At 41.1% G+C, this 144,179-nt stretch overlaps 2 protein-coding genes across 2 annotated transcripts; one reads left to right on the forward strand and one right to left on the reverse strand.

Annotated features, from left to right (window-relative positions):
* Nucleotides 1-53,268: 53,268 nt before the first annotated feature.
* On the reverse strand, nucleotides 53,269-104,482 carry LOC135643398 (probable LRR receptor-like serine/threonine-protein kinase At1g56140). The gene is made up of 24 exons (XM_065160280.1): nucleotides 104,169-104,482; nucleotides 102,614-102,809; nucleotides 64,614-64,685; nucleotides 64,251-64,322; nucleotides 64,107-64,178; nucleotides 62,920-62,991; nucleotides 62,748-62,819; nucleotides 62,593-62,658; nucleotides 61,240-61,311; nucleotides 60,937-61,008; nucleotides 60,775-60,846; nucleotides 60,559-60,630; nucleotides 60,354-60,419; nucleotides 59,992-60,057; nucleotides 59,087-59,131; nucleotides 58,941-59,005; nucleotides 58,483-58,862; nucleotides 57,185-57,386; nucleotides 56,932-57,102; nucleotides 56,715-56,833; nucleotides 55,195-55,405; nucleotides 54,813-55,044; nucleotides 54,508-54,658; nucleotides 53,269-53,956 (listed from the first exon to the last, which is right to left on the reverse strand). Exons 1-24 carry the CDS (start codon nucleotides 104,296-104,298, stop codon nucleotides 53,564-53,566), a joined length of 3,141 nt encoding a protein of 1,046 aa, XP_065016352.1. The 5' UTR covers nucleotides 104,299-104,482; the 3' UTR covers nucleotides 53,269-53,563.
* A 4,618-nt stretch (nucleotides 104,483-109,100) lies between these two features.
* On the forward strand, nucleotides 109,101-109,637 carry LOC135642874 (uncharacterized). The gene has a single exon (XM_065159358.1). The coding sequence runs from the start codon at nucleotides 109,101-109,103 to the stop codon at nucleotides 109,635-109,637; it is 537 nt and encodes a 178-aa protein (XP_065015430.1).
* The last annotated feature ends 34,542 nt before the right edge of the window (nucleotides 109,638-144,179 follow it).

A 144,179-nucleotide genomic window follows, 5' to 3' on the forward strand; every position in this document is an offset into this window, starting at 1 on the left:
GCTAGTTGACGTCGGTGACCTCATCAAAGGAGGAAGCCAAAAGTGGAGTAGGTCAAGACTGACCGAACCACTCTAAATCTCTGGTTTGCTTTTACCTTGAGCACTTTATCATTACTGCAAACCTCCTACATTGCTACTGCCCTCTGCGCCTTTACGAACGAGTTTCTAAGCTCTGATCTTTCAGAATCTGCATTCAAACGTAAATCGTGTTTTCGTACGATCTTCACACTGCAGTTTACGCTTACATTCGGATTCCATTTATAACTGCAAATTGCTTTCTACATAAAACGCTTTTCAAGGTTCAAAACTGCTTTTAGACGCAGAACTACATTTAGACGTAAAATTACGTTTAGACGTAAAACTGCGTTTAGACGCAAAACTGCGTTTAGACGTAAAGCTGCGTTTAGACGTAAAAATGCGTTTAGACGCAAAACTGCGTTTAGACGCAAAACTGCGTTTAGATGTAAAACTGCGTTTAGACGTAAAACTGCGTTTTAACGTAAAACTGCGTTTGAACGTAAAACTGCGTTTAGATGCAAAACTGCGTTTAGACGCAAACTGCGCTTAGACGCAAACTGCGCTTAGACGCAAACTGTGTTTAGACGCAAACTGTGTTTAGACGCAAACTGCGCTTAGACGCAAAACTGCGCTTAGACGCAAACTGCACTCTGATTCTGCTTTTATATCGAAATCACTTTTTATCGGACGAACGCAGCTTTAGCTTTTAAATTGCTGTAAGATTTCCGCTGCACTAATTCACCCCCCCCCTCTTAGTGCTCTCGATCCTAACACTTCGGGACCTAAGTGAGGTTGCAAATTGGTTAACCCTTTGCAAACACATATCGCAAGAATGTGTCAAGACTTAAGTAATCCCAACTAAGTTCGAGAAGTTAGCACAAGGGTGCTTCGTGACTTAGGCAACTCAAGCTAAGTTTGTAACTTTGCCGTAAGGTTGCCTCATAGCTTAAGCAATTCCAGCTAAGTCCGTGACAAACTTGCGGTACCATCGCTTGTCAATCTAACATTAGGCGATACCATCACCCAGTCTAACAATAACATTGGGCAGTACCACCACCTGACAGCCTCAGAAACTGGGCTCTAGCGATATCACCACCAGTATGGGTGGTACCATCGCCCAGACAATGTTTGGGAGTCTGTGCTTCTAGCGTACCACCGCCAAACCCTGCTATATGCCTCCGAATGGGCTAAATAATATGCCCAATTTAGCCCTAAATTAGGCCCAATTGGCTCAAAATTGAGTTAGTAAGATTACTCTCAAAACTAACTCAAATTAAGATCTAACTATGATAATTAAGACTTAAACAATTATAAATCATGAAATCTCAGTTGTTCGACACTTCATTTGTTCATCTGAACTCCCAGCGAACTTCTGACGCATTGTCCCAACCATTGGCGTATTGCCCGATCCATCGGCATGTTGACTCCCCAACATCTGATCTTAACGCAACGTCTAATTCTTCCGACCCGATGCCCCATTTTCTGATTCCAGCCCAATGTCTGATTCTTCTTACTTCAATTGTTTTGCCTTTTCATTATCGTGGTTAGTCCTGCATCACTTTTCTCAAAACATGGATTAGAACGTAAACTTATTAATTGATTTCATCATCAAAATTTGATATTCAATAGACACCAAATTAATAAATTGATTAGAAAAATAAATTTCTCAAGACCAATTATGATTGTAGTCCAAGAAAGCTGATTATAAGCCTTCTCAAGACCAAACTTGATAATGACATAGGCCTTCTTAGATCTAAATAAGGAGTGTGCAACTTGTTAGGATCGAGTCGGCACTAAAAGGAGGGGTGAATTAATGTAGCAGATAAAATCGACGTCGGTTCTAAAAAAATCATCATTTCAAAAAAAACTGATATCGAAAATGCTTAACTTTGAAAGCATACAGAAGCATAGTGGATGTAAGAATTTAATTTGTAATAAATGTTAATAGCAAGAAGTAAATGTAAACTAGATTTTTATAGTGGTTCGATCATCATGACCTACATCCACTCTTAATTCCTCTTCTATCGAGGCCACCGGCTTCCACTACCGATCTTCTTTCAACGGGGGAAGATCAACTACCCTTTTACACCCCTCTTCTCCTGCGTTAACCAGGGATGAGAGGGGTATTTATAGGCCTTAAGTGCATTCAAACTTGGAGCCTAAAAGTGTCTCATCCTCAATTTTTGGGGTAATAGTGGTACCGCCGCTTGTGTTGTGCGATATCACCGCTTGTGCTGGGTAATACCACCGCTTGTGCTGGGCGGTACCACTGCCTATGCTGGGCGGTACCACCGCCTGTGCTAGGCGGTACCACCACCCAATCTTATAGTACCACCGCTTGACACCTTACCATTGGGCGGTACCATCGCTTGACATAGTCTCAGAGATTGTGCCATCGACTGTTCCACTTGTTGGCTCATTATTTGAGCCTTTCACTTGGCCCAATACAGTCCAAACTTAGGCCCAATTGGACCCTAATTGAGTTGGCCCAATTCCAACCCAATTACACCTAAAACCTACTTCGATATAGACAATTATTATAAAGCAAAATCAAATATTGTCCGGCATATCATTGGTTCATCAACACCTCTTCCGATTCTTCGGCACATCGTCCTCACTTGTGGCCTATTGCCCAATCAACCAGTTGACCTTTTCCCCAATCGGCTAGTTGACCTCTGCAACTCCGATTTCCTTGGTGTAATTTCCACTCTTCTTGGCCTAATGCCCAAACCCATGGCCCAAAGTCTTCTGTCGTTACATCGATCGATCCTCCGGCTCGACGTCCAATCTTCTGACATGTTCCACTTTGACCCAACATGATTCTTCTTACTTTAATTGTCTCTCCTGATCGAAGCTTCTTATGTCACTCAAAATGTCGATCAGATCATAAACACATCAATTGATTTCATCATCAAAATCAGAGATTCAACATAACTTCCCGAGTAATAAGAATATCATCCTAAATATTATGACCCTTAAGGAATGCTGATTATTCTTTGGAAATTATGCTAAGCAGTAGAGATTTCAAGCGATTCGTAAAAAGATACGATAATTTAAATTACATAAGGAAATAGGTTGAAAGTCTAAAATGATAGACAAATTCAAGCTGGAATGAAATATATGAATGTTTTGACCCAATCCTCATGCAAATTGATAAGTTATGAAATTAATTAAACGTCACCTAAAGTAAATCAAAGATTATGTTCTTTAGCCATGATCGAATTCAACCGTGAAACCATATGATAATTCACTGAGTTAGTAGAAGTTCTAATAGATATGACTCACAGCCAGCTTGATATTAGGCCTAGAGGGTCACACACATATGGTAGGCATTGTGATGAGTAGAGGTTCGGATATAAGATATCCGTCGGAGCCCCTATCTTATTGGATATCCAATAAGCCATTAAATTATTGGATCATATGGATGAGATCAAATAAGAGCTAATGGGATATTATTTGATAGAGATTCACTAATCTAAGAGATTTGGATAGTTAGATGGAGATCCAATACCCAATATGGTAGGATCCATTAGGGTTAAGTTTACAGGGGACCTCTATAAATTGGAGGGAACCAAAGGTTCACCTTCTCCTAGAGATTTGTAGGGATTAAGGGATATACGATCTCCCTAGGTAACATAATTTATCTCACACATGACTTTTAAGTTTCACAGATTTTGCTCACTAATCTTCGCATGACGACAAACACATCTTTGGGGATTTTGTTTTAATGTTCTTCTACTGCGCATGTGATGTCGCCCCCTAAATTTCCCAATAGGATTATGTGCTTCTAGCGGTGCCACCGTTAGACCCTGCTACATGCCACTGAATTCTCTAAGCTCACTAGCCTATATGAAGGGTATGTCACCTTCGGAGACAACAAGGGTAAAATCATTGGCAAAGGAATCATAGGTAACAAATCCAACTTTTTGATTGAAGATGTATTATTAGTTGATGGCTTAAAGCATAATCTTTGAGCATTAGTCAATTGTGTGATAAAGGATACATCATTAGATTTGAATCCAATGCTTACATGATTGAAAAATCACATAAAAACACATCTATGATTGCCTTAAAATAAAATAATGTATACACTATTAATATTGATGATCTTTGTAATGAAATGTGTTTTTCGGTTTTGAATAACGACGTTTGGCTTTGGCATAGGAGATTAGGTCATGCTAACATAAAACTAATCTCTCAAATCTCATCAAGAGAACTTGTAAGAGGTATTCCAAACATTAAGTTTGTTAAAAATAATATTGTTAGGATCAAGAGCACTAAGAGGGGGGGGGGGGTGAATTAGTCTAGTGGAAATCTTTCGACGATTAAAACTGTGTTCGTACGTTGAAATCCGATTCCGACGTAAAAGTCGTTTCATGCAGATAATAACTTTGAAAGCTTACGGAAACGTATTTGAAGTAAAGTAAGGAAGGCAATTTGCAGTTAAGATAGAAATCAGAATGTAAGCGCAAACTGAAATATGATGTTCGTACGATAAAATCGATTTCCGTCTTAACGTCGATTCGGAAAATACTTAACTATGAAACACGTTCGTAAATGAGCAGAAGGCAGTAAGCTATTGAGGAGGTTTGCAGTAAAGATAAGATGCTCAAAGTAAATGCAAACCGAGATTTAGAGTTGTTCGGTCAATCTTGACCTACATCCGCTTTTGGCTTCCTCCACCAACGAGGTCACCGATGTCCATTAGAGGCCTTCCTTCAATGGGCGAAGGCCAACCACTCTTTTACAGTTTCACTCCTTTTGACGGGCTTAGGAGACAAACCTTACAAACTTTTCTCTCCTCTCTTGAAAGATCAAAACTTGGAAGAAAAGAGGGAGGAGAACTTCTAGAATTTACAACACTTTTGAGCTCTAAAATCATAGAGTAAGATCAAGCTTTCGGTCCCCTTTCATGCAGGAAAGGGTGGGGTATATATAGGCCCCCAAACTAGTTTGAATTTGGAGCTCAAAAATATCTGTTCTCGGATTTCTGGGGTCCTGGCGGTACCACCACCTAACTGGGGCGGTACAACCATTTGGCAACTCGAAGACTGAGCCTATGGGCGGTGCCATCGCCTGACAGGGGTGGTTGCACTGCCCAGTCTCGCTCGAAGACGGAGCCCTGGCGGTGCCACTGCTTGACTAGGGCGGTTGCACTGCCTGGCAGAGCTCGGAGACCGAGCTCAAGCGGTTCCACCGCTTGACAAGGGCAGTTGCACCACCTAGTCTCGCTCGGAGACTGAGCCCAAGTGGTGCCACCGCCTTGACACGGACTTAGCTAGTTTTGCCTAAGTCGTGCGGCACCCTCGCGCGTCCGTCCGCAAAGGTCAACCTCCCCGAAGCCTCCCATTGTCCCTTAGGACCAACAAAAGAGAGAACGGGTTAAAGAGAACGCCTCAATCGGGATCCACAAGCAAACATGTCCGAAAAACACTTCATAGACAATGCAAATTACAAACAGACTTTACAAGCTCTGAATAGTGGCACAACAAAGGGTAAAATGGTCCATTATAGACCGAAAAGCTCTCGCACGTGTCCACATGACACAACCTTTATTTACAAGCCTAAAGAGGCCACCAACCCAACTAAAATGGGACTTATAAGCCTTCGGCTGCCTCTCTACACGCTGTACAAGGCATGAACATGCCAATAGACACGGACAGATATAAGCATTACATCAAACATCCTGTTTCAAAGTTTGTCCATGACATTCTCCCCCACTTATCCCTTCGACGTCCTCGTCGAAGCCTTTGTGAACACTGTAACTCTTCGCCTTTGCTGAGTCTTCAATCTTCTGCTCTAGCTGCAATGCGCCTCCTGGCTCCCAGCTGCTCTCCGCTGCTGTTTCTGAGTAGTCAAACCTTTGATCCGCCATGCTGCTTCAACTCGCCAATGACTCTGACTCTGGTGTGGGGTTGGCTGAGTTGTATTGATCCTCGTTGATTCCTACGGATCCACCAAATGAAGGAAAAGACCATCCTTACTGCGCCAGTCTCTCAAAATTTCCACATGCTGCTTGAACTAGGTGGATGCTTGTTGGAGCTTTAACGAGCATCGCCTCACAAACTTCTGAAGTTTTGGGTCCTTCCTCCACAAAATCTGCTCATTGACTCTTCTTTCGGTTAGTTGTCACATCCAAGTAGGTTCACATCACTTCCGCTTTCGATTGGCATTTCGTTGGGAAATGAAGCGGACAATCTACTCTCGGTAGCACTGATCACCGTCGATGAGGATTTGACAACTATTGTCTTTCATTATCTTCGAAGGGTCTTTGAACTTGTGCAGGGCTCCTCTGCTGGATAGATAAGAGAATTGGGGTACTCGGTTTCGCCCATTCTCTTACGAGTTGAGAAGGCAAAGGTTACTTAACTTCGCCCGCCTCCTCGAGGTTGTACTTCATGCATCGAGCTGGTTACTGGCCTTCGCCTGCTATTTGCTCACACTTCTGAAGCACTTGAAGTGTTTGCACTCCTTGCGTTGAGTTAGCTATTGTGATTCACCTTCTCAATGCCATCGAACTTCTGGAATGCGGGAAGTTTTCACCCCAACTTGGAGTAATTCTCTGATAGATGAGGTCGCCTCTGGGATTGTACCGTCTTCTCCATCAACCCTGCCGCCTACTCTACTGAGTAGCAAAGGTACAACACCGCGTACTGCCTGCTTCGTTCCTTGGTCGTGCACTCTTGCATGACCCGAAGTCTTCACTTATGACTATCTTGATGAGAAACTTATTGACACCGGTCTTACGAAGTTTCTTGGCCTCTACCCGAAGTTCCTTGGTCGGTACTTGGAGATTGCCTCTGCATGCTCCACCTCCTCGGCCCCTTTCACGACCAAGCGCTCTCCCTCCGTGAGAGCAAGGGATCAATGACTTTCACGAAAGTCCCGCCTCTGCGGTACCATGGCGCTGCTATGCCCATGACCCTACTATCCATCTGCTTGCATATGTATCCCTTTTCTTCACGATCAGTAGATATGTCTCCGTGGCACTCCTCTGAGTCCACCTCCATTCTGACCGATGCTTGATTTTGGGTAGCTAAGTCCCTCTGGACTCGTCGTCGCTTCCTCGCCCCTTTCGACCTCCTGCTTCAACACCTCTGTGTTCTCTAAGCAGTCTGTTTGGTCGATGGAAAGACAGACTGCAACTCCCATGCATTGCCTCTGCCATCACATTGTAGGGTTTGCACCGATTCTGTTCTCCTTAGCTTCCTTGGTAGCAACGTTCGCTTACTCGACCTTGTCCCCTGACTTGTCGGGCTCCCTTAAGCGAATATGAGCTCTGGAGCAGTCCAACTCTCCAGCTGCTTCGATCATACCTCTGCATGATCAAGTTCCTCCCATGGAAATCACTAGTACTTGCATTCGAACTTTTCCCTTGGTGGAACCCAACCCCCATATGCTGATGACCAAGGCTTTCATCCGAAGCAAAATTCGATGCACGCACGGAAGACCCGCCTCTGCAGTACCATGGCCTTCACTCCTTGAATCCATAGCCCTTCTTGCCATCATGTTGTTCACCGAAGTGGAGCTCCCAGTAGCTCCTGATCATACCTCCATATGATCTCATCCCTCACGGGACTCAGTCATGTGTATCGCATTGCCACGAACTGTTCCACCACGATCCGCTGCACCATGTTGCCTCCTGGTGACATCTCCATTGCATTCTAATCCTTGTGGAATAAACTCAAATTGTGAACCCTCCATGTGTGGCCTCTGCCAATATATCGCAGGGTCTCCTCCACCTTCGATTTTGTTCGCTCCTTTGGCAATCGACCTTCATCCACCCACTCTTGGGTCACACCTAGATGAAGCACCGCTCTAGGACAGTCCGTCGCCTAGTAGCTTCCGAAGTCCACCAACTTCACTATAATTTGTGCACCATTGTCTGGATCCTGGGCCTCTGCCCCTACCAGCACAATCTTCGCTGCGCACCGCTTCCTTCATAGCAACTTGAATGGCAACACTGTGGCATATTCTTCAAGAGTATCCGCCTCTGCGTCCTCTTGCCCCGTGCTAAGGCCTTCTGAACCTAACTTCGCCTCCGCAAATTGAGTTGCCTTAGTTCCTCCATCAAATGCTTCTCCGAGATAAGGTGCATGTGCCCCGAAGCTCCCTTCGTCTTTGGCACCATGCAAGATGAGTCTGCTCCGTCAGAATGAAGGACCCATGGAACAACATGATCCTACTCTTGCCTCTGCAAGAGTTCATGTCCTTGACCTCTGTCTAAGAAAAGCACTATGCCTCTGCTCCATGTTCCAACTTCTATGTTGGCTCCCTTCATGCAGCTTGGGTACTTCGCCAAGTTACACCCAAGTTGCTCCGCTCCTCGTTTTTGCATTAAGTCGATGGTGGCTCTCGCACCCACCATTTCACGGGTCAACCCTCCCTTGAGTCCGATCTCCACATCGACTCCAAGTGTACCTTCATAAGTTGCTTTAGGTCGCTCCCCCACTTGATCTCGCAATGCATCCACCAATGCATTCTCTCAAGCGAGATCACACGACGACTCCTCGCTGCTTGCTCAGTCCATCGAGCTTCGTGGAGTTGTTGTTTGTTGAGGTACTCCTCCTCAACATGTGAGGTCCATGTCACATGATTCTCCCTCTGGAGAGCCGAGACTTATCCCTCCTGGATAACTGTCCCGTTGAAGCAACATCTCTCTTCGTTTTGGAGACCACCATCCCCTTGGACTACTCCAAACTGCTGAACAAACTATGCACTGTTCTGCCTCCTGCAAATGCACTTGCTAGATTGCGACTTCATGTCAATACAACCCCCGCTGCACCCCTCAAGGCCTAGCAACATGCTAAACTCATTGCACACTTCAGCCTCCGACGGACGTATCCTTCACATGCCGAAGAGAAAGTTTCAATGCTCCATGGCGCCGAGTTTCGATCGCCTTGGGATGGCCACGAACATTCCATCGTCCGCATACAAGCCCATGCATGAGTACCAAATTCTTTGAGTTAGCAATTCCCCTCACCTCTATGAGCTTTGCATAACTCTTTTGGTTGTTGAGCAACTCATTCCACCTTGCATGGTCTCATTCTTGCCAAGCGCCTCGCTTGCCTAGAGCACCATCAAGTATAGTTGTCAACGTTGAGCCGTAGCTCAAACTCAGCCATCCCAACCTTTATGCGCTCCAAATTCTTCCAAGCTTGCCTGTTCTCGTGGTACCTCTTGCGCGAAGGGTTGGCCATTCCTCTGAATGTCAATCTCAGATGCCCGCTCCTCTGAGCGACTCTTTTCCCTACATCTCCATGCCCGTTTTCCCTCAAACGGTTGCGCGTGTGCTGACTGCCCTCAACGCAGCCCCGCTAGGTCCCCCACGTTTGCATGTCAAGTGTTTCTATGAGTGCTTGTCCTGGCTCTGATACCATATGACACAGACTTAGCTGGTTTTGCCTAAGTCGTGCGGCACCCTCGCGCGTCCGTCCGCAAAGGTCAGCCTCCCCGAAGCCTCCCATTGTCCCTTAGGACCAACAAAAGAGATAACGAGTTAAAGAGAACGCCTCAATCGGGATCCAAAAGCAAACAAGTCCGAAAAATACTTCATAGACAATGCAAATTACAAACAGACTTTACAAGCTCTAAACAATGGTACAACAAAGGGTAAAATGGTCCATTATAGATCGAAAAGCTCTCACACGTGTCCACATGATACAACCTTTATTTACAAGCCTAAAGAGGCCACCAACCAAACTAAAATAGGACTTATAAGCCTTCGGCTGCCCCTCTACACGCTGTACAAGGCATGAACATGCCAATAGACACGGACAGATATAAGCATTACATCAAACATCCTGTTTCAAAGTTTGTCCGTGACAGCCTGCCTAGGGCGGTTGTGCTGCCCAATCTCGCTGGGAGACCCTCTCCTAGGTGGTGCCACCGCCGACCTTGGCAGTGCCACTGCCTAGCAGGAATTCTGGTCCGAATGGGTTGATCCATTCAGCCCAATTTGGGTCTGTCAAGGGCCCAATTGCCCGCAGATTAAGTTAATGGGATCACCTCCCATTCCTAACTTAATCTACATGCTAACTATGACATTTTTTAAGACATTTACTACAACTTGCTCCAGTGCGTCAATCGCTTCTTCCGGCAAGCTTCCGGCGAACTTCCGGCGAACATCTGATGAACATTCGGCGATGCTCCGACGGACTTCCGGCAAACTCCTAGACTTGCGACAATCCATTTGGAGAGTTCCGACGAGCTTCTTTTGGCAAGCTCTTGGACTTCTCGGATTTGTTCCTGCAGAACCTCCGACGACCGTCCGGACTTCCGTCAAACTCTCGAACTCTCAACGTGATCAGAGTCTTGACTCCTAGGCATTATAACGTGAAATCCGACAATGAGTAACAACGTAACCCTGCATATGCTCACCAATTAATACATCAAGTAACCATATCAAAGATTAGTAGTCATCAAGGCATTGTGATCAAGGTGAGTAACATAAAGAGTTTACAACAATGTAATTGTTACAACAAGAGGTGATTGTGTCCACATATACAAGCTTATTCAGGAGGTAAAAAATTAAAATGCCTAAATAAAGAGTCAAATTGTCGATAAATTTACTACAGCTCAAATAGGATTTGATCTTGTCGATGTTCAAGCCGATCTTGTCTTTGTTCAAATCGGTCCATCCGAATCCCAATGTCTTCGATAGATGATGCAGGAGCTTGCTCAAATGGATGTGTTTCCTCAAAGGGATAGATCGGAGGAGATTGAGTACCCCTAAATACTGGTGTTTCGGGTTCTGGTTCAAGTATAGGGGGATCGGTTCTTCTAGGCATTCTAACCCAATTACCGTTTCTATAAAAACATCTCAATCGGTGAAGTAGATTTTTATTTATTATGCTAAACCTGTCTACTTTCATTATTTCTTCATTGGGTGGTATTGGAATATCGTAGGCTTTAAGTATTCTAGTGATTATACCACCATATGGAAGTATCATGTCTTTCTTAGATAGTTCTATCATGTTTTGTTGGATAAGGTAACCAAAACAGATGTTATGTCCTTTCATGATCCAATACATGGTTCCTAATTCCATTTGACTTACTTCATCATGATGGTATTGTTTAGGGAGAATGATGCTAGTTAGGATATGATGAAGTGCCTTAATGTTTAGTGGTAGTAGATGTTCATAGCTTTTAGGAACTATCACTAAGTTGGGATTACCGAAAATTATTCCTAAGGCTTCAACATATGTTGTGCCAACTATTTCATTATCCCACGATCCTTTAAAATAAAGACCTCTATTTTTTACGGGAATGCCTATCATGTCGCAAATGAATCTATCCGTAATGGAGATGTGTTGTCCTAAGAGATAGGTAGACACTCTTTCTTCTTCATCTACTTATAGATTGTTGTAAAACAATCTAACAAGTCTTGGATAGATGGGTTCACTAATTTATAAAATTGAGAGTAGATCTAAGTTTGCAAACCATTGGATTGTCTCTAAGTCTCTTAGTTCATCTAGATCTACATGTTTTTCCTTATTGACACTTCTAAATTCGAAGGAAGAAAAATTTCAGCATTATATTTTGAATCGAAAAGGGTAAGATCAAAGTCGTCTTCTAATCTCCTCTTCCCTTTGTCCCTAAAGGATCTTCTAGAGCCCATGACTACTGCTATTTAAGAATATAGTAATGAGCAAGAGTAAATGACTCAAAAACAGAATTTAAAGGCTTCTTAGATAATACCTTAAGTGAGATCCTTAAGAGAAGGAGATATTGCTGATCTTTTGCTTCGAAATGAGGAGTATTTGGGATGCTAAGATGGGAGAAATGGTGGTGGAGAAGCTTTGGTGGTATAAAGAGGGGAAGGGAGTGAGTTGGGGTCGGTTCCACCGCCGGCCGTAGCTCGGTTTAAAAAGAGGTAAGATTGCGGGTGGTTGTTGCTAGTCATAAGTGCCCAACAAGCCAATCATGTGAGTGATGGCCTGTGTTACTTGATACAGAATCTTTTTGCTTATTATATTTTGGTGTATATCACTTTATAACTATTGCATATATGCATATATATATTGTGATGTTGTTGGATTTGTTCAATGGGAATCAGATCGTGATGAGATCATGACAATGAGATCAATTCACCTTTAAACACATATCCTAAATAATCCCGATCATAGGTTACTCGAGAGGGACATCGTGATAACCGGACAGACTAGTGTGCTGTATACCCGTCCATATGATGGATGTAACTAGTCTCATAGCTGCTCGTGTAGGGACACTAGGGATACAGTACAGGTGCTCATTGGAGAATGAGTTCACTAATTGATCCATTTACGGAATGCTGGATGGTTCATGATGCCTTATTATCAGACAGCGATTCTGTAGTCCTAGTGGTGTATCTGGTCCTTAGACTTGAGACACCAAGGATGACCTGTATGAGTGCTCCACTCTTTGATACCAGACTTATAGGTTTGGCTATCACAGATCTAGTACAACTGTTCATTGGGAGTGATAGTCGACCTTACGAGGGCTATTGAGTGTCGATAGAGGATCATCCACTCTCGGCGTCATGAGAGGAATATCCCATGTGTTCTTGCTCAGAAAAATCCCTAGCTAGGGTCATTCGGGTTAAGAGAGAAAGAGTTCTCCAAAAGAATCCGATTAGAGCTAGACTCGAGTAGAAACCGTATGAGTCTGACAGCACCATGCTCGATATATGATCTCTAGGATATTAGATGGATTAGGGACTTTAGGTACATGGTAACTGAGGACAGACAGGTCCAATGGATTGGATTCCCCTGTATCGTCTGGGGACTATGGCGTAGTGGCCTAGTACGTCTATAGTCGATGAATCGAGTGAATTATTATAGAGATAATAATTCACTGAGTTAGAAGGAGTTCTGACAGATTTGACTCACGGCCAACTCGATATTGGACCTAGAGGGTTACACACATACGGTAGGCATTGCAATGAGTAGTGGTTCGGATATGAGATATCCGACGGAGCCCTTGTCTTATTGGATATCCAATAAGCCCCTGAATTATTGGATCCCATGGACGAGATCCAATAATAGCCCATGAGAGATTATTGGATAGAGATCCACTAATCTAAAAGGCTTGGGTTATTGGATGCAGATCCAATACCCACTAGGCGAGGATCCATTAGGGTTTGACAGGGGGCCTCTATAAATAGAAGGGATTCAGAGCCTCTGCTTGCCTCTCCTATTCTCCTCTCCCTCTCCACCTCAGAGCAGGCTTGGAGTTTTGAGGAGCGTTGTCTCAGCCTTACTGTGTGGATCACCGCTAGAGAGGAGGACACTTGACCTCCTTCACCCTCTCCTAAAGATCTGCAAGGAAACAGGGATATACGATCTCCCTAGGTAACATAATCTACTCTATACGCAGTTTTAAGTTTCGCGGATTTTGCACATTAATCTTCGCACGACAACGAACATCTCTTTGGGAATCGGGGATTTTGTTTTCTTGTTCTTCCGCTGCGCATGTGATGTCATATACAATACATCATCATATAAAATCATAAGTATCAGAGCTAGGTTGTTAATGCGAATGATTAGTTTTGAAATCATATGGAGTGTGTTGCAGTCTGTCTTGTATATACAATACATCATCATATAAAATCATAAGTATTGCATGCATATTCCAAATCAAAAATATTTCACATCATGATGGTATCAATTATCAAGAAATCAAAATGATGATTCATAAAAAAAAATATCACAAGTTATAATCAAGAGAAAAATCATCATTCATTTTCAACTCATTAAATTTGTCAAATCAACATTTCTTGTGTATGTATGATATCAAAACATGGTTTCAAATATTCAACATATAACATGCATAATTTCAAACCATTACAAACCATTATCAATGTCAAAGTTTGTTTGCATAAGTCTCTTCTTTAGTAAATGATAAGAAGAAATAATCAAAGATAGCAAATTTTATTAGGAAAAGAGTCGGTACAAAGAGGGGGGGGGGGGGGGGGGGGTGAATTAGTGCAGCAGTAAAAATTATGTCGGTTCAAAACTTCGTTACGATTAAATATGCTTCCGATGAAAAATCATTTCATAAAGGCATTAACTTTGAAAGCAAATGAAAGAGTGTAATGGATGTAAAGCAAGTAAAATGGTTTGCAGTAAAGTAAATTGCATAAGAGAAACACAAACCAGATTTTTATAGTGGTTCGGTCGTTGTGACCTACATCCACTTCGTCGATTCCTCTTCCGTCGAGGCCACCGGCATCCATTATTGGTCTTCTTTCAATGGGCAAAGATCAACTACCCTTTTATACCCCTCTTCTCCTTTTTACAGGTTTAGGAGAAACCTTTTACAACCCTCTTTTACAAGGTATCCCTCTCATACCTCCCTTAGAACTCTCTCTAAGCTATGGGAAGAGGGAACTCAACTTTTTAAGGTTTACAACTTTAGAATCATAGAGTTTTGCTCAATATTTCTTGCTAATTCATACAGAAATAGCTGGGGTATTTATAGGCCTCAAATGGCTTCAAATTTAAAGCCCAAAATTTAAACCCCTAAAATTTCAGGGTACGGGCGGTACCACCGCCTGTAGTCTGATACTGGGTGGTACCACCACCTAGAAGATTATGCTGGGTGGTACCACCGCCTAGACTGGTGGTACCACCGCCTGACACAGTCTCGGAGATTGTGCCACGATGGTTTTACTTGTTTGGTCACTATTTGGGCCTTTCTCTTAGCCCAACCAGCCCAAACTTGGGCCCAACTGTCCCCTAATTGGGTTGGCCCAATTCTAATCTCAATTATATGCTAACTATGAATTTTAAAATATTTACTAAGCTAAACAGAGTCTGTAAGTCAAGTTTTCTTCCGGCGAGCTTCCGACGATCTTTCGGCAAACTTCTGATGATCTCTCGGCAATGTTCCAGTAGATTCCCAGCGAGCTCCTAAACTTCATGATGATCTTCTTGGCAAGTTCCAATGAGCTTCTCTGGCAAGTTCTGAGACTTCTTGGCTGGTTCCACCAGAACTTCCGATGAACCTCCGAACTTCCGACGAACTCTCGAACTCCCAACGTGATTTCGATCTTGACTCCGGGACTTCATTTTGCCTCATGCCTTACTTTCATAGTTAATCCTGCATATGTAAAAATACACTTCGATTCGAGACAATTAATACTAAGCATTAACTAAGTTGTCCGGCATATCATTGGTCCCTCAACGCTTTGTCTGATTCTTCGGCACATCGTCCTCTCTTGCTGCCTATTACCCAATCGACCAGTTAACTCCACAACTCTGATATCCTTGGCGCAATATCCACTCTTCTTGGCCCGATGCCCGAATCCATGGCCCGAAGCCTTCTGTCGATATGTTGACCGTTCCTCCGGCCCGATGTCCAATCTTCTAACATGTTTTCCCCCGACACAACATGATTCTTCCTGCTTTAATTGTCTCATCCTGATTGAAGCATCCTTCATAACTCAAAATGCAGATTAAATCATAAACACTTATTAATTAGTTTCATCATCAAAATACGAGATTCAACAAATTTTTTATTCTCATAAAAGATAGCTCAAGTAGAGAAATAAAAAAGAAAGTTCATGATTCGGTTGAAAATTTTTCATTCAAATTCAAATCATCAAAATCACTTTTCGAAAAATTTAATGTAGGCAACGTAAATAGATTCACATAAGAACTCGATTCATGCACAATGTCTCAATTTTTCATGAATGCCACAACACATAATTTATTTCAACAAATCTCTTCTTTTATAAATGGATAAAAGAAACATAGGATATTAAATGATATAATATCTTGATTCATGCATAAGAAATCTCAAGTTATAAATCTAAAAAAATCAAGATAAAACTCATTTAAATTCGAATCGTCAAATCAAGATCATTTTCAAGAGATTACTTAAGATAGATTCATCACTAAGAATCACTTGTTGAAAAATTGAAAAGCTTTAAAGGTATTTTCTAGAAAACACGCATTCTCCATTTTTGTTTTAATCTAAGTGATTTGATTTCATACAAGCATACCTTTGTCTTTTTATGCCAAACAAAAATATGCATCATCGTTTAAAACGAAAGAGAACTTTCATTACGGCATAGATCGATAATCCATCATCATGCATAATTTTGAAAGACAAACTCATTAGGCATAATCTCAAATCATCGTTACATTATTTTATTAAAACATCAAGCATGATTTCATTGAACATAAGGAATCTTCAATCAAAATCGAAAAGTAATACAGAAATCAACATGATTACATATTATTGCTTCTTAAAAACATACATACGATTATTCTTATTAAGTGTACAAGTATTAGATTTATATCTAACATTTTATTGTATTTTCATAAAATATGCAATTATCATTATCATTTTCAAAATTAGCTAGAAAAAGAAAAGCATGATCCCATTTCATTTATTTATTTATATTTTGCATTTTATATACTAATTTAAAAACAACATATGAAATGCATCAAGTAATTTCAAAATAAACTAAGGGGGTTTCGTTTGAGTATTTTACCTCATTATCGAGAGTCACTAAAGCGAAGTTTATCATTTCATATTCATTGGTTTGCTCCTTTTCTTTGGAGGTATTTGTTTCGTCCCAAAGTGTTTTCTTCTTTTTGCATTCATAACAAGTAGTTACGTTCTTTTTAAGTTTACTTTTAATTTTTTATTCTTGTTTTAAAAACTTTTTAATCTTTATTGTGAGAGGATCAAGTTCACCATCACTTGAGCTTTCGCTCGAGTGGTCTTCTTTTGTTCTAAGTGAAAAATCCTTCTTGTTCTTTAGAAGGTTATTCTCAAGTTCATCATGTGCCACATTGGTCATTTCGTAGGTCATTAAAGACCCGATAAGTTCTTTGATTGAAAAAGTATTCAAATCTTTGGCCTCTTGAATGACCATTACTTTATGATCCCAAGTTTTAGAAAGAGATCGTAAAATTTTGTTCACAAGTTCAAGATTCGAAAAACTTTTACCAAGAGCTTTTAGACTATTAACGACATATGTAAAGCGAGTGTATATGTCTCTAATAGTCTCGCTTGGTTTCATTTGAAACAACTCAAAATCATGCATCAAAATATTAATCTTCGAATCTTTAACTCTACTAGTGCATTCGTGTGTGATTTTTCAAGAGTATACCAAATATCGAAAGTCATTTCGCAAGTAAAAACCCAATTGAATTCATTTTTATCTAAGGTGCAAAAGAAGGCATTCATAGCCTTTGCATTTAAAGAGAAAGTCTTCTTCTCCAACTAATTCCAATCGTTCATTGGAAGAGAAGACTTTTGAAAATCAAATTCGACTATATTCCATAAATCGAGATTCAACGAAAGCAAGAAAACTCTCATATGAGTTTTCTAATATGTGTAGTCCATCCCATTGAACATGGGAGGACAAATGAGAGAGTGACTCTCTTGAAAGCCGTAAAGAGCCATTTCTCTTTGAGTGTTAAACCAAATGCGAAAAACGTGACTCTGACACCAATTGTTAGGAACGAGTCGGCACTAAAGGGGGGGTTGAATTAGTGCAGCAGTAAAAATTACATCGGTTCAAAATCTCGTTGCGATTAAACCCGTTTAGGAAGATGTTAACTTGAAAGTGCTAGTCATAGGTGCCCAGCAAGCCAATCACGTGAGCGATGGCACGTGTGACTTGATACAGAATATTTTTGGCTTATTATATTTTGGCATATATCACTTTATAACTATTGCATATATGCATATATATATTGTGATGTCCTTGGATTTGTGCAATGGTAATCGGATCGTGATGAGATCACGATAATGAGATCGATTCACCTTTAAACACAGATCCTAAATAATTCTGGTCATAGGTTACTCGAGAGGGACATCGCGATAACCGGACAGACTCGTGTGCTATATACCCGTCTATATGATGGATGTAGCTGGTCTCAAAGCTGCTTGTGTAGGGATACTATGGACACAATACAGGTGCTCATTGGAGAATGAGTTCACTGATTGATCCACTTACGGAATGCTGGATGGTTGATGATGCCTTATTGTCAGACAGCGATTCCGTAGTCCTAGTGGCGTATTTGGTCCTTAGACTTGAGACACCAAGGATGTTCTGTATGAGTGCTCCACTCTTTAATACCAGCCATATAGGTTTGGCTGTCCCAGATCTAGTGCAGCTGGTCATTGGGAGTGGTAGTCTACCTTACGAGGGCTATTGAGTGTCAATAGAGGATCATCCACTCTCGGCGTCATGAGAGAAATATCCCATGTGTTCTTGCTCACACAAATCCCTGGCTAGGGTCATTCGGGTTGAGAGAAAGAGTTCTCCGGGAGAATCCGATTAGAGTGATACTCGAGTAGAAATCGTATGGGTCTGACAGCACCATGCTCGATATACGGTCTTTGGGATATTAGATGGATGAGGGACTATAGGTACACGGTAACTGAGGACAGACAAGTCCAATGGATTGGATTCCCCTGTATCGTCTGGGGACTACGGCGTAGTGGCCTAATACGTCCGTAGTCGATGAATCGAGTGAATTATTATAGAGATCACATCCTAGAGGATAACTTGTGTGTGGACATTGTGCTTCAGTCCCTACCAGATTCCTTTTCACATTTCATAATGAATTTTAATATAAACAAGCTTGAGGTGACTCTCCTAGAGCTCCTCAATATGTTAAGGGAGGTAGAGAGTACTATTAAGAAAGAGAAGTCAGTTCTCTATACTGGTGAGACCAAAAAGAAAAGGAAAGCAGAAAGGTCCCTTAAGAAGGGAAAGGGTAAGGGCAGACCAGGTAAAGCAAAGGTTGCTAAGAAAGATCCAGCAAAGGACAAAGGCCAGTGCTTCTACTATGGCAAAGATGGGCACTGGAAGAGGAACTGCAAAGAGTACCTTGCAGAAAGGGCGAAACAAAAGCTTGGTGAAGCTTCAGGTACATTCACGATCAGTCTCCATTTGTCAGACTTTTATGATAACACATGGGTATTGGATACTGGTAGTGCTTATCATATATGCAATTCGTTGCAGGTTCTGGTAAGGCCTAGGAGACTAGAGAGAGGTGCGATGGACCTCAAGATGGGTAATTGAGTAAAAGTTGTTGTAGTAGCTATTGGCGAGGTCACCCTACATCTGCTTGGTGGAGCTTTTATTGCATTAGATGCATGTTATTTTGTTCTTTCTATTATTAAAAACATTATCTTCATTCCATATTTGATAGCTAGTGGATATAAATTAGTTTTTGAGAATAATAGTAGTTCGATATTATTAAATGATAAGATCATTACGAAAGGAACATTGCATAATGGTTCATTTATGCTAGACACTACTCCACATATCATGAATGTAAATGTGTCCAAGAGGAAACGAGATGAGATGAACAGTGCATACTTGTGGCATTGTAGGCTAGGTCACATCTATGAAGGAATGATTCAAAAGTTGCTAAATGATGGATATCTAGATCCATTCGACTATGTGTCATATGTAACTTTCGAGCCTTGCCTTCGTGGAAAACTGACCAACTCTCCATTTAGTGGAACTGGAGAGAGAGCCACTAAGCTATTGGAACTCATACATAGTAATGTATGTGGACCCATGTCAACTCATGCCATTGGTGGTTACTCCTACTTCATTACCTTTACTGATGATTTCTCAAGGTATGGATATGTGTACTTAATGAAGTACAAGTCCGAGGCATTTGAATAATTCAGAGAGTATAAGAATGAGGTGGAGAACCAGACTAGAAAGAGTATCAAAACTCTTCGATCAGATTTAGGAGGTGAGTACTTAAGTACAGAGTTTACTCAGTTCCTCAAGGACCATGAGATATTATCCCAATGGATACCTCCTTATACACCTCAGCTCAATGGTGTCTCTAAAAGGAGAAATCGTATGCTATTAGATATGGTACGGTCCATGATGAGTTTCGCTGACCTACCCATCTCATTCTGGGGATATGCCCTAGAAATTGCAGCTTACCTTCTGAACAGAGTTCTAACTAAGTCGGTAGTGTCTACACCATATGAGATATGGAAAGGGAAGAAGCCTAATCTTAAGGTTGTTAAGATTTAGGGTTGCCCTGTCCACATTAGAAGACACAACCCCGATAAGTTAGAATCGAGGACAAAGTGATGCAAATTTGTGGGATACCCCAAGGAAACTTGTGGGTATTATTTCTAGCATCTCGAAGACCAAAAGGTCTTTGTAGCTAAGAGAGCAGTGTTCCTTGAGAAGGAACACATTCTTGGCGGAGATAGTGGGAGCATGATAGAGTTGAGTGAGGTTGGAGAACTAAGCTCAAACACCACTCTACAGCCCGAGTCTGTTCAGGTACCTAATACACAAGTTTCAACTTTACGTAGGTCTGACAGGGTATCCCATTCTCCTGAGAGATATGTGGGACATATTATAGGAGAGGATGTTGAGGATATTGATCCTCAAACCTACGAGGAGGCTATTATAAGTATAGACTCCGGGAAGTGGCAAGAAGCCATGAATTCTGAGATGGATTCTATGTACTCGAACAAGGTTTGGAACCTAGTTGATGTGCCCGAAGGTATTGTACCCATCAGTTGCAAGTGGATCTTTAAGAAAAAGATCGGAGTAGATGGAAAGGTAGAGACCTATAGAGCAAGGCTAGTGGCTAAGGGGTATCGTCAAAGGCAAGGTGTTGACTATGACGAAACCTTCTCACCCGTAGCAATCCTAAAATCCATCAGAATTCTATTGGCTATTGAAGCACACTATGATTATGAGATCTGGCAGATGGATATGAAAACCGCATTCCTCAATGGGAACCTCGAGGAGGAGGTGTATATAATACAACATGAGGGATTCGTGTCCAAGAACTGCCCATATAAGGTGTGTAGGTTGCTTAGATCCATTTATGGACTAAAGCAAGCTTCCCAAAGTTGGAACATAAGATTTGATGAGGCAATCAGATCTTATGACTTTGTTAAGAACGAAGATGAGCCTTGTGTGTACAGGAAGGTAAGTGGGAGCGCTATCACCTTTTTGGTGTTATATGTGGATGACATCCTGATCATCGGGAATGACGTAAGAATACAATCCACATGAAGGACTTAGGGGAAGCATCCTATATCTTGGGGATTCGGATCTATAGAGATAGATCCAAGAGGACGCTTGGCTTGTCCCAATCCAAGTACATAGAAACCATTGTCAAAAGGTTTAGCATGGAAAATTCCAAGAGAGATCTCATACCGATGAGACATGGGATATCATTTTCTATGAGTATGTCCCCAAAGACTCTAGAAGAAAGGGCAAATAAGGATATGATACCTTATGCCTTAGCAATAGGGTCTATCATGTATGTCATGCTATGTACTAGGCCTGATATAGCGCATGCTTTGAGTGTCACGAGCAGGTATCAGGCAGATCCAGGCTTGGAGCACTAGAAAGCAGTAAAGTGTATCCTTAAGTACTTGAGAAGGACTAAAGATCTTTTACTAGTATATGGAGGTAGTAGCCTTAAGGTTGAAGGCTACACAGACTCAAGTTTTCAGTCTGATGTCGATGATAGCAAGTCGAATTCGGGGTACATGTACACCTTGAATGGAGGAGCAATGTGCTGGAAGAGTTCCAAGCAAGATACTACTACTGACTCGACCAAAGAGGCGGAGTACATTGCTGCATCAGATGCAGCAAAGGAGGGAGTCTGGGTGAAGAAGTTCATCATAGATTTGGGAGTCGTGCTGGGTAGCGATGAGCCGATCTCCTTATATTACGACAACAATGGGGCAATTGCTCAAGCGAGAGAACCCAAGTCTCATCAGAAATCTAAGCATGTTCTGAGGAGGTTCCACCTTATCAAAGAGATCGTAACCCGAGGAGATGTAGCAGTGGAAAGAGTTCCATCCGAAGATAACATTGTAGATCCACTAACAAAGCCATTGTCTCATATTGTCTTTGAGCGTCACAAGGGTCTGATGGGGATCAGACACATAGGTGATTGGCTTTAAGTCAAGTGGGAGATTGCTAGTCATAGATGCCCAACAAGCCAATCACATAAGTGATGGCACGTGTGAAATGATATATAATCTTTTTTGCTTATTATATTTTGGCACATATCAATTTATAACTATTGCATATATGCATATATATATTGTGATGTCCTTTGATTTGTGCAATGGGAATCGGATTGTGATGAGATCACGATAATGAGATCGGTTCACCTTTAAACATAGATCCTAAATAATCCCGGTCATAGGTTACTCAAGAGGGACATCGTGATAACTAGACAGACTGGTGTGCTGTATACCCATCCATATGATGGATGCAGCTGGTCTCATAGCTGCTCGTGTAGGGACACTAGGGATACAGTATAGGTGCTCATTGGAGAATAAGTTCACTGATTGATCCGCTTACGGAATGCTGGATGGTTGATGATGCCTTATTGTCAGACAGTGATTCCGTAGTCCTAGTGGTGTATCTGGTCCTTAGACTTGAGATACCAAGGATGTCCTGTATGAGTGCTCCACTCTTTGATACCAGACTTATAGGTTTGACTGTCCCAGATCTAGTACAGCTGGTCATTGGGAGTGGTAGTCGACCTTACGAGGGCTATTGAGTGTCGATAGAGGATCATCTACTCTCGGCGTCATGAGAGAAATATCTCATGTGTTAGGATCGGAGCGGCACTAAGAGGGGGGGGGTGAATTAGTGCAGCGGATTAAAACTTCTGTTTTGGAAAAATCTTTCGTATGATAAAAAACAAACTCGGAAGTGCTTAACTTGAAAGCGTATTCATAAAGGTGTGCAGCAAAAGTAATGAGGAAGTAAAGCACGTATGAAGGTTTGTAGCAAGGTAAATAGCAATAAGTAAATGCAAACCAGAGAACACACCAATTTAAAGTGGTTCGGTCAAAATGACCTACATCCACTTGCGAAGCCTTCTTCGAAGAGGCTCCCAACTTCCACTAGCAAATCACTTTAAAGGGGAAGGACAAATATCCCTCTTACAACCTTTTACAAGTGGTTCACACTCTTACAAATTTTTAAAGAGAAAGAGGGAGGTGAACACTCAAGCTATTGAAAACAAAAACTTGCTAAAGGCTTTGCTAAGACTTTTATCTCAATCTCTTACTTCTCAAAGGTTATAATCTCAGCTGAGAATTGAGGGGTATTTATAGGCCCCAAGAGGATTCAAATTTGGGCTTCAAATTTTGAATTCTCTTGGGTTCCCGAGGCTGGCGATGCCACTGCCTGTCAGTGGCGGTGCCACCGCCTATCAGTGGCGGTGCCACTGCCCGACCTCTCGGGTTCTGGGCGGTGCCACCGCTCAGTTCTTAGGTTCTAGGCGGTGCCACCGCCTACACTATTTCAGCTCATTGGTTGGGCTCCAAACATGGCCCAAATCAGTCTGAACTCGGGCCCAATTGGCCCCTACTTGGATTATAGGATTACCACCTAATCCTAATCCTAATTAACATGCTAACTATGAATTTAAAGATATTTTCTAAGCTATTACAAAGTTCGCAAGTCAAGACTTTTTTCGGTGAGCTTCCGGCGAACTTCCGACGGTCTTCCGACGAACTCTCGGAAACCATTCTGCGGACTCCCGGCAAGCTCCTAGACTTCACGATTTGATCTTGGCAAGTTCCAACGAGCTTCTTTGGCAAGCTCCAATCTTTCTCGGTGAGCTCCGCGAACTTCCAACGAACCTTCCGGCGAGCTTCCGAAATGTTAGGATCGAGAGCACTAAGAGGGGGGGGGTGAATTAGTGCAGCGGAAATCTTACAGCAAGTTAAAAGCCAAAGCTGCGTTCGTCTGATAAAAAATGATTTCGATATAAAAGCAGAATCACAGTGCAGTTTGCGTCTAAGCGCAGTTTTGCGTCTAAGCGCAGTTTGCGTCTAAACACTGTTTGCGTCTAAGCACAGTTTGCGTCTAAGCGCAGTTTGCGTCTAAACTCAGTTTTACGTCCAAACGCAGTTTTACGTCTAAACGCAGTTTTACGTCTAAACGCAGTTTTACGTCTAAACGCAGTTTTGCGTCTAAACGCAGTTTTACGTCTAAACGCAGTTTTACGTCTAAACGCAGTTTTACGTCTAAACGCAGTTTTGCGTCTAAACGCAGTTTTACGTCTAAATGTAATTTTACGTCTAAATGTAGTTTTGCGTCTTAAAGCAGTTTTGAATCTTGAAAAGCGTTTTACGTAGAAAGCAATTTGCAGTTATAAATGGAATCCGAATGTAAGCGTAAACTGCAGTGTGAAGATCGTACGAAAACACGATTTACGTTTGAATGCAGATTCTGAAAGATCAGAGCTTAGAAACTCGTTCGTAAAGGCGCAGAGGGCAGTAGCAATGTAGGAGGTTTGCAGTAATGATAAAGTGCTCAAGGTAAAAGCAAACCAGAGATTTAGAGTGGTTCGGTCAGTCTTGACCTACTCCACTTTTGGCTTCCTCCTCCGACGAGGTCACCGACGTCAACTAGCTGCCTTCCTTCAATGGGCGAAGGCTAACTGCCCTTTTACAGTTTCTCTCCTTTTAACAGGCTCAGGAGACAACCTTTACAGATCCTTTCTCTCCTCTCTTTACAACTCACGACTTGAAGAACAGAAGGAGGAGAACTTTAGGACTTTACACAAATTTGAGCTCTTAGAATCACTGAAAAGATCAAGAATTCAGTGTGGATCTATTTCTTTTCAGTGCTGAATGGGTGGGGTATTTATAGGCCCCAACCCAATTCAAATTTGGAGCTCAAAACGATCAAATCGATCAAATCCCAGAATTCTGGGATTAGGCGGTTGCACCTCTTGACTGGAGAGGTGGCACCGCCTGGCAGAGCTCGAAGACTGAGCTCAGGCAATTGCACCACTCTGCCAGAGCTCGAAGACTGAGCTCGGTGGTTGCACCACCTGGCAGAGCTCGAAACTTGAGCTCGGTGGTTGCATCACCTGGCAGAGCTCGAAACTGAGCTCAGGCTGATGCACCTCTTTGCCAGAGGTGGTTGCACCTCTCTGCCAGAGCTCGAAGACCGAGCTCAGGCGATGCATCTCATGTCCAAAGAGGTTGCACCTCTCTGCCAGAGCTCGAAGACCGAGCTCAGGCGATGCATCTCTTGGCAGAGCTCGAAACTTGAGCTCTGGCGGTGCTACCTCATGACAGAGGAGGTTGCACCGCCCAGTCTCGCTTGGAGACTGAGCCCTGGGCGGTTGCACCTCTTGGCTGGGGCGGTTGCACCGCCCAGTCCCGCTGAAAGACATGGCCTGGGCGGTTGCACCGCCTGGCTGGGGCGGTTGCACCGCCTAGTCCCGCAGCCTAGGCGGTTGCACCTCCTGTCCTAGGCGGTTGCATCACCTGGCAGAGCTCGAAACTGAGCTCAGGCTGATGCACCTCTCTGCCAGAGCTCGAAGACTGAGCTCGGTGGTTGCATCACCTGGCAGAGCTCGAGACTGAGCTCAAGCTGATGCACCTCTCTGCCAGAGCTCGAAGACTGAGCTCGGTGGTTGCACCGCCTGGCAGAGCTCGAAACTTGAGCTCTGGCGGTGCTACCTCTTGACAGAGGAGGTTGCACCGCCCAGTCTAGCTCGAAGACTGAGCTCTGGGCGGTTGCACCTCTTGGCTGGGGCGGTTGCACCGCCCAGCCTCGCAGCCCTGGCGGTTGCACCTCCTGGCTGGGGCGGTTGCACCGCCCAGCCTCGTAGCCCTGGCGGTTGCACCTCCTGGCCTAGGAGGTTGCACCGCCTGGTGCAATCAGGGTCCGAATGGTTCGCTCCATTCGGCCCAATTTGAATCTTTTCAGGGGCCCAATTGCCCCAAGATTAAGCTAATGGGATCACCTCCCATTTTCAAGCTTAATCATCATGCTAACTACGATTAACTCTAAGACAACTTCTGCAGCTTTGCTCCGATGCGTCAATCGCTTCTTCCGGCGAACTTCCGTCGATCATCCGATAAACCCTCGGTGATCCTTCTGCGGACATCCGGCATACTCCTGGACTTTGTGACGATCCACTTGGCGAGTTCCGACGAGCTTCACTTGGCAAGCTTCTGGACTTCTCGGATCTGTTCTCGCTGAACCTCCGACGACCGTCCGAACTTCCGTCGAACTCTCGAACTCCCAACGTGATCATGATCTTGACTCCGGCACAACACCTGCTGCTTGTCTTACTCTCATCGTAGTTAATCCTGCACACAAATCAAAACTTCGATCGAGACAATTAATCCTAAGCAATTAACCAAGTTGTCCGACATGTCATTGGTCCCTCGACGCTTCGTCCGATTCTTCGGCGCATCGTCCTCTCCTGCAGCCTATTGCCCAATCGGCCAGTTGACTCCGCAACTCCGATATCCTTGGCACAATACCCGCTCTTCTTGGCCCGATGCCCGAGTCCACGGCCCGAAGCCTTCTATCGATACGTCGACCGATCCACCGGCCCGACGTCCAATCTTCTGACATGTTCCTTCGGCACAACATGATTTTCCTGCTTTAATTGTCTCATCCTGATCGAAGCATCCTGCGTCACTCAAAACGCAGATTAAATCATAAACATATATCAAGTAGTTTCATCATCAAAATACGAGATTCAACACGAAAAACCCTTCGGCAAGCTCCCTACTCATTCTCGGCTAGTTCCGGCAGCATTCTCGACGAACCTTCGGACTTCCGTCGAACTCTCGAACTCGCAACAAATCCTTCATGCTTGACTCCGACACTTTGTTTCGCTTTATGTCTTCATCGTTATCGTAGTTAATCCTGCACACAGAAGCCAAAACTCTACTATGATCTAGATAATTATTACAATGCGAATTGACATTCTATTGCCCGGCACGTCATTGGTTAGCGCTTCGTCCGATTCTTTAGCGCATCGTCCTCTCTTGTGGCTTGTTGCCCAATCGGCGGTTGACCTCGGCAACCCCGATATCCTTGGTGCAATTCCGCTCTTGGCCTAATGCCCGACGTCCGAAGCCTTCTACCATCCAATGTCCTAACGTGATCTCCTCCGGTGCAACGTCAATTCCTCCTGCGTTAACTGTCTAATCCTGATCGAGTAGACTTGCATCACTCAAAATGCAGTTAAACATCTAAACACAATCAATTAGTTTCATCATCAAAATCCGAGATTCAACAATCTCCCCCTTTTTGATGATGACAACTAATTGATGACTAACGGAGTTAATCTTAACTCTCCGGAGTTTAACCAAACTCCCCTTATCAATATACCATTGATAGAACACTTGGATTCAAGAATCCAAGTCACATGTCATCATAAACTTATGCATAACATGTCATGTCATCATACTTCTCCCCCTTTGTCATCAACAAAAAGTAGAAGTTCCTACTCTTATGTGTTTAGAGATAAAAAGTTCCATACATTACATGAAAAACATAGTATCAAATTTTATCATCATGCAATCTAGCAATTAAAGATGCGTAAGTTTAGCATGTTTGCTTTTCTTGAGATAACAACTAATTGCTTCTCTTTAGACTACATGCTAGCAATTTTCATGATACGCAAGTTTCAAACTAGCAAATTTTCATGATATGTAAGTTTCAAGCTAGCAAATTTTTGCTTCCTTTGCAATGTTTGAGCTAGCAATTTTGCTTCCGTAACAAGTTAGCATATTTTGTATTTTGAGATAGGCAAGATAGTGATGTTCAAGAAGACAACTTTTGCTTCTTGAAATAAGCAAGTTAGCAATCTTTGTTACTTAAGATAGGCAAGCTAGCAATCAAGTTTTTGTATCTTCTTGACTTGTGCAAGCTAGCTTTCTCCCCCTTTGTCATTGTCAAAAAGAAGGGAAGACCCTTTACATCAATTATGACAAAGGTAAGTATCAATCTTATTTGTGCATCATCATATTTTCAAATTAGAATATGCATATTTTCAAAAACCTTATATTCATTCATGCACGATATTGAATAAATCGATCAACATTATGAGGATATCATACATGATACTAAAATTTTTAACTATTTGTCAACATTTTGAGCATGATACCAAACATTCATCATTTAGAGTATTCATGATACAAAACATCAAATCAATATTTATAATACATCATTTTAGCAACAACTCATAGTATTTTAAATCATGATTTACATCATATGTAATACATCACATCATAATTAGAAAGCACAAGTATTGCATACATCATTGCAAATCATAAATGTTTCATATCATGATGGTATCAATTTGTCAAATTATATCCTACCATGCATGATCAAAACTTCTCCCCATTTGTATTTCATGCATAATTTCACTTCATCACATTAGGAGTATTAAGAGGAATTAATTGGGTGATAAGATAAATATTTCAGGAATACATGGAATTGTATAAAAAATCATATCATAAGTGTTTCATACATTCACATCATATGAAGGAATATAAACAAAAATTAGTGATGAGATATTACTTCATGAATACAATAAAATTCATATAGTATATCATGGTTTATTAGAATTAGTCTTCCTTTTGGTGAATAGCAAAAAGAATAGTAGGAGAGTAAGATCTCAATTCATGCACATCAAATATTCAATCATCAAAATCATGATTCATCTAGAAAATTCTCCTCTTTAAATATTCAAAGAGAGAATCATGATGAACATTCTTGGTTTACATAAAGTTTCAAAACATAATTATCAAGATCATGAATACTAAAAAACTAGGAAACATTTCGACAAATCTCCTTTTAAATAGAAAACAATCTTGATTCATAAAGGATTTCATGTTATAAATTTCAAGAGATCAAGATCGTGATTTCGATAAAAATTTATTCAAATTTAAATCATCAAAATCATTATCAAAATCCAAGAGATTCACAAAGATGATACAAATGGATTCATCAAAATCAATAAGATTGAGCAAAATAATTTTCAAGAATGTTTTCCTCTTTTCGATTGTTTCAAAACATATGATTTTGTTTTATTTATGCCAAATAAAAACATGTATCATGTTTAAAACCGAAAGAGTAAGATTTATTATAACAAAGATCAATAAGGTACTTTCATTATGGTAAAAATCAATAATCCATAAATCGTAAGATTCATCATGCATAATTTCGAGATTTATTAAGCATGATCAATATGCATGATACTAAAACATGGTTTCAAAATGTTTAATATTTTTATTACACAATTTCATCATTATGCATCATTATATATAACTTTACAATTTCATGCATAAAATCATTAAATCATAGTATTAAAATATTAATATTTTCATTACAACTTTATGCATCATTACGTATACAATTGTCAAGCATGACACTTCACTATTTCATATAAGCATGCCTATTTCATTTATGTCAAATCAAAAAATACATCATTTTTTAAAGTCACTTTTATGTCAAATCAAAAAATACATCATTAAGCATGATCATTATGCATTACTTCAAAAAATAAATTTATTAGGCATGATATCATATTTCATAAGGCATTTTTAATCAAAATCATTTTGTTTATCATAAACATACAATTTTCATGATTATTTTCAAAATTACTAGAATGATAAGCATGATTTCTAATTTTTTTTATTTTCATGTAATTAATCCTAAACTAAATTAAAAATAACTCATGAAAAGTATTATGTAATTTCAAAATAATTCAAGAGAGTTGAGTTACTTACCTTGTAGTCGAATCTCGTCAAAGCCCAATTCGCCGTTTCACCTTTGGAAGTTTTTGATTCATCCTTGGTTGTCTTTCTCTTCTTTGGCCTCTTCCTCCGTTCAAGTTCATTATTTATTTTAGAATTTTGTTTAATAAACTTATTGAGATTTAGTGTTCGAAGTTCAAGTTCATCATTGTCCTCATCACTTGAGTCATCGCTCAAGTGGTATTCATTTTTCGGAGTTCCAAATCCTTCCTGTTCTTTGGAAGGTGATTTCGTTCATCATGTTCATCATGTGTATTGTGCACCATTTCATATGTCATCAATGAACCAATTAGTTCTTCAAGTGAAAAAATATTTAAATCTTTTGTTTCTTGTATTGTGGTTATTTTAGGATCCCACCTTTTTGGAAGGGATCTTAAGATCTTGCTTACGAGATCAAAATTCGAAAAAGATTTACCAAGAACTCTTAGATTATTGACGACATCCATGAAACGGGTGTACATGTCGCCTATAGTCTCGCTTGGTTGCATTCGAAAAAGCTCAAAATCATGTAATAAAATGTTAACTTTCGAGTCTTTGACTCTACTAGTTCCCTCGTGCGTGATTTCAAGTGTTCACCAAATATCAAAAGTTGTTTCGCATGTAGAAATCCGATTGAACTCATTTTTGTCCAAAGCACAAAATAAGGCATTCATAGCCTTTGCGTTTAAAGAAAAATACTTCTTCTCCAAATCCGACCATTCGTTCATTGGTTTAGAGGGAAGTTGAAAATCATTTTCAACAATATTCCATAAATCCAAATTCATAGAAATCAAGAAAACTCTCATTCGAGTTTTCCAATAAGTGTAGTCCAATCCGTTAAACAACGGTGGAGGAACAACCGATAAGCCCTCTTGAAAGCCATGAAGAGCCATTTCTCTCGGGTGTAAATCCGAAATAAGAAATACCGGGCTCTGATACCAATTGTTAAGATCGGAGCGACACTAAGAGGGGGGGTGAATTAGTGCAGCGGATTAAAACTTCGATTTTGGAAAAATCTTTCGTACGATAAAAAACAAACTCGGAAGTGCTTAACTTGAAAGCGTGTTCGTAAAGGTGTGCAGCAAAAGTAATGAGGAAGTAAAGCACGTATGAAGGTTTGCAGTAAGGTAAATAGTAATAAGTAAATGCAAACCAGAGAACACACCAATTTAAAGTGGTTCGGTCAAAATGACCTACATCCACTTGCGAAACCTTCTTCGAAGAGGCTCCCAACTTCCATTAGCAAATCACTTTGAAGGGGAAGGATAAATATCCCTCTTACAACCTTTTACAAGTGGTTCACACTCTTACAAATTTTAAAAGAGAAAGAGGGAGGTGAACACTCAAGCTATTGAAAATAAAAACTTGCTAAAGGCTTTGCTAAGACTTTTATCTCAATCTCTTGCTTCTCAAAGGTTATAATCTCAGCTGAGAATTGAGGGGTATTTATAGGCCCCAAGAGGATTCAAATTTGAGCTCCAAATTTTGAATTCTCTTGGGTTCCCGAGGCTGGCGGTGCCACCGCCCGACCTCTTGGGTTCAGGGCGGTGCCATCACTCAATCCAGCGGTGCCACCGCTCAGTTCTCGGGTTCTAGGTGGTGCCACCGCCTACACTATTTCAGCTCACTGGTTGAGCTCCAAACTTGGCCCAAACCAGTCCGAACTCGGGCCCAATTGGCCCCTATTGGGATTATAGGATTAACACCTAATCCTAACCCTAATTAACATGCTAACTATGAATTTAAAGACATTTTCTAAGCTATTACAAAGTCCGCAAGTCAAGACTTTTTCTGGTGAGCTTCCGGCGAACTTCCAACGGTCTTTCGACAAACTCTCGGAAACCATTCTGCAGACTCCCGGCAAGCTCCTAGACTTCACGATTTGATCTTGGCGAGTTCCAACAAGCTTCTTCGGCAAGCTCCGATCTTTCTCAGTGAGCTCTGCGAACTTCCAACGAACCTTCCGGCGAGCTTCCGAAAAACCCTTCGGCAAGCTCCCTACTCATTCTCGGCTAGTTCCGGCAGCATTCCCGACGAACCTTCGGACTTCCGTCGAACTCTCGAACTCGCAACAAATCCTTCACGCTTGACTCCGACATTTTGTTTCGCTTTATATCTTCATCGTTATCGTAGTTAATCCTGCACACACAAGCCAAAACTCTACTCTGATCTAGACAATTATTACAACGTGAATTGACATTCTATTGCCCGGCACATCATTGGTTAGCGCTTCGTCCGATTCTTCAGCGCATCGTCCTCTCTTGCGGCTTGTTGCCCAATCGACGGTTGACCTCCGCAACCCCGATATCCTTGGCGCAATTCCGCTCTTAGCCTGATGCCCGACGTCCGAAGCCTTCTACCATCCAATGTCCTAACGTGATCTCCTTCGGTGCAACGTCAATTCCTCCTGCGTTAACTGTCTAATCCTGATCGAGTAGACCTGCATCACTCAAAATGTAGTTAAACATCTAAACACAATCAATTAGTTTCATCATCAAAATCCGAGATTCAACACCATGTGTTCTTACTCACACAAATCCCTAGCCAGGGTCATTCGGGTTGTTAGGATCAAGAGCACTAAGAGGGGGGGGTTGAATTAGTGCAGCGGAAAACCTTCTACGATTAAAAAAAAACTACGTTCGTTCGATAAAAGTGATTTCAGTAAGAAAGCTAATTCGTAAATCACTTTAACTTTTGATTAAGCAAGATGCAGCAAAGATATAAATGCAGTTTGCAGTTATGGTTCAAATCAGATAGTAGGCACAAACTAAAATATGGTATTCGTACGAAAAAATTGATTTATGTCTAAATGCTTATTCGTAAATCACTTGATTAATCGAGATGCAGTTAAAGCAAGGATATAAAGGCAGTTTGCAGTTATGATAGAAATCAAAACGTAAACGCAAACTGAAATATGATGATCGTATGATAAAACTAATTTACGTCTAAACGCCGATTCTGAAAGTGCAAAGCTTGAAACCTAATCGTATATGCGCAGAAAGCAGTAAGCTTTTGAGGAGAATTGCAGTAAAGATAATATGCTCAAAGTAAATGTAAACCAAGATTTAGAGTGGTTCGGTCAATCTTGACCTACATCCACTTTTGGCTTCCTCCACCGACGAGGTCACCGATGTCCACTAGAGGCCTTCCTTCAATAGGCGAAAGCCAACCACCCTTTTACAGTTTCACTCCTTTTGACGGGCTTAGGAGACAACCCTTACAGAATTTTCACTCCTCTCTTTAAAGATCAGAACTTGAAAGAAAAGAGGGAGAAGAACTTTTGGCTTTTACAACAATTTTGAGCTCTAAAAATCACAGAATAAGATTAGGATTTCGGTGTGTTTGAGTGCCCTTTCAGTGCTGAAAGGGTGGGGTATTTATAGGCCCCAACCCAGTTTGAATTCCAAGCTCAAAACTATCAATTCTTGGAATTCCGGGATCTGGCGGTTGCACCGCCTGGTAGAGCTCGAAGACTGAGCCTCTGGGCGGTGCCACCTCTTGTCAGGGGCGGTTGCACCTCCTGCCAGAACTCGAAGACCGAGCTCAGGCGGTGCCACCGCCTGACTGAGGCGGTTGCACCTCCTGCCAGAGCTCGAAGACCGAGCTCAAGCGGTGCCACCTCCTATCAGGGGTGGTTGCACCGCCTAGTCTCGCTCAGAGACTGAGCCCAGGCGGTGCCACCGCCTGGCTGGGGTGGTTCAATCGCTTGGCAGAAATCAGGGTCCGAATGGGTTGATCCATTCGGCCCAATTTGGGTTTTTCAAGGGCCCAATTGCCCCAAGATTAAGTTAATGGGATCACCTCCCATTTCCAACTTAATCATTGTGCTAACTATGATATTTCCTAAAACATTTATGGCAACTTGCTCCGGTGCGTCAATTGCTTCTTCCGGTGAGCTTCCGGCGAACTTCCGTCGATCATCCGATGAACCCTCGGTGATGCTCCTGCGGACTTCCGGCAAACTCCTGGACTTGTGATGATCCACTTGGCGAGTTCCGACGAGCTTCTTTGGCAAGCTCATGGACTTCTCGGATTTGTTCCCGCAGAACCTCCGACGACTGTCCGAACTTCCGTCGAACTCTCGAACTCTCAACGTGATCATTGTCTTGACTCCGGTGCAACTCCTGTTACATATCTTACTTTCATCGTAGTTAATCCTGCACACTTATCTCAACATATAGATTAGATAACAAATGACAATTGACTTCATCATCAAAATCCGAGATTCAACAATCTCCCCCTTTTTGATGATGACAATCAATTGATAATGGAGTTAACCTTAACTCCCCCTATCTATATGCCATACTTGAGATAAGTCATTCTTGAATTCAAAACCTTTGAATTCAAGAGACATATTGATAAGTTAAAATCATTTAAACTTATCAATACTCCTATCATGATTCCCATCATGATGTATCTCTCTGAAGATGATGTCAAGGCTTGCATTCATTTTCAAATTTTACATTAAAAGTTTGAATGATGGTAATAGTAGCAATTCGTCATATTGTAAGATATCAACATGTAAAACTGCGAAGTAAGATTTTTTGTTTGATATCTTGACATGATACAAACAAGGCATAATGCAAATTATAGCAATCATAGCATAGCAATTCATATATCTCTTGGTGATGCAAGCATGGCATTAATACTCATATATTTCTCCCCCTTTATCATCAACAAAAAGCATGATAATTGTGATACCAGGAGAACAATATAAGCGAATTTTGAGCATAAGTGTGATACTATGTTCATGTCATTTTCAATAGTGAGTCAATTATGCAATCATGACATGGAGATATCAATTCTGTTTTTTCCCCGCACCTCCATCATCTATTTGTGAGTTTACTTTAAATGAAGTTAAAATTGATGAGAGATTAAATCTTGCTTCATTTTCAAAAGGATCATGATATATATTAGAAACGAATCCTTGTTAGTAAAAATACTATCATTCATATAATCAGGAATCATTTTATTAAATCCATTTCTTTAAAGAATATTCTTCACATAAGTGTATGAGAGATGTATTTCATATGTCAACAATGATGAGAATTAAACTCGTTATGACATATGCTTTATTAAGTCCGGAAGAGGATAATGTATCGAGAAACTCTGATTTTTAAGAGAATCTAAAAACGAAATTAAGACTTTCATGTATTCGGACAAGACTGTGTTATTGATTTTCAAATATGATCATGAAGACAAAACATGCTTATCATCATGGAAATTTTTATATTCATACACATAATTTCTAACATGTAATTGTGTAAAATCATCATAGCAATTAAGTGAAATTGATCAATCAATCAATAAAGTCCGAAAAATAATTTCAACAAGTTTATGTATTCAGACACATCAACATTCCTAATTCTCTTCTTATGAAATCAAATTGTTCTTCACTTAGAGGTTTTGTAAAAATATCAGCTAGTTGATGTTTAGTATCAATGAACTCTATGATTACATCATGATTAGTAACATGATCTCGTATAAAGTGATGTCTAATATCAATATGTTTTGTTCTTGAGTGTTGTATAGGATTCTTTGTTAAACATATTGCACTTGTGTTATCACATTTAATGGGAATATTTTTAAGATGAACTTTATAATCTTCTAAGGTGTTTTCATCCATACAACTTGTACACAGCATGCACTTGCTGAAATATATTCAGCTTCGGTTGTTAATAGTGCAATCGAATTTTGTTTCTTAGATGACCAGGAAACAAGGGCATGTCCTAAAAATTGACATGTTCCTGATGTGCTTTTTCTATCTAGTCTACAACCAGCAAAGTCCGCATCAGCATAAGCAATTAACTCAAGATTCTCTGATTTTGGGTACTGTTGTGGGAAACAACTTTGAGCCATGGCCTCGGGGCCGATGCGGCTCGGTTCGGGTCCGGACGACGGGGATCTCCCTAGGGTGCTCCTCGAGCCCGCTAAGGCGGTCGGGTGCGGTGTCCGATCGGGACAGTGTAGCCGTCTCCTCCGGGCAGGAACTCCTTGCCTACGCATCTAGAGGGGACCTTCGGCTTCGCACCTGCATAAAGGTCGAGCCAAGGCTCTTGGCCCGACCCCTCCGACGATCAAGTTAGCTGATGTGGAGGGGGTTTCAAATGAAGAAGGGTTTTTGTGTGTCTGTCCCCCCCTCTTTCTAATGAACGAGAGGGTATTTATAGGCAAGCATACTACTTCCTGAGCTGCCCGCTTGCAGGGGGCAGGCTGGTAGCGTTTGACTTTGTGTTGGCGTGGCGTGAAGAATTGAGCTTTGGCAGGATGTTAATGCGCCTCGGTCGGCGTTCTGGTCTGCATTGACCAGGTGCTGTTGTGTGAGGCGTCATCTGACGTCAGCCGAGTCTTATCATAATTACTATCCTCATCATATTCCCCCCCCCCCCCCCCCCCGAAGGAAGCCATGCCATAAAAGGGGGGGTCCGAGGCATGGCTTCGACTTTGAGAAACTGTCCCAGCCGGGCGCCTTACCGGAGGTGTGGGAATCGTGGAGTTCAGCAATTAAGAAGGGTCGGATGTGCAGCGGTGACCCAGGTAGCGTGCGGTCGACGAGCACACTTAGTAGGGCAGGCCGACGCATGGTATGACCTCGGTGAGCATGGAGCCGAGGAGGACGACGCAGGCGAGCTGGCTGCGCGCATGGGGCCGAGGAGCCGAGGCAGGCGGGCTAGCCGCGCACATGGGGCCGAGGAGCCGAGGAGCTAAGGAGCTGAGGAGCCGAGGCAAGCGGGTTGGCCGCGCGCATGGGGCCGAGGAGCCGAGGTGCTAAGGAGCCGAGGAGTCGAGGAGCTGAGGAGCCGAGGCAGGCGGGCTGGCCACGCGCATGGGGCCGAGGAGCCGAAGAGCCGAGGCAGGCGGGCTGGCCGCACGCATGGGGCCGAGGAGCCGAAGAGCCGAGGTAGGCGGGCTGGCCGCGCGCATGGGGCCGAGGAGCCGAAGAGCTGAGGAGCCGAGGAGGCGTGGAGCTGATGAGCCGAGGAGCTGAGGAGCCGAGGAGCCGAGGAGCCGTGGAGTTGAGGAGCCGAGGAGCTGAGGAGCCGAGGCAGGCGGGCTGGCCGCGCGCATGGGGCCGAGGAGCCGTGGAGCTGAGGCAGGCGGGCTGGTCGTGCGCATGGGGCCAAGAAGCCGAGGAGCGGAGGCAAGCGGGCTGGCCGCATGCATGAGGCCGAGGAGCCGAAGAGCCGAGGAGCCAAGGAGGCGTGGAGCTGAGGAGCCAAGGATCCGAGGAGCCGAGGAGCCGAGGCAGGCGGGCTAGCCGCGTGCATGGGGCCGAGGAGCCGAGCCAGGCGGGCTGGCCGCGCGCATGGGGCCGAGGAGCCGAGGAGCTGAGGAGCCGAGGTAGGCGGGCTGGCCACGCGCATGGGGCCGAGGAGCCGAGGAGCCGAGGCAGGTGGGCTGGCCGCGCGCATGGGGCCGAGGAGCCAAGGAGCCGAGGTAGGCGGGCTGGCCGCGCGCATGGGGCCGAGGAGCCAAGGAGCTGAGGAGCCAAGGCAGGCGGGCTGGTCGCGCCCATGGGGCCGAGGAGCCAAGGAGCCGATGCAGGAAGGCTGGCCGCGCACATGGGGCCGAGGAGCCGAAGAGCCAAGGAGGTGTGGAACTGAGGAGCCGAGGCAGGCGGGCTGGCCGCGCGCATGGGGCCGAGGAGCCGAGGAGCCGAGGCAGGCGAGCTGGCCGCGCGCATGGGGCCGAGGAGCCGAAGAGCCGAGGAGCCAAGGAGGCATGGAGCTGAGGAGCCGAGGCAAGCGGGCTGGTCGCGTGCATGGGGCCAAGAAGCCGAGGAGCTGAGGAGCCGAGGCAAGCGGGTTGGCCACGCGCATGGGGCCGAGGAGCCAAGGAGCCGAGGCAAGTAGGCTGGCCGCGCGCATGGGGCCGAGGAGCCGAGGAGTTGAGGAGCCACGGAGCACGACGCAGGCGGGCTGGCCGCGCAGGTGTGTCTCGGGAAGCATGGGGCTAAGGAGCACGACGCAAGCGGGCTGGCCGCGCAGGTGTGTCTCGGGACGCATGGAGCCGAGGAGCACGATGCAGGCGGGCTGGCCGCGCAGGTGTAGTCTCGGGCAATATGCGGTCGAGGAGCACGACACTGGTGGGCTGGCCGCGCAGGTGTGTCTCGAGACACATGGAGCCGAGGAGCACGACGCAGGCGGGCAGTCACCTGACATTCCGGGCCCTCCTTCTAGCGCCAATCTGTTGTGGGAAACAACTTTGAGTTGTGGCCTCGGGGCCGACGCGGCTCGGTTCGGGTCCGAAAGACAGGGATCACCCTAGGGCGCTCCTCGAGCCCGTTGAGGTGATCGGGTGCAGTGTCCGATCGGGACGGTATAGCCGTCTCCTCCGAGCAGGAACTCCTCCCCTACGCATCCAGAGGGGACCTTCGGCTTCGCACCTACACAAAGGTCGAGCCGAGGCTCTCGGCCCGACCCCTCCGACGATCAAGTTAGCTAATGTGGAGGGGGTTTCAAATGAAGAAGGGTTTTTGTGTGTCCGTCCCCCCTCTTTCTAATGAACGAGAGGGTATTTATAGGGAAGCATACTGCTTCCTGAGCTGCTCGCTTGCAGGGGGCAGGCTGGTAGCGTCTGACTTTGTGTTAGCATGGCATGAAGAATTGAGCTTTGGCAGGATGTTAATGCGCCTCGGTCGGCGTTTCGGTCTGCATTGACCAAGTGCTATTGCGTGAGGCGTCATTTGACGTCAGCCGATTCTTATCATAATTACTATCCTCATCAGGTACCATAATCCTAGATTTGTGGTACCATTAAGATATCTAAGTATTCTTTTAACTGCTTTGAGATGAGATATCTTAGGGTTTAATTGAAATCTAGCATAAAGTCCTACACTGAACATGATATCTGGTCTAGTTACAGTGAGGTAAAGTAAACTTCCTATCATGCCCCTATAAGTTTTTTGATCGAAGCTTTCTCCACTTTCATCAATTTCTAACTTAGTGGAGGTGCTCATAGGAGTGTTAATAGCTTTTGAGCTATTCATATTAAACTTTTTTAGCAAATTCATAGCATATTTAGTTTGACTAATAAAGATGTCATTGCTTAGTTGTTTGATTTGTAAGCCTAAGAAGAATGTTAATTCTCCCATTAAACTCATTTCGAATTCAAGACTCATAGTTTTAGCAAAAGATTCATAAAGAGATTCATTCGTAGAACCAAAGATAATATCATCAACATAAATCTGAACAATGAGAAAATTATTTTCAAAATTCTTGATGAACAATATAGTATCAACCTTGCCTTTTGTGAAATTATTTTCAATAAGAAAAGAACTAAGTCTCTCATACCAAGCCCTTGGGGCTTGTTTTAAACCATAGAGAGCTTTAGTTAATCTAAACACATGATTAGGGAGGCTATTATTTTCAAATCCAGGAGGTTGTTCAACATAGACTTCTTCGGAAATAAAGCCATTAAAAAAAGCGCTTTTAACATCCATTTGAAACAACTTAAAATTATTACTACTAGCGTAGGCAAGGAGCATCCTTATGGCTTCTAATCGAGCCACAGGAGCGAAGGTTTCTTCGTAATCGATACCTTCTTCTTGGTTGAAACCTTTGGCCACTAATCTAGCCTTGTTTCTAACCACGATACCATATTCATCTTGCTTGTTTCTAAAAACCCATTTAGTACCAATAACTAAATGGTCATTTGGCCTAGGAACAAGCTTCCACACCTCATTTCTCTCAAATTGATTTAATTCATCTTGCATTGCGATAATCCATGAATCATCTTTCATGGCTTCGTCAACATATTTGGGTTCAATTTTGGAGAGAAAAGCGGCGTTGGAACAAAAATTTTTAAGCGAAGAATGTGTTTGAACCCCCTTTGATGTGTCTCCTAAGATTAGCTCCTTAGGATGAGCATCTACATATTTCCAATCCTTGGGTAAGGATGTTTCGGAAGTGGATGCATCCAAGTTGCTAGTTGGAGACGGGATTTCATTTAAATTCAAGGAATCAAAATTAACATCATCATCAAAATTGTTTTTCCTGATTTCAAAAATCTCATTGAAAACAACATGAATGGATTCTTCAATAATTAAAGTTCTTTTATTGAAGATACAAAAAGCTTTAGAAACCGAAGAATAACCAAGAAAGATTCCTTCATCGGATTTATCATCAAATTTTCTTAAGTTATCTTTTTCATTCAAGATATAATACTTACACCCAAAGACTTTAAAATATGAATCATTGGGTTTTTTTGTTGCTCCATAACTCATAGGGAGTTTTGGTGAGTAAGGGTCTTACTAGAACTATATTCAAAATATAGCATGCGGTGTTTACGGCTTCGGCCCAAAAATATTTGGGTAGGCTATGTTCATTCAACATGGTTCTTGCCATTTCTTGTAAATTTTGATTTTTTCTTTCTACTACATTTTGTTGAGGATTTCTAGGAGTAGAGAAATTATGGTTGTATCCATTGAGTTCACAAAATTCTTGGAAATCATGGTTTTGAAATTCACCACCGTGATCACTTCTAATTGACGAAATCATATAACCCTTCTCATTTTGAACAAGTTTACAAAACTTGGTAAAATATCTAAAGCATTCATTTTTCTATTTTAAGAAGTAAGTCCATGTGTATCTGCTATAGTCATCCACAATGACGAAGGCGTATTTGCTACCTCCTAGGCTTGATGTAGAGATTGGTCCGAACAAGTACATATGGATCAATTGTAAGGGCCTAGAGGTGCTTATTTGATTCTTAGATTTGAAACTACCCTTAATTTGTTTACCTAATTGGCAAGCATCACATACATTATCTTTGATGAACTTGATATGAGGAATTCCTCTTACAAGTTCTTTAGATGATATTTGAGTGATTAGTTTCATGTCAGCATGACCTAATCTTCTATGCCATATCCAAGCATCCTCATTCAAAACCGAAAAACACATTTCATTACACAAATCATTGATGTCAATAGTGTATACGTTATTTTATTTTAATGCAATCATAGACGTATTTTTGTATGGTTTTTCAATGATGCAAGCATTAGATTCGAATCTGACAATATATCCTTTATCACATAATTGACTAATGCTCAAGAGGTTATGTTTTAAACCATCAACTAACAAAACATCTTCAATAAAGAAGTTGGATTTGTTACCTATGGTTCCTTTGCCAATGATTTTACCCTTATTGTTGTCTCCGAAGGTGACATATCCTTCGTCTATGCTAGTGAGCTTAGAGAATTGAGATGGATCTCCGGTCATATGCCTTGAGCATCCACTATCAAGGTACCATCTCTTGCTCCTAGCTTGCGATGGTATAGGTTTCTACAAGAAAGGATGATCTTTAGGTACCCATTTGCTTTTGGGTGTTTCAAAAATAGATCTACATTTTTTATCATGTTACATAGAATTTATCATGGTTCCTTTAGGAACCCAAATTAATCTGTTCGAACTAATTTTCTTGAATGGACAATAATACATTTTGTGTCCAAGTTTGCAACAAAAGTTGCATTTGCTTTAGTGTCGAACATGTAAGATGGGGCCTTTTATGAAGGTAGTTGGATTTTGGTGAGGACTTCTCACAAATCCGATTCCACTTCTTTTGGGAACGTGACCCTTGTTTGCAAGGATCATGTTCAAAGACTTGCTACTAACCTCGAATTTCTTCAAGGTGTCTTTAAGTAGCAAGTTTTCCTTTTGGAGAGTTTCTAGATCATGGCATTTTATGCATGAACCTAAACTATCATGATATTCAGTTTTTAACTTATCGAAATTATAAGTAAGACTATCATGCTCCTTTTTTAGCAATTTATATTTTTTGCTAATAATCTTGCATTCATCAAATAAGTCATGGAAGGCATTTAATAATTCATCAAATGATAAATTTGCATCTATTAAATTCATTACCTCCTCTCCGATGGCCATTAAGGCGTAATGAGCAACTTGCTCGGTGTTGGACTCCTCTTCTTCGGACGCGCTCGAGTCATCCCACGTTGCTTTGAGCGCCTTCTTCTTTGATGTTCTCTTTTTGACTTGGGGACAATCACTTTTGTAGTGTCCCGGCTTTTTGCACTCGTAGGAAATAACTTGGTCCTTCTTGGGTTCAAGTTTATTTTTTGTGTCATTCTTAAACTTGTTTCTTTTAATGAATTTTTTAAATTTTCTTGTTAGAAGTGCCACGTCATCGTCATAGTCCTCATCACTTGAGTTTTCTCTCAAGTGGTCTTCTAAAGTTCTGAGTGTCATATCCTTCTTGTTCTTTGGAAGGATGTCTTCTTGCTCTTCATGAGCTTTGCAAGTCATCTCGTAAGTCATTAATGACCCGATTAGTTCTTCAAGAGGGAAGTTGTTTAGATCTTTCGCCTCTTGAATAGCAGTGACTTTAGGATCCCAACTTTTAGGAAGGGATCTTAGAATCTTATTTACGAGCTCAAAATCCGAAAAACTTTTTTCGAGTCCTTTTAGACCGTTGACGACATCCGTGAAACGGGTAAATATGTCGCCAATAGTCTCACTCGGTTTCATCCGGAAAAGTTCGAAAGAATGTATCAAAAGATTGATTTTTGACTATTTCACTCTACTTGTGCCTTCGTGAGTCACTTCGAGTGTGTGCCAAATATCAAATGTGGTTTCACAAACCGAAACACGGTTGAACTCGTTTTTATCAAGTGCACAAAATAAGGCATTCATAGCCTTTGCATTAAGAGCGAAAGCGTTCTTCTCCAATTCATTCCAATCGATCATTGGAAGAGAAGACTTCGAAAATCCATTTTCGACAAGATTCCAAAGTTCAAAATCCATAGAAATAAGAAAGATCCTCATTTGGGTCTTCTAATAGGTGTAGTCTGTCCTATTGAACATGGGTGGACGTGTAATAGAATGGCCCTCTTAGTTTCCGGCGTATGCCATCTCTCTTGGGTTTTAATCCGTTTGAGAGTTAACCCCGCTCTGATACCAATTGTTATAATCAAGAGCACTAAGAGGGGGGGGTGAATTAGTGTAGCGGAAAACCTTCTACAATAAAAAAAAAACTACGTTCGTTCGATAAAAGTGATTTCAGTAAAAAAACCGATTCATAAATCACTTTAACTTTTGATTAAGCGAGATGCAGCAAAGATATAAATGTTGTTTGCAGTTATGGTTCAAATCAGATAGTAGGCGCAAACTGAAATATGATATTCGTATGAAAAAACTGATTTACGTCTAAATGCTGATTCGTAAATCACTTGATTAAGCGAGATACAGTTAAAGTAAGGATATAAAGGCAGTTTGTAGTTATGATAGAAATCAAAACGTAAACACAAACTGAAATATGATGATCGTACGATAAAATTGATTTACGTCTAAACACCGATTCAGAAATTGCAAAGCTTGAAACCTAATCGTATATGTGCATAAAGCAATAAGCTTTTGAGGAGATTTGCAGTAAAGATAATATGCTCAAAGTAAATGCAAACCAAGATTTAGAGTGGTTCGGTCAATCTTACCTACATCCACTTTTGGCTTCCTCCACTAACGAGGTCACTGACGTCCACTAGAGGCCTTCCTTCAATAGGTGAAGGCCAACCACCCTTTTACAGTTTCACTCCTTTTGACGGACTTAGGAGACAACCCTTACAGAATTTTCTCTCCTCTCTTTAAAGATCAGAACTTGGAAGAAAAGAGGGAGAAGAACTTTTGGCTTTTACAACAATTTTGAGCTCTAAAAATTACAGAATAAGATCAGGATTTCGGTGTGTTTGAGTGCCCTTTCAGTGCTGAAAGGGTGGGGTATTTATAGGCCCCAACCCAGTTTGAATTCCGAGCTCAAAACTGTCAATTCCCGGAATTTCGGGACCTGGCGGTTGCACCGCCTGACTGAGGCGGTTGCACCGCTTGGCAGAGCTCGAAGACTGAGCCTCTGGGCGGTGCCACCTCCTGTCAGGGGTGGTTGCACCTCTTGCCAGAACTCGAAGACTGAGCTCAGGCGGTGCCACCGCCTGATTGAGGTGGTTGCACCTCCTGCCAGAGCTCGAAGACCGAGCTCAAGTAGTGCCACCTCTTGTCAGGGGTGGTTGCACCGCCCAGTCTCGCTTGGAGACTGAGCCCAGGCGGTGCCACCGCCTAGCTGGGGTGGTTCAACCGCCTAGCAGAAATCAGGGTTCGAATGGGTTGATCCATTTGGCCCAATTTGGGTTTTTCAGGGGCCCAATTGCCCCAAGATTAAGTTAATGGGATCACCTCCCATTTCCAACTTAATTATTGTGCTAACTACGATATTTCCTAAGACATTTATTGCAACTTGCTCCGGTGCGTCAATCGCTTCTTCCGGCGAGCTTCCGATGAACTTCCGTCGATCATCCAATGAACCCTCGGTGATGCTCCTGCGGACTTCCGGCAAACTCCTGGACTTGCGACGATCCACTTGGCGAGTTCCGACGAGCTTCTTTGGCAAGCTCATGGACTTCTCGGATTTGTTCCCGCAGAATCTCCGACGACTGTCCGAACTTCCGTCGAACTCTCGAACTCCCAACGTGATCATTGTCTTGACTCCGGCGTAACTCATGCTGCATATCTTACTTTCATCATAGTTAATACTGCACACTTATCTCAACATATAGATTAGATAACAAATGACAATTGACTTCATCATCAAAATCTGAGATTCAATAGGGTTGAGAGAGAAAGAGTTCTTTGGGAGAATCCTGTTAGGATCGAGAGCACTAAGAGGGGGGGGGGGTGAATTAGTGCAGCGGAAATCTTTCAGCGATTAAAAACGAAAGCTGCGTTCGTTCGATAAAAACTATTTTGATGCAAAAGCCGATTCTAAGATTACTTATGATTAAGTGCAGTTTACGTTTAAACACAGTTAGCATCTAAGCGCAGTTTGCGTCTAAGCGCAGATTGCGTCTAAGCGCAGTTTGCGTCGAAGCGCAGATTGCGTCTAAGCGCAGTTTACGTCTAAACACAGTTTGCGTCTAAGCGCAGTTTAAGCAGCAGTATAAAGACAATGTGCTGCTATTGTACAGCTCAAAAAGTAATCTGCAAAGAGCAGATTTACGTCTAAACGCAGATTTACGTCTAAACGCATATTTACGTCTTAAACGCATATTTACTTCTTAAACGCATATTTACGTCTGAACTTTGAAACTCGTTTGTATACTCGCAGAAGGCAGTATGCAGTTGAAATCAAGACGTAAACGTAAACTGAAATCTGATGATTGTGCGAGGATAGCCGATTTACGTCTAAATGCAGTTTTACGTCTAAATGTTGAAACTCGTTCGTAAAATTGCAGAAGACAGTTTGCAGTTATAAATAGAATCAAAATGTAAATGTAAACTGCAAGGAAACTCGTTCGTAAAAGCGCAGAAGACAGTTCGCAGTTATAAACAGATTCAAGACGTAAATGCAAGCTGCAATGTAAAGATCGTACGAAGACACCTATTGACGTCTGAATCCAGATTCGGAAAGATTAGAACTTAGAAACTTGTTCGTAAAAGCGCAGAGAGCAGTAGCTATGTAGGAGGTTTGCAGTAATGATAAAGTGCTCAAAATAAATGCAAACCAGAGATTTAGAGTGGTTCGGTCAGTCTTGACCTACTCCACTTTTGGCTTCCTCCACCGGCGAGGTCACCGACGTCAACTAGGGGCCTTCCTTCAATAGGCGAAGGCCAACTGCCCTTTTACAGTTTCTCTCCTTTTGACGGGCTCAGGAGACAACCCTTACAGATCCTTTCTCTCCTCTCTTTACAACTCAAGACTTGAAGAACAGAAAAGAGGAGAACTTTTGGACTTTACACAAATTTGAGCTCTTAGAATCACTGAAAAGATCAAGAATTCGGTGTGGATCTGTGTCCCTTCAGTGCTGAATGGGTGAGGTATTTATAGGCCCCAACCCAATTCAAATTTGGAGCTCAAAACGATCAAATCCCGAAATTTCGGGATCAGGCGGTTGCACCTCTTGATTGGAGAGGTTGCACCGCCTAGCAGAGCTCGAAGACCGAGCTCAGGCGGTGCCACCTCTCTGTCAGGGAGGTTGCACCGCCCAGTCTTGCTCGAAGACTGAGCCCAGGCGGTGCCACCTCTCTGTCAGGGAGGTTGCACCGCCCAGTCTTGCTCGAAGACTGAGCCCAGGCGGTGCCACCTCTCTGTCAGGGAGGTTGCACCGCCCAGTCTTGCTCGAAGACTGAGCCCAGGCGGTGCCACCTCCTGGCTGGGGAGGTTGCACCGCCCAGTCTCGCTGGGAGGCTTAGCCCAGGCGGTGCCACCTCTTGGCCTAGGCGGTTGCACCTCCTGGTGCAATCAGGGTCCGAATGGTTAGCTCCATTCGGCCCACTTTCTATCTTTTCAGGGGCCCAATTGCCCCAAGATTAAGCTAATGGGATCACCTCCCATTTTCCAACTTAATCAACGTGCTAACTACGATCAAATCTAAGACAATTTCTACAGCTTTGCTCCGATGCGTCAATCGCTTCTTCCGACGAGTTTCCGGCGAACTTTCGTCGATCATCCGATGAACCCTCGGTGATTCTTCTGCGGACTTCCGGCAAACTCCTGGACCTTGCGACGATCCACTTGGCGAGTTCCGACGAGCTTCGCTTGGCAAGCTTCTGGACTTCTCGGATCTGTTATTGCAGAACCTCCGACGACCGTCCGAACTTCCGTCGAACTCTCGAACTCCCAACGTGATCATGAACTTGACTCCGGCGCAACTCCTGCTGCTTGTCTAACTTTCATCGTAGTTAATCCTGCACACTTAAAACAAAACTTCGATCGAGACAATTAATCCTAAGCAATTAACCAAGTTGTCCGACATGTCATTGGTCCCTCGACGCTTCGTCCGATTCTTCGGCGCATCGTCCTCTCCTGCAGCCTATTGCCCAATCGGCCAGTTGACTCCGCAACTCCGATATCCTTGGCACAATACCCGCTCTTCTTGGCCCGATGCCCGATTCCACGACCCGATGCCTTCTGTCGATACGTTGACCGATCCACCGGCCCAACGTCCAATCTTCTGACATGTTCCTTCGGCACAACATGATTTTCCTGCTTTAATTGTCTCATCCTGATCGAAGCATCCTGTGTCACTCAAAACGTAGATTAAATCATAAACATATATCAAGTAGTTTCTTCATCAAAATACGAGATTCAACAAATCCGATTAGAGCGAGACTCAAGTAGAAACTGTATGGGTCTGATAGCACCATGCTCAATATACGGTCTCTGGGATATTAGATGGGTGAGGGACTATAGGTACATGGTAACTGAGGACAAACAGGTCCAATAGATTGGATTCCTCTGTATCGTCTAGGGACTACGGCGTAGTGGCCTAGTACGTCCGTAGTCAATGAGTCGAGTGAATTATTACAGAGATAATAATTCACTAAGTTAGAAGGAATTCTGACAGGTATAACTCATGGCTAGCTCGATATTGGGCCTAGAGGGTCACACACATATAGTAGGCGTTGCGATGAGTAGAGGTTCGGATATGGGATATCCGATGGAGCCCTTGTCTTATTGGATGCAGATCCAATACCCACTAGGGGAGGATCCATTAGGGTTTGACAGGGGACCTCTATAAATAGGAGGGATTTAGAGCCTCATAGGCTAGAGCTTTTGCTTGCCTCTCCTATTCTCCTCCCCCTCTCCACCTCAGAGCAGGCCTAGAGTTTTGAGGAGCGTCGTTGCAGCCCTGCTATGTGGATCACCACTAGAGAGGAGGACACTTGACCTCCTTCACCCTCTGCCAAAGATCTACAAGGAAACAGGGATATATGATCTCCCTAGGTAATGTTAGGATCGGAGCGGCACTAAGAGGGGGGGGGTGAATTAGTGCAGCGGATTAAAACTTCAGTTTTAGAAAAATCTTTCGTACGATAAGAACGAAACATGAAAAGCTTAACTTGAAAGCGTATTCTTAAAGTTGCGCAGCAAAGGTAATAAGGAACTAAAGCATGTAAGAAGGTTTGCAGTAATGTAAATAGCAATAATGAAATGCAAACCAGAGATTACGCTGATTTTAGAGTGGTTCGGTCAAATGACCTACATCCACTTGCGAGGCCCCTCTTTGAAGAGGCTCCCACCTTCCACTAGCAAATCTCTTGAAATGGAAGGGTAAATACCCCTCTTACAACCTTTTACAAGCAGTTCAACCTCTTACAAATTTTCAGTAAGAAATAAGGAGGAGAACTCTCTAGCAAATTGAAAACAAGACTTGCTAAGACTTTCTAAGACTTTTCTCTCAATCAAAATGCTTCTTAAAAGTTGTATTCTCAGCTGAGACTTGAGGGGTATTTATAGGCCTCAAGAGGATTCAAATTTGGGCTCCAAAAATTTGAATTCTCTTATGTTCCCGATGCTAGCGGTGCCACCGCCCAGCCAAGCGGTGCCACTGCCCAACGCCCGGGTGCTGGATGGTGCAACCGCCCAGCCCAGGAGGTGTCACCGCCCAGCTCTCGGGTGCTGGGCGGTGCCACCGCCTAGGCCAAATCAGCTCACTGGTTGGGCTCTAAACTTGGCCCAAACCAGTCCGAACTCGGGCCCAATTGGCCCCTACTTGGGTTATAGGATTAACACCTAATCCTAACCCTAATTAATGTGCTAACTACGAATTTAAAGACATTTTCTAAGCTATTACAAAGTCTGTAAGTCAAGACTTCTTCCGGCGAGCTTCCGGCGAACTTCCGACGGTCTTCCGATAAACTCTCGAAAACCATTATACGGACTCCCGGCAAGCTCCTAGACTTCATGATTTGATCTTGGCGAGTTCCAACGAGCTTCTTTGGCAAGCTCCGATCTTTCTCGGTGAGCTCCGCGAACTTCCAACGAACCTTCCGGCGAGCTTCCGAAAAACCCTTCGGCAAGCTCCCTACTCATTCTCGGCTAGTTCCGGCAACATTCCCGATGAACCTTCGGACTTTCGTCGAACTCTCGAACTCCCAACGAATCCTTCGCGCTTGACTCCGACACTTTGTTTTGCTTTATGTCTTCATCGTTATCATAGTTAATCCTGCACACACAAGCAAAAACTCTACTCCGATCTAGACAATTATTATAAAGCAAATTGACATTCTGTTGCTCGGCACGTCATTGGTTGGCGCTTCATCTGATTCTTAGGCGCATCGTCCTCTCTTGCGGCTTGTTGCCCAATCGGTGGTTGACCTCCACAACGCCGATATCCTTGGCGCAATTCCGCTCTTGGCCCGATGCCCAACGTCCGAAGCCTTCTGCTATCCAATATCCTAACGTGATCTCCTCCGGCACAACGTCAATTCCTCCTGCCTTAATTGTCTAATCCTGATCGAGTAGACCTGCATCACTCAAAATGCAGTTAAACATAAACATAATTATCAATTGGTTTCATCATCAAAATACGAGATTCAATAGGTAACACAATCTACTCTATACGCAGTTTTAAGTTTCGCAGATTTTGCACACTAATCTTCGCACGACGACGAACATCTCTTTGGGAATCGGGGATTTTGTTTTCTTGTTCTTCCGCTGCGCATGTGATGTCGCCCCCAAGATTTCCCAACAGAAAGCATACGGATTAGTGTAGTAGATGTAATGCAAGTAAAGAAGGGCAGTTTGCAGTAAATGTAAATTGCAAGAAGTAAATGCAAACCTATTTATAGTGGTTCGGCGTTATGACCTACATCCATTCCATCGATTCCTCTTCCGTCGAGGCCACCGTCATCCACTAACGATCTTTCTTTAATAGATGAAGATCAACCTCCTTCTTACAACTCTATTCTCTTTTTGATAGGCAAGGAGAGAACCTTTACAAGTTTCACACCTCTCTAAGAATCTCGAGGATTCTTTCCCCCTTTCTACTCAATTCTTATCATTCTAAGCAAGAAAGAGTGGGGTATTTATAGGCCCCAAATGAATTCAAATTTGGAGCCTAAAATTCAAATCCTCGAGATTTCGGGGTATGTGCGGTACCACCTCTTGCACTGGGTGGTACCACCGCTTGCAGCCTAACATTGGGTGGTACCACCACCCAGTCTGGCGGTACTACCGCTTGGGAGACTGTGTATGGATGGTATCACCGTCCAGACTGGTGGTACCACCACCTGACAGCCTCGGAGATCGAGTTTTTCAAGTTTTCTAACTCACAGGCAGTTCCACCGCCTGTTCTGTCGGTGCCACCGCTTGACCCAACTTTTGGGTCACTAAATGGGCCTTCCAATGAGCCCAAATCAGTCCCAATTAAGGCCCAATTGGCCCCTAATTGAGTTAACATGATTACACCAAAAGTTATCTCAATTAGCCCCATAAACTACTTTGATCTTAGACTTATGATTATAAAGCATGAATCTTTTGTTCGGCATGTCATTGGTTCATCCGACACTCGTCCGATCCTTCGGCACATCGTCCTCTTTTGCAGCCTTTTGCCCAATCGACATGTTGACCTCTACAACTCCGATCTCCTTCGTGCATTGTCCACTCCTTCGGCCAGATGCCCGAATTCACAGCACGAGTCTTCTGCCGACACGTCGACCGATCCTTCGGTCCGACATCTAATCTTTTGACATGTTCACTCTAGCCCAATATGATTCTTCCTACTCTAATCAATTTGCCTCTCCTTGATCGAACCTAGTCCTGTATCATTCAAAAACGCAGATTAGATCACAAACTCATCAATTGATTTCATCATCAAAATTTGAGATTCAATAATTTTATATCCAAACCTCTACTCGTCGCAACACTTACCATATATGTGTGAGTCTCTAGGCCCAATATCGAGCTGGCCATGAGTCATACATATCAAAACTCTTTCTGACTCAGTGAATTATCATCTCTTATAATAATTCACTCAACTCATTGATTACGAATGTACTAGGCCACTATGCTGCAATCTCTAGACGATACAGGGGAATCCAATCCATTGGATATATTTGTTCTTAATTATTGTGTATATATAATCCATCATCCATCTAATATCCTAGAGACCGTATATCAAGCATAGTGCTATCAGACCCAAATAGAATCTACTCGAGTCTCGCTCTGATCGAATTCTCCCAAAGAACTCTTTCTCTCTTAATCCGAATGACTTTGGCCAAGGATTTGCTTGAGCAAGAATACATAAGATATTTCTCTCATGACATCAGGAGCAGATGGTTCTCTATCAATACTCAATTGTCCTCATAAAATTGACTACCACTCCCGATAATCGATTGTGCTAGATCTGGAACCTCCAGACCTATAAGTCCGGCATTAAAGAGTGGAGTACTCATACATGACAACCTTAGTGTCTCAAGTCTAAGGACTAGATACACAACTGAGACCATAAAATCATTGTCTTACAATGAGATATCATTAACCATCCAACATTCAGTGAGCAGATTAATCAATAAATTTATTCTCCAATAAGCACCTGCACTGTATCCCTTGTGTCCCCGCATGAGCAGTTATAAGACTAGTCACTTCCATCGTATGGATGGGTATACAACACAGTAGTTTGTCCAATTATCTCGATGTCCCTCTCAAGCAACCTATGACCGGGATTATTTAGGGTCTGTGTTTAAGGGCGAATCTATCTCATTGTCATGATCTCATCACGATTTGATTCTCATTGCATAGATCCATGGATATCACAATATATGCAACATATAATATAAAGTGAAAAAATATCAATAAATAATAATAAGCAAAAAGATTACGTAATATGTCACACGTATCATCACTCACGTGATTGGCTTACAGGGCGCCTCTGACTAGCAAAATCCACTACGGTAGAGGTGCAAGGCAAATGCACCCGAGATGTGTGAATCCAAAAAACTTGACCCATGCCAAGATGAATCCACTATGGCAGAAGCGCAAGGCCAAATGCGCTCATGATGCATAAGTCAGCAAAACCTTGCCCGCATGAAGAAAAATCTGCAACGATGATGGCGCAAAGCCAAATATGCCCGAGACACATGAGTCAGGAAAATCCGATTGACGCTAAGATAAATCCACTACGGTGGAGGCGCAAGGACAAATGCGCTCGAAATGCGTGAGTCTAGAAAACCTAACCCATGTGAAGAGATCCACTACAGTAGAGGTGCAAGGCCAAATGCGCCCAAGATGTATGAGTTGTGAAAACCTAACTTGTGCCAAGAGAACGTGACTCGCAAGACGAGATTTTGAACGTTCCTAAGTCGGACAAACTAAATGATGAGCTTCGAACTCTTCTCACAAGAGACCCAAAGCATGCCTGGGGGGAGGGGGGGGGGGGGGGGGGCAAATGATAGGAAATCTATTATCAGCTGACACGTTGTTGTCATGTGAGATCCAAGTCACCCTTCACTCATTTACCTACATGGATGAAGATTCAAAGCAGGGAAACGCAAGCTTCCTTCTCATCTATTATAATAAAGAAGATAATCACAAACTTATTTCTCATCCATTATGACAAGGAAAGTAATTTCAAACTTCCTTCTTGACAAGAAAGACAACCATATGCTTTCTTCTTATCCATTATGATAAGGCAGATAATAATAAATTTTCTTCTCATCCTCTAAGATATAAAAAGACGTCTTAAACCTAACAAAAGATATTTTTTTTTAACTACTCGAATCCACATTTGTGGATCTCAAATTAGTAACTTGAGCATCAAAGGGATTAGGTTGGGAAACCTCTTTCGATTTTAGTCTTCATACAAGTGGCACCTTAGGAGCACAATGTTCCACCTCAGGAGCACGTCATTCCACCTTGGGAGCACAATGCTTTTACCTTGAGAGCACAATACTTCTACCTCAAGAGCACAATACTTTCACCTCGGAAATACCTCGAACATTCTTCTATACACAAGTCTGGATCACGTTGGACTGACTATTTACATTTGGGACTTTTAGTGGTTTTTTATTCTTAATAATCTTAAAAGATTTAGGATTTTCATTTTTTTTGAAATCCTGATAATCAACGGAGCAGCCTTTTGAAATCTTTATATTTAGACAATTTTTATTTTTTTCCTAATAATCAACCATCTAGTAGAATAATTCAAATTTTCCTTTTTCTGTTCATGCATTGGTTTGGACGGATCAGTCCATGCTTCACTGATATGAATCAAGGGAGCAGCCTCTTGAAATCTTTGCATTTTAAGCGATTCAAGAGTCCTCGCATATTTCCATTTCCATTTGAATTAATATTCATCTAATCACAATCTTATAACGCATTACCACCGGGTGGTAGTTGATTCGTTGCTGCAGATCTGTTTTTTAGTTGGGCTATTAAAACTTAAGTAAAAGACTAAGCTCAGAGTGTTCTTAAGTTGTTTTGATTCAGAAATGAAGTAGACTTAAATAATGATCGGCTTAAACAATCAAACATGTAGCCAGAACATGACAATTTTGTTTCACACACTTCAGCTTCTAAATGTATATTAATTATCTCCCTTGTCGAGAGTAAGGAATTTTGGGCCAAAGATAGTAAGCATTATTCCTTGTTCAATTTATCAATGCATTCCATATCAATGATGTTAGGTATCCGACAAAATGTTTGCTCCTTGCATATCAGTTATACAGCTGAAAATTAGAGGAAAAAAAGGGTGCCTAGACTTAGAGTTTCCATCCAAATTTAGGTTCAGCTAATTCTAATCTTTGACAACCAAAAGTTCAACATTATGGTAGGAGTCAGGTCTTTTCATAATTTTCCAATTTCTCTTTTCTTCTTCCTAGAAGTATAATAAATCTTTACATTTGTTTCCATAACATCAGTATATGCTTACATAATCTTTTGACAGTCAACAAAAATTTTCCACAAGTTCTATCTTGATAAGATAATTCTGTATTATACAAACAACCATAAACACATTTTATTTATTCTTGCAAAGCAGAAGAGTGCTAAGTTTCAAATTTAGAACATTTTCAATCTCACTGATCATCTATAGGACCAAATATTCACACCTTCAAAATTCCCTTAATCACAAAACCATTTTTCATACCAGAGATACAGCATGGTGTTGAATCAATTCAAAATGGCAAACTCTTGTTGCTTGCATAATGCCTCGTGCTTTAACTGTTGAGAAGGTCTAAATTGCCCGTAGCAATTAGGCAGCAAAGTGAAAAGTGATGTGAAGCAATGGCTACCTTCCATCACCAATAACTTCTAGCATCGGTAGTGTGGGTGAAGCTGAGCTTCCTATGTTATGCACCATGCTTGTGCTTGATACTGTGCTGAACCTCTCATTCTGAGATCCTGAGATGACGGGTTCAGAAAGTCCACAACTGGCGAAGTTGCTGCTCAAGTCGTTGTATTGCCAATCCGTCAGGTAACCAGGTCTTGACTTCACTTCACTTACCTCAATATCCCCTGTTAACATGGCCACAATTCTCGACATCGATGGGCGTAACATTGGTGAGGCTTGGGTGCACAACAAAGCTACATTGATAACGCGGATTGCTTGTGCTTCATCAAATGTTAATAATTTTGGGTCCACCAATTCCAGTTCACACTGTTTCTCGCGTAGATTCCAGGCCTACAGAAAATGAACACCAAAACGAATCAGAATATGTAACATTATAGTGCCAATTGATAATGGGAATGTTTTACCTTTTTATTTGACAAAGAAAGATGGATTCAATGATTGTCCTAATCTTTCCATTGAACAGTGGATCCACATCCACTTTGTCAAGTTCCAGTACATTCAACAAAAAATGTGGTCATAGAGTGATATATTTTTTCAGACATAATTGATGGGATTGTGATGGGAATACAATATAATCACATCAAAGGGAATGAATTGAAATAGAGAGTGTATTCAATCACACAAATGATAGGCATTTGACTAGGTGTTTGACAAAGTGAGTGTGAAAGGCAATTTCTCATGGTCTTGTAAATTATTTCATGGATGCATACAGAGTTAATCGACATATCATCAACTTACCATTATCTGATATATTCATCAGCGTGTCATGGTATTTACATTGTGAAAGAGCCAAGCAAGAAATTGCCTTCAAATGGATGTTATTAAACCCTACAAAACTGACATGTTTTCTAAGCCAATATCTGATAAACTGGAGAACCTACCCATTCAAGAAGATAAACTTTCTCATTTTTAAGGGTCTGATCTGCATTGGACCTTCCAGAAAGAACCTCCAGAGCTACAACTCCAAATGCAAAAACATCAGCTTTTTCTGTGAGATGCCCTCTCATGGCATATTCCGGTGCAAGATATCCTCTGGGAAAGTACAGTAAAATTATTGTTATATCCCAATAAAGTACACAAACCAGCAAACCCTAATGGTGCAATTGAAGAAAGAAACAAACTGATATCATGGGTAAAGCCTGATAGAATAAAGAATGCAAGGAAAAATGGTGTTGGCCTTTCTTACATTGTACCAGCAACTCTAGTGCTGATGTGTGTTTTATTATCATCATAAAGCTTCGCCAGCCCGAAATCTGATATTTTAGGGTTTAAATTGGCATCAAGGAGAATGTTGCTAGCTTTGACATCTCTGTGTACGATTCGCACTCTTGATTCCTCATGAAGATACGCTAGAGCTCTTGCAATCCCCAAACATATCTCAAAGCGAATGGGCCAATCAAGGTGCAAATTGTTCTTACCTGCAATGCATTCATTATACATAGTCATATGCACAACTAAGTTTAAAGATGCTGTTCATAAAATTTGCAAAACATGTAGGATACATAATTAAAAAAATGAAAGCTCCTATTGATGTTTTCTTTCTTTTTTGAGATGGTATTAAATGATACCAAAGATTGCCTGATCTAGGCTCTTGTTTTCCAGGTACTCGTAGACCACAAGTCGCTTGCCTCCCTCAACACAACAACCATATAGTTTCACCAGATTTCTATGCTGAACAGCAGATATAATTGCAATTTCTGTCATGAACTGACGCTTTCCCTGATTGGATGCTGCTGAAAGTTGCTTCACGGCCACAGTCCTTCCATCAAAAAGTTTACCCTATGTATAAAAATAACAAAACACAAAATTGATGTTAATATTAATATACACCTTACATAACAAAGTATAATATGTCCACTGGGAACCTAGAAAAAGCTTCATTGCATTATTGCATCCTTTGCAGGTTAATGTGACTAATAAGATCAGTGGATTTTGATTAGTTCTTAGTTTGGCACTGTGGCTAGCTTCAGTATTCATATGCTTTGTTTGAGTTTGACATGTGTTCCAAGCGAGGATGGGTGGTAAGCACTGGTCATTCTGGGATACTTTGGTAGGTTGGTTTGCAATGTCAGTATGTTTCTCTCTGGATATTTATTATTTTCTAGGTCATTATTCAGTTGGTTTTGTTTGCAAACTTATAACCAGTTTCTTAATGATTTCTTCTTGTTTTTAGTTTACATGATGGAATAGGTGAATTTTCTTCTTGTTTTCTTTGTAAACTCTTCCCAATATGCATATTTATTTTGTCATATGATTGCCTATTTTTCTTTTTCCAAAAACTGAAAGACAATAAGTGAAACAAGATGCATCAATTCTTCCAGCAAAGGCAAAACAAACTGATGGCAAGCAAGTTGTAAAATTAAGAAAAGAACAGAAAATTCTTATTAGCTTAGTCCAACGAAGAATTGTATTTAAAAAATAAATAGATTTAATTAATTAAAATAGAAGAGGATGAGGCCTGGTACATCGGTAAAGTTGCTCATTTATGATTTGGATCACTAAGGTTCAAGATATGGAAATAATTTCTCTATTTGTAGGGTAAGAGTACGTAAAATATTCTTTCCAGATTCTGCATTGGCAGGAGAGCGAGTTTGTCAAACCATTTTTATGTACAGCACTTTATTTTATTTGAATAAAATGTTGCTTTCTTTGCACAAAAACGTAAAAAATGCATGAGGAGCATGCATCAATACTCTATATTCAATGAACTGTCTATGCCACATGGATTAATAGATTGGGGATTGAATTTACTATCATTACAAAGAACCCACTAGAAGATAATTAAAGAACAAATAAAAGACACATCTATCGAGGAAAATATTTTTATCATGATAATCCATAGAGTACCAATAATTAATGGCTACAAAACAAACATTTCAAACTGATGGATTTTGATCCTAACAAACCAGATAATGAAAGATGAACAGCAGATTAATTGACACAAACTCTGTCTTTAAGGTAGCTAATATGCAAATTGGCACCAGGTAAAACATATTTAAGTAGTCTGCAAGCATTGTAGACAAACTTATATGGTAAGTCACATGATAATTCTGTTTACATACATCTAGGAACTTGCACAGATTCTCACCATATATACAGGACCAAATCCTCCCTCGCCTAGCTTATTGGCAGAGTTAAAGTCTTCAGTCGCAGTTTTCAGTTCAGAGTACGTGAAAGTGTCTGGCCTAGCAATCATTTCTATCAATTCTGCATTAAATGATTTGAACATGTAAAAAAAGAACAGAAACACTTGTTAACTTCTGATGGACTGTAGATTTTTAAAGATGTTTAGTGGAAAGGTGTACCATCATCCTCCTCCTTGTTGAGTCTTTTCTTGTGCCAATATATCAAAATCCCAAATATTAAGAGTAGACCTAAAGCTACAACACCAGCTGTTGTGCCTGCAATAATACTTGTCTTCTTCTTACTTGTTGACGTAGTAGATGGTGGCTTATTACTAACAGTTGGAGTGAAATCTGAAGAATAGAAAAGAAAATAAGATGCTGGTACAATAACATGCTAAACAAAAAGCAAGATATTCACTTAGTGTTGCTTTACCATAAGGATATACACTAATGGCTGAAACGGATCCTCCATAATAACCTTGAGTAGGCACACAGCAAGTACCCTTTCCAGCCCAAAAGAAATGAATTTCAAGGAAGTTGTCTGTTACTGGAGCTACATACTCCTTGATGACAGCTGCAAGGGATTTCTCTCCGGCTTCCTTTCTTATATCAAAATCCTTCTCTCTAAGATTTCCCTGAAAAAAAATAGATAAGCTTGGCAAATTTCGATAAAGTCAAAATAATTCAGAAAGAATAAGAGGTGAAGATACCAAATATTGATTTGTACCTTTGCTCAGCTTAAACACTTCTAGATTTATTCTTATTTTAGAATAGATATTCATAAATATTAAAATATTGGTGTTTACCATTGATAGTAAGGTTATTTCTGTTACAAATATCTAACTTATTATTCAAAGTAATAATTTTTCTCTTTCCAACAATGTTTCAGCTTGACTAAAAATTCTTTTGTACAATCAGTCACGCTTCAAAGAAAAGAAACAAGAGATAAAAGTTATGGTCATTTTTTCCACAAAAGTTAACCACAATAGTTCATTAATTCAGAAAGAATCAGAGGTGAAGATACCATATATTGATTTGTGCCATTTCTCAGCTGAAACACTTCTAGATTTATTCTTATTTTAGAATAGATATTCATAAATATTAAAATATTGGTGTTTACCGTTGTTAGTTGAGCTATTTCTGTTACAAATATCTAACTTATTATTCAAAGTAATAATTTTGCTCTTTCCAACAATGTTTCAGCTAGACTAAAAATTCTCTTGTACTATCAGTCACACTTCAAAGAAAAGAACCAAGAGATAAAAAGTTATGGTCATTTTTCCACAATAGTTCATTAAAGATGTAAGTTAAAAAAATCGAAAGAGATATATTTATGATTCTCTTTTAGAAAATGATTGTTGTTCCTATGAATTATCGAAGTCAATGATTCATTTTGCATTTTTACCACGTTAACTAAAAGCATATATCATATTTTACGTTTCCTACATATATTAAAGCCTACTTGTCAGGACTCGAGCTTGATGGGCTGCCTTATCAACTTCGTTAGGCCCAGATCACTGGCAAAAATACATAGATTGAAATTAATAATAGTACACTCATCAAACCCTTATAAGTCAATCATAATCTTGTTCACTTTCGATGTGGGACTAATTTGGGTGTTCCACTACTTATTTGATTTTTCTCTACTACAATACTCTTAGCAAACATTCCAAAACACATCCCGCTTTTTTTTTGCTGATAAAACCAAAACACACATCTTCATTAACTTACCTGAATATAAATATCAAAAATTCTTCTTCCATTACTTTTCCAAGTAGGTGGATCAAGTATCTGTGTCTCAGCAAAATGCAACTTAACAGTATAATTTCCATTCTGAAGCCCGAGCCCATAGTATCTCAGTGATGAGGGAGATATCCTTGCAGTCTGATATAACTCTGATTCTAGAGTATTTGTGAATTGGGATAAACTGTATAGAATATAGTCAGCATTTGAGGCATCTGAAAAGCTTCCAACAGTACTAACTGCCCACTTGTTTGTCTCAGTCACATAATAAGAAGCAGTAGTTAGAATCTGGTTGTCAATTTCATACAAAGTTCCATCGGAAGCTGTTATAGTTTTATTACTACCACACTTTATTGCAAATGAAGAATCTGCAAGCATCAAAAACTAAATCATTCATATATTAACATTGGAAAGACTAATAATGAATAACCAAAATTACGACATACAAATTGGTGCCCCACGATTGCACGGTATATCTCGTTGGAGACAATTCAATCCTGAAGGCAAAACACTGTACATAACACTTTAATTATGTCACCCCAGATGAAAAAAATATTAAGGATGTAAAATCATTGTTATAGGTCAGAAGCACCTACTGTTAGAACTTCCAATTATGAAGTTGTTGGCCACCAAGTTCCTGTAATAATTACAGCAATGAGTGTCAAAATTGGTAGTTCTTAATTCTTATGGTCTACCAAATATGAATCACTGGAGAACGGAAGGCAAGGGGTCCCAAGTACTACATAGTGTATAAACAATACAAGGGAACAAAACTTTATGAACTTCCAATTATGAAGTTGTTGGCCACCAAGTTCCTGTAATTATTATAGCAATGAGTGTCACAATTGGTAGTTCTTAATTCTTATGGTCTACCAAATATGAATCACTGGAGAATGGAAGGCAAGGGGTCCCAAGTACTACATAGTGTATAAACAATACAAGGGAACAAAACTTTATGAACTTCCAATTATGAAGTTGTTGGTCACCAAGTTCCTGTAATTATTACTGTAATGAGTGTCACAATTGGTAGTTCTTAATTCTTATGGTCTACCAAATATGAATGAGAATGGAAGGCAAAGGGGCCTAAGTACTACATAGTGTATAAACAATATAAGGGAACAAAACTTTAGTTGTAATTCCATAAAAATTACATGTGTTATCACAAAGTTACGAATCAGCTTGGTGTGTCCTGTTTAATCACCATAGGCCATCTCTTGTTCATGGAGCAAAATAAGGTTCCTGTTTTCTCTAAATGAAGTAAAATTGACTTAATGGGGAAGTCGACCAATATTTATGCAAGATGGTTCCAAAATGCAACCATATGCTTTTGAAGGAATTCATTAGATATAGTAATAAGTTATACTACAGAATGTTCCCATGTCTTCTAAATATCTGCTTTAATGATGTAGTTAAAGAGTGATGAGAAACATTTGAACTACCAAGTATTTGACATGGCTAATATAGTACAATGAAGAATCTCTTTTTAAATAAACATACAGTTTCAGATTTTGTTGGCTAGCCCAAGAAGGAAAACTTCCTGCCAGTTGATTATAAGATAGATCTCTGCAGGAAAGACATAAACCAGAATCAAACACTCAAATATTGTATAAACAAGAAGCAGGTTCATCAGACCAGTATTAGAGAATAGCTATAAAAAAAAATGACACAATAATTATCACTTGCTGGGAAGATTTTAGTAATGTTTGTTGATCAAAACACAAGCAACAGTGTAAGTGTTAAAACCCTGAATGAGATAGACAGATAAAGTTCTCCTAATTCTAAATATAAAGCAGTTACCCAAAGAATTGAAAGACTACATCGCAAATTAGCTTCCAAGAAACTGAATCTGAAGAACATACATGTTAAGAAGTGTCACGCTCTTGTTAGCGGGCAAGCTACCAGATAGATTATTATTTCCAAGGAATCTGCAATAGGAGGAAAATAAAATTCAAAATAAGTACAATAGTAACCAAATTTAACTAGCATCCTATTAGGATGATTATAAAATGAATTCACACCACAAACTTATCTTACAAATAACTCTTTTATAGGGATTTTTCTTACAAGTGACTAAGCAAGTTCAAATTGAAGAGAGACTGAGGAAGTTGTCCTGTAAGATTGTCGAAGCTCAAATCCCTGTGAGACAATAATATCTCTCACTAAATTAGAATACCAATTTCTTACAGATTAAAGGGAGGTAAAAAACAAAATAGTGGAGCCAGAAAATTGTCATTCATGACAAGCAACATCATCAATAACATTCATCTGAATCAGGCTTACAGTTTCTGAAAACTGGTGTATTGTGAAAAGTTTGAGGGAATAATATCTGATATCTTGCAATTCCTTAAGATCCTGTAAGGAATAGATGATACATGACTTATTTAATTGTTACTGCAGGATAAGTGGCATGAGACAAAATAGATTGTTGAGTCTTTTTCTCACAAGGTGCTTAATGATGTCAGATTACTAATAAAAGCTAACGATGAGCTCCCCTTTTGTATGTCACTTATCCTTCTGCATGACAACAAAAAAGCAAAAAGAGAAAACTGTAATGAATAAAGGCATTCATTATGCATATAATGATATTAAGAAAATGGTATATGGTGATGCCTTGGTAAGTATAAATCAAAACAATGACTACAGTAGTGTATTACAAAGACAGTAGACCAACAGATACACCGTGAGACAATTAAATAGTGTGCAACACATATACAATTAAGATAACTAGGAATAGATGAGCCTTACAAGTCTATGATATTGGTCATCCTGGAAAGACCTGATGGGATTGGCCCTTCGAAAGAGTTTCCTTGCATTCTCCTGGTGAAGCAATCTTAAAATTAGTATAACTAAAAGAAGATCACTATTCTTATATGGGCATGTTTAAAAGCAAAAGTTGATACAGCTTCAAGAGGCTGGAGCTTGGAACAATGACAAAGTATGAATAGAAAAAGAATACCTCTGCAGAAAACTTTTCATTGATTTCAAGTCATTTCAACAATCTTGACTCAACAATATAAGTTCAATTGTGCATGACAAGCTAGTAGCAGAAATAATTATTTTGAACATAGGACTGACAATGTGAGATTTAGTTTTTAAGGAAGCAACCTTGCACAAATATGCCCACCTATAGATTCTTTTGTCATGGACAACTATTGAGCCTTTTGGTGACATCCGTACATCTGCACCATGGTGGTCATTAGCCTAGTTGATAGTCATGATAAGACATAAAACTCCTAGTATTCAGCAATCAGCTAGCTGAGCAACCGCTTCAGGAGGCAATTAAGATAATTTTCAAATAGATAACAGAAGCTAGAGGCACCTATGAAGTGCTGATTGCACAAACTATTAAACTGAGAATTAAAGTGAACAGAACTGCCTTATCCGTAAGATGATACCTTGTATTTAAATACTTTAAAGAAGCACATGACATGTCATCAACTGCATTTAACCATAGAGTTCTATAACCATAATGGCATAGTACTAAGATACAAATTCTAGTTCAGAATGTATTGTGTGATGTCCATTACCAAAAGCAGATTAAGGATATTGTTGTTAGTGTTTCTAACAAAGACTATTGCTTTAATGTGAGTCATACCACACTCTATTAAAAATATCCTTCCAAAAAATTACACAACAGAAATCTCTGTGCATCAAAACCATAAGGATGGCCTAGATCTCTTTGTATTTGCTACTGCACTTAATTTTCTAATAGTATTTATAATGTAAAAAAAATGTGTAAGAATTGGCTATTGGAAACTAAAATCATATGGATGGCAAAAAAGAGATTAAAAAAACTCCAGTTGCTCATGAACATATGAAATTGTGGATAATATAACCTTGTAAATTAACAAAATAAAGCATGTGCCTATGTTTCATAAAGGCTACGTTACAAAATAAAGAAACTCTTGGCCCAGATTTGATGGAAAGTTGACCAGAAATCTGCTAGATATCCTTTTGTTTTAACACATAAACAAATTTAACTGCTGCTCGAACATTTTGCTGTGATAGATACACAGATTGCAGGAAAATATGATGCATAACTAAAATAAAATTCTAGATATCAGATATTACATAAAAGTTATTCCTCTCAATACTTACAATACGGTTATATTAGTCCTGCTGAAGTCTGGTATTTTTCCAGTGAAATTATTGTTACTTAGCCACCTGATACAGACAAAAAAAGTGGTGAACAACATCTATGTCTGCGCAATTGATATGCAAAAATAAATAAATAAATGAAAAAGATGACTTACAAGGTCTTCAAATTTTGGAGTCCTGATATGGTTGATGGGAACTCACCACTTGCCCCACAGCTACTCACATACCTACCCAATAATTACTGTATGTAAGCACAAAATACCAACTAAAAAACTTCTAGTGTTTAGAAGCACTAAAACACAAATAAGGCTGTCAAAGCTATCTAACAATTGCTGCAATTTAGTCAGGTTGCCAAGCTCAAGAGGGAGCGGGCCACTGAAGTTATTTGTAGCAATACTCCTGCAAAATAAAACCAATCGAATTATTCATATTTCTTTCACATCATCTGAAGAAAATTATGCCATGGGATTGCAACACATGTCAATAAGGAAGGAATTGCAGTACATGTGAATCAACAAAATGTAAGTGTTCATTATACATAAAACAAAGATCGGTCACAAACTTTTTTCCCCTTGTTCTTTTCTTTACCAAAGACAGCATAATAACAACAAAAAATCCACTTCAAGAAATCAAGTTCATCATTAAGAAGCAAGAATTTTCTACCTCAAATTAAATGTAAGACTGATAAGCCAAAGAATTTTGCATATTATGTAATACTTTTGATTTTGATTGAATCGACGACCTTCAAAGGTTGTGGGGGGGGGGGGGGAGGTCGGGCGCCAATTTGAAGGAGGTCGGGGTGTAATGTATCTTCACAGCAGTCTTTTGACTCGAAAGGATGCACGAAATGCATACCCATCGCTTTGGCATCTTTTGGTTGATGCCATTAGGAAACTATGGACACAGCAGTGCACCAGATTGGTCGACTACCCTGGCCGACCAACCATTGCCCATGCGAAAAAGCAGAGTCTTGTAAAGATCTTATCAGGCGATCATTCGCCTCCACCTCTCGCTCCCTCCTCGGGGGTTGTCTTCCGGCAGATGCGTGGCCGTGAGTAAGGAGAACACATGGCAGAACGCGACAGTCAGACTGCCTGTTGATGGCCGTCGTTGGCGGGGGAAGTGAAAGAAAAGGAGTCGGTTCATCAAGAAATATCCGAATCCGATATGACATAATTACCATTTCAGATCATATTTATATATCATCCCAAATCCTTTTAGCAACATAATTTTTTTTTTAAATATTGATATATATATATATATATATATATATTCTCTAAATTTACAATTAGAAGGACAAATACAAAAGTAATAGTTATATGTGTTTCAATTTGATGGCATTGAGTCAAATCCAAATCCACATTGGCTTGAGGCTGATCTCTATCTTCCACAACCCTGATCTGATAGCTATCAATAAAATTCATGATACTTTTATAATTACTTCTTGCAGTTCATGAAATCATGTGGAGGATTTTTGGCTGAGAAATGGGGCATCAAAAAGAATGATATCTTACAGGGAGAGAAGGTTGGTGAGCTTGCCGAGTTCCTTTGGTATGCCTCCTGAAAGTGCATTAGTACCCACTGACCTGCAAAGTTGCATCCAATCAAGAACAAACTTGTTGACATCATAGGTTTGGTTAGAATGTAAGTGGACTTACAAGTATTGAAGGCCGGTCAAGGTCCCAATGAATGCAGGCAAGGGACCCGTCAAATAGTTTCGAACCAAATGCCTGTTGATGTAAAGCTTGCTTGACATAATAATTTCAATTGCTCACAATGATGTTGATAGGAAATTAAGTCACTAATATATTGTAAAATGATGTAAGTATTGTGCATATTAGGGACCATAGATTGATAATTAGTGCTCTTACTTATTTGGTTGTCTATATGTTCGTTATCTGCATTTGGAGGTGCTTTTTGATATGATGAGTTCTTATCTCATGCTTGTCTTGCATGCATGCTTTAGAAGTAGTAGGATGCAGAAGGAGGTAGATATGAGACGGAGATGGAAGAGGACATACAAGTTGGTAAGGTACGTCAAATTTTGCAGCTCGTCCGGGATTCTGCCCACCACATCTAGTGCGTCCACTTTCCTGCATATATATAGCAAGCCAAAAATTATATATATATATATATATATATATATATATATATATATATAACATGATCCTCAAGAAAAAGATGATGACTAAGGAGAAGAACCCAACTACGTAGCATTGAGAGTGAGTGTGTGCATTTGAGAGAAAGTATGTATTCTAAATGATTTATGAACTCGAAGAAAGTAAGAAAATGATGACGGAGGTGTTGGGCAAATAGCCCGTTGGTTTAGCTTACAGTTCACTTTAACAGCTCATTGTCTATTTTCCTTTCTAACCTAAACCTAGATCGGGTTACGGTGGCTACAAAGAAGAGACAGAAAACTATAGCAACAAGGGCAGAAAACTATATTAGCAACGTGATTCGAAAAAAAAGAAAAAGATAAAAAAATAAGAAGAGACAATGACAACGACCGGTCTCGATCATTCAAGTAATGTTCTCAGGTTATATTAAATTTATAGTAGATTCTTGCTATAATTATTTGGAGAGATTTTGGATATTGTACATAATGACGTAATCCTTGTATCTCAATTATTCTCTTGTGGTTGTTGTTTGGGTTTTGGGTAAAAGATATTTATATGTTCATTATTCTTATAGTGGATTTTCTTTTATTTGTCTCGTGGTTTTTACCCTTCACGTTGGATGGATTTTTCACGTAAATTTTGGTGTTTTGTTTGATTGTGATTTTCATTTAATTTCGCTGCGTATTATGGCCTGCTTGTATTTATTCATATACAAAGTTCGTTCATCTATTTATCCCATCAACTAGTATCATAGTAAGATTTTGGTGATTTAATTTTTGTGTTTGAATATAGAGGCCGGTAGTGTTTCTCATATGATTAGCTTGAATGAAAATAATTGGATGATACAGAAACCAAGAATGAAAAATCTCTTATATTACAAGGATTTGTATAGACCTTTGCAAGGGGATAGTGCAAAGCCCGTAACTATGACAGATGATAAATGGAAGAGGTTACACCGAAAAACGGTCGAGTTTATTCGACAATGGCTCGATGATAGTGTCTTTCACCATGTTTCTACTAAAAGTCCTGCATACTCTCTTTGGAAAAAGTTGGAATGTCTCTATGAAAGAAAAACGGTTAGCAACTAAGATTTCTTGATTAGAAAACTTGTAAACCAGAAATATAAAGAGGGTGTTTCTATTGCTAAGCATTTGAATGAAATGTAGAGTATCACTAACTAGTTATCCTCTATAAAAATATCTCTTGATGATGAGTTGCAGGCATTGTTACTTCTTAGTTCACTACTAGAAAGTTGTGAGACATTAGTGGTTTCCCTCAGTAATTCTACGCTAGATGGTGTTGTCACTATGAGTCAAATAACAAGTTGTTTGTTGAATGAGGAGTTTGAGAAAAAAAAATTCAACAACATCTCAGATTGATTCACAGGCACTTATCTTAAAGAACAAAGGAATGTCAAAATCCAAGAATAGAAGCAGTTTACGCATAGGTAGAAACAAGTCAAGATCAAAAATAAATATTGTTTGCTACAACTATAGTGAGAAATGACATTATAAGAATCCATAAAATCAACCTAAGAAGAGCAAGAAAAAGGAAAAAGAAGTGGAGTTTATAGAATCAAAATATAATACCACAACTAAAGTGCAAGGTAGTGACTATTTGATTTTGTCTCCTTTTGATGATATTTTTTCTTATGTGTGTCATGATCTTGAGTGGGTGATTGACACATGTGCTTCTTATTATGCTACACCATAGAGGGAGTTTTTTGCTACCTATAGGTTTGGAAATTTTGGTGTTATCAAGATGGACAACTATGACACAACATACATCATTGGCACGGGTGATATCAACATAAAGACCAACCTTGGCTATAATTTGGTGTTTAAGGATGTGAGGCATATGATTGACTTGAGGCTGAATTTAATTTTAGTTGGAAAACTAGATAATAAAGACTATGATAGTAGATTTCATAGAGGGTAATGAAAGCTCAGTAAAGGTTCTCTTGTTATAGCTAGTGGAAAGAAATATCACACCTTATATAGGTTGCAGGCTAAAGATTGTGGTTAGCAGTTGAATGCTACAGAGAAAGACTTCAGTATGGAGTTGCGGCATAGGCGACTAGAACACATGAGCGAGAAGGGACTGCAAGTTCTTTCCAAGAGAGATGTATTGCTAGACCTTAGAGGTACACATTTGAACTCTTGTATTGATTATTTGGCTAGTAAACAATGTAGAGTTTCCTTTACTAGTCCTACTTTGTCTAGAAAAATACATACCTTAGATCATGTTTATATAGATATATGGGTCCTTTGAGGACAAAAACTCATGGTGGATCTATTAATGTTCTTGGTATCAGTAGTGCACTTTATTTTATCACTTTTATAGATGACATTTCTAGGAAAGTTTGGGCCTATGTTATGAAGACCAAAGATTAGGTTATTAATGTTTTCAAAAGTTGCATGCTAGAGTTGAAAGGGAGACAGAAAGGTAATTAAAATACATAAGATCAAGTGGTGAGTACACATGCTTGTTTAATAATTATTATAGGCCACATGACATCCAACATGAGATGACAGTTCCTAGTACACCTTCGCGTAATGCAATTGTAGAGATGATGAATTGCACCATCATGGAAAAGATCATATGTATGCTTTCACAGGCCAAGCTACCTAAAAAGTTTTGGGATGAGACTTTGAGGACTGTAATTGATGTGATTAACTTGTCACCCTGTACAGCCCTAGATGGTGATGTTGCAGAGCATGTATGGACAGGGAAATATGTTTCCTACAAGCATTTGAGAGTGTTTAGTTATTATGCATTTGCACATGCTCCAAACAATGAGAGGTCAAAGTTGGATGGTAAGACAAAAGAATATATTTTTCTTGGTTACTCACATGATAAGTTTGGTTACAAGCTTTGGGATCCAGAAAAGCAGAAGGTGTTTAGAAGCAAATATGTGGTCTTCTTTGAGGATCAAATCCTTGAGGATTTGAAGGAGGCACTAGCCAAGACTTCTGTAAAAGGATTAGCAGATTGTGACCAAGTTACTCCTCCAATATATCATGGTGATGGGTGAGATGTGTAGGAAGATAGTGTAGAGCTCGATATTGATCTATCTATAGGACATGTTAAGCAAGAAGAAGTTAGAAAGTAACTTCCCGCAAAACCTTAGTTGAGAAGATCTTCTAGACAACGTCTGCTAGTCATAGGTGCCCAACAAGCCAATCACATGAGTGATGACACGTGTGACTTGATACCGAATCTTTTTGCTTATTATATTTTGGCATATATCCACTTTATAACTATTGCATATATGCATATATATATTGTGATGTCCTTGGATTTATGCAATGGGAATCAGATTGTGATAAGATCACTATAATGAGATCGATTCACCTCTAAACACAGATCCTAAATAATCCCGGTCATAGGTTACTCGAGAGGGACATTGTGATAACCGGATAGATTGGTGTGCTGTATACCCGTCCATATGATGGATGCAGTTGGTCTCATAGTTGCTCATGTAGGGACACTAGGGATATAGTAGAAGTGCTCATTGGAGAATGAGTTCACTGATTGATCCGCTTATGGAATGCTGGATGGTTAATGATGCCTTATTGTCAAACAACGATTCCGTAGTCCTAGTGGTGTATCTGGTCCTTAGACTTGAGACACCAAGGATGTCCTGTATGAGTGCTCCACTCTTTGATACTAGACTAATATGTTTGGTTGTCCCATATCTAGTACAGCTGATCATTGGGAGTGGTAGTCGACCTTACGAAGGCTATTGAGTGTCGATAGAGGATCATCCACTCTCGACGTCATGAGAGGAACATCCCATGTGTTCTTGCTCAAATAAATCCCTAGCTAGGGTCATTCGGGTTGAGAGAGAAAGAGTTCTCCGGGAGAATCCGATTAGAGCGAGACTCGAGTAGAAACCGTATGGGTCTGACAGCACCATGCTCGATATACGGTCTCTGGGATATTAGATGGATGAGGGACTATAGGTACACGATAACTGAGGACAAACAGGTCCAATTGATTGGATTCCCCTGTATCGTCTGGGGACTACGGCGTAGTGGCTTAGTACGTCCGTAGTCGATGAGTCGAGTGAATTATTACAGAGATAATAATTCACTAAGTTAGAAGGAGTTCTGACATGTATGACTCACGACCAGCTCGATATTGGGCCTAGATGGTCACACACATATGGTAGTCATTGTGATAAGTAGAGGTTCAGATATGAGATATCCGACGGAGCCATTGTCTTATTAGATGCAGATCCAATACCCATTAGAGGAGGATTCATTAGGGTTTGACAGGGGACCTCTATAAATAGGAGGGATTTAGAGCCTCATAGGCTCTAACGCTTGACCTCCTTCACCTTCTCCTAAAAATCTGCAAGGAAACAGAGATATACGATCTCCCTAAGTAACATAATAAGAGTCATGTTGTTCGTGCGAATGATTGGGTTTGAACTGTGTGTGTTGTGTTTAGGAAGAATTTTGACGTCAAAATCGTTTACGCAAAAACAAAGAAGGGCAGCAACAGTTGCTGCCCTCGATCTGCGTGCCTGCAGCCACCTGCAACGGCAGCCGCAGCCCGGCAGCACAGCGCTGGCGCATGCGCAAGCGCTGTGCCTGCAGCAGACGGCCGGCGGCCTGCTTGCAGCAGGCTTGCGGCCGGCGCGGCTGGCAGCCCGCGGGCAGAGGCGCCGCGGGGCAGTGGCGCCTGAGGCCGCTTCTCCCGCGGGGTGAGGCGCCGCAGGGCAGCGGCGCCTGCGGCCGCTGCTTCCGCGGGCAAAACCCCCTCACAGGGGTGGCCGCCCGGCGAGGCAGCACCGCCTGCGGGCGTTGCCTCGCGGGCAGAACCGCCCGCGGAGGGGGCGGCGCCCACAGGGACGCCCGCCCGGGGGGGCAGCGCTACCCACGGGGGCGCCCACCTGCAGGGGCGGCGCCACCCGCGGGCGAGTCGCCCGCAAGGGTGGCGGTGACAGCAGGGGCGCCCGCCTGCGGGTGCGACCAACTGCAGTGGCGGTGCCGCCCGCGGGCACGCCGCCTGTAGGCGAGGGCAGCGTCCCGCCCTCCGCCGCACAGCCTGCCGCCGGCAGGGTGGCGGCGGCGGCAACAGCAGCAGGGGTGAGGGGGTTAGGGTTTTGGGCAAAAAGACAGTTTGGCCCCTGTGAATTTCAGAAATTCTATTTTCTATCTTTTATCCAAATTATGAAAATACCCCTAGGAATTTAGAAATTCTCTACATATCCCTGATTTTAGAAAATATTAATTAATAAAAAGGTTTAGTTGATTATTATTTTTATTATTATCTAATAGTCCTACATGATGATGATTATTTATACATATGATGTTTGATGTGTAGACGGATGGTCATGGACCGTGTGATGTGTGTACTTGTGATTATTATTATTTGGGTCTACGAGCCTCCATTATATTTCTCGTTTATTGTCGGGCCTGCATGTCTATGATTAAGTTGTAATCACATGAGGAGGCGCAGCGGAAGCGTGGATGCGATAGCGGGACCCACGAGACGGACGATCGCGATGCATGAAGATGCATCGAGATGTCGACGGAACCGACGATGACAAGATGGACGATCACAGTGCATGGAGATGCACCGTTGCACACATAGATCTTGATGTGAGTGATTAGGCCTACTGGCTCGGGCCTAATCATATTAGGTTGTGGTCCATGATCATCTGGTGTGATTGCTTATACACATATTAGATATGTATATATATTTGCATACGATGTAGATATATATTAAATATATATATGTGTGACATGTCATATTAGGAGATCAAATCATAAAAACATCTTTCTCGATAATATTAAGTTGGTAAACGTGAGACAATTAGATTGACCCACGTGGCCTTCCATCGTTATAAGTAGGAACCGATTCCCGGTGTAAGTTGAGTTGGTCGAGTCCCTCGAGACTCACCTATATCGTGATTCACTATCTTGCTTACGACATAGAGATGTCACGACTTAACCGAGCATCATGGTTGGTCGAGTCCCTCGAGACTATGGTGATTCGGAGGCCGAACAGGACGGGAATCACAAGGAGTTGTGATCGGCAAGAGTTGCCTACCTTTTAAGCTTAGTGTGATTGGTCGAGTCCCTCGAGGTTACACTAAGACGCTGATTAGATCCTGATCCCCATTAGAAGTCTGCCAGAGACTTCCGTATCACGTGCTGAAGGTGTCGCGTGACTCGCTAGTAAAATAGTGAGAGCATATTAAGATAGAAGTCCATATCTTGATAGTTTATTTATTGCAAAATCTGCATGTTATTCATTTCTGCTGCATCTTTATTTTAGAAAATGTCGCTTTCAAATCCCTTACGTGGCATACTTGATGTCAACTACCTCACTGGTCCAAATTATACTGATTGGCTCCGTAACTTGAGAATTGTTCTCACGGCGGAGAAAATTGTGTACGTCCTTGATACAATGATGCATACGCCCGAAGAAGGGGCAAGCGAGAATGAGATCACTAGTTATGTGAAGTACATTGATGACTCCACTCTTGCTCAGTGCTATATGTTGGGCTCTATGACTCCTGAGTTACAAAGACAACATGAAAAGATGGATGTCATATCCATTCTCTTACATGTCCGTAAATTGTTTAAGGAACAGAGAAGGACTCAACGATATGAGATATCCAAGAGCCCCTTCCGCGCTAGGATGACTAAGAGGACACCGGTTTAGAACCATGTCCTAAAGATGATTGAGTGGATAGAGAAACTCACAGGTCTAGGAATGATCGTAGAGGATAACTTGTGTGTGGACATTGTGCTTTAGTCCCTACCAGATTCCTTTTCACAGTTCATAATGAATTTTAATATGAACAAGCTTGAGGTGACTCTTCTAGAGCTCCTCAATATGTTGAGGGAGGCAGAGAGTACTATTAAGAAAGAGAAGCCGGTTCTCTACACTGGTAAGACCAGAAAGAAAAGGAAAGCAGAAAGGTCCCTTAAGAAGGGAAAGGGCAAGGGCAGACCAAGTAAAGCAAATGTTGCTAAGAAAGACCCAACAAAGGACAAAGGCCAGTGCTTCCACTGTGGCAAAGATGGGCAATGGAAGAGGAACTGTAAAGAGTACCTTGCAGAAAGGGCGAAACAAAAGCTTGGTGAAGCTTCATGTACATTCATGATCAGTCTCCATTTGTCAGACTCTTATGATAACACACGGGTATTGGATACCGGTAGTGCTTATCATATATGCAATTCGTTGTAGGTTCTAGCAAAGCCTAGGAGACTAGAAAGAGGCGAGATGGACCTCAAGATGGGTAATGGAGCAAAAGTTGCTGTAGTAGCTGTTGGCGAGGTCGCCCTACATTTGCCTGGTGGAGCTTTTATTGCATTAGATGCATGTTATTTTGTTCCTTCTATTATCAAAAACATTATCTTAATTTCATGTTTGACAGTTAGTGGATATAAATTAGTTTTTTGAGAACAATGGTTGTTCGATATTATTAGATGATAAGATCATCACGAAAGGAATATTGCATAATGATTTATTTATGTTAGACACTACTCTACAAATCATAAATATAAGTGTGTTCAAGAGGAAACGAGATGAGATGAACAGTGCATACTTGTGGCATTGTAGGCTAGGTCACATCCATGAAAGAAGGATTCAAAAGTTGCTAAATGATGGATATCTAGATCCATTCGACTATGTGTCATATGCAACTTGCGAGTCTTGCCTTCGTGGAAAACTAACCAACTCTCCATTTAGTGGAACAAGAGAGAGAGCCACTGAGCTGTTGGAACTCATACATAATGATGTATGTGGACCCATGTCAACTCATGTCATTTGTGGTTACTCCTACTTCATTGCCTTTACTGATGATTTCTTAAGGTATGGATATGTGTACTTAATGAAATATAAGTCCAAGGCCTTTGAAAAATTCAAAGAGTATAAGAATGAGGTGGAGAACCATACTGGAAAGAGTATCAAAACTCTTCGATCAGATCAGATCAGGGAGGTGAGTACTTAAGTACAGAGTTTACTCAATTCCTTAAGGACCATGAGATATTATCCCAATGGACACCTCCTTATACACCTCAGCTCAATGGTGTCTCTGAAAGGAGAAATCGTACGCTATTAGACATGGTACGGTCCATAATGAGTTTCGCTGACCTACCCATCTCATTCTGGTGATATGCCCTAGAAACCGTAGCTTACCTTCTGAATAGAGTTCCAACTAAGTCGGTAGTGACTACACCATATGAGATATGGAAATGGAAGAAGCATGATCTTAAGGTTGTTAAGATTTGAGGCTGCCCTACCTACGTTAAAAGACACAACCCCGGTAAGTTAGAATCGAGGACAAAGCGATGCAAATTTATGGGATACCCCAAGGAAACTTGTGGGTATTATTTCTATCATCTCGAAGACCAAAAGGTCTTTGTAGCTAAGAGAGCAGTGTTCCTTGAGAAGAAACATATTCTTGGCGGAGATAGTGGGAGCATGATAGAGTTGAGCGAGGTTGGAGAACCAAGCTCAAGCACCACTCTACAGCCCGAGTCTGTTCAGGTACCTAATACACAAGTTTCAACTTTACGTAGGTCTGACAGAGTATCTCATCCTCCTGAGAGATATGTAGGACATATTAGAGGAGAGGATATTGAGGATATTGATCCTCAGACCTACGAGGAGGCTATTATGAGTATAAACTTCGGGAAGTGGCAAGAAGCCATGAATTCTGAGATGGATTCTATGTACTCCAACAAGGTTTAGAATCTAGTTGATGCGCCCGAAGGTATTGTACCCATCGGTTGCAAGTGGATCTTTAAGAAAAAGATTGGAGTAGATGGAAAAGTAGAGACCTATAAAGTAAGGCTAGTGGCAAAGAGGTATCGTCAAAGGCAAGGTGTTGACTATGACGAAACCTTCTCACCCGTAGCAATGCTAAAATCCATCAGAATTCTATTGGCTATTGCAGCACACTATGATTATGAGATCTAGCAGATGGATGTGAAAACTACATTCCTCAATGGGAACCTCGAGGAGAAGATGTATATGATACAACCTGAGGGATTCGTGTCCAAGAACTGCCTAGATAAGATATGCAGGTTGCTTAAATCCATTTATGGTCTAAAGCAAACTTCCCGAAGTTGGAACATAAGATTTGATAAGGCAATCAGATCTTATGACTTCGTTAAGAACGAAGATGAGCCTTATGTGTACAGGAAGGTACGTGGGAGCGCTATCACCTTTTTGGTGTTATATGTGGATGACATCTTGATCATCGGGAATGACGTAGGAATGCTATCCACAGTAAAGACTTGGTTATCTAGACACTTCTCCATGAATGACTTAGGGGAAGCATCCTATATCATGGGGATTCGGATCTATAGAGATAGATCCAAGAGGATGCTTGGCTTGTCCTAGTTCATGTACATAGAAACCATTGTTAAAAGGTTTGGCATGGAAAATTCCAAGAGAGGTCTCATACCAATGAGACATGGGATATCGCCTTCTACGAGTAAGTCCCCAAAGACTCTAGAATAAAGGGCAAACATGGATATGATACCTTATGCCTTAGTAATAGGGTCTATCATGTATGCCATGCTATGTACTAGGCCTGATATAGCGCATGCTTTGAGTGTCATGAGTAGGTATCAAGCAGATCCAGGCTTGGAGCACTAGAAAGCAGTAAAGTGTATCCTTAAGTACTTGAGAAGGACTAAGGATCTTTTACTAGTATATGGAGGTAGTAGCCTTAAGGTTGAAGGCTACACAAACTCATGTTTTCAGTCTGATGTCGATGATAGCAAGTCGAATTCAGGGTACATGTACACCTTGAATATAGGAGTAGTGTGTTGGAAGAGTTCCAAGCAAGATACTACTACTGACTTGACCACAGAGGCGGAGTACATTGCTGCATCAGATGGAGCAAAGGAGGGAGTCTGGGTGAAGAAGTTCATCACAGATTTGGGAGTCGTGCTGAGTAGCGAGAAGCCGACTTCCTTATATTACGACAACTATGGGGCGATTACTCAAATAAGGGAATCCGGGTCTCATTAGAAGTGTTCTAAGGAGGTTCTAGCTTATCAGAGAGATCGTAACCCGAGGAGATGTAGTAGTGGAAAGAGTTCAATCCGAAGATAACATTATAGATCCACTAACAAAGCCATTGTTGTTGAATCTCGGATTTTGATGATGAAGTCAATTGTCATTTGTTATCTAATCTATGTGTTGAGATAAGTGTGCAGGATTAACTACGATGAGATTAAGACAAGCAGCAGGAGTTGCGCCGGAGTCAAGATCATGATCACGTTGGGAGTTCGAGAGTTCGACGGAAGTTCGGACGGTCGTCGGAGGTTCAGAGAGAACAGATCCGAGAAGTCCAGAAGCTTGCCAAGCGAAGCTCGTCGGAACTCGCCAAGTGGATCGTCGCAAAGTCCAGGAGTATGCCGGATGTCCACAGGAGGATCACCGAGGGTTATCGGTTGATCGACGGAAGTTGGCCGGAAACTCGCCGGAAGAAGCGATTGACGCATCGGAGCAAGCTGCAGGAGTTGTCTTAGAGATAATCGTAGTTAGCATGATGATTAAGCATGAAAATGGGAGGTGATCCCATTAGCTTAATCTTGGGGCAATTGGGCCCCTGAAAAGATTCAAAGTGGGTCGAATGGAGTGAACCATTCGGACCCTGATTGCACCAGGAGGTGCAACCGCCCCAGCCAGGAGGTGCAACCGCCTGGGCTGTGGGGTTGAGAGGTGCAACCGCCCCAGCCAGGAGGTGCAACCGCCTGGGCTGTGGGGCTGGGAGGTGCAACCGCCCCAGCCAGGAGGTGCAACCGCCTGGGCTGTGGGGCTGGGAGGTGCAACCGCCCCAGCCAGGAGGTGCAACCGCCAGGGCTGCACGGCTGGGAGGTGCAACCGCCCCAGCCAAGAGGTTGCACCGCCAGAGCTCAAGTTCCGAGCTCTGCCAGGCGATGCAACCACCAAGCTCAGTCTTCGAGCTTTGGCAGAGTGGTGCATCAGCCTGAGCTCAGTCTCGAGCTTTGCCAGGTGATGAATTCACCAAGCTCAGTCTTCGAGCTATGGCAGAATGGTGCATCAGCTTGAGCTCAGTTTGGAGCTCTGCCAAGTGATGCAACCACCAAGCTCAGATTTCGAGCTCTGCCAAGTGATGCAACCACCAAGCTCAGTCTTCGAGCTCTGCCAGGTGATGCAACCATCGAGCTCAGTCTTCGAGCTCTGGCTGAGAAGAAGCAATCGGCAGAGCTCAGTCTTCGAGCTCTGCCAGGCGGTGCCACCTCTCCAGTTGAGAGGTGCAACCGCCTGATCCCAGAAATTCTGGGATTAGATCGATTTGATCGTTTTGAGCTCGAATTTTGAATTGGGTTGGGGCCTATAAATACCCCACCCATTCAGCACTGAAAAGATACAGACCTATACCGAAATTGTGATCTTTTCTGTGATTCTAAAGAGCTCAAAAGTGTTGTAAATCCTTGAGTCTCCTCCTTCTGTTCTTCAAGTTTTCAACTGTAAAGTAAGGAGAGAAAGGTCTGTAAAGGTTGTCTCCTAAGCCTGTCAAAAGGAGAGAAACTGTAAGAGGGAAGTTTGGCCTTCGCCCATTGAAGGAAGGCAGCTAGTTGACGTCGGCAACCTCATCGGTGGAGGAAGCCAAAAGTGGAGTAGGTCAAGGCTGACCGAACCACTCTAAATCTCTGGTTTGCGTTTAATTTCGAGCACTCTATCATTACTGCAAACCTCCCTCATCACTACTGCTCTCTGCGCTTTCACGAACAAGTTCTAAGTGCTGTTCTTCCAAATCTGCATTCAGACGTAAACTTGTATTTTCGTACATTACAGTTTACGTTTACGTTTGATTCTGCAGAACTGTTTTCCGCGCTTTTACGAACGAGCTTCCTTGCAGTTTACGCTTACATTTTAATCCTATTAATAACTGCAATCTGTCCTCTACGATTTTACGAACGAGTTTCAACATTTAGACGTAAAACTGCATTCGGACGTAAATCGGCTTTCTTCGCTCAATCATCAGATTTCAGTTTACATTTACGTCTTGATTTCAACTGCATACAGCCTTCTGCGAATATACAAACGAGTTTCAAAGTTTAGACGTAAATCTGCGTCTAGACGTAAAACTGCGTTTAGACGTAAAACTGCGTTTAGACGTAAATCTGCGTTTAGACGTAAAACTGCGTTTAGACATAAATCTGCGTTTAGACGTAAAACTACGTTTAGACGTAAAACTGCGTTTAGACGCAAAACTGCGCTTAGACGCAAAACTGCGCTTAGACGCAAACTGCGCTTAGACGCAATCTGCGCTTAGACGCAAAATTGCGCTTAGACACAATCTGCGCTTAGACGCAAACTGCACTTAGATACAAACTGAGAATTTGCTTTTGCATCATAATCGTTTTTGAACGAACGCAGCTTTTTGTTTTAAAATTATTATAAGGTTTCCGCTGCACTAATTCACCCCCCCCCTCTTAGTGCTCTTGATCCTAACAATTGGTATCAGAGCTCGGTTAACTCTCTAAAGGATTAAAACCCAAGAGAGATGGCATACGCCGGAAACCAAGAGGGGCATTCGATTACACGTCCACCCATGTTCAGTGGAACGGACTACACTTACTGGAAGACCCGAATGAGGATCTTTCTTATTTCTATGGATTTTGAACTATGGAATCTTGTTGAAAATGGATTTTCAAAATCTTCTCTTCCAATGATCGATTGGAACGATTTGGAAAAGAAGGCTTTCGCTCTTAATGCAAAGGCTATGAATGCCTTATTTTGCGCACTAGATAAAAACGAATTTAATCGTGTTTCAACTTGCGAAACTGCTTTTGATATTTGGCACACACTTGAAGTGACCCACGAGGGCACAAGTAGAGTGAAAGAGTCAAAAATCAATCTGTTGCTGCATTCTTTTGAACTTTTTCGAATGAAACCGAGTGAAACCATTGGCGACATGTTTACCCGTTTCACGGATGTCGTCAACGGTTTAAAAGGTCTCGGAAAGAGCTTTTCGGATTTTGAGCTTGTTAATAAGATACTAAGATCCCTTCCTAAGAGTTGGGATCCTAAACTCACCGCCATTCAAGAGGCAAAAGATCTGCAAAATTTCCCTCTTGAAGAACTAATCGGGTCATTAATGACCTACGAAATGACCTGCAAAGCTCATGAAGAGCAAGAAGACATCCTTCCAAAGAACAGGAAGGATATGACACTTAAAACTTCTGAATGCCACTTGAGAGAAAACTCAAGTGATGAGGATTGTGACGATAACTTGGCACTGTTGACAAGAAAGTTTAAAAAATTCTTCAAAAGAAACAAGTTTAAAAACGATATGAAAAATAAACTTGAACCTAAGAAGGACCAAGTGATCTGCTATGAATGTAAAAAGCCGGGACATTACAAAAGTGATTGTCCCCAAGTCAAGAAAAGAACAACAAAGAAGAAGGCGCTCCAAGCAACATGGGATGATTCGAGCGCATCCGAGGAAGAAGAATCCAACACCGAGCAAGTTGCTCATTACGCCTTTATGGCCATCGAAGGGGAGGTAACAGATTTATTAGATGCTGATTTATCTTTCGATGAATTATTAAATGCCTTCCATGATTTATTTGATGAATGCAAAGTTATAAATAGAAAATATAAGTTGCTAAAAAGGGTACATGATAATCTTACTTGTGAGTTTGATAAGTTAAAAGTCAAACATCATGATAGTTTAAACTCATGTATCAAATGTCATGATTTAGAAACTATACAAAAAGAAAACTTGCTGCTTAAGGACACCTTGAAGAAATTCGAGGTTGGTAGCAAGTCATTAAACATGATCCTTACAAACAAGGGTCATGCTCCCAAAAGAAGTGGGATTGGATTTGTGAGGAGTCCTCACCGAAATCCAACTACCTTTGTAAAAGGCCCCATCTTACACGTTCAACACCAAACCAAGTGCAACTTTTGTTGCAAATCTGGACACAAGACACATTGTTGTCCATTCAAGAAAATAAGTCCAAACAAATTAATTTGGGCTCCTAAAGGAACCATGATAAACTCTATGCAACATGATAGAAAATATAGATCTGTTTATGAGGCACCCAAAAGCAAATGGGTTCCTAAAGATCATCCGTTCCTATAAAAACATTAAAAGTCTAGGCCGGAGCAAGAAATAATATTCTGCTCCTTGACTCTCAATGGTCATAAAATCAAAAGGGAACTCGCAACGCTTAAGTAACAAGTGGAAGCTATGAAATCACAAATACGATACAATTAGAAACATATGATATCCAAATTCACATACCCCTGATTTTCAAAACCTGTTCATCTACGAATCAATTCTTGTAGAAACTAAACATGTCATAAAAGGGACACCAAACAAACATTCGTATACACCTTAAAAGATCTATCTTACAAAGAGCTTCTTCCTTAAATGAAAATTCATACGAAATCATGTAACAAACATCAATTGCTCTGAAACTCTCCTCAAGGCAAAGGCTCCCTAAATCAAAACATCCTAAAATGCTCACCTGCTGCAGGCGGTGGCACCTCTCCAGCTGGCGGTTGCACCTCCAGCCTTCACGGGTTGCCAGAGGTTGCACCGCTCCAGCCAGAGGTGCAACCGCCAGCAGCTCTGCCCCCTTAAAATCACGCTAGGGCCGGCTAAGGAACCGACCCCAACTCACCCCCATTCCCTCCTCTACTCTTCCAAGACTCCTCCATTCCCACTTCACTCCTCTAAGCCTTCCAAATACCTCCCATTTCGGAGCAAAACATCAAGAATCCTTCCTTCTCTTGAAGATTTCACAAAGGTATTCTCTAAGAAGCTCTTAAATTCTGTTTTGTTCTTCATTTTCTTTAGCTCATCATCATCCCTTTAAAACAGCAGTAGTAATGGGATCTAGAAGATCCTCAAGGGACAAGGGAAAGAGGAGAGTAGTAGAAGAGTTTGATCTCACTCTTTTTGATTCCAAAAACCATGCTGAAAAATTTCTCTCCTTCGAACTAAGAAGCATCAATAAGGGAAAATATGTAGATCTGAATGAACTAAGAGATGTAGAGACTATACATTGGTTTGCAAACCTAAATCTACTTCCCATTTTGCAGATCAACGAACCCATTTATCCTAGACTAGTTCGATTGTTTTACAACAACATGCAAAAAGATGATGAAGAAAGGATATCAACCTATCTCTTAGGACAACACATTTCAATCACTGATAGATTCATTTGTGATATAATAGGTATCCCCATGAAAAGCATAGGACTTTACTTCAAAGGATCATGGGATGAAAATACTATTGGAACATCTTACGTTGACGCCTTAGGAACAATCCTTGCCAATCCTAACATAGAATCTATTTCTAAAAGTTGTGAACATCTAATGCCTTTTAACACTAAGATACTTCATCATATCATGACTAGTATAATTCTTCCTAAGCAATATCATCATGATGAAGTGAGTCAATTGGAATTAGGAATTATGTACCTAATTATGAAAGAACGTGACATTTGTCTTGGCTATCTGATCCAACAAAACATGTTGGAATTATCTACAAAAGATATGATGCTCCCATATGGTGGAATTATTACTAGAATAATGAAAGCTTACGACATTCAAATACCACTAGAAGAAGAAGTAATGAAATCAGATAGATACAGCATAATAAACAAAAATCTACTTCACCGACTGAGATGTCACTATAGAAACGGTAACTGGGTAAGAATGCCTAGAAGAACTAATCCCCCTGAACCTGAACCTGAACCAGAGCCGGAAACCCCAGTCTTTATGAGTACCCACTCTCCTCCAATCTGTCCCTTTGAGGAAACACATCCGGTTGAGCAAACTCACACATCATCCATCGAAGATATCGGGATTCGGATGGACCGATTTGAGCAACGACAAGAACGGCTTGAACTTCGACAAGATCAAATCCTAACCGAGCTACAACAAATCCATCGACAATTTGACTCTTTATTTAGGCACTTTAATCTTCCACCTCATGAATAAGCTTGTATAAACATCTGATGTTTTTGATATGACATGTTGTAAACTCCTTATGTTATTCATGAAGGACCTTGTCTTTATGGTTACCTGATATGCTGTACATATGTTACCCTGATATGGTTATCTTTGTCTGTGTAAGCATATTTGCAAACATCTCTTGTTGTTTATCTCGGTTTTTGCACTGAAACTAAAAAGGTTTAAAAACCTATGCCTTGAAAATATGAAGCAACATACCAATGTAAGTTGATAAGTCAGCAGTATGACATTGATATGGAGCTATTGCTAATATGATTGCTATCATGCCATGTATCAAACAAAAATTTGCATCATACAAGCTGATATCTTACCATGTGATGCAATGCTACACTTGCTGAAATAAAAATCCTGCTATGCAATATGATATAATGCTGCACTTGAAATAATTGTGTTACTACATCAAAATTATTCGAATGCTATTACTATTACATGCCTTGACAACGCTTGATCAAATAACATGTTGCAAATTATGTGACAAATACTTGAGTTATTACTATTACATGCCTTGACAAACGCTTGATCAAATAACATGTTGCAAATCATGTGACAAATATTCTTAACCAAATGCATGTAAGAAAGTTCATTTTTCGGGTTGTATGCTAAAAATGGGATGTTCCCGTACACTCTTATGAAAACTCGTTGGAAAATGACTTTTCTCGGTCAAGCAAAAACAATAAAGTGATATATGTGTCATGACTTCCTTTATATGCTTGATCATGCTTTTTGTTGATGACAAAGGGGGAGAAAAATATGAATTGATAAACACTATGTCATAGCTGAACTGCCATAATCATATCTATGTCAAAGTTACAAATACTTGAGTGATGCTATAAACAATGTTATGCCATCCTTGCATCACCAAGAGATATGTGAACATGTACTATAGTTTGCATCATATCTTGATTTGATATTGTGAAGAAAATGCAAACTTGCTAGAAAATCTCAAATGTAAGCATCATGTAAGAAGTCCTTCGTTGCTTTATATGATTACATGATGAATGGTTACAAACACATGATGAATGGTTACAAACACTATCATACAAACTTATTGACGTATGTCATGCCTTGACATAATTCTTGAAGAGATACATCATGATAGGCATCATGATGGGAGCATTGATAAAGTTTAACTGATCTAACTTATCAATGCGTCACTTGAATTCTTAGGTCTTGAATTCAAGGTTGACTTATCTCAACTATGGCATATAGATAGGGGGAGTTAAGGATAACTCCTTTATCAATTGATTGTCATCATCAAAAAGGGGGAGATTGTTGAATCTCGGATTTTGATGATGAAGTCAATTGTCATTTGTTATCTAATCTATGTGTTGAGATAAGTGTGCAGGATTAACTACGATGAGATTAAGACAAGCAGCAGGAGTTGCGCCGGAGTCAAGATCATGATCACGTTGGGAGTTCGAGAGTTCGACGGAAGTTCGGACGGTCGTCGGAGGTTCAGAGAGAACAGATCCGAGAAGTCCAGAAGCTTGCCAAGCGAAGCTCGTCGGAACTCGCCAAGTGGATCGTCGCAAAGTCCAGGAGTATGCCGGATGTCCGCAGGAGGATCACCGAGGGTTATCGGTTGATCGACGGAAGTTGGCCGGAAACTCGCCGGAAGAAGCGATTGACGCATCGGAGCAAGCTGCAGGAGTTGTCTTAGAGATAATCGTAGTTAGCACGATGATTAAGCATGAAAATGGGAGGTGATCCCATTAGCTTAATCTTGGGGCAATTGGGCCCCTGAAAAGATTCAAAGTGGGTCGAATGGAGTGAACCATTCGGACCCTGATTGCACCAGGAGGTGCAACCGCCCCAGCCAGGAGGTGCAACCGCCTGGGCTGTGGGGTTGAGAGGTGCAACCGCCCCAGCCAGGAGGTGCAACCGCCTGGGCTATGGGGCTGGGAGGTGCAACCGCCCCAGCCAGGAGGTGCAACCGCCTGGGCTGTGGGGCTGGGAGGTGCAACCGCCCCAGCCAGGAGGTGCAACCGCCAGGGCTGCACGGCTGGGAGGTGCAACCGCCCCAGCCAAGAGGTTGCACCGCCAGAGCTCAAGTTCCGAGCTCTGCCAGGCGATGCAACCACCAAGCTCAGTCTTCGAGCTTTGGCAGAGTGGTGCATCAGCCTGAGCTCAGTCTCGAGCTTTGCCAGGTGATGAATTCACCAAGCTCAGTCTTCGAGCTATGGCAGAATGGTGCATCAGCTTGAGCTCAGTTTGGAGCTCTGCCAAGTGATGCAACCACCAAGCTCAGATTTCGAGCTCTGCCAAGTGATGCAACCACCAAGCTCAGTCTTCGAGCTCTGCCAGGTGATGCAACCATCGAGCTCAGTCTTCGAGCTCTGGCTGAGAAGAAGCAATCGGCAGAGCTCAGTCTTCGAGCTCTGCCAGGCGGTGCCACCTCTCCAGTTGAGAGGTGCAACCGCCTGATCCCAGAAATTCTGGGATTAGATCGATTTGATCGTTTTGAGCTCGAATTTTGAATTGGGTTGGGGCCTATAAATACCCCACCCATTCAGCACTGAAAAGATATAGACCTATACCGAAATTGTGATCTTTTCTGTGATTCTAAAGAGCTCAAAAGTGTTGTAAATCCTTGAGTCTCCTCCTTCTGTTCTTCAAGTTTTCAACTGTAAAGTGAGGAGAGAAAGGTCTGTAAAGGTTGTCTCCTAAGCCTGTCAAAAGGAGAGAAACTGTAAGAGGGAAGTTTGGCCTTCGCCCATTGAAGGAAGGCAGCTAGTTGACGTCGGCAACCTCATCGGTGGAGGAAGCCAAAAGTGGAGTAGGTCAAGGCTGACCGAACCACTCTAAATCTCTGGTTTGCGTTTAATTTCGAGCACTCTATCATTACTGCAAACCTCCCTCATCACTACTGCTCTCTGCGCTTTCACGAACAAGTTCTAAGTGCTGTTCTTCCAAATCTGCATTCAGACGTAAACTTGTATTTTCGTACATTACAGTTTACGTTTACGTTTGATTCTGCAGAACTGTTTTCCGCGCTTTTACGAACGAGCTTCCTTGCAGTTTACGCTTACATTTTAATCCTATTAATAACTGCAATCTGTCCTCTACGATTTTACGAACGAGTTTCAACATTTAGACGTAAAACTGCATTCGGACGTAAATCGGCTTTCTTCGCTCAATCATCAGATTTCAGTTTACGTTTACGTCTTGATTTCAACTGCATACAGCCTTCTGCGAATATACAAACGAGTTTCAAAGTTTAGACGTAAATCTGCGTCTAGACGTAAAACTGCGTTTAGACGTAAAACTACGTTTAGACGTAAATCTGCGTTTAGACGTAAAACTGCGTTTAGACGTAAAACTGCGTTTAGACATAAATCTGCGTTTAGACGTAAAACTACGTTTAGACGTAAAACTGCGTTTAGACGCAAAACTGCGCTTAGACGCAAAACTGCGCTTAGACGCAAACTGCGCTTAGACGCAATCTGCGCTTAGACGCAAAATTGCGCTTAGACACAATCTGCGCTTAGACGCAAACTGCACTTAGATACAAACTGAGAATTTGCTTTTGCATCATAATCGTTTTTGAACGAACGCAGCTTTTTGTTTTAAAATTATTATAAGGTTTCCGCTGCACTAATTCACCCCCCCCCTCTTAGTGCTCTTGATCCTAACAATTGGTATCAGAGCTCGGTTAACTCTCTAAAGGATTAAAACCCAAGAGAGATGGCATACGCCGGAAACCAAGAGGGGCATTCGATTACACGTCCACCCATGTTCAGTGGAACGGACTACACTTACTGGAAGACCCGAATGAGGATCTTTCTTATTTCTATGGATTTTGAACTATGGAATCTTGTTGAAAATGGATTTTCAAAATCTTCTCTTCCAATGATCGATTGGAACGATTTGGAAAAGAAGGCTTTCGCTCTTAATGCAAAGGCTATGAATGCCTTATTTTGCGCACTAGATAAAAACGAATTTAATCGTGTTTCAACTTGCGAAACTGCTTTTGATATTTGGCACACACTTGAAGTGACCCACGAGGGCACAAGTAGAGTGAAAGAGTCAAAAATCAATCTGTTGCTGCATTCTTTTGAACTTTTTCGAATGAAACCGAGTGAAACCATTGGCGACATGTTTACCCGTTTCACGGATGTCGTCAACGGTTTAAAAGGTCTCGGAAAGAGCTTTTCGGATTTTGAGCTTGTTAATAAGATACTAAGATCCCTTCCTAAGAGTTGGGATCCTAAACTCACCGCCATTCAAGAGGCAAAAGATCTGCAAAATTTCCCTCTTGAAGAACTAATCGGGTCATTAATGACCTACGAAATGACCTGCAAAGCTCATGAAGAGCAAGAAGACATCCTTCCAAAGAACAGGAAGGATATGGCACTTAAAACTTCTGAATGCCACTTGAGAGAAAACTCAAGTGATGAGGATTGTGACGATAACTTGGCACTGTTGACAAGAAAGTTTAAAAAATTCTTCAAAAGAAACAAGTTTAAAAACGATATGAAAAATAAACTTGAACCTAAGAAGGACCAAGTGATCTGCTATGAATGTAAAAAGCCGGGACATTACAAAAGTGATTGTCCCCAAGTCAAGAAAAGAACAACAAAGAAGAAGGCGCTCCAAGCAACATGGGATGATTCGAGCGCATCCGAGGAAGAAGAATCCAACACCGAGCAAGTTGCTCATTACGCCTTTATGGCCATCGAAGGGGAGGTAACAGATTTATTAGATGCTGATTTATCTTTCGATGAATTATTAAATGCCTTCCATGATTTATTTGATGAATGCAAAGTTATAAATAGAAAATATAAGTTGCTAAAAAGGGTACATGATAATCTTACTTGTGAGTTTGATAAGTTAAAAGTCAAACATCATGATAGTTTAAACTCATGTATCAAATGTCATGATTTAGAAACTATACAAAAAGAAAACTTGCTGCTTAAGGACACCTTGAAGAAATTCGAGGTTGGTAGCAAGTCATTAAACATGATCCTTACAAACAAGGGTCATGCTCCCAAAAGAAGTGGGATTGGATTTGTGAGGAGTCCTCACCGAAATCCAACTACCTTTGTAAAAGGCCCCATCTTACACGTTCAACACCAAACCAAGTGCAACTTTTGTTGCAAATCTGGACACAAGACACATTGTTGTCCATTCAAGAAAATAAGTCCAAACAAATTAATTTGGGCTCCTAAAGGAACCATGATAAACTCTATGCAACATGATAGAAAATATAGATCTGTTTATGAGGCACCCAAAAGCAAATGGGTTCCTAAAGATCATCCGTTCCTATAAAAACATTAAAAGTCTAGGCCGGAGCAAGAAATAATATTCTGCTCCTTGACTCTCAATGGTCATAAAATCAAAAGGGAACTCGCAACGCTTAAGTAACAAGTGGAAGCTATGAAATCACAAATACGATACAATTAGAAACATATGATATCCAAATTCACATACCCCTGATTTTCAAAACCTGTTCATCTACGAATCAATTCTTGTAGAAACTAAACATGTCATAAAAGGGACACCAAACAAACATTCGTATACACCTTAAAAGATCTATCTTACAAAGAGCTTCTTCCTTAAATGAAAATTCATACGAAATCATGTAACAAACATCAATTGCTCTGAAACTCTCCTCAAGGCAAAGGCTCCCTAAATCAAAACATCCTAAAATGCTCACCTGCTGCAGGCGGTGGCACCTCTCCAGCTGGCGGTTGCACCTCCAGCCTTCACGGGTTGCCAGAGGTTGCACCGCTCCAGCCAGAGGTGCAACCGCCAGCAGCTCTGCCCCCTTAAAATCACGCTAGGGCCGGCTAAGGAACCGACCCCAACTCACCCCCATTCCCTCCTCTACTCTTCCAAGACTCCTCCATTCCCACTTCACTCCTCTAAGCCTTCCAAATACCTCCCATTTCGGAGCAAAACATCAAGAATCCTTCCTTCTCTTGAAGATTTCACAAAGGTATTCTCTAAGAAGCTCTTAAATTCTGTTTTGTTCTTCATTTTCTTTAGCTCATCATCATCCCTTTAAAACAGCAGTAGTAATGGGATCTAGAAGATCCTCAAGGGACAAGGGAAAGAGGAGAGTAGTAGAAGAGTTTGATCTCACTCTTTTTGATTCCAAAAACCATGCTGAAAAATTTCTCTCCTTCGAACTAAGAAGCATCAATAAGGGAAAATATGTAGATCTGAATGAACTAAGAGATGTAGAGACTATACATTGGTTTGCAAACCTAAATCTACTTCCCATTTTGCAGATCAACGAACCCATTTATCCTAGACTAGTTCGATTGTTTTACAACAACATGCAAAAAGATGATGAAGAAAGGATATCAACCTATCTCTTAGGACAACACATTTCAATCACTGATAGATTCATTTGTGATATAATAGGTATCCCCATGAAAAGCATAGGACTTTACTTCAAAGGATCATGGGATGAAAATACTATTGGAACATCTTACGTTGACGCCTTAGGAACAATCCTTGCCAATCCTAACATAGAATCTATTTCTAAAAGTTGTGAACATCTAATGCCTTTTAACACTAAGATACTTCATCATATCATGACTAGTATAATTCTTCCTAAGCAATATCATCATGATGAAGTGAGTCAATTGGAATTAGGAATTATGTACCTAATTATGAAAGAACGTGACATTTGTCTTGGCTATCTGATCCAACAAAACATGTTGGAATTATCTACAAAAGATATGATGCTCCCATATGGTGGAATTATTACTAGAATAATGAAAGCTTACGACATTCAAATACCACTAGAAGAAGAAGTAATGAAATCAGATAGATACAGCATAATAAACAAAAATCTACTTCACCGACTGAGATGTCACTATAGAAACGGTAACTGGGTAAGAATGCCTAGAAGAACTAATCCCCCTGAACCTGAACCTGAACCAGAGCCGGAAACCCCAGTCTTTATGAGTACCCACTCTCCTCCAATCTGTCCCTTTGAGGAAACACATCCGGTTGAGCAAACTCACACATCATCCATCGAAGATATCGGGATTCGGATGGACCGATTTGAGCAACGACAAGAACGGCTTGAACTTCGACAAGATCAAATCCTAACCGAGCTACAACAAATCCATCGACAATTTGACTCTTTATTTAGGCACTTTAATCTTCCACCTCATGAATAAGCTTGTATAAACATCTGATGTTTTTGATATGACATGTTGTAAACTCCTTATGTTATTCATGAAGGACCTTGTCTTTATGGTTACCTGATATGCTGTACATATGTTACCCTGATATGGTTATCTTTGTCTGTGTAAGCATATTTGCAAACATCTCTTGTTGTTTATCTCGGTTTTTGCACTGAAACTAAAAAGGTTTAAAAACCTATGCCTTGAAAATATGAAGCAACATACCAATGTAAGTTGATAAGTCAGCAGTATGACATTGATATGGTAGCTATTGCTAATATGATTGCTATCATGCCATGTATCAAACAAAAATTTGCATCATACAAGCTGATATCTTACCATGTGATGCAATGCTACACTTGCTGAAATAAAAATCCTGCTATGCAATATGATATAATGCTGCACTTGAAATAATTGTGTTACTACATCAAAATTATTCGAATGCTATTACTATTACATGCCTTGACAACGCTTGATCAAATAACATGTTGCAAATTATGTGACAAATACTTGAGTTATTACTATTACATGCCTTGACAAACGCTTGATCAAATAACATGTTGCAAATCATGTGACAAATATTCTTAACCAAATGCATGTAAGAAAGTTCATTTTTCGGGTTGTATGCTAAAAATGGGATGTTCCCGTACACTCTTATGAAAACTCGTTGGAAAATGACTTTTCTCGGTCAAGCAAAAACAATAAAGTGATATATGTGTCATGACTTCCTTTATATGCTTGATCATGCTTTTTGTTGATGACAAAGGGGGAGAAAAATATGAATTGATAAACACTATGTCATAGCTGAACTGCCATAATCATATCTATGTCAAAGTTACAAATACTTGAGTGATGCTATAAACAATGTTATGCCATCCTTGCATCACCAAGAGATATGTGAACATGTACTATAGTTTGCATCATATCTTGATTTGATATTGTGAAGAAAATGCAAACTTGCTAGAAAATCTCAAATGTAAGCATCATGTAAGAAGTCCTTCGTTGCTTTATATGATTACATGATGAATGGTTACAAACACATGATGAATGGTTACAAACACTATCATACAAACTTATTGACGTATGTCATGCCTTGACATAATTCTTGAAGAGATACATCATGATAGGCATCATGATGGGAGCATTGATAAAGTTTAACTGATCTAACTTATCAATGCGTCACTTGAATTCTTAGGTCTTGAATTCAAGGTTGACTTATCTCAACTATGGCATATAGATAGGGGGAGTTAAGGATAACTCCTTTATCAATTGATTGTCATCATCAAAAAGGGGGAGATTGTTGAATCTCGGATTTTGATGATGAAGTCAATTGTCATTTGTTATCTAATCTATGTGTTGAGATAAGTGTGCAGGATTAACTACGATGAGATTAAGACAAGCAGCAGGAGTTGCGCCGGAGTCAAGATCATGATCACGTTGGGAGTTCGAGAGTTCGACGGAAGTTCGGACGGTCGTCGGAGGTTCAGAGAGAACAGATCCGAGAAGTCCAGAAGCTTGCCAAGCGAAGCTCGTCGGAACTCGCCAAGTGGATCGTCGCAAAGTCCAGGAGTATGCCGGATGTCCGCAGGAGGATCACCGAGGGTTATCGGTTGATCGACGGAAGTTGGCCGGAAACTCGCCGGAAGAAGCGATTGACGCATCGGAGCAAGCTGCAGGAGTTGTCTTAGAGATAATCGTAGTTAGCACGATGATTAAGCATGAAAATGGGAGGTGATCCCATTAGCTTAATCTTGGGGCAATTGGGCCCCTGAAAAGATTCAAAGTGGGTCGAATGGAGTGAACCATTCGGACCCTGATTGCACCAGGAGGTGCAACCGCCCCAGCCAGGAGGTGCAACCGCCTGGGCTGTGGGGTTGAGAGGTGCAACCGCCCCAGCCAGGAGGTGCAACCGCCTGGGCTATGGGGCTGGGAGGTGCAACCGCCCCAGCCAGGAGGTGCAACCGCCTGGGCTGTGGGGCTGGGAGGTGCAACCGCCCCAGCCAGGAGGTGCAACCGCCAGGGCTGCACGGCTGGGAGGTGCAACCGCCCCAGCCAAGAGGTTGCACCGCCAGAGCTCAAGTTCCGAGCTTTGCCAGGCGATGCAACCACCAAGCTCAGTCTTCGAGCTTTGGCAGAGTGGTGCATCAGCCTGAGCTCAGTCTCGAGCTTTGCCAGGTGATGAATTCACCAAGCTCAGTCTTCGAGCTATGGCAGAATGGTGCATCAGCTTGAGCTCAGTTTGGAGCTCTGCCAAGTGATGCAACCACCAAGCTCAGATTTCGAGCTCTGCCAGGTGATGCAACCACCAAGCTCAGTCTTCGAGCTCTGCCAGGTGATGCAACCATCGAGCTCAGTCTTCGAGCTCTGGCTGAGAAGAAGCAATCGGCAGAGCTCAGTCTTCGAGCTCTGCCAGGCGGTGCCACCTCTCCAGTTGAGAGGTGCAACCGCCTGATCCCAGAAATTCTGGGATTAGATCGATTTGATCGTTTTGAGCTCGAATTTTGAATTGGGTTGGGGCCTATAAATACCCCACCCATTCAGCACTGAAAAGATACAGACCTATACCGAAATTGTGATCTTTTCTGTGATTCTAAAGAGCTCAAAAGTGTTGTAAATCCTTGAGTCTCCTCCTTCTGTTCTTCAAGTTTTCAACTGTAAAGTGAGGAGAGAAAGGTCTGTAAAGGTTGTCTCCTAAGCCTGTCAAAAGGAGAGAAACTGTAAGAGGGAAGTTTGGCCTTCGCCCATTGAAGGAAGGCAGCTAGTTGACGTCGGCAACCTCATCGGTGGAGGAAGCCAAAAGTGGAGTAGGTCAAGGCTGACCGAACCACTCTAAATCTCTGGTTTGCGTTTAATTTCAAGCACTCTATCATTACTGCAAACCTCCCTCATCACTACTGCTCTCTGCGCTTTCACGAACAAGTTCTAAGTGCTGTTCTTCCAAATCTGCATTCAGACGTAAACTTGTATTTTCGTACATTACAGTTTACGTTTACGTTTGATTCTGCAGAACTGTTTTCCGCGCTTTTACGAACGAGCTTCCTTGCAGTTTACGCTTACATTTTAATCCTATTAATAACTGCAATCTGTCCTCTACGATTTTACGAACGAGTTTCAACATTTAGACGTAAAACTGCATTCGGACGTAAATCGGCTTTCTTCGCTCAATCATCAGATTTCAGTTTACGTTTACGTCTTGATTTCAACTGCATACAGCCTTCTGCGAATATACAAACGAGTTTCAAAGTTTAGACGTAAATCTGCGTCTAGACGTAAAACTGCGTTTAGACGTAAAACTACGTTTAGACGTAAAACTGCGTTTAGACGTAAAACTGCGTTTAGACGTAAAACTGCGTTTAGACATAAATCTGCGTTTAGACGTAAAACTACGTTTAGACGTAAAACTGCGTTTAGACGCAAAACTGCGCTTAGACGCAAAACTGCGCTTAGACGCAAACTGCGCTTAGACGCAATCTGCGCTTAGACGCAAAATTGCGCTTAGACACAATCTGCGCTTAGACGCAAACTGCACTTAGATACAAACTGAGAATTTGCTTTTGCATCATAATCGTTTTTGAACGAACGCAGCTTTTTGTTTTAAAATTATTATAAGGTTTCCGCTGCACTAATTCACCCCCCCCCTCTTAGTGCTCTTGATCCTAACAATTGGTATCAGAGCTCGGTTAACTCTCTAAAGGATTAAAACCCAAGAGAGATGGCATACGCCGGAAACCAAGAGGGGCATTCGATTACACGTCCACCCATGTTCAGTGGAACGGACTACACTTACTGGAAGACCCGAATGAGGATCTTTCTTATTTCTATGGATTTTGAACTATGGAATCTTGTTGAAAATGGATTTTCAAAATCTTCTCTTCCAATGATCGATTGGAACGATTTGGAAAAGAAGGCTTTCGCTCTTAATGCAAAGGCTATGAATGCCTTATTTTGCGCACTAGATAAAAACGAATTTAATCGTGTTTCAACTTGCGAAACTGCTTTTGATATTTGGCACACACTTGAAGTGACCCACGAGGGCACAAGTAGAGTGAAAGAGTCAAAAATCAATCTGTTGCTGCATTCTTTTGAACTTTTTCGAATGAAACCGAGTGAAACCATTGGCGACATGTTTACCCGTTTCACGGATGTCGTCAACGGTTTAAAAGGTCTCGGAAAGAGCTTTTCGGATTTTGAGCTTGTTAATAAGATACTAAGATCCCTTCCTAAGAGTTGGGATCCTAAAGTCACCGCCATTCAAGAGGCAAAAGATCTGCAAAATTTCCCTCTTGAAGAACTAATCGGGTCATTAATGACCTACGAAATGACCTGCAAAGCTCATGAAGAGCAAGAAGACATCCTTCCAAAGAACAGGAAGGATATGGCACTTAAAACTTCTGAATGCCACTTGAGAGAAAACTCAAGTGATGAGGATTGTGACGATAACTTGGCACTGTTGACAAGAAAGTTTAAAAAATTCTTCAAAAGAAACAAGTTTAAAAACGATATGAAAAATAAACTTGAACCTAAGAAGGACCAAGTGATCTGCTATGAATGTAAAAAGCCAGGACATTACAAAAGTGATTGTCCCCAAGTCAAGAAAAGAACAACAAAGAAGAAGGCGCTCCAAGCAACATGGGATGATTCGAGCGCATCCGAGGAAGAAGAATCCAACACCGAGCAAGTTGCTCATTACGCCTTTATGGCCATCGAAGGGGAGGTAACATATTTATTAGATGCTGATTTATCTTTCGATGAATTATTAAATGCCTTCCATGATTTATTTGATGAATGCAAAGTTATAAATAGAAAATATAAGTTGCTAAAAAGGGTACATGATAATCTTACTTGTGAGTTTGATAAGTTAAAAGTCAAACATCATGATAGTTTAAACTCATGTATCAAATGTCATGATTTAGAAACTATACAAAAAGAAAACTTGCTGCTTAAGGACACCTTGAAGAAATTCGAGGTTGGTAGCAAGTCATTAAACATGATCCTTACAAACAAGGGTCATGCTCCCAAAAGAAGTGGGATTGGATTTGTGAGGAGTCCTCACCGAAATCCAACTACCTTTGTAAAAGGCCCCATCTTACACGTTCAACACCAAACCAAGTGCAACTTTTGTTGCAAATCTGGACACAAGACACATTGTTGTCCATTCAAGAAAATAAGTCCAAACAAATTAATTTGGGCTCCTAAAGGAACCATGATAAACTCTATGCAACATGATAGAAAATATAGATCTGTTTATGAGGCACCCAAAAGCAAATGGGTTCCTAAAGATCATCCGTTCCTATAAAAACATTAAAAGTCTAGGCCGGAGCAAGAAATAATATTCTGCTCCTTGACTCTCAATGGTCATAAAATCAAAAGGGAACTCGCAACGCTTAAGTAACAAGTGGAAGCTATGAAATCACAAATACGATACAATTAGAAACATATGATATCCAAATTCACATACCCCTGATTTTCAAAACCTGTTCATCTACGAATCAATTCTTGTAGAAACTAAACATGTCATAAAAGGGACACCAAACAAACATTCGTATACACCTTAAAAGATCTATCTTACAAAGAGCTTCTTCCTTAAATGAAAATTCATACGAAATCATGTAACAAACATCAATTGCTCTGAAACTCTCCTCAAGGCAAAGGCTCCCTAAATCAAAACATCCTAAAATGCTCACCTGCTGCAGGCGGTGGCACCTCTCCAGCTGGCGGTTGCACCTCCAGCCTTCACGGGTTGCCAGAGGTTGCACCGCTCCAGCCAGAGGTGCAACCGCCAGCAGCTCTGCCCCCTTAAAATCACGCTAGGGCCGGCTAAGGAACCGACCCCAACTCACCCCCATTCCCTCCTCTACTCTTCCAAGACTCCTCCATTCCCACTTCACTCCTCTAAGCCTTCCAAATACCTCCCATTTCGGAGCAAAACATCAAGAATCCTTCCTTCTCTTGAAGATTTCACAAAGGTATTCTCTAAGAAGCTCTTAAATTCTGTTTTGTTCTTCATTTTCTTTAGCTCATCATCATCCCTTTAAAACAGCAGTAGTAATGGGATCTAGAAGATCCTCAAGGGACAAGGGAAAGAGGAGAGTAGTAGAAGAGTTTGATCTCACTCTTTTTGATTCCAAAAACCATGCTGAAAAATTTCTCTCCTTCGAACTAAGAAGCATCAATAAGGGAAAATATGTAGATCTGAATGAACTAAGAGATGTAGAGACTATACATTGGTTTGCAAACCTAAATCTACTTCCCATTTTGCAGATCAACGAACCCATTTATCCTAGACTAGTTCGATTGTTTTACAACAACATGCAAAAAGATGATGAAGAAAGGATATCAACCTATCTCTTAGGACAACACATTTCAATCACTGATAGATTCATTTGTGATATAATAGGTATCCCCATGAAAAGCATAGGACTTTACTTCAAAGGATCATGGGATGAAAATACTATTGGAACATCTTACGTTGACGCCTTAGGAACAATCCTTGCCAATCCTAACATAGAATCTATTTCTAAAAGTTGTGAACATCTAATGCCTTTTAACACTAAGATACTTCATCATATCATGACTAGTATAATTCTTCCTAAGCAATATCATCATGATGAAGTGAGTCAATTGGAATTAGGAATTATGTACCTAATTATGAAAGAACGTGACATTTGTCTTGGCTATCTGATCCAACAAAACATGTTGGAATTATCTACAAAAGATATGATGCTCCCATATGGTGGAATTATTACTAGAATAATGAAAGCTTACGACATTCAAATACCACTAGAAGAAGAAGTAATGAAATCAGATAGATACAGCATAATAAACAAAAATCTACTTCACCGACTGAGATGTCACTATAGAAACGGTAACTGGGTAAGAATGCCTAGAAGAACTAATCCCCCTGAACCTGAACCTGAACCAGAGCCGGAAACCCCAGTCTTTATGAGTACCCACTCTCCTCCAATCTGTCCCTTTGAGGAAACACATCCGGTTGAGCAAACTCACACATCATCCATCGAAGATATCGGGATTCGGATGGACCGATTTGAGCAACGACAAGAACGGCTTGAACTTCGACAAGATCAAATCCTAACCGAGCTACAACAAATCCATCGACAATTTGACTCTTTATTTAGGCACTTTAATCTTCCACCTCATGAATAAGCTTGTATAAACATCTGATGTTTTTGATATGACATGTTGTAAACTCCTTATGTTATTCATGAAGGACCTTGTCTTTATGGTTACCTGATATGCTGTACATATGTTACCCTGATATGGTTATCTTTGTCTGTGTAAGCATATTTGCAAACATCTCTTGTTGTTTATCTCGGTTTTTGCACTGAAACTAAAAAGGTTTAAAAACCTATGCCTTGAAAATATGAAGCAACATACCAATGTAAGTTGATAAGTCAGCAGTATGACATTGATATGGTAGCTATTGCTAATATGATTGCTATCATGCCATGTATCAAACAAAAATTTGCATCATACAAGCTGATATCTTACCATGTGATGCAATGCTACACTTGCTGAAATAAAAATCCTGCTATGCAATATGATATAATGCTGCACTTGAAATAATTGTGTTACTACATCAAAATTATTCGAATGCTATTACTATTACATGCCTTGACAACGCTTGATCAAATAACATGTTGCAAATTATGTGACAAATACTTGAGTTATTACTATTACATGCCTTGACAAACGCTTGATCAAATAACATGTTGCAAATCATGTGACAAATATTCTTAACCAAATGCATGTAAGAAAGTTCATTTTTCGGGTTGTATGCTAAAAATGGGATGTTCCCGTACACTCTTATGAAAACTCGTTGGAAAATGACTTTTCTCGGTCAAGCAAAAACAATAAAGTGATATATGTGTCATGACTTCCTTTATATGCTTGATCATGCTTTTTGTTGATGACAAAGGGGGAGAAAAATATGAATTGATAAACACTATGTCATAGCTGAACTGCCATAATCATATCTATGTCAAAGTTACAAATACTTGAGTGATGCTATAAACAATGTTATGCCATCCTTGCATCACCAAGAGATATGTGAACATGTACTATAGTTTGCATCATATCTTGATTTGATATTGTGAAGAAAATGCAAACTTGCTAGAAAATCTCAAATGTAAGCATCATGTAAGAAGTCCTTCGTTGCTTTATATGATTACATGATGAATGGTTACAAACACATGATGAATGGTTAGAAACACTATCATACAAACTTATTGACGTATGTCATGCCTTGACATAATTCTTGAAGAGATACATCATGATAGGCATCATGATGGGAGCATTGATAAAGTTTAACTGATCTAACTTATCAATGCGTCACTTGAATTCTTAGGTCTTGAATTCAAGGTTGACTTATCTCAACTATGGCATATAGATAGGGGGAGTTAAGGATAACTCCTTTATCAATTGATTGTCATCATCAAAAAGGGGGAGATTGTTGAATCTCGGATTTTGATGATGAAGTCAATTGTCATTTGTTATCTAATCTATGTGTTGAGATAAGTGTGCAGGATTAACTACGATGAGATTAAGACAAGCAGCAGGAGTTGCGCCGGAGTCAAGATCATGATCACGTTGGGAGTTCGAGAGTTCGACGGAAGTTCGGACGGTCGTCGGAGGTTCAGAGAGAACAGATCCGAGAAGTCCAGAAGCTTGCCAAGCGAAGCTCGTCGGAACTCGCCAAGTGGATCGTCGCAAAGTCCAGGAGTATGCCGGATGTCCGCAGGAGGATCACCGAGGGTTATCGGTTGATCGACGGAAGTTGGCCGGAAACTCGCCGGAAGAAGCGATTGACGCATCGGAGCAAGCTGCAGGAGTTGTCTTAGAGATAATCGTAGTTAGCACGATGATTAAGCATGAAAATGGGAGGTGATCCCATTAGCTTAATCTTGGGGCAATTGGGCCCCTGAAAAGATTCAAAGTGGGTCGAATGGAGTGAACCATTCGGACCCTGATTGCACCAGGAGGTGCAACCGCCCCAGCCAGGAGGTGCAACCGCCTGGGCTGTGGGGTTGAGAGGTGCAACCGCCCCAGCCAGGAGGTGCAACCGCCTGGGCTATGGGGCTGGGAGGTGCAACCGCCCCAGCCAGGAGGTGCAACCGCCTGGGCTGTGGGGCTGGGAGGTGCAACCGCCCCAGCCAGGAGGTGCAACCGCCAGGGCTGCACGGCTGGGAGGTGCAACCGCCCCAGCCAAGAGGTTGCACCGCCAGAGCTCAAGTTCCGAGCTCTGCCAGGCGATGCAACCACCAAGCTCAGTCTTCGAGCTTTGGCAGAGTGGTGCATCAGCCTGAGCTCAGTCTCGAGCTTTGCCAGGTGATGAATTCACCAAGCTCAGTCTTCGAGCTATGGCAGAATGGTGCATCAGCTTGAGCTCAGTTTGGAGCTCTGCCAAGTGATGCAACCACCAAGCTCAGATTTCGAGCTCTGCCAGGTGATGCAACCACCAAGCTCAGTCTTCGAGCTCTGCCAGGTGATGCAACCATCGAGCTCAGTCTTCGAGCTCTGGCTGAGAAGAAGCAATCGGCAGAGCTCAGTCTTCGAGCTCTGCCAGGCGGTGCCACCTCTCCAGTTGAGAGGTGCAACCGCCTGATCCCAGAAATTCTGGGATTAGATCGATTTGATCGTTTTGAGCTCGAATTTTGAATTGGGTTGGGGCCTATAAATACCCCACCCATTCAGCACTGAAAAGATACAGACCTATACCGAAATTGTGATCTTTTCTGTGATTCTAAAGAGCTCAAAAGTGTTGTAAATCCTTGAGTCTCCTCCTTCTGTTCTTCAAGTTTTCAACTGTAAAGTGAGGAGAGAAAGGTCTGTAAAGGTTGTCTCCTAAGCCTGTCAAAAGGAGAGAAACTGTAAGAGGGAAGTTTGGCCTTCGCCCATTGAAGGAAGGCAGCTAGTTAACGTCGGCAACCTCATCGGTGGAGGAAGCCAAAAGTGGAGTAGGTCAAGGCTGACCGAACCACTCTAAATCTCTGGTTTGCGTTTAATTTCGAGCACTCTATCATTACTGCAAACCTCCCTCATCACTACTGCTCTCTGCGCTTTCACGAACAAGTTCTAAGTGCTGTTCTTCCAAATCTGCATTCAGACGTAAACTTGTATTTTCGTACATTACAGTTTACGTTTACGTTTGATTCTGCAGAACTGTTTTCCGCGCTTTTACGAACGAGCTTCCTTGCAGTTTACGCTTACATTTTAATCCTATTAATAACTGCAATCTGTCCTCTACGATTTTACGAACGAGTTTCAACATTTAGACGTAAAACTGCATTCGGACGTAAATCGGCTTTCTTCGCTCAATCATCAGATTTCAGTTTACGTTTACGTCTTGATTTCAACTGCATACTGCCTTCTGCGAATATACAAACGAGTTTCAAAGTTTAGACGTAAATCTGCGTCTAGACGTAAAACTGCGTTTAGACGTAAAACTGCGTTTAGACGTAAATCTGCGTTTAGACGTAAAACTGCGTTTAGACGTAAAACTGCGTTTAGACGTAAATCTGCGTTTAGACGTAAAACTACGTTTAGACGTAAAACTGCGTTTAGACGCAAAACTGCGCTTAGACGCAAAACTGCGCTTAGACGCAATCTGCGCTTAGACGCAAAATTGCGCTTAGACACAATCTGCGCTTAGACGCAAACTGCACTTAGATACAAACTGAGAATTTGCTTTTGCATCATAATCGTTTTTGAACGAACGCAGCTTTTTGTTTTAAAATTATTATAAGGTTTCCGCTGCACTAATTCACCCCCCCCCTCTTAGTGCTCTTGATCCTAACAATTGTTTCAGATTGTCTTTGAGCGTCACAGGGGTCTGATAGGGATCAGACACATAGGTGATTGACTTTAGGTCAAGTGGGAGATTGCTAGTCATAGGTGCCCAGCAAGCCAATCACGTGAGTGATGACACGTGTGACTTGATACAGAATCTTTTTGCTTATTATATTTTGACATATATCACTTTATAACTATTGCATATATGCATATATATATATTATGATGTCCTTGGATTTGTGCAATGGGAATCGGATCGTGATGAGATCACGATAATGAGATCGATTCACCTTTAAACACAAATCCTTAATAATCCCGGCCATAGATTACTCGAGAGGGACATCGTGATAACTGGACAGACTGATGTGCTGTATACTCGTCCATATGATGGATGCAGCTGGTCTCATAGCTGCTCGTGTAGGGACACTAGGGATACAATACAGGTGCTCATTGGAGAATGAGTTCACTGATTGATCCGCTTACGAAATGCTGGATGGTTGATGATGCCTTATTGTCAAACAGCGATTCCGTAGTCCTAGTGGTGTATATGGCCCTTAGACTTGAGACACCAAGGATGTCCTATATGAGTGCTCCACTCTTTGATACTAGACTAATAGGTTTGGCTGTCCCAAATCTAGTATAGCTGGTCATTGGGAGTGGTAGTCGACCTTACAAGGGCTATTGAGTGTCGATAGAGGATCATCCACTCTTGGCGTCATGAGAGGAATATCCCATGTGTTCTTGCTCAAACAAATCCCTGGCCAGGGTTATTCGGGTTGAGAGAAAAAGAGTTCTGCGGGAGAATCCGATTAGAGCGAGACTCGAGTAGAAACCATATGGGTCTGATAGCACCATGCTCGATATATGGTCTCTGGGATATTAGATGAATGAGGGACTATAGGTACACGGTAACTGAGGACAGATAGGTCCAATGGATTGGATTCCCCTATATCATCTAGGGACTACGACATAGTAGCCTAGTACGTCCGTAGTCGATGAGTTGAGTGAATTATTACAGAGATAATAATTCACTAAGTTGGAAGGAGTTCTGACATGTATGACTCACGGCCAGCTCGATATTGGGCCTAGAGGATCACACACATATGGTAGGCATTGCGATGAGTAGAGGTTCGGATATGAGATATCCGACGGAGCCCTTATCTTATTGGATGCAGATCCAATACCCATTGGGGGAGGATCTATTAGGGTTTGACAGGGGACCTCTATAAATAGGAGGGATTCAGAGCCTCATAGGCTAGAGCCTTTGCTTGCCTCTCCTATTCTCCTCCCCTTCTCCACCTCAGAGTAGGCCTAGAGTTTTTGAGGAGCATCGTCACAGCCCTACTATGTGGATCACCGCTAGAGAGGAGGACGCTTGACCTCCTTCAGCCTCTCCTAAAGATCTGCAAGGAAACAGGGATATAAGATCTCCTTAGGTAACACAATCTACTATATACGCAGTTTTAAGTTTTGCGGATTTTGCGCATCAATCTTCGCACGACGACGAACATCTCTTTAGGAATAGGGGATTTTGTTTTCTTGTTCTTCCGCTGCACATGTGATGTCGCCTCCAAGATTTCCCAACAACGTCAACCTTCCAAAAGATACTCTATAGATGAGTATGTGATGTTTACTGATACAAGTGAACCTGAGAGTTACTAGAATGTAGTTGAAATTGAGCAGAAAAAGAAATGGTTAGTTGTTATACAGGAAGAGATGAATGCTCTACAGAAGAACCACACATATAATTTAGTACAACTACCAAAGGGAATGAAGGTTTTGAAAAACAAGTGGGTTTTCAGGTTGAAGACTCAAGAATATTGTTCTCAACCAAAGTATAAAGCTTGATTGGTTGTGAAAGGCTTTGGTTAAAGGAAAGGTATTGACTTTAAAGAGATTTTTTCTCTTGTTGTTAAAATATCTTCTATTTATGTTGCTCTTGGTATTGTTGCTAGCTTGGACTTGGAGGTTGAGTAGTCAGATGTGAAGACATCTTTCCTTCATAGTGATTTGGAGGAGGAAATTTATATGGAGCAACTAGAAGACTTTAAAGTTAAAGGTAAAGAAAATTTTTCCTACAAGTTGAAAAAGAGCTTATATTGGCTGAAGCAAGCTCCAAGACAATGACACAGAAAGTTTGATTAATTTATGACTGAAAATGAATACAAAAGAATGACTTCAAATCATTGTGTGTACATCAAATAGTTTGGTGAGGATTTTATTATTCTCTTACTTTACGTTGATGACATGTTTATCCTTGGGAAAGATATTTCTACAATTGACAGATTGAAGAAGGAACTGAGTGAATCCTTTGCAATAAAGGACATGGAGCTAGCAAAGCAAATACTAAGCATGTAGATTTCCCGTGATAGAAAAAACAAGAAGATTTGGTTGTTATATGAGAAATACATCGAGAATGTATTAGAAAGGTTCATTATGAGCAATGCAAAGCCAATTGGTTCTCCTTTTCATGTCATTTCAAGTTGTGCTCAGAACAAAGTTCTTCAAATGATGAGGAGAAGGAGAAAATATAAAAGGTTCCTCATGCTTCAGTAATTAAAAATTTAATGTATGCAATGGTATGTACGAGGTTGGACATTGCATATGCAGTGGGTATAACTAACAGATTTCTTGTAAGTCGAGGCAAAGAGCTCTAGGCAGCAGTGAAGTGGATCTTTAGATATCTCATAGTGAAGTTCTAAAGTTTGTTTAAGTTTTGGAGGTGGACCACCTATGTTGACAGGTTACACAGATGCAGATATAGCAAGAGATATAGATACAAGGAAATTCATATCATGTTTTGTACTTACTTTTATAAGGAGAGCTATGTCATGGTAATCCAGATTCCAAAGATGTATTGCTCTCTCTACCACAAAGGCAGAATATATTACTACTATAGAGGTTTGCAAAGAAATGTTATGGATGAAAGAATTTTTACAAAAATTGAGGCTTAAACAAGAAAACTATGGTTTATTATGATAGCTAGTGCGCCATCCATTTGTGTAAGAACTCAATTTTTCATTCCAAGTTAAAGTATATAGATGTCAGATACCACTAGATTCGAAATGTGCTTAAAGAGAAGTAGTTGCAACTTCATAAAATTCATACAGATATAATGAAGTAGACATGTTGACAAAAATCTTACCGAAAGAAATGTAGGAGATGTGTCAATAGTTGGTCGGCATGGCTTCACATTGAGGAGTCATGAGACAACCTCCCTTATGGGCTGAAGGGGGAGGTTATTGGGTAGACAACCCATTGGTTTAGCCCATAGTGAGCTTTAACAACCCATAGCCCACTTCCCTTTTTAACCTAAACTTGGATCTAATAAGGGGGGTGTGGTGGCTATAAAGAAGAGAGAAAACTACAGCAACATGGGCAGAAAGCAACATCAACGTGATTCAAAAAGAGGAGAAATGGGTAGAAAAATAAGAGAAAAAGAAAATGGAAGAAGACAAGAATAACGCAAAAACTGTTCTCAATAATCCAAGTAGTGTTCTCATCTTAAGTTAGATCAAATCTACAGTAGATTCTTGCTGTGATTACTTGAGGAGATTTTGGATATTGTATATAGTAACGTAATCCTTGTATCTCAGTTATTCTCTTGTGATTGTTGCTTGGGTTTTGGACAAAAGACTTTGAGATTTGTATATTTATTATTCTTATAGTGGATTTTCTTTGGTTCGTCCCGTTGTTTTTACCTTTCACGTTGGAAGAGTTTTCTATGTAAATCTTGATGTTATATTTTATTATAATTTTCGTTTAATTTTGTTGCATATTACGATCTACTCGTATTTTTTCGTATACAAAGTTCGTTTCTTTGTTTATCAAGAGAGAGAGAGTCTGTGTGTTCTAAATTATATATGAACTCCAAGAAAAATAAGAAAAAAAAATGATGATGCAGGAGAAGAACCCAACTGGAGAGAGAGAGAGAGAGAGAGCGCGTACAATTGAGTGATGTGGCAGGTTGTGGCGTTGTCGTAGGAGCAATCGCATTTGATGGCAGGATTGAAGGCGGTGCTGTCGAAATTGGTGGAGTCGGTGGCGGCGCCGCTGCAGGGCTCGCCACTGATGTTCCACGCCGGCGACGACGTCGCCGAAGCCGTCCTCCCCCACCGCCCCAGGATCGCGTTCAGTGCCGCCACTGCAACGCCGGAAACAGCACACGGTGTTCACGTCAACAACGAACTCCTCGATCAAATGCTACCATGTTATCACCATCATCATATCACACGCTACCAACCTAATGCATGCATGTATGAATGAGTTCGTGTGGTTTGACCGTGAGAAACCGGCAAGTCAGCATCTTTAAACGACTTGACAAAATTGTATGTCCTATAAGATTAGTCGTATCCCTTACAAAATTCAATAACACACATATATCATCGTCGTTAATCTCTATACCATCGATCGTCGGCAAGTATAGCAATAGTGAAACTTCGACTAGCATTAATATCCTTAAAAAATATTATTTATATATATATATATAAATATATATATATATATATATAATTAGTAATTCAAATAATTGATAAGGTATAATTTAGATATTAAAAAAAAGTCTCTTTTTAGTTTTACCAAAAGATATTTCTATTTGATTTTTAATGTGAAAAAAATTAAAATTTCCCATCGAAAGAGAAAAAAGGATCTCGAAAATTGTTTAAGATTAACATGTTGTTCGAAATTAAAAAGAAAGGCAAACATAGAACGGATGTATTGGGAAAATGACATAAATAAGAAAATAAAAGATTGAAATAATCCATAGCTGATTTGATGAGTAAAAATGATGAAGAATAGATTCACGGATTGCCACAAACAAATTAGGAAAATTGTGGCCTAAGATGCAATCCTATATCATCTAAACTTGTATGAATTCAAAACCTCTTTGATAACTATGAAAAGTCAAGTAATAAGAAATATTTCTACAATAATTAAATAAAAATGAGTCTCAAATAGCAGAAAATCTTCTTCTTTTTTTTTTTTTTGGTACCTACGTCAAAACAGTGTAACCAGTATACGATATGAGGACCTCAAATCACCATCATATCTATATGAGCTCTTTCTAACTATTTTGTAGGTTGTGTTGGTGTTTTTTCTTATGGTTTTAAGTGGATTTTATGGACTTTGATGGCTTCAGTGAACTGTTTGAGTGCTTTATTATCAAATAAATAAAAGAAGTTGCAAAAAGCTCGGGAGAAGAAACAAATATGGAAAGAAACAAAAGACAAAAATGTTTCAGTGAACTTTTTGAGTACTTTATCGAAGAAGAAAAAGGAAAACCCGAAAGAAATAAAGCATGTAAACAATCATAAGATAAAAAAGGTTATACTGAATTGCGTGTGTTTGTCGAAGAAAGATATGAATTATAGGAGGAGAAGAAGAACAAAAACCATGGAAACTTACAGAAGATAAAAAATAAGGTTCGAGTGCTTTATCAGAGAAAAAGAGGAGAAGACATGGAGCAAGCAGAAGATAAAAAGATTATAGTGAGACAACGACATGCCTTCAGATAGAGGAGTAGTAGCTTGAGCTCCGGATCTTCCGAAAGCGAGGAACAGGCATGGTAGGAAGCAGATCACAAGAGCTACCGAATCAAACTTGGATGGATTCTTTGGCTGCAGCATCTCTGACATGGCGGCAGGGATTCAAGATTTCTGAAGCTGAAGAGTGGTCTGTAACAATGGCGGTGGCTTTCCCCACAATTTAAAGGTGTGGCTCTGTTCACAATTGGCTGCTCCACGTAGTGTAGAGATTGTTTATGCTCCTAAACTTCATGCGAGCTCTTCTTCCTCTCATAAAAATCCTTTTATTGCAAATTAAGTGTTTGCTGAGATAATATACCAGTCAGAATCATTCAAATTAAGTCTGATGCTTAAGCTCCAAGGTTGATCCTTTTTCCTTTTCAGTCCACTTTGAATAATTTTGTCATTGCAGGTAACACATCAAATCATATAAACATGGACGTTTCCTACCAGGACTATATATGATGTGAAAATAAAAGTGATCAGCTTAGAAAAATTTCTGTGGTGAAGAAGCTTGTTTGACTTTTCTCTCTGGTCCTACTTCAAGAGGGTTGTATTGTTTTATAGACATTTGTGTCTGCGACTCCTGGTGAAGTAAAAAAAATTAATTTAAATGGTGATTCATTAGTTCTTGGACTGTGGAATTTGGTGTAGATCAATGCTTCAACAACTATCTCTGATGCAGACAATGACAGCAACTGGACTCAAAGAAACAAATTGACATTAGTGCCTATGTATATTCCTAGTACCTACTACCTTTATCTTATACAAGAGTCAAGATTATGAAGTGACATATATGATTCACAGTATTAAGAATATTTATAAATTAACCTAGAAACACATACACACACACACAAAAAGATAATCCAATTCACAATAATCAATATTCACAGCCTTATCTCTACAAATAGGAAGATATTGAGAATTACAAGGGTCTATCAAAAACCAGGTAGCAGGTCTGATGATGTAGGTGGCAGGTACCTGCCCATCTTTAATTCTAAACATACTTTGACATTCGGAGATCTAAAGCATCACCAAGCATGCTTTAACAGCAATGGATCTTGCACCATCATTCATGGAAGCTGCATCAATTCCTTGGAAAGCAATCTGCTTGACTACCCAGCAACATGCTTGGAATTGTTAATTGCTTGTGGATGTGCTAAAATATTATCCGAGATTTGCATGAAAGAAGCAATCTTTTGCCTGTTGAAGATGCAGTTCATCTTCCTGTATTGCTCAGACCAAATGCGTAGCACTTTCCTAAATAAATACTTTTGGATGATTTTTAGCAGAGTATGAAGTGGAAATCTGGTGGGCATGAGTTCTCAAAGGTGATGGTGAGTAACAGTGATGAAACCTTTTTTTTTTTTCAAGATGCCATGATGAAGAACACCAATTGCAGATAAAAAATTGTATACATAAATTGGAAATTTGCACATTCATTTATCTAATAATATATCAATTAATATAATTTCTAAATATTTTGCCTCCATTATCGATTTGAAGCCAATCTGAGTGAATCCTCAAACTTTGACTTTCTTTTATTGTGGCAAAAGTATTTATTTGTTTAAGTAACATGCAACATTTAATTATTTGGCACTCCATTAGGCTAAAAGAATTTTATTTTGGATTAGCATGCTGAAAGAACATATCTTTTAGTTTCCTTTCGAGGGATTACGGAATTATAATGCTGAAGATGATGAAATAAACTCTGTGCTGCATGAGTGAGGAACACTGTCTACATTCCAAATAACTTGTTAACCAAGTTTCTTAAGAGAAAAATAAAAATAAGAACACTGTCTACATTCATCAAGTTTCTAATCTCCAACATGGTTGAGAAAGGAAAGAACAATTCGGATCTGTGTAATCCGTACGTGTAGTTGAATGGTCAAAGTGTCTGACGATTTGATAGCCTTCATTTTCTCATTTATTGTGAAATGAAGTCAAGTCAATCCATTATATATATACATATATATATGTATATATATATATATATAATGGATTGACTTGACTCCATTTCACGATATGTGAGAAAACAAAGGCTATCTGTGTGTGTAATTTTTGTTGTTCAGTTTAATTCATTTTTTCGAATTTTGACGGATGTTTGTGATTAAAATATGATGTGTGTGGATTTGGAAGTCCGATCAGGATGCTTGATTTGGGTTGAAAATTTGGAGGTCACAAAAATTATAGTGGTGAATATTACAATATGATTATGGCCATTTAACAATCTTGGCTAGTGTAGGCTTGAATCTTTTGAACATTTCCTTCCAGAGCAGTGGACCTTTCATTGATAGCTCTATCCACCAACTGATCTTGAAAGCCAGAAGAAGACTGCAATGATTAAAGATCAAGATGAGCCATAGGCCAATCACAGATGTGGTGTTCGATCTCGAAGAAGTATTTTTTAGGAAAGCAGATACCTTGGTTGCTTCTATTAATATTAAGGCCAATGAGATTGAAACAAAGATCAAGGATTTAAATAAAGGAAGCATGAGATTTCGGATTAACCCTCATGATGATCAAAGACATGGCAGGCAGCTGATCCAGAGGCACATCAATTTGATGAAACACTAGTAGTTGATCAAAGATTTGGTGAGGAGGAATATGATAGTGATCTGGCTCTCTTGCGCTCTATATTGATAAGGCATATTTTGGATACCGATCACGTCACAATTCAGGTCACGTTATGCCCCTACTAAGTCAGCATGAGGATTGACTCCCCACATCGAACCGAAGCCCACTCGGGAAGGCGCCCCCTCGGTAAGTCCCGTCCCAGAAAGCCCGAGATGGCACCGTATGGCGTTGTTCCATGCTCGTCGGGCGACACCTCTACAAAGGTACCATCTGGTCACTCGGGGGTCGGCCGTCGCGCCAAATCCACGTACGACCGATCCTCAGGCAACAATATAAAAACCCTTGGCCGGCACTTGGCTAGGGGAAAGGACAAAAAAAAGGAGAAGACCACTAACTTAATCTACGAGGGACCCAACTCAGGAACACCCCGACCAGGGTCTATGTGCAGGAGTTCGGCCACCCCGGAGGAGAGACCGACCTCATCGACAACTCAGCTCATCCCCAGCTCATCCACCATTCGACCAAGAAAAGCATCGGCAACCACCTCGGGAGCTCCGGACATTGGCTCGTGGACCAAGCCGTGCTGACTCCTCGGCCACGGCGCGAAAGTTCCATAATATTTTTGGCGCTAGAAGGAGGGCCGATGTCGTAGGAGCGCCCCGCAGGAGCTCACCCCGAGGGAGAACCACCAAACACTCACATCCCTTTCGGACTTAGAGATTAGCCCCTCCCCAGGGATGGGGGCATCCCGACGCCAGACCGCTATTGATGCCTATTCAATTATCCAAGACTCCCCCCCTAGATATACCACGAGACCCTCGGTCATTTCGCTTGAGGCATTTCTCGGCCTGGCCAAACAAGTACAGGCCTTGGTAGTAATGATGCAAACAATCGTCCCCCTCATCCTACAAATCGTGTAGTTAACGGCACCACCGACCGACTCAGCACCGCAGAGGCCAAACGGGGAGCAGGTCGGGACTGGAGAAGCCCGAGAGCAAACCACAACCCTAGGAAACCTACCCCATCAAAGCACACCAACACCTCGTCGACATGCACTGTCTCCCCTCGAGCCCGACACATTATCGTTAGACTCGGCAGATGATTCTTTCAGGGTCCAGCTATCTGTGGTCAACTGACGCCTAGACGAGTTCCAACATGAATTTCAAAAGTTGCGCGGCGAGATCGAGGAAAGTAGTTCGGGTGGATCCCCTTTTGCTCAGGAAATCCTAGACAAGGTTGTGCCACTCAATTTCAGACTACCGGCATTAGAGACGTACGACAACGACTCTGACCCTACGGAGCATGTCGTCGCATTTCGGGCTCAAATGGCCCTCTACGGCACATTCAATGCACTAATGTGTCAGGCATTCCTGACTACCTTCAGAGGACTGGCGGGGGCATGGTTTAGTCGGCTACAACCAGGCACAATCTCTTCGTTCGATCAGCTCATAAGAGAGTTCGAGCAAAACTTCCTGGCCAGCGTGCAACCCAGGCCTTCCATGGCCATGCTTCTTGTGTTGTCCCAGGGCGAGGGCGAATTACTTTCCCAATTCATCACATGCTTCGCCATCGAAATCCAAGGGTTCCTAGATGCTCATCCCTCCCTAATTATGCAAGCTTTCTTGATGGGTTTACGACCCTCGAGGTTCTTCTGGTCACTGATCGAGAAGCCACCCTCAGCCATCCCCGAGATGCTCCTGCACGTCAATTAGTACGTCGCTGCGAAAACCTCGATGGTGGGATGATGCAAGGATAGCAAGAGGCAGAGGGTGGAATAGGCTCAAGGGGCAATCTCGGGGTCATCAGCAGCGTAACCCCGCAGGAAGTTCGCCCCCGACCGACCCGAGCAACTGCTCTCGAGACCCCCGCCTCTGCCCCTGAACACTTATCACACCGAGATCTTTCTCCATATTAGGGAGAAAGGACTTTTACGACAACCCAACCCCTTGAAAGCTACTCACAAGGACTGATCTAAATATTACAGGTTCCATCGTGACTATGGCCACGACGCAAAGGACTGCCATGACCTCCAGAATCAAATCGAAGAATTGATCCAAAGAGGCCACCTCGGGCGCTACCTTAGAGAACCAAGAGAAGCATCGCCATGACCCAGGGGCCCCGTCGAGAAGCAAATCGACATCATCACAACCGGACCAGCTTTTGACGGTAGTAGCACCACGGCGAGGAAGGCCTATGCGCGTAGCGTAGTGGAGAAGCACCCCATACCCGAGTTTGAACCCCAAATCACTTTCGGGATCGAAGAAGTCAAACGCCTCCACCATAACGACGCTTTGGTGATCTCCATCTAGATTGCCAACGCTCAGGTGAAGAGGGTGATGATCGACACTGGGAGCTCTGCCGACGTGCTGTACCTTGACGCCTTCAAGAAGCTTGGCCTAACTAACGAGGATCTCAACCCCATGACGTCGGCGCTCACCGGATTTACGGGGGATTCCATCTCCCCGCTTGGGACTATTGTCCTCCCTATTACCATTGGGGAAGAACCAAGAACCAAGACGATGATGACCACCTTCATGGTAGTCGACCTGCTCTCCGCCTATAACGCCATCTTCAACCGCTTGACGCTCAACAAGTTGAAAGCGGTGGTCTTCACCTACCACCAAGCCATTAAGTTTCCGACGCCAGCAGGAGTCGGGGTATATCGAAGTGATCCCAAGGAATCAAGGCAGTGCTATCTAACGGTGGTCACCCTCCCGATGAAGCCACGACCTCAGCAAGCCCCGGATCCCTGTGAAGAAATCAAAATATCGACGCTCCAAGAATCACCCGAACAGATTGTTGAAGTGCACTTGAAAAGGGATCGACCCAACATGACCGTGAAGGTTAGAACAACGCTCCCCAAAGAAAACTAGCTCTAGCTTATCGATTTTCTAAAGAAAAACATTGATGTGTTCGCATGGTCCCCACGAGACATGCCTGGAATCAACTTAGACGTAGCCCGGCACCACCTCAACATCCACCCGGAAGCACGACCTGTGAAATAGAGGTTGAGGAAGTTCACCCCCAAATGGCAAAGGGCGATCAGTAATGAAATAGACCGCCTTAGGGAGGCTGAGTTCATAACCGAGATGAAATACCCTCGGTGGCTGTAAAATATAGCCCTTGTTAAGAAATACAATGGAAGCTAGAGGATGTGTGTCGACTACACCGATCTCAACCGAGCATGCCCCAAATATTGCTATCCACCCCCAAGGATAGATTGGCTGGTAGATACTATGGTAGGTTTTGAACTTCTCACATTTATGGATGCATTTTCAGGTTATAACTAGATTCGGATGGCACCGCAAGATCAAGAGCACATTGTTTTCATTACCGACATGGGGGTGTACTACTACAAAGTGATGCTTTTCAGTCTGAAAAATGCCGGGGCAACATACCAAAGGATGGTCAATGAAATGTTCAGACAACAGCTCGGCAAGAACATGGAGGTATACATCGATGACATGATCATAAAAAGCAAGTCGACAAGTACGCATATGACCGACCTAGCTAAGACTTTCCAGACCCTCAAGCGGTTCAACATGCACCTAAATCCTTTAAAGTGCGTCTTTGGGGTCCGCTCCGACAAGTTCCTCGGATTCATCATCCACCAAAGGGGAATAGATGCCAACCCGAAAAAGGTTCGGGCCATAATAGAGATGTAGCCTCCACGCTCGATCAAGGAAGTGCAACGTCTCACCGGGAAACTGGCAGCGCTCAGTAGGTTTGTGTCGTGCCTCGGGGACAAGAGTCTCCCTTTCTTCCACGCTCTCCGACAGGCCGATGGCTTCACATGGACCTCGGAATAAGAGGAAGCCTTCAGAAAGCTGAGGGCGTACCTCGCTCAATTGCCCCGACTCGTGTCGCTTGAGCCGGGCGAGGTCCTTAGTCTTTACATGGCAGCCACTTCACGAGCGGTCAGCTCGATGGTAACCCGAGAGGCATCATCGGCATAGCAACCTATCTACTATGTCAGCCACATTCTCGTTGGTCCCTAGGTACGGTACCTCCCGATCGAGAAATTGATTCGCGCACTGATAAAGATGGCCCGAAAGCTGTGACCATACTTTCAAGCCCATACAATCAAGGTGATAACCGACCATCCCCTATGGCAAATCCTCTCAAAGTTCAACACTTCAGGGCGGATGCTGCGATGGTCGATCGAGCTCGACGAATTTGACATCCAATACGTCCCCAGGACGACCATAAAGGCCCAAGTATTGGCCAACTTCATCTTCGAACTAACCCCCAAGGACCATGCTATTAAACAGGGACATAACAAGTGCGCATGGACCTTGTATGTGGACAGCTCGGCAATCGCTGAGGGAGCAGGGGCCGGACTCATCCTAAAGAGCCCAACTGGGGAAACCTATGAACGGGCACTTCAGCTATGATTCAAGGCCACCAACAACGAGGCCGAATACGAAGTGTTACTCCATGGGTTGTGCCTCACCTTGGAAATCCAGGTGGGAGACCTCGAGGCCTTTAGCGACTCTCAACTGGTGGTGGGACATATCAACGGGAGCTACGAAGCTCGAGACCCGACAATGGCGCTATACTTGCCAAAAGTAAGATGGATCGCTTGCCGCTTCGACCATCTCTTGGTCATGAGGATACCTCATGTGTAGAACGTGCAAGCCGATGCCTTAGCCAGGCTAGCCTCCACTCATAACTCGGGAGGGACACCTGTTGAATCTCGTATTTTGATGATGAAACCAATTGATAAGTGTTTATATTTTAATCTACGTTTTGAGTGACACAGGATGCTTCGATCAGGATGAGACAATTAAAGCAGGAAGAATCATGTTGTGCCGGGGGAAAACATGTCAGAAGATAAGACGTCGGGCCAGAGGAACGGTCGACGTATCGATAGAAGGCTTCGGGCTGTGGATTCGGGCATCGGGCTAAGAAGAGCGGATATTATGCCAAGGATATTAGAGTTGCGGAGTCAACTAGCCGATTGGGAAATAGGCCGCAAGAGAGGACGATGCGTCGAAGAATCGAAGGAAGCGTCGAGGGACTAATAACATGCCGAACAACTTAATTAATTCTTAGTATTAATTATCTAGATCAAAGTATGTTTCTAAATGTGCAGGATTAACTACGATAGCAAGCCCAATGAAGTCCCGGAGTCAAGGATGTGATTACGTTGGGAGTTCGAGAGTTCGTCGGAAGTCCGAATGTTCATCGGAAGTTCTAGCGGAACTAGTCGAGAAGTCTCGAAGCTTGCTAGAGAAGCTCATCGAAACTTTCCAAGAAGATCATCGTGAAGTCCAGGAGCTTGCTTGGAGTATGTCGGAACATTGTCGAGAGATCATCGGAAGTTCGTTGGAAGATCGCCGGAAGCTCACTAGAAGAAACCTAGACTTACGGACTTTGTTTAGCTTAGTAAATGTCTTAAAATTCGTAGTTAGCACATAATAGGGATTAGAATTGGGCCAACCTAATTAGGGGGACAGTTGGGCCAAGTTTGGGCTGTGTTGGGCCAAGAGAAAGGCCCAAATAGTGACCAAACAAGTGAAACCGTCGTGGCACAGTCTCCGAGACTATGTCAGGCGGTGGTACCACCCAGACTCAGTCTCCAAGACTGTCTGGGTGGTGGTACTGTCCAATGTCAGACTGCAGGCGGTGGTACCGCCTAGAATAGGTGATGGTATCGCTCGTACTCTGAAATTTCGGGGGTTTGAATTTTGGGCTCCAAATTTGAATCCATTTGGGGCCTATAAATACCCCAGCTATTCCTGCATGGATTAACAAGAAATATTAAGCAAAACCCTATGATTCTAAAGTTGTAAACCTTAGAAAGTTGAGTTCCCTCCTCCCAAAGCTTAGAGAGATTTCTAAGGGAGGTGTGAGAGGGATACCTTGTAAAAGAGGGTTGTAAAAGGTTGTCTCCTAAACCTGTGAAAAGAAAAAGTGGGGTGTAAAAGGGTAGTTAGTCTTCGCCCATTGAAAGAAGACTGATAGTGGATATCGGTGGCCTCGACGGAAGAGGAATCGACGAAGTGGATGTAGGTCACGATGACCGAACCACTCTAAAATCTGGTTTGCTTTTCCTTTGAAAAATTTACTTTAAACTACAAACCATTTTACTTGCTTACTGCTTTCAATACATTTACAAACTCACTTTCAAGTCAAGCATATTTTCAAGATCGGTTTTCAACAAACGAGAACATTTTAGAACCGACGTGATTTTTACCGCTGCACTAATTCACCCCCCCCCTCTTAGTGCCGACCCCATTCCTAACAATTGGTATCAAAGCCTTGTTTTCTAATTTGGTTTAACACCCAAATAGAAATGGCTCTTTTCGGATTTCAAGAGGATCACTCTCTCATTTGTCCTCCCTTTTTCAATGGGACGGACTACACTTATTGGAAAACTCGAATGAGAGTTTTCTTGCTTTCATTGAATCTCGATTTATGGCACATAGTTGAATTTGGTTTTCAAAGGTCTTTTCTTCCAATGAACCATTGGAATGATTTAGAGAAGAAGACTTTTTCTCTAAATGCAAAGGCTATGAATGCCTTGTTTTGCTCCTTAGACAAAAACGAATTCAATCGGGTTTCTTTGGCAAAGGCTATAAATGCAAAGGCTGCGAAACAACTTTTGATATTTGGCACATTCTTGAAACCATACACGAAGGTACTAGTAGATTAAAAGTTTCAAAGATTAATCTTTTAATGCATGATTTCGAATTATTTCATATGAAACCAAGCAAAACCATTGTTGATATGTACACCTGTTTTACGGATGTCGTCAATGGTTTAAAAGCTCTTTGTAAAAGCTTTTCTAATTTTGAACTCGTTAACAATATTTTACAATTGCTTCATGAGAATTGAGATTTGAAAATAACGGCTATACAAGAATAAAAAAATTTGAATACTTTTTTGATCGAAGAACTTATTGGGTCTCTAATAACCTATGAAATGATGTGCAATGCACGTAAACAACTTGAGAACCACCTTCCAAAGAATAGGAAGGATTTCGGACTTGGAACACATGAAGACCACTCGAGCATAAGCTCAAGTGATGGTGAACTTGAACTCATCACAATGAAATTTAAAAGGTTCATTAAACATAAATTAAAGAACAAAAAGAACGAAACTACTTGCTATAAACGCAAGAAGAAGTTGGCAAAAGATGAATCGAGCTTCTCTAAAGACGAGAAGAAAATCAACAAAGGCGAGGTGGCAAACTACGCCTTAACGACTTTTGATGATGAGGTAAACGAAACTCCCTTAATTTATTTCGAAATTACATGATGCTTTTCATGATGTATTTTTTTTATAGTTTAGAATAATTATTTTCTTGAAAATTACATGTTTAAAAATGTAATAAAAATATAAAAAAATAGGAATCATGCTTATCCTTCTAGTAATTTTTTGAAAATGATTATGAAAATTGCATGATAAAGGAACAAAATGTTAGACTTAAATCTAATGCTTAAGATAAATCCTATGAATGTTTTTAAGAAGCATTAATGTGTATCATGTTGATTTCCATATTATTTCTCGATTTTGATTGAAGATGCTTCATGTTTAATGAAATCATACTTAATGATTTAATGATGCATAATGATGAAAACATTAAAAGTTTCGATACCATGATTGACGATTTTATTCTATGTATGAGATTTTAAAGTTATATATTGATCTGGATGATTTTTGTGATTTATTGATCTGGATGATTTTTATGATAAATCTTGCACTTTCATTTTAAATGATGATGTATATTTTTGTTTGGCATAAAAAGACAAAGAACATGCATGTATGAAATCAATCATATGAATTGAAACACTAAAAAGAGGACAGCTTTCTCCTTAAAAATTTTTCTTTATCTTATCGATTTTTCACTAAGAGATTGATAAAGTTGTTTAAGTCATTTTGAATCTCTCAAAAAGTGATTTTGATTTGAATGAAAATTTTTCAACCAAATCATGAGCTTTCTTTTTTATTTCTCTACTTAAGCTATCTTTTATGAGAATCAAAATATTTACTATCTTCGATGATCTTGAAAATAGTTTGAAATTATGCATGTTATATGTTAAACATTTGAAACCATGTTTTGGTATCATACATATCTAAGAAATGTTGATTTGACAAATTGAAAGAGTTGAAATTGAATGACGATTTTTCTCTTGAATATAAATCGTGATATTTCTTATATGAATCATCATTTTGATTTCTTGACATTTGATACATGAGATTTTTCTATGAATCAAGATTTTTCATACTATGATTCTTCTTGGTATTCACTAAAAAGGATGTATTCAAATTAACCATTATATGCTACTTGACATCTTTTAAGGTTTATGACTTAAATTTTATTATGTAAAATTCCTTGTATTCTTGAAGTATATCTCATCACCTAATTCTTCTTGTCATTCTTCATGTGATGATATGAATACATGAAATACTCATGATATTGTTTTGATGCTCTAAAATGATATAAATTTGCTAGCTTATGAGTATCATGTATGATATGATGATTGATTTATTTTTAGTATCATGCATTGAGTAAGGATGATATGTAAAGTTTTGGAATTGTGCATATTTTAATTTAAAACTAGGATGATGCACAAGTATAATGAAAAAGGATTAATATTTTACCCTTGTCATAATCTGAAAATTGGTATAAAGGGTCTTCCCTTCTTTTTGACATTGACAAAGGGGGAGATAAAAGATGCTAGCTCGTACAATTCAAGAAGAAAGCAAAAATTGCACTTCTCAAAAGAGAAGAAAGAACTTGCTTCTTGAACATCTCAAATTGTTAGCTTCCATGTTGTAAAATAATGTAACATTTTGTTAGCTTGCGTTTTTGCAAAGGAAGCAAAAATAATCTCACTTCTCAAAAGAGAAAAAATTGCTATCTTGAACATCACCAAGAATTGCTAGCTCGAAATCTCAAGAAGATGAAAAAATATGCTATCTTGAACATCGCAAAGAAAAGTAAATTTACAAACTTGCACAACTCTAAATTATTACTAGCTTGTATGTTGCAAAACTTGTTTTCTTTTTCAAACACTTGCTAGCTCGAACATTGCAAAACAAACATGCTGAACTTGCACATCTAGAAAAATTTACAAACTTGCATAACTCAAAATTTTTGCTAGCTTGCATGATGATAAAACTTGATATTATGTTTTTATTTATGAAATGATTTGAACTTGTATATCCCAAACACTTGATAGTTGGAACTTCTCCTTTTTCTTGATGACAAAGGGGGAGAAGTATGATCATGTTATGCATGATGACGTATTGTAAATATTCATGATAAAATTTGTAATGACTTGAATTCAGCTTGAATTCAAGGTTCTATCAATATGCCATATTGATAGGGGGAGTTTGATTAAACTCCGGGAGTTTGCTTTAACTCCGTCATCAATTGGTTATCATCATCAAAAAGGGGGAGATTGTTGAATCTCATATTTTGATGATGAAACCAATTGATAAGTATTTATGTTTTAATCTGTATTTTGAGTGATGCAGGATGCTTCGATCAGGATGAGACAATTAAAGCAGAAAGAATCATGTTATGCCGGGGGAAAACATGTTAGAAGATTGGATTTCGGGCTAGAGGAATAGTCGACGTATCAATAGAAGGCTTCGGGCTATGGATTCGGGCATTGGGCCAAGAAGAGTAGATATTGCTCCAAGGATATCAGAGTTGCAGAGTCAACTGGCCGATTGGGAAATATGCTGCAAGAGAGGATGATGCGCCGAAGAATCGGACGAAGCGTCGAGGGACCAATGACATGCCGGACAACTTGATTAATGCTTAGTATTAATTGTCTAGATCGAAGTATGTTTTCACATGTGCAGGATTAACTACGATAGCAAGCCAAATGAAGTCCCGGAGTCAAGGACGCGATTACGTTAGGAGTTCAAGAGTTCGTTGGAAGTTTGGATGTTCGTCGGAAGTTCTGGCAGAACTAGCTGAGAAGTCTCAGAGCTTGCCCAAGAAGCTCATCAGAACTCGCCAAGAAGATCATCGTGAAGTCCAGGAGCTTATCGGGAGTCCACCGGAACATTGCCGAGAGATCATCGAAAGTTCGCCGGAAGATCGCGGGAAGCTCGCCAGAAGAAACCTAGACTTATGGACTTTGTTTAGCTTAGTAAATGTCTTAAAATTTGTAGTTAGGACATAATAGGGATTAGAATTGGGCCAACCCAATTAGGGGACAGTTGGGCCAAGTTTGGGTTCTGTTTGTTAGGATCGAGAGCACTAAGAGGGGGGGGGGGTGAATTAGTGCAGCGGAAAACTTTCTGCGATTAAAACGAAACTGCGTTCGAATGATAAAAACAATTTCTGTGTAAAATCTGATTCTAAGCAAGATGATATTAAAGTTAATCTATGCAGGCATGTTGCAGCTATGATGAAAACCAGAATATAGGCGCAAACTGAAATCCGACGTTCGTACGAAGATGCTGATTTACGTTTAAATGCTGATTCCTAAATCACTTGATTAGGCAAGATGCAGTTTAAGCAAGAGTATGAAGGCAGTTTGCAGTTATGGTAAAGCTCAAAACGTAAACGTAATCTGAAATATGATGATCGTACGAAAAAGCAGATTTACGTCTAAATGGTGATTCAGAAAGTAAAAGGATTGAAACCCGATCGTAAAAGCGCAGAAGGCAGTAAGCTTCAGAGGAGGTTTGCAGTAAAGATAATATGCTCAAAGTAAATGCAAATTGAGATTTAGAGTGGTTCGGTCAATCTTGACCTACTCCACTTTTGGCTTCCTCCACCGACGAGGTCACCGACATCAACTAGAGGCTTTCCTTCAATAGGCGAAGGCCAACCACCCTTTTACAGTTTCACTCCTTTTGATAGGCTTAGGAGACAACCCTTACAAAAATTTTCTCTCCTCTCTTTACAACTTTGAACTTGGAAGAATAGAGGGAGAAGAACTTTGGGCTTTACAACAATTTTGAGCTCTAAGAATCACATAAAAGGATCAAGATTTCGGTATTGAATTGCTACCTTTCAGTGCTGAATGGGTGGGGTATTTATAAGCCCCAACCTAGTTCAAATTTGGAGCTCAAAACTGTCAATTCCTGGAATTCCGGGATCAGGCGGTTGCACCTCCTGACTGGAGCGGTTGCACCGCCTGGTAGAGCTCGAAGATTGAGCCTCTGGGCGGTGCCACCTCCTATCAGGGGCGGTTGCACCTCCTGCCAGAGCTCGAAGACTGAGCTCAGACGGTTGTACCTCCTGACTGAGGCGGTTGCACCGCCTGGCAGAGCTCGAAGACTAAGCTCAAGCGGTGCCACCTCCTGTCAGGGGAGGTTGCACCGCCCAGTCTCGCTCGGAGACTGAGCCCCAGGCGGTGCCATCGCCTGGCTGGGGTGGTTACACCTCCCAGTCTCGCTCGGAGACTGACTGAGCCTAGGCGGTGCAACCTCCTACCTTGGGCGGTTCAACCGCCTAGCAAAAATCAGGGTCCGAATGGGTTGATCCATTCGACCCGATTTGGGTTTTTTCAGGGGCCTAATTGCCCCAAGATTAAGTTAATGGGATCACCTCCCATTTCCAACTTAATCAATGTGCTAACTATGATTATTCCTTAGACATTTACTGCAGCTTGCTCCGGTGCGTCAATCGCTTCTTCCGGCGAGCTTCCGGCGAACTTCCGTCGATCATCCGATGAACCCTCGGTGATGCTCCTGCGGACTTCCGGCAAAATCCTGGACTTGCGATGATACACTTGGCGAGTTCCAACGAGCTTCTTTGGCAAGCTTATGGACTTCTCGGATTTGTTCCCGTAGAACCTCCGACGACTGTCTGAACTTCCGTCGAGCTCTCGAACTCCCAACGTGATCATTGTCATGACTCCGGCGCAACTCCTGCTGCATGTCTTACTTTCATCATAGTTAATCCTACACACTTATCTCAACATATAGGTTAGACAACAAATGACAATTGACTTCATCATCAAAATCTGAGATTCAACAATCTCCCCCTTTTTGATGATGACAATAAATTGATAATGGAGTTAACCTTAACTCCCCCTATCTACATGCCATACTTGAGATAAGTCATTCTTGAATTCAAGACTTAAGAATTCAAGTGACATCTCTGAAGATAATGTCAAGGCTTGACATTCGATGTCAAGGCTTGACATTTATTTTCAAATCTTACATAACAATTTTGAATGATGGTAATTGAAGCAATTCATCATATTGTAAGATATCAACATGTAAAGCTGTGAAGAAAGATTTTGATATCATTACATGATGTACACATTTCAAATATTTTAGCAAGTGTTGCATTTCTGTTCATATATGGCATCTGTTCATATATCTCTTGATGATGCAGGCATGGCATAATCATAGCATCAGTGTTTATAACATCAATTCATATATTTCTCCCCCTTTGTCATCAACAAAAAGCATGGTAGATGTGATACCAGGAGAACAATATAAGCAAGTTATCAAGCATATAAAGGAAGGCATGATACGTATAATGCTTTGAATACTTCTTCTCCTTTTTTGTTATAATCCTTTGTGCATGAAGGAGGAAAGTCATTTTATCAAATCCATTTCGGAAAAAATATTTTTCATAAGAGTGTATTTGATTTTTGTCATTCCAACTGTTAAGCGAATCCGAAAATGAAATGAATTCTTTCATGCATTCGGACAAGATTATGCTACAATTTTTCAAATACAATCATGAAGATAAAACATTTCAACACATGTTATCAAGTGATTTGATCATTCAATAAAGTCTGAAAAATAATTTTAACTAGTTTATGTATTCGGACACATCAACATTACTAATTCTCTTCTTATGAAATCAAATTGTTCTTCACTTAGAGGTTTTGTAAAAATGTCAGCTAGTTGATGTTTAGTATCAATGAACTCTATGGTTACATCATGATTAGTAACATGATCTCGTATAAAGTGATGTCTAATATCAATGTGTTTTGTTCTTGAGTGTTGTATAAGATTCTTAGTCAAGCATATTGCACTTGTGTTATCACATTTAATGAGAATATTTTTAAGATTAACTTTGTAATCTTCTAACGTGTTTTTCATCCATACAACTTGTGCACAGCATGCACTTGCTGTAATACATTCAGCTTCGGTTGTTGATAGTGTTGAATCTCGTATTTTGATGATGAAACTACTTGATATATGTTTATGATTTAATCTGCGTTTTGAGTGACGCAGAATGCTTCGATCAGGATGAGACAATTAAAGCAGGAAAATCATGTTGTGCCGAAGGAACATGTCAGAAGATTGGACGTCGGGCCGGTGGATCGGTCGACGTATCGATAGAAGGCTTCGGGCCGTGGACTCGGGCATCGGGCCAAGAAGAGCGGGTATTGTACCAAGGATATCGGAGTTGCGGAGTCAACTGGCCGATTGGGCAGTAGATCGTCGCAAAGTCCAGGAGTTTGCCGGAAGTCCGCAGAAGAATTACCGAGGGTTCATCGGATGATCGACGGAAGTTCGCCGGAAACTCGCCGGAAGAAGCGATTGACACATCGGAGCAAAGCTGCAGAAATTATCTTAGATTTAATCATAGTTAGCACGTTGATTAAGTTGGAAAATGGGAGGTGATCCCATTAGCTTAATCTTGGGGCAATTGGGCCCCTGAAAAGATTGAAATTGGGCCGAATGGAGCTAACCATTCGGACCCTGATTGCACCAAGAGGTGCAACCGCCTAGGCCAGGAGGTGGCACCGCCTGGGCTAAGTCTCCCAGCGAGACTGGGCGGTGCAACTGCCCCAGCCAGGAGGTGCAACCGCCTCAGCTCAGTCTTCGAGCTAGATTGGGCGGTGCAACCTCCCTGATAGAGAGGTAGCACCGCCTGAGCTCGGTCTTCGAGCTCTGGCAGAGAGGTGCAACCCCCTCAGTCAAGAGGTGGCACCGCTTGGGGCTCAGTCTCCGAGCCAGACTCAGGCGGTGCAACCGCCCCTGATAGAGAGGTGCAACCGCTTGGGCTCAGTCTCCGAGCTCTGCCAGGCGGTGCAACCTCTCCAGTCAGGAGGTGCAACCGCCTGATCCCGGAATTCCGGGATTTGATCGTTTTGAGCTCCAAATTTGAACTGGGTTGGGGCCTATAAATACCCCACCCATTCAGCACAGAAAGAGCAAGAGACCTACACCGAAATCTTGATCTTCTCTGTGATTCTTGAGCTCAAAATTGTTGTAAAGCCTTTAAGTCTCCTCCTTCTGTTCTTTAAGCTTCTGAATTGTAAAAGTGAGGAGAGAAAGGTTCTGTAAGGGTTGTCTCCTGAGCCCATCAAAAGGAGTGAAACTATAAAAGGGCAGTTGGCCTTCGCCCATTGAAGGAAGGCAGCTAGTTGACGTCGGTGACCTCGTCGGAGGAGGAAGCCAAAAGTGGAGTAGGTCAAGACTGACCGAACAACTCTAAATCTCTGGTTTGCTTTTATTTCAAGTACCTTATCATTACTGCAAACCTCCTACATAACTACTGCTCTCTGCGCCTTTACGAACAAGTTCTAAGTGCTGATCTTTTCGAATCTGCATTCAGACGTAAATCTGTGTTTTTCGTACGATCAGCTTACGTTTGTGTTTTGATTCTGCAAAACTGTCTTCTGCGCTTTTTATGAACTAGCTTCTAAGTTTAGATCTCTTTGAAACTGTTTTAGATGCAAACTACGTTTAGACATAAAACTGCGTTTAGACGCAAACTGCGTTTAAACGTAAAACTGCGTTTAAACGTAAACTGCGCAAACTGTGTTTAAACATAAAACTGTGTTTTAGACGTAAACTTCTTTTAAACGTAAAACTACGTTTAGACGTAAAACTGCGTTTAGACGCAAACTGCGTTTAGACGTAAAACTACGTTTAGACATAAACTGAGTTTAGATGCAAAACTGTGTTTAGACGCAAACTGCGCAAACTGTGTTTAGACATAAAACTGTGTTTTAGACGTAAACTACTTTTAGATGCAAACTGCGTTTAGACGTAAAACTGCATTTAGACGTAAACTGAGTTTAGACGTAAAACTGCGTTTAGACGTAAAACTGTGTTTAGACGCAAAACTATGTTTAGACGCAAATTGTATTTAGACGCAAACTCAGTTTAGACGTAAACTGTGCTTAGACGTAAACTGCACTTAATCTTAAGTAATCTTAGAATCGGCTTTTACATCGAAATCGTTTTTATCGGACGAACGCAGCTTTCGTTTTTAAATCGCTGAAAGATTTCCGCTGCACTAATTCCCCCCCCCCTCTTAGTGCTCTCGATCCTAATAGATAGTGCAACCGAGTTTTGTTTCTTAGATGACCAGGAAACAAGGGCATGTCCTAAAAATTGACATGATCCTGATGTGCTTTTTCTACCTAGTTTACAGCCATCAAAGTCCGCATCAGCATAAGCAATTAACTCAAAATTCTCTGATTTTGGGTACCATAATCCTAGATTTGTGGTACCATTAAGATATCTAAGTATTCTTTTAACAGCTTTGAGATGAGATATCTTTGGGTTTGATTGAAATCTAGCACAAAGTCCTACACTGAACATGATGTCTGGTCTGGTTGCAGTGAGGTAAAGTAAACTTCCTATCATACCCCTATAAGTTTTTTGATCGAAGCTTTCTCCACTTTCATCAATTTCTAATTTAGTGGAGGTGCTCATAGGAGTGTTAATAGCCTTTGAGTTATTCATATTAAACTTTTTTAATAAATTCATAGCATATTTAGTTTGACTAATAAAGATGTCATTGCTTAGTTGTTTGATCTGTAAGCCTAAGAAGAATATTAATTCTCCCATTAAGCTCATTTCGAATTCAAGACTCATAGTTTTAGCAAAAGATTCACAAAGAGATTCATTCGTAGAACCAAAGATGATATCATCAACATAAATATGAACAATGAGAAAATTATTTTCAAAATTCTTGATGAATAATGTAGTATCAACCTTGCCTTTTGTGAAATTATTTTCGATAAGAAAAGAACTAAGTCTCTCATACCAAGCCCTTGGGGCTTGTTTTAAACCATAGAGAGCTTTAGTTAATCTAAACACATGATTAGGGAGGCTATTATTTTCAAATCCAGGAGGTTGTTCAACATAAACTTCTTCGGAGATAAAGCCATTTAGAAAAGTGCTTTTAACATCCATTTGAAATAGCTTAAAATTATTACTACTAGCGTAGGCAAGGAGCATCCTTATGGCTTCCAATCGAGCCACAAGAGCGAAGGTTTCTTCGTAATCGATATCTTCTTCTTGGTTGAAACCTTTGGCCACTAATCTAGCATTGTTTCTAACCACGATACCATTTTCATCTTGCTTGTTTCTGAAGACCCATTTAGTACCAATAACTAAATGGTCATTTGACCTAGGAACAAGCTTCCACACTTCATTTCTCTCAAATTGATTCAATTCATCTTGCATTGCGATAATCCATGAATCATCTTTCATGGCTTCATCAACACATTTGGGTTCAATTTGGGAGAGAAAGGCGGTGTTCGCACAAAAATTTTTAAGAGAAGATCGTGTTTGAACCCCCTTTGACGTGTCTCCTAAGATTAGCTCCTTGGGATGAGCATCTACATACTTCCAATCCTTGGGTAAGGATGTTTCGGAAGTGGATGCATCCAAGTTGTTAGTTGGACAAGGGGTTTCATTTAAATTCAAGGAATCAAAATTAACATCATCGTCAAAATCATTTTTCCTGATTTCGGAAATCTCATTGAAAACAATATGAATGGATTCTTCGATAATTAAAGTTCTTTTATTGAAGATACGAAAGGCTTTAGAAACCGAAGAATAACCAAGAAAGATTCCTTCATCGGATTTAGCATCAAATTTTCCTAAGTTATCCTTTTCATTCAAGATAAAACACTTACACCCAAAGACTTTAAAATATGAAACATTGGGTTTTTTGTTGGTCCATAACTCATAGGGAGTTTTGGTTAGTAGGGGTCTTACTAGAACTCTATTCAAAATATAGCATGCAGTATTTATGGCTTTGGCCCAAAAGTATTTGGGTAGGTGGTGTTCATTCAACATGGTTCTTGCCATTTCTTGTAAATTTCGATTTTTTCTTTCTACTACTCCATTTTGTTGAGGATTTCTAGGAGTAGAGAAATTATGGTTGTATCCATTGAGTTCACAAAATTCCTGGAAATCATGGTTTTGAAATTCACCACCATGATCACTTCTAATTGACGAAATCATAGAACCTTTCTCATTTTGAACAAGTTTGTAAAACTTGGTAAAATATCTAAGGCATTCACTTTTCTGTTTTAAGAAGTAAGTCCATGTGTATCTACTATAGTCATCCACAATGACGAAGGCGTATTTGCTACCTCCTAGGCTTGATGTGGAGATTGGTCCGAACAAGTCCATATGGATCAATTGTAAGGGCCTAGAGGTGCTTACTTGATTCTTAAATTTGAAACTACCCTTAATTTGTTTACCTAATTGGCAAGCATCACATACATTATCTTTGATGAAGTTGATATGAGGAATTCCTCTTACTAGTTCTTTAGATGATATTTGAGTGATTAGTTTCATGCTAGTATGACCTAATCTTCTATGCCATATCCAAGCATCCTCATTCAAAATAGAAAAACACATTTCATTACACAAATCATTGATGTCAATAGTGTATACGTTATTTTGTTTCAATGCAATCATAGATATGTTTTTGTGTGGTTTTTTAATGATGCAAGCATTAGATTCAAATCTGACAATATATCCTTTATCATATAATTGACTAATGCTCAAGAGGTTATGTTTTAAACCATCGACTAACAAAACATCTTCAATAAAGAAGTTGGATTTGTTACCTATGGTTCCTTTGCCAATGATTTTACTCTTGTTGTTGTCTCCGAAGGTGACATAGCCTTCGTCTATGCTAGTGAGCTTAGAGAATTGAGATGGATCTCCGGTCATATGCCTTGAGCATCCACTATCAAGGTACCATCTCTTGCTCCTAGCTTACGATGATTTAGTTTTCTACAAGAAAGGATGATTTTTAGGTACCCATTTGCTTTTGGGTGCCTCACAAATAGGTCTACATTGTCTATCATGTTGCATAGAATTTATCATGGCTCCTTTTGGATCCCAAATCAATTTGTTTGGACTAATTTTCTTGAATGGACAATAATGCATCTTGTGTCCAAATTTGTAACAAAATTTGCATTTGTTTTGGTGTCGAACATGTAAGATTGTGCCTTTTATGAAGGTGATTGGATTTTGGTGAGAACTTCTCACAAATCCAATTCCACTTCTTTTGGGAACGTGACCCTTGTTTGCAAGGATCATGTTCAATGACTTGCTACCAACCTCGAATTTCTTCAAGGTGTCCTTAAGTAGCAAGTTTTCTTTTTGGAGAGTTTCTAGATCATGGCATTTGATGCATAAATTTAAACTATCATGATATTTAGTTTTTAACTTATCAAAATTACAAGTAAGACTATCATGCTCGTTTTTTAGCAATTTGTATTTTCTATTGATAATCTTGCATTCATCAAATAAGTCATGGAAGGCATTTAACAATTCATCAAATGATAAATCTGGATCTATTAAATTTGTTACCTCATCTCCGATGGCCATTAAGGCGTAATGAGCAACATGCTCGGTGTTGGACTCCTCTTCTTCGGATGCGCTCGAGTCATCCCATGTTGCTTTGAGCGCCGTCTTCTTTAATGTTCTCTTTTTGACTTGGGGACAATCATTCTTGTAGTGTCCCGGCTTTTTGCATTCATAGCAAATAACTTGGTCCTTTTTGGGTTCAAGTTTATTTTTTGCGTCATTCTTAAACTTGTTTGTTTTAAAGAATTTTTTAAATTTTCTTGTTAGAAGTGCCAAGTCATCATCACAGTCCTCATCACTTGAGTTTTCTCTCAAGTGGCCTTCTGAAGTTTTAAGTGTCATATCCTTCCTGTTCTTTGGAAGGATGTCTTCTTGCTCTTCATGAGCTTTACAAGTCATCTCGTAGGTCATTAATGACCCGATTAGTTCTTCAAGAGGAAAGTTGCACAGATCTTTTGCCTCTTGAATAGCAGTGACTTTACAAGTGACTTTTGGATTCCAACTTTTAGGAAGGGATCTTAGAATCTTATTTACGAGCTCAAAATCCAAATAACTTTTTTCGAGTCCTTTTAGACCGTTGATGACATCCGTGAAACGGGTAAACATGTCGCCAATGGTTTCACTTGGTTTCATCCGGAAAAGTTCAAAAGAATGTAACAGAAGATTGATTTTTGACTCTTTCACTCTACTTGTGCCTTCGTGAGTCACTTCGAGTGTGTGCCAAATATCAAATGCGGTTTCACAAGTTGAAACACGGTTAAACTCGTTTTTATCAAGTGCATAAAATAAGATATTCATAGCCTTTGCATTAAGAGCGAAAGCCTTCTTCTCCAATTCATTCCAATCGATCATTGGAAGAGAAGACTTCGAAAATCCGTTTTCAACAAGATTCCAAAGTTCAAAATCCATAGAAATATGAAAGATCCTCATTCGGGTCTTCCAATAGGTGTAGTCCGTCCCACTGAACATGGGTGGATGTGTAATAGAATGGCCCTCTTGGTTTCCGGCGTATGCCATCTCTCTTGGGTTTTAATCTGTTAGAGAGTTAACCCCACTCTGATACCAATTGTTAGGATCGAGAACACTAAGAGGGGGGGGGTGAATTAGTGCAGCGAAAAACTTTCTGCGATTAAAACGAAACTACGTTCGAATGATTAAAACAATTTCTGTGCAAAATCCGATTCTAAGAAAGATGATATTAAAGTTAATCTATACAGGCAGGTTGCAGCTATGATGAAAACCAGAATATAGGCGCAAACTGAAATCCGACGTTCGTACGAAGATGCTGATTTACGTTTAAATGCTGATTCCTAAATCACTTGATTAGGCAAGATGCAGTTTAAGCAAGAGTATGAAGGCAGTTTGCAGTTATGGTAAAGCTCAAAACGTAAACGCAATCTGAAATATGATGATCGTACGAAAAAGCAGATTTACGTCTAAACGCTGATTCGGAAAGTAAAAGGATTGAAACCCGATCGTAAAAGCGCAGAAGGAAGTAAGCTTCAAAGGAGGTTTGCAGTAAAGATAATATGCTCAAAGTAAATGCAAACTGAGATTTAGAGTGGTTCGGTCAATCTTGACCTACTCCACTTTTGGCTTCCTCCACCGACGAGGTCACCGACGTCAACTAGAGGCCTTCCTTCAATAGGCGAAGGACAACCACCCTTTTACAGTTTCACTCCTTTTGACGGGCTTAGGAGACAACCCTTATAGAAATTTTCTCTCCTCTCTTTACAACTTTGAACTTGGAAGAACAGAGGGAGAAGAACTTTGGGCTTTACAACAATTTTGAGCTCTAAGAATCACAGAAAAGGATCAAGATTTCGGTGTTGAATTGCTACCTTTCGGTGCTAAATGGGTGGGGTATTTATAAGCCCCAACCCAGTTTAAATTTGGAGCTCAAAACTGTAATTCCCGAAATTCCGAGATCAGGCGGTTGCACCTCCTGACTGGAGCGGTTGCACCGCCTGGCAGAGCTCGAAGATTGAGCCTCTGGGCGTTGCCACCTCCTGTCAAGGGCAGTTGCACCTCCTGCCAGAGCTCGAAGACTGAGCTTAGGCGGTTGCACCGCCTGGCAGAGCTCGAAGACTGAGCTCAGGCGGTGCTACCTCCTATTAGGGGAGGTTGCACCGCCTAGTCTCGCTAGGAGACTGAGCCCCAGGCGGTGCCACCGCCTGGCTGGGGCGGTTGCACCTCCCAGTCTCGCTCGGAGACTGAGCCCAGGCGGTGCAACCTCCTGCCTTGGGCGGTTCAACCGCCTGGTAGAAATCAGGGTCCGAATGGGTTGATCCATTCAACCCGATTTGGGTTTTTCAGGGGCCCAATTGCCCCAAGATTAAGTTAATGGGATCACCTCCCATTTCCAACTTAATCAATGTGCTAACTACGATTATTCCTTAGACATTTACTGCAGCTTGCTCCGGTGCGTCGATCGCTTCTTCCCGCGAACTTCCGTCGATCATCCGGTGAACCCTCGGTGATGCTCCTACGGACTTCCGCAAACTCCTGGACTTGCGACGATACACTTGGCGAGTTCCGACGAGCTTCTTTGGCAAGCATATGGACTTCTCGGATTTGTTCCCGCAGAACCTCCGACGATTGTCCGAATTTCCGTCGAGCTCTCGAACTCCCAACGTGATCATTGTCATGACTCCAACGCAACTCCTGCTGCATGTCTTACTTTCATCATAGTTAATCCTGCATACTTATCTCAACATATAGGTTAGACAACAAATGACAATTGACTTCATCATCAAAATCCGAGATTCAACAGTGTTGGGCTAAGAGAAATGCCCAAATAGTGACAAAACAAGTGAAACCATCGTGGCATAGTCTCCGAGACTGTGTCAGGCGGTGGTACCGCCCAGACTCAGTCTCCGAAACTATTTGGGCAGTGGTACTGCCCAGTGTTAGACTGCAGGTGGTGGTACCACCTAGAACAGGTGGTGGTACCGCCCGTACCCTAAAATTTCGGGGGTTTAAATTTTGGGCTCCAAATTTGAATTCATTTGGGGCCTATAAATACCCTAGCGATTCCTGCATAGATTAGCAAGAAATATTGAGCAAAACCCTGTGATTCTAGAGTTGTAAACCTTAGAAAGTTGAGTTCCCTCCTCCCAAAGCTTAGAGAGAGTTCTAAGGGAGGTGTGAGAGGGATACCTTATAAAAGAGGGTTGTAAAAGGTTGTCTCCTAAACCTGTGAAAAGGAGAAGAGGGGTGTAAAAGGGTAGTTAGTCTTCACCTATTGAAAGAAGACCGATAGTAGATGTTGGTGGCCTTGACGGAAGAGGAATTGACGAAGTGAATGTAGGTCACGACGATCGAACCACTCTAAAATCTGGTTTGCTTTTCCTTTGAGCAATTTACTTTAAACTGTAAACCATTTTACTTGCTTACTGTTTTCAATACTTTTACGAACTCGCTTTCAAGTCAAGCATATTTTCGAGATCGATTTTCAATGAACGAGAAAATTTCAGAACCGACGTGATTTTTACCACTGCACAAATTCACCCCCCCCTCTTAGTGCCGACCCTGTTCCTAACAGCACCGACAATCGAATCCCTCACGGCCTTGACAATGCCGACCCAGGATGTCACAGGAACCTAGGTCTCACCGAATTAGTCGGAAGATATCCTCCGCTTCAAAAGGAATGGATTGCAACCCAATGAATCGATGGCCACGCGACGACTGAGACGAGCCCAAGCCTAGTACTGTGAGATTGGCGAAAAGTTGTATCGAAAAGCTTTCACTCAACCCCTCCTACACTGCCTCGCACCACCCGAGGCTGAGACAGTCCTCGTCGAGCTCCATGAGGGCATCTATGGGGAACACATCGGTGGCCGAACACTAGCCTTTAAGATCCTCAAATAGGGATACTATTGGTCAACCATGCACCAAGATGCCCTATCATATGTGCAACGATGCCAGCAATGTCAAAGGCACGCCCGATTACATCACTAGCCTGCGATCCCCCTCACTCCGATGGATGCAGCTTGGCCTTTCGCACAATGGGGGCTCAACCTTCTCGGACCTTTCCCCCCAACGTCAGGGCAACGACGCTTCCTCATGGTCGAGGTCAAATACTTCACGAAGTGGGTCAAAGATGAACCCCTAGCATCTATCACGGAGAAACAGGTCCAAGGCTTCACATGGAGGAACATCATCACCCGGTTCGAGATCTCGAAGGCTATCATCACTGACAATGGAACCCAGTTTAACAACACCAAGTTTAAAGCCTACTATTAGTCCTATAGGATACAATTAAAATTCAACTCGGTCGCACACCCCTAGACCAATGGCCAGGTCGAAGTCATGAACCGAGCAATTCTAGAAGGCCTCAAAAGAAGGGTGACCGGGGAACATGGAGCTTGGGTAGATGAACTCCCTAGTGTCCTGTGGGTGCTACAAACAACCCCTAAGGCCGCTTCGGGAGAATCCCCGTTCAGCCTAGCATTAAGAACCAAAGTGGTCCTCCCACCCGAGATGACATTCCTGACTTGGCAAACCAACACCTTCGAAGAAAATGACTCCGAGGAAGGCCTCAGGGCTAACCTCGACCTGCTCGAAGAAAGAAGGGCCGAGGCACACCTACGCACCTTGGCGTACAAAAAGGGCGCAGCCCGACTTTATAACCGTAAGGTCTACCCATGACCGATCAAGACCAGAGTGCTAGTCATAGGTTCCTAGTAAGCCAATCACGTGAGTGATGACATATATGACTTGACACAATCATTTTGCTTATTATATTTTGGCATATATCACTTTATATTGACTATTGCATATATGCATGTTGCTAGTCATAAGTGCCCAGCAAGTCAATCACGTGAGTGATGACATATGTGACTTGACACGCCGTCATTTTACTTATTATATTTTGGCATTTATCACTTTATATTGACTATTGCATATATGCATGTATATATTGTGGTGTTCTTGGATCTATGTAATGGGAATCAGATCGTGATGAGATCATGATAATGAGACCGATTCACCTTTAAACACAAATCCTAAATAATCATGATCATAGGTTACTCAAGAGGGACATTGAGATAATCGGATAGACTGGTGTGCTATATACCCATCCATATGATGGATACAGCTAGTCTCATAGCTGCTCGTGTGGGGACACTAAGGATACAGTACAAGTGCTCATTGGAGAATGAGTTCACTGATTGATCCACTTACGAAATGCTGGATGGTTGATAATACCTTATTGTCAGATAGCGATTGCGTAGTCCTAGTGGTGTATTTGGTCCTTAGACTTGAGACACCAAGGATATCCTGTATGAGTGCTCCATTCTTTGATACCAGACTTATAGATTTGGATGTCCCAGATCTAGTACAGCCAGTCATCGGGAGTGGTAGTCAACCTTACGAGGGCTATTGAGTGTCGATAGAGGATCATCCACTCTCGGTGTCATGAGAGGAATATCCCATGTGTTCTTGCTCAGACAAATCCCTAGTCAGGGTCATTCGGATTAAGAGAAAGAGAGTTCTCTGGGAGAATCTGTTTAGTCTAAGACTCGAGAAGAAACCGTATGGGTTTGACAGTGTTAGGAATAGGGTCGGCACTAAGAGGGGGGGTGAATTAATGTAGTGGTAAAATAATGTCGGATTAGAAACTTTCGTACGACAAAAATCATTTTCGACGAAAAGCCATTTCGTAAAGATAATAACTTTGAAAATGTATTCATAAAGATAGCTTGAAGGCAGTAAGCACTTAAAGATGTTTGCAATAAGGTAATGGCAAGAATAAAATGCAAACCAGAGAACACGACAGTTTTAGAGTGGTTCGGTCAACGTGACCTACATCCACTTTCGGCTTCCTCCTTCGACGAGGTCACTGGCATCCACAAGAGGCCTTCCTTCAATAGATGAAGGCCAACCACCCTTTTACAACTTTTCTCCTTTTGACGGGCTTAGGAGACAACCCTTATAAGTTTTCACTCCTCTCTTGAATGATCTCTTAGAAAGAAAAGAGGAGAGCTCTAGCTTTTACAACACTTTAAGGCCTCAAATGGCTCAAGATTATATCAAGATTTCGATGTCCTTTCATGCAAGAAATGGTGGGGTTTATATAGGTCCCAATGGGTTTGAAAATGGAGCCTAAAAGTGTCATTCCCAAATTTTCGAGGTCCTGGCAGTACCACCGCCATTACTGGGTGGTACTACCGCCTGTCATCTGTCACTGGGCAGTACCATTGCTCAGTCTGGGTGGTACCACTGCTTGATAGCGCTCGAAGATCAAGCTCTAGCAGTACCACCGCTGGCAGTAATAACTACCGGCGGTACTACCGCCTGACAGGGATGGTACCACTACCCAGAATCCCTAGGAGACCGAGTCTCTTGGGTGGTGCCACCGTCGGCCAAGAATTTTAAGTCCGAATGGGCTGTCCCATTCGGCCAAATTTGGGTCTGTTAAGAGCCCAATTGGCCCCTAATCAAGTTAGTGGGATTACCTTCCAATCCTAACTTAATCTATACTCTAACTATGACAATTACGACATGACTACTGCAATTATGTATTCTGATGCGTCAATCGCTCTTCCAACGAGCTTCAGGTGAACATCCGACGAACTCTCGGCGATGCTCCGACGGACTCCCAATAGGCTCCTAGACTTTACGACGATCTCCTTGGTGAGTTCCGACGAGCTTCTATGGCAAGCTCCTGGACTTCTTGGATGAATCATGCAGAACTTCCGACGAACTTGTTAGGACCCTTTTTCTAAGCTTTTGAATAATGTTTATCGAGTCTGTTTAGTTTAGTTGTTTATTAAGTCGGTTTGGTTCAGTTAAAGTCAAGTAGAGGTCTATTTAATATTTATTTATTATTAAGAGTCCAAGTCCTATGGACTCTAGATGGAACTCTATAAATAGTGATGTAACCCTTTTTTTTTAGAATGAATCAATCAAATGTTATTCCACTCTGTGAACAAACTCTAGGAGGCCGATCCCCTCGAAGCGATAAAGGAGGTCGATCCCCTCGAAGCAATCATTATCATCCCTTTTTCCTATTTCTCCTATTTCTTCCCTTTTCCCCATTTTTCTTGTTTCTTTTACGATAAGACCTTAGGGTCTTATCATTTGATATCAGAGCATCCCTATTTTCTTCCATTTCTTTCATTTATTTTACGATAAGACTTTAGGGCCTTATTATTTGGTATCCAAGTAGTGATCCTCGGCATTCTCGCTGTAGTTCGTCATCTAAACAAAATAAAAAAGAGAGAGAGAGAAGAGGTCGGCAGCTGTCAATCGCACCCCTTCATCCCTTCTCCACCACCGTCGCCGCTACAAGGCATCACTGCTTCCTAGCTAGCGGACCACCCATCACTGCTTCTACCGTCGGTGACGCTGCCCTAGCCGCACCGCCATCGCTGCCTTCCCTTGGTTGCAGCTTTGGCTGCGTGATCTATCAGCATCGCTGTTTCTATGGTGCGATAGAAACAGAGCAGCCGCCGGTCCCTCTACTACCGCAGGCGCCGCCTCTACCGCCGTTGCTGCTTCCAAGCCACTTCAACGCCACCCCTCTCCTTTGTTGCTGAGCCACCACCACTGCCAGCCACTATGCGATGACTGCCGCACGCCTCCCAGCCGCCGATCCCCCTTGCTCTGCATCCGTAGTGACAGAAACAAGGCAACTCACCAGTTGCCCTTGTTCCCAACCGTGACACCACCGACTCCTTCTCCACTGCCGCCTCTGCTTCACGGTCGCTCTAGCACCACTACTGCTGCTCCCTAGCCAGCAACCTCACCTCCTCGTTGTGCCATACCTGCCACAACCACATCCTCTCCCCTTTGAAGCCCATCTGGTCGAAAGGGGCCCCTGCCTCGCCTACTTTCGGCCAGCCCCACCACAGCCGCTGCATTCCGGCCAGCGACCACCGTCGCCACTACTCCTTGGCCAGCAGCCTTCCCTCCTTGATGCTCCACCCTGCTTGAGTGAGAAGGACCATGATCGCTGCTTCCCGACCAGCGGACAAACCCCCTCGTCACTTCTACCGTCGGCGACGCTGCCCCCAACCGCACCACCATCGCTGCCTCCGCTACCCCCAACCGCACCATCGTTGCTGCCTTCCCTTGGGTCACAACCGTCGCAGCTGCAGTCGCTCGACCTCCCCTCCTCGTGGTGACCACAAAAAACCTAATGTTTCACATTTTAAAGTTTTTAGGTGTAAGTGTTTTATCTTGAATGAAAAAGATGCCTTAGGAAAATTTGATACTAAATCCGATGAAGAAATTTTTCTTGGCTATTCTTCGATTTCTAAAGCTTTTTGTATTTTCAATAAAATAATTTTAATTATAGAAGAATTCATTCATGTTGTTTTTAATGAGATTTCCGAAAATAAGAAAAATGATTTTGATGATGATGTTAATTTTGATACTTTAAATTTAAATGAAACCTCATCTCCAACTAGCAACTTGGATGCATCCACTTTCAAAACATCCTTACCCATGGATTAGAAGTATGTAGATGCTCATCCTAAGGAGCTAATCCTAGGAGACACATCTAAAGGGGTTCAAACATGTTATTCTCTTAAAAATTTTTGTGCTAACGTCGCTTTTCTCCCCCAAATTGAATCAAAATTTATTGACGAAGCCATGAAAGATGATTCATGGATTATCGTAATGCAAGATGAGTTAAATCAATTTGAGAGAAATGAGGTGTGGAAGCTTGTTCCTAGGCCAAATGACCATTTAGTTATTAGTACTAAATGGGTCTTTAAAAACAAGCAAGATGAATCTGGTATCGTGGTTAGAAACAAGGCTAGATTAGTGGCCAAAGGTTTCAACCAAGAAGAAGGTATCGATTATGAAGAAACCTTCACTCTTGTAGAGTGAAGGCTCGATTAGAAGCCATAAGGATGCTCCTTGCCTATGCAAGTAGTAATAATTTTAAATTGTTTCAAATGTATGTTAAAAGTGCTTTTCTTAATGACTTTATTTCTGAAGAAGTTTATAATGAACAACCTCTCGGATTTGAGAACATTAGTCTCCCTAATCATGTGTTTAAATTGACTAAAGCTCTTTATAGTTTAAAACAAGCCCCAAGAGCTTGGTACGAGAGACTTAGTTTATTTCTTATTGAAAATAATTTCTCTAAAGACAAGGTCTATACTACATTATTTATCAAAAACTTTGAAACTAATTTTCTCATTGTTCAAATTTATGTTGATGATATTATTTTCGGTTCAACAAATGAATCTCTTTGTGAATCATTTGCTAAAAGTATGAGTCTTGAATTTGAAATGGGTTTAATGGGGGAATTAACTTTTTTTTGGGCTTACAAATTAAACAACTAAGTAATGACATCTTTATTAGTCAAACAAAATACGCTTTAGATTTGCTAAAAAGGTTTAATATGGATAGCTCAAAAGCTATCAACACTCCTATGAGCACCTCCACTAAGTTAGAAATTGATTAAAGTGGAGAAAGCTTTGATCAAAAAGCTTATAGGGGTATGATAGGAAGTCTACTATACCTCACCGCAATAAGACCAGATATCATGTTTAGTGTAGGACTATGTGCTAGGTTTCAATCTAATCCTAAGATATCTCATCTCAAAGCAGTTAAAAGAATACATAGATATCTTAAAGGAACCATAAATCTAGGGTTATGGTATCCAAAATCCGAGAATTTTGAGTTAATTGCTTATGCTGATGCGGATTTTGTTGGATGTAGACTAGATAGAAAAAGCACATTAGGAACATGTTAATTTTTGGGACATGCACTTGTTTCCTAGTCATCCAATAAACAAAACTCGGTTGCACTGTCAATAACTGAAGCTGAGTATATTGCAGCTATTGCATGCTGTGCACAAGTTGTATGGATGAAAAACACTTTAGAGGACTATAAAATTTATCTTAAAAATATCCCCATAAAATGTGATAACACAAGTGCAATATATTTAACAAAAAATCTCATTCAACACTCTAGAATAAAACATATTGATATTAGGCATCACTTTATACGAGATCATGTCACTAATCATGATGTAATCCTAGAGTTTATTGATACTAAACATCAATTAGCCGACATTTTTACAAAGTCTTTAAGTGAAGAACAATTTGATTTTATTAGAAGAGAATTAGGAATGTTGATTTGTCCGAATGCATGAATTTGTTAAATTTCGGTTTTAGACCTTCTTGATTCTTTGATCACTTAAATTCGGTGCTGAAAATTTTATGAGACGAATTCTACATGATGATAAGATTGTGTGCTTCAATATCATGTTTACTTTAATGTTGGAAATTTTGTGCCTTGATGCGAAAAGTTTCCATGATGATGAACATGTTTACCTTCATGATTGTAATTGAAAAGCTATGACAAAACATTGTCCGAATGCATGAATTTGTTGTATTTCTCTTCCGGACTTAAATGTATTTCTTGAATGAAGTTTTCATGAGCCTATGCCATATCAAATTTATTTCACGTCCATGCTCCATCACTTAATAATTTTTTTATACATGAAATTAATCGACAAATGCATCTCTCATGAATTTATCTGTTGTGAATTTTTATTGAGAAATGAATTTGATATAATGATTCCTTCACATAAATTCCTTCATCAAAGAATTTTTTTTTAGATGAACGCTTGCAAGGATTTAATTTCACATGTATATCTTGATCCTTGTGAAAAATGATGCATGATTTAATGAAATCCCTTATCATTTTTAACTTCATTTAAAGTTGGTTCTCAATGGTTTTTATCCTCCTTCTTTCCTTCTTCATGCAAAGTTTTGATGATAAGTAAAAGAAAAGAAGTTAATGAATGATATCATGTCATAAATGCTTAAAAAATCATTGGTATTAATTTCTTTACAAGTTAAAAAATGACATGAATTTTTACCACAATTACTTGTATTCTTGAATCGTTCTCCTTTTTGTTGATGACAAAGAGGGAGAAATATGTGGTAAATTGATGATAAATGTATGCAATTTTACACTTGAAATGTTTGCATTATGATAAGATATCTAGAGCTTAATTTAAAATATTACAAATTGATATCTTGTCATAGAATGAATTGCTATGATTGTTATCCTTCATATTTGAAATATAAGACTTGAAAATGAATGTCATGCCTTGACATCATTTTCAGAGAGTTACATCATGGTAGGAACCATGATGGAGGTATTGATAAGTTTAAATGAACTTAACTTATCAATATGTCTCTTGAATTCAAAGGCTTTGAATTCAAGAATGAATTTTCTCAAGTATGACATATAGATAGGGGGAGTTAAGGTTAACTCTGTCATTAATTGATTGTCATCATAAAAAAGGGAGAGATTCTTGAATCTCGGATTTTGATAATGAAATCAATTGTCATTTGTTCATCTAATCTATATGTTGAGAAAAGTGTGCAGGATTAACTATGATGGCAGTAAGACATACAGCAGGTGTTGAGCCGAAGTCAAGACCAAGATCATGTTGGGAGTTCGAGAGTTCTGATAAGACCCTAAGGTCTTATCGTAAAAGAAACAAGAAAAATGGGGAAAATGGAAGAAATGAGAGAAATAGGGAAAAGGGATGATAATGATCACTTCGAGGGGATCAGCCTCCTAGGGTTTGTCCACAAAGTGTAATAACATTTGATTGATTGATTCATTCTTAAAAGAAAGGGTTACATCACTATTTATAGAGTTCCATCTAGAGTCCACTAGGACTTGGACTCTTAATAATAAATAAATATTAAATAAACCTCTACTTGACTCTAACTGAACCAAACCGACTCAATAAACAACTGAACTAAACAGACTCGATAAACATTATTCAAAAGCTTAGAAAAAGGGTCCTAATAATTCCTCCCTCTTCAAATCAACCTTGTCCTCAAGGCTGAGCAGCCTTAATCTCGGGGAGCTTCTCTTTCAACACTTCAGTCATAGGCTATCTGCAACGCATCACAACCCGTTGATCAAGTAAGTATTGTCTCCACTTTTTGACAGTATAAGCAACAGGTCGATCTTTCAATATAGTAATCGTTGCAAGAAACTCATGGCCTTTGCTATCATAAGTTAAAATCCATCTATCAACGATCTTTACTTTGAATATGTCACAGCCTTCAATGTGGTGGCCTAATTGGGCTGCAACTTTCCTGTCCATAAAATTAATAGTGCTATCTGTATCAATCAAAATAGTGACATGCTGATACTTCAAAGTTCCTCCAATTTGTATAGTTTGTGGGTTAGTGTAGCCAGCCAATGCATGCACTGTATGTGTGATGACTTCAATATCTTCATCAGTTTTCACACCTTCATGATCGGAGTCCAACTCTTTTGCTTCCGGTTCCTCTCCAATTGGCTCAATCATCAGATGTTGCCCTTGTTTACATCGGTGCTCCATACTCCACTTTTCATCATGGTATAAACCCTTTGCTGATCTTTCCTTGAGTTCTTTTTGGGTTAGTCTTTGAGTGTCAAGGCTTTGGTTGGGAATAGATGGGGCAAGTGGCTTACTGATCATCTAGTTGTTGTCACTTCTGTTTCCATGATTTTTCCTATTAATTTTTTTCTCATATAGATGTGCAAATGAGATCACAGCTATCATAGTGCGGGGTTGATGAGCCTTAACTTCACACCGAATCTCTAGAATAAGCCATTCCATAAATGTATCCAGAAGTTATCATTCCGACCAATCTCTAGCTTGATTTGATAATCTTTTAAACCTACTTTAATATTCCAACACTTTAGAAGTCTGACAAATTTTGGCGAGCTATCCATCCACCTTAATGTATGAGTAGTTTGTGTCATAATCTTGGGGCTCTTTTCTTGTATTTTCAAATCTATGCAACGTAGAACTTGAAGCCTCATTTTTTTGAAATTTGCTTAGGCTCTCTAATAGGCTCTTTTTGAAATCATTAAGTGTTTCTTGTAGTCCATATGGATCAATTGCAAAGGTCTAGAGGTGCTTATTTGGTTCTTATGTTTGAAGCTACCTTTTATTTGTTTTCCTATTTGACAAATATCACACATATTATCTTTGACGAACTTGATATGAGAAATTCCTCTTACAAGTTCTTTAGAAGAAATTTGGGTGATTAGTTTCATGCTAGCTTGACCTAATATCCTATGCCAAAGCCATGCATCATCATTCAAAATTGAAAAACATATTTCGTTACAAAGATCATTAATGTCAATGTTGTATACGTTATTTTGTTTTAATGCAATCATAGATGTGTTTTTGTGTGGTTTTTCAATAATGCAAGCATTAGATTCGAATTTAACAATATATCTTTTATCAAATAATTGACTAATGCTCAATAGGTTATGTTTTAAACCATCAACTAACAAAATATCTTTAATAAAGAAGTTGGATTTGTTACCTATGGTTCCCTTGCCAATGATTTTACCCTTATTGTTGTCTCCGAAGGTGACATATCCTTCATCTACGCTAGTGAGCTTAGAGAATTGAGATGGATCTCTGGTCATATGCCTTGAGCATCCACTATCAAGGTACCATCTCTTGCTCCTAGCTGGTGATGGTATTTATTTCTACAAAAGAGGATGATTTTTAGGTACCCATTTGACCTTGGGTGCCTTAAAAACTGATCTAAATTTCTTATCATGTTGCAGAGAGTTCTTTATGGTTCCTTTAGGAACCTAAATCAATTTGTTTGGACTAACCTTCTTGAATGGACAATGATAAGTTCTATGTCCATGTTTGCAACAAAAGTTGCATTTGTTTTGGTGCAAAATATGCAAGATAGGGCCTTTAATGAAGGTGGTTGGATTTTGGTGAGAGCTTCTCACAAATCTGATTCCACTTCTCTTATGAATGTGACTCTTATTGGTAAGGATCATGTTCAATGACTTGCTACCAACCTTAAATTTCTTCAAGGTATCCTTGAGTAGCAAGTTCTCCTTTTGAATTATTTCTAAATCATGGCATTTCGTACATAGAGCTAAACTATTATTATGCTCAATTTTTAATTTATCGAAATTACTAACAAGAGAATCATGCTCCTTTTTTAACAATTTATATTTTCTACTAATTGTTTTGCATTCATCAAATAAAGCATGGAAAGCATTTAATAATTTATCAAATGATAAATTTGCATCAATTGAACTTGATACCTCTACTCCAATAGCCATTAGTGCATAATGAGCAACTAACTCGGTGTTGGGCTCCTCTTCTTCGGATGCGCTTAAGTCATCCCATGTTGCTTTGAGCGCCTTCTTCTTTGGTGTTTTCTTCTTGGCTTGGGGACATTCACTTTTATAGTGTCCCGGCTTCTTGCATTCATAGCAAATTACTTGGTCTTTTTTGGGTTCAAATTTATTTTTAGTATCATTTTTAAATTTATTTCATTTAATTAATTTTTTGAATTTCCTTGTTAAAAGTGCCAAGTCATCGCCAAAGTCCTCATCACTTGAGTTTTCTCTCAAGTAGTATTCTTGAGTTCTAAATGTCATATCCTTCCTGTTCTTTGGAAGGGTGTCCTCATGCTCTTTATGAGCTTTGCATGTCATTTCGTAGGTCATTAGTGACTCAATTAATTCTTCAAGAGGAAAGTTGTTTGAGTCTTTGACATCTTGAATGACCGTGACTTTAGGGTCCCAACTCTTTGGAAGGGATCTTAAAACTTTATTAACGAGCTCGAAATCTGAAAAACCTTTACCGAGTCCTTTCAGATCATTGACGACATCCGTAAAACGGGTGTATATGTCTCCTATGGTCTCACTCGGTTTCATTCGAAATAGTTCATAAGAATGTACTAAAAGGTTGATTTTTGACTCTTTCACTCTACTCATGCCTTCATGAGTCACTTCGAGTGTATGCCAAATATCAAAAGCCGTTTTACAAATCGAAACACGATTGAACTCATTTTTATTGGGAAATCTTGGGGGCGACATCACATGCACAGTGGAAGAACAAGAAAACAAAATCCCCATCTTCCCAAAAAGATGTTCATCGTCATGCGAAGATAGGTGCGTAAAAAATCCGTGAAACAAACTGCGTATAGAAAAGATTATGTTATATAGGGAGATCGTATATCCCTGTTTCCTTGTAGATCTCTAGGAGAGGGTGAAGGAGGTCAAGCGTCCTCCTCTCTAGCGGCGATCCACACAGCAAGGCTGTGATAACGCTCCCAAAAACTCTAGGCCTACTTTGAGGTGGAGAGAGGGAGGAGAAAAAGAGAGACAGGCAAAGACTCTAGCCTATGAGGCTCTGAATCCCTCCTATTTATAGAGGTCCCCTATCAAACCCTAATGGATCCTCCCATATTGGGTATTGGATTTGCATCCAATTACCCAAGCCTTTTAGATTAGTGGATCTCTATCCAATAATCTCTCATGGGCTCTTCTTACTGTTGAATTTCGGATTTTGATGATGAAGTCAATTGTCATTTGTTGTCTAATCTATGTGTTGAGATAAGTGTGCAGGATTAACTACGATGAAAGTTAGACAAGCAGCAGGAGTTGCGCCGGAGTCAAGATCATGATCACGTTGGGAGTTCGAGAGTTCGACGGAAGTTCGGACGGTCGTCGGAGGTTCTACAAGAACAGATCCGAGAAGTCCAGAAGCTTGCCAAGCGAAGCTCATCGGAACTCGCCAAGTGGATCGTCGCAAAGTCCAGGAGTTTGCCGGAAGTCCGCAGAAGAATCACCGAGGGTTCATTGGATGATCGACGGAAGTTCGCCGGAAACTCGCCGGAAGAAGCGATTGACGCATTGGAGCAAAGCTGCAGAAATTGTCTTAGATTTAATCATAGTTAGCACGTTGATTAAGTTGGAAAATGGGAGGTGATCCCATTAGCTTAATCTTGGGGCAATTGGGCCCCTGAAAAGATTGAAATTGGGTCGAATGGAGCTAACCATTCGGACCCTGATTGCACCAAGAGGTGCAACTGCCTAGGCCAGGAGGTGGCACCGCCTGGGCTAAGTCTCCCAGCGAGACTGGGCGGTGCAACCGCCCCAGCCAGGAGGTGCAACCGCCTGAGCTCAGTCTTCGAGCTAGACTGGGCGGTGCAACCTCCCTGACAGAGAGGTAGCATCGCCTGAGCTCGGTCTTTGAGCTCTGGTAGAGAGGTGCAACCGCCTCAGTCAAGAGGTGGCACCGCCTGGGGCTCAGTCTCCGAGCCAGACTCAGGCGGTGCAACCGCCCCTTACAGAGAGGTGCAACCGCCTGGGCTCAGTCTCCGAGCTCTGCCAGGCGGTGCAACCTCTCCAGTCAGGAGGTGCAACCGCCTGATCTCGGAATTCCGGGATTTGATCGTTTTGAGCTCCAAATTTGAACTGGGTTGGGGCCTATAAATACCCCACCCATTTAGCACAGAAATGATATAGACCTACACCGAAATCTTGATTCTTTTTGTGATTCTAAGAGCTCAAAATTGTTGTAAAGCCTTTAAGTCTCCTCCTTCTGTTCTTTAAGCTTCTGAATTGTAAAAGTGATGAGAGAAAGGTTCTGTAAGGGTTGTCTCCTGAGCCCATAAAAAACGAGTGAAACTGTAAAAGGGCAGTTAGCCTTCGCCCATTGAAGGAAGGCAGCTAGTTGACGTCGGTGACCTCGTCGGAGGAGGAAGCCAAAAGTGGAGTAGGTCAAGACTGACCGAACCACTCTAAATCTCTAGTTTGCTTTTATTTTGAGTACCTTATCATTACTGCAAACCTCCTACATAACTACTGCTCTCTGCGCCTTTACGAACAAGTTCTAAGTGCTGATCTTTTCGAATTTGCATTCAGATGTAAATCTGTGTTTTTCGTACGATCAGCTTACTTTTGTGTTTTGATTCTGCAAAACTGTCTTCTGCGCTTTTTTTGATCTAGCTTCTAAGTTTAGATCTCTTCGAAACTGTTTTAGACGCAAACTACGTTTAGACGTAAAACTGCGTTTAGACGCAAACTGCGTTTAGACGTAAAACTACGTTTAAACGTAAACTGCGCAAACTGTTTTTAAACATAAAACTGTGTTTTAGATGTAAACTTCTTTTAAACGTAAAACTACGTTTAGACGTAAAACTGCGTTTAGACGCAAACTGCGTTTAGACGTAAAACTGCGTTTAGACGTAAACTGAGTTTAGTCGCAAAACTGTGTTTAGACGCAAACTGCGCAAACTGTGTTTGGACATAAAACTGTGTTTTAGACGTAAACTACTTTTAGACGCAAACTGTGTTTAGACGTAAAACTGCGTTTAGACGTAAACTGAGTTTAGACGCAAAATTGCATTTAGACGTAAAACTGTGTTTAGACGCAAAACTGCGTTTAGACTCAAACTGTATTTAGACGCAAACTCAGTTTAGACGTAAACTGTGCTTAGACGTAAACTGCGCTTAATCTTAAGTAATCTTAGAATCAGCTTTTACATCGAAATCGTTTTTATCGGACGAACGCAGCCTTCATTTTTAAATCGCTGAAAGATTTCCGCTGCACTAATTCACCCCCCCCTCTTAGTGCTCTTGATCCTAACAATTGGTATCAGAGCAAGGTTAACTCTCTAACGGATTAAAACCCAAGAGAGATGGCATACGCCGGAAACCAAGAGGGGCATTCTATTACACGTCCACCCATGTTCAGTGGGACGGACTACACCTACTGGAAGACCCGAATGAGGATCTTTCTTATTTCTATGGATTTTGAACTGTGGAACCTTGTTGAAAACGGATTTTCAAAGTCTTCTCTTCCAATGATCGATTGGAATGAATTGGAAAAGAAGGCTTTCACTCTTAATGCAAAGGCTATGAATGCCTTATTTTGCGCACTTGATAAAACCGAGTTTAATCGTGTTTCAACTTGCGAAACTGCATTTGATATTTGGCACACACTTGAAGTGACCCACGAGGGCACAAGTAGAGTGAAAGAGTCAAAAATCAATCTGTTGTTGCATTCTTTTGAACTTTTCCGAATGAAACCGAGTGAAACCATTGGCGACATGTTTACTCGTTTCACGGATGTCGTCAACGGTCTGAAAGGACTCGGAAAAAGTTTTTCGGATTTTGAACTCGAAAATAAGATACTAAGATCCCTTCCTAAGAGTTGGGATCCTAAAGTCACTGTTATTCAAGAGGCAAAAGATCTGCACAACTTCCCTCTTGAAGAACTAATCGGGTCATTAATGACCTACGAAATGACTTGTAAAGCTCATGAAGAGCAAGAAGACATCCTTCCAAAGAACAGGAAGGATATGGCACTCAAAACTTCTGAATGCCACTTGAGAGAAAACTCAAGTGATGAGGACTGTGATGATGACTTGGCACTTTTAACAAGAAAGTTTAAAAAGTTCTTTAAAAGAAACAAGTTTAAGAATGACGCGAAAAATAAACTTGAACCCAAGAAGGACCAAGTGATCTGCTATGAATGCAAAAAGCCGGGACACTACAAGAGTGATTGTCCCCAACTCAAAAGAAGAACATCAAAGAAGAAGGCACTTCAAGCAACATGGGACGACTCGAGTGCATCCGAAGAAGAGGAGATCAACACCGAGCAAGTTGCTCATTACGCCCTAATGGCCATCGAAGACGAGGTAACAAATTCATTAGATGCAGATTTATCATTCGATGAATTATTAAATGCTTTCCATGAATTGTTTGATGAGTGTAAGACTATTAGTGGTAAATATAAATTGCTAAAAAAGGAGTATGATAGTCTTATTTACAAGTTTGATAAGCTAAATGATGAACATAGTGATAGTTTAAACTCATGCATAAAATGCCTTGATCTAGAAACTATTCAAAAAGAAAACTTGCTACTTAAGGACACCTTGAAGAAATTCGAGGTTGGTAGCAAGTCATTAAACATGATCCTTACAAACAAGGGTCATGTTCCCAAAAGAAGTGGGATTGGATTTGTGAGGAGTCCTCACCAAAATCCAACTACCTTCATAAAAGGCCCCATCTTACATGTTAGACATCAAAGCAAATGCAACTTTTGTTGCAAGTTTGGACACGGGACGCATTATTGTCCA

This window comes from Musa acuminata, chromosome BXJ3-7 (assembly GCF_036884655.1).
Source record: "Musa acuminata AAA Group cultivar baxijiao chromosome BXJ3-7, Cavendish_Baxijiao_AAA, whole genome shotgun sequence".
Lineage (NCBI taxonomy): Eukaryota > Viridiplantae > Streptophyta > Magnoliopsida > Zingiberales > Musaceae > Musa > Musa acuminata.

What these genes read in the sequence shown, in the direction of transcription:
- LOC135643398 (XM_065160280.1), bottom strand. Translation starts at nt 104,298, where the DNA reads ATGTCAGAGATGCTGCAGCCAAAGAATCCATCCAAGTTTGATTCGGTA. An exon ending in TACACCAGTTTTCAGAAACT is followed by an intron (nt 60,631 to 60,774) that starts GTAAGCCTGATT and finishes ATTGTCTCACAG; the next exon opens with GGATTTGAGCTTCGACAATC. An exon ending in AGCCAACAAAATCTGAAACT is followed by an intron (nt 59,132 to 59,991) that starts GTATGTTTATTT and finishes TAATTATTACAG; the next exon opens with GAACTTGGTGGCCAACAACT.
- LOC135642874 (XM_065159358.1), top strand. Translation starts at nt 109,101, where the DNA reads ATGATCGACACTGGGAGCTCTGCCGACGTGCTGTACCTTGACGCCTTC.